Source organism: Prorops nasuta, unplaced genomic scaffold (assembly GCF_024137725.1).
Source record: "Prorops nasuta isolate Cenicafe-Biocafe unplaced genomic scaffold, Cenicafe_Pnas_1.2 PNAS00003, whole genome shotgun sequence".
In the NCBI taxonomy this organism is placed as follows: domain Eukaryota; kingdom Metazoa; phylum Arthropoda; class Insecta; order Hymenoptera; family Bethylidae; genus Prorops; species Prorops nasuta.
Window position 1 is genome coordinate 9,110,575 of NW_027116800.1, and position 142,681 is coordinate 9,253,255.

Consider the following 142,681-nt stretch of genomic DNA (forward strand, 5'->3'; position numbering starts at 1 on the left):
CTTCCTATACTCTCAAGTCAAAACTATTATTGATCTTTTACCCCTTCAGCTATCCTTTCAATAAATAAAAAGCCATCGACCAACAATTTTCCACGGTAAACCTCGACCCAGCTTGCGCAAAGAGCCTAAATTTACATACGCTCGAAAATGATCAATTTTTTCTCGAATCTCGCACCGAATACGTGCGCCTCTTGCTAAATAAAGATTTCACCCATATTCCTCTCTCTCTCTCTCTCTCTCTCATATAAATTTTTTACGTTTTTTATCGATCGCGATATTCCAGAATTTTGTGAGATACGACCTAAGGACTGAAAACTATTCTCTCTCTCTCTTGTCTCTATATATAGCAAAACTATCTTATTAATATATGACAAGTTTTTCAAGGGAACAGTGCTCAGTTCACTTGAATTCTTACTGCCGTTGAAAAATAATAATAATACAAAGCGAGCTCGGGAAGCCGTAAAATTATTTCGACACGTTCCATAAAGGCACCCAATTAACACGATGTGTAACATGCAACTATTAAATCTAAAAATAATATCAATGTAATCTCGGACTTTGCGTTATTTATCACCACGATAAATCTTCAGCGTATACCGAGCTTGATTTATTTCAATTATCCCAACCGATTTGCATCCTTGCCAATATATGTATATCTGTAAATAATCTATTTTTAATTCTGCTCATTGTAGTTTACAAATCGACCGCAGCTGTTCAATCTCTTCCCTCTCGATTCATCAATATTTATTCCGAAGAGAATATAATCAAGTTTCCAATAAATAATTAACATAATTATTTCGTCGCAACTGTAAAAACTTTAGGCACATGTTCATGCGTGTGGTAACAAAAGAGTAGGTATATTCTTGCCCAGCTTGCAAAACAGCTTTATTATACCGAGAATAATCACGAATCCTGCAGTAGATCGAAGACTGTGAAAATAAAAGGGACATTTCGAGATTGATTTATTGCAAAAACGAAACTTATTTCGTATAAAATCTTTCCTTAGTGGGTCATTTGGTATATACGCGTGCATTATAAACAAGCATCGAGACTGTATGTCGATAGTCTCGACGGTATATTGGCAGCACTTGAGAGCTGTTAATGCAAAAATCAACTCACCTTAATGGGCGCGGGCTAAGCGTTCAGTTAATCGAACTAACGAGCCATTTATCTCTCACTCGGTCCATTAAATCTCATCCCTAATTCATCCTTATTTATCATATTCTTGTAAAAGCTTCGTCGTTTAAGCTATCCATCGTTTAATCATCGCGAAATCGAAGCAAAATGAAAGTGAGAAACGCGCCGGTAAAGAGAGCAAGAAGAAGGTCCTCGCTAAAAAAGAAACAACGATTTGCATCGAGCATTCTTTCTTATTCTATCGCAGACAAATCGAGAGTCGCTCTTATGCAGGTTCCGGGTTCCGTAAAATATACCACACATCAGTTATCGCTCGCAGAGTTCCGCATTCTGGATTAGGGGATCCTCTTTTTAATACAATATATAGACGATGATTGATGAAATACTCATGTTACGTTAAAAAATCGCTCCAAAAATAAAGCAGCTGTCAGCATTTCCGTTTTCGGACCGGTTCTGTAAACGCGATGCTATTGTAAATTAATTAAATATACAGGCTACTAATGAACATTTTCCATATTTAGGCATTGTATGCGAACTATATAGAGACTTTTGTGCGTTTCTTCCTTTGCAGGAAGGGATTATATCAGATTGTTTTGATGGATGGTAAAATTCCATAATTTTTCAACGACGGATTGATTTAGAAAGGTGTATTTGGGCTGGATCCTTGTAGATGAGACAAAATATGAGATTGGGTTGAACTCTGTGTGTGTGTGTGTGTGTGTTTACGTTAGAGAGTATGGAACACCGATACACGTGTCATCCTCAACTTCACGAACGTTGGGCCTTACCACCACCACCGCCTATTCAGACAGCATTTCGGCAATGCTGCCGCTCTCGAAGCTCTGGGAGCAGGTCCGAAGAAGAGTCCATTAAAAATCTAGTTCTGCCAATGCCACTGGATTGCGAAATCATATGGGGGGAGCATGGCTCATGTATAAAAGGTCGAAATGTCGTCGGTCCGATGCTCAACTCTTCGGCAAACTCCTTACGGCAAACATGAAGCTCTTCCTCCTCAGTGCGGTAAGGATTCCTCTGCCAAACTCCTCGGCTTTCGTTTCATCTAAGCAACCACGCTTCGTTAGATATAATTCAAGTATCCCTCGCCAATTAACATTAAACCTAATTTAACGGATACATTTATAACAATCAACCGTTTTCAAAGTACCCTTCCTTAATATTTCGTGAATTTATCGCTGTGCCAATTTACCGGTCAAATACACGCGATCGGTTAACGTTAGAAGCGACATCGTTCGAGTCTGCACAATGAATCTCGTTAAGAATTTTATGTGTGATGTCAGTTTCGTAAGAGTCATCGATTCCTTGGGATTATTAAAATTACGTGAGGACATAAATAAAATTATAGTGTCCCTCGCCAAACTCTCCTGAAGCGTAGAGGAATTTCTCGGTTCTGCTCTTGGCGAGAAGAAAATAACTTTTATTATATACTTGCCTCGTTATTATTTTTTGTTCATTCAAAATGAGAGACGATGAGATTTTTTTCGTCGATTCAGGATAAACGTTGAATTGTGCAATTTTTCATCTGTTTTAGCTCTGCCTCGGTGCTGTCCTGGCAGCTCCAGCCAGCAAACAGAAGCGAGACATTTTGCCAGGCGATCCACGATTTGGTACCGAAAACCACCACCACCACCATCATCATCAGCACAATGAGAACGAGATTGTAGAAATAGCTAGGTCCCACGGAGGGTACGTTGGCTCATTCGATGTCCCGGACACCAGTTACCAACAGCCATCGTCAGGTTATGGACCACCAAGCTATCAACCCAGTAAACCAGTCAATTCTGAATACATCCCACCGTATCAACCGGCTAAGGACCCCGCTCAAGTACCAACTCCTACCTATGGTCCACCAGCCGTTTCTTATGGTCCACCAGCTCAAAATTATGGACCCCCTACCGTCCAGGTACATTCATAAATCAACGAGAAGATTTTCATATTTGCTAAATATTCAATAAGGCAAACTCAAATAAAAACCCAATCTCTTCTTCCATACCTTTCAGGTCCCCACTGTGGAGGACAAGAATGTCCAATTACCCACCTCTTCCTACGGAACTCCATCGTACAACGTGAAGGTACATCTTCCCATGCTGAAATAAATCAAAAGAATCTGTATGTTTTTTCACGCACGTACAAGGGGAATAACAAATCCTTTTGTTTCCTTAGAGCACGCAGCAGGACTCTACTGTCGTTGAATCAGCCAAATCTGTTAATACTCCAGTCACCTCTTACGGAACACCAGTTGTCCCGGAAGTTACGGTAGGTCGCTTCGAGCCTTAAAAAACAAAGAAAAAGATCGTAAATAATATCGCACTCGCTAATCGTAAATTACCGATCTTTTTTATTTATCATGAGCATTCTGGATATTATTTTCAGGCCGACCAATTCCCTGAGCAGCCCGTCAATTCTTACGGAGCTCCTGTGGTGAAGGTGAGCCGTTTTTTAGCATTGATAAATTCAACGGTTATAATTATGTAGATATTAAAAGAAGAGGAGAGAGAACACTGTCTCGTTAAAGAAATTCACGGTGAAGCGACCGAGGGTAGTTTGAGAATTGACCAAGCTTTTTTGTCCTTTTAGAGCACTATCCAGGCATCCCATGAGGATCATAGCAAGAGTAGCTTCCAAGTACAGCAAAGTGTGGAGAAGACCGTAGTTCCTGAAGTCAGCCAAGCAGTTTACCAGCCAGAGGTCAGGGTTGCGCAACAGCTTCCGGCCGTGCAAAGTAAGAGCATAATTACTCACGAAAAGCTATTACAATCAGTTAACAGTAGTAAATTTGCAGATGGGTGATGATAATCTCAGTAAGCAGACTTTTCAAACTTTTCTCTCTCGTATTTACAGGTTTGCCAAACTTCTATCAGAACGCCGATAACTCCGCATACAATACCGGATATTCCTCTGGTTACCAGTTGAGCTCCGTCAGCAGTGGAGTTTCCGCTCAAGCACAACCTGCCTACACCGTCCAGACCACTCTGACCAGACACGTGCCTTACGTGGTTGCTCCTCCCCAGGTTCACAACTCGTACGTTGTTCGCGTACCCCAGCAGGTTCAACATGTCCAGCACCAACAACACTACCAACTGAAGAGCGCCCCAGTCGTCCAACAGCAACAGAGACAATTCCAATTGCCATCCTTCCTTCAGGACACTCTCCAGAACTTCCAAATTCCATCTTTCAACTTCCCATCTTTCCCAGGATTCGGTGGAGATAATACTCCAGCTGTGGACACTCCCCAGATCCCACAAATCCCACAGGTCCCACAAATCCCTCAAATTCCCCAGATACCCCAAATCCCCAACGTACCGGAATTCCCCAGCCTTCCCATTCCTCAATCTGTGCCAACTGGCCAAACTAAAACCATCGTTTCCACCAAATCCGCCAACGACTACGTTCAGCCCACCGACTCCAACGGCGGATACGTCTATTAGATAAATTTTCTTCCATGAAAATTTTTAAGAACGATGATGACGGAATAAGTGAAAGTGTGCTCCTTTTGTGCCGCGAAATAGCGTTCACTTGAAATTATTTCTCGACAGATTGATTTTCAAGGACAATATATGAGTGAAGGTGAAAGTCTTGGGCGATCACACGTATACTCCGCCCAGAGTGTCCGGGGTACATGTGTAACACTAAAACGCTTCACGCTTCTGAAAATCCTACTAGAATGTAATTGTCTCATATCCATTTTAGAAATAGGCAGACACATCGAGATTAGTGAAGGTTCAGAAATACACGTGAAAAGCATTACCTGTTGGAGCTCTCTCTCTCTCTCTCTCTCTGTTAATAATCCCATGTAAATTAATGCCATGCATAATAATGTAGCTACCACTTCAAACGCGTCCTCGCTTATTTTCTTTTCACTCGTCGAAATGTTAGACCGAGAGGCAACTCTCAAACATAGACAAATAAGACAATTTTTTACGTAAATATAATTCTTTTACTTAGAAACGATTTCGTAGTATTCTTTACGATATCCTTTATCACACCTTAATATAAGATTAATATTTTTTTCGCAGAAGATATATCCAGCGGATTATTTCAATATAATGCGCTACCCTCGATATTTCAGTGTTTCCTGTATTTAAGATTTTGATGGTTTTTTCCATTCGTAATAAACGATTCGTGAAAATTGATAGAAAACCAACTTGAAAAATGTCTCTCTTCAAGATAATCTTAAAGTCTTTTTGCAAACTTTCATATTTTTTCTTACGACTGAAATATCAAGGATGGCACGTTTTTAAAACAATGCGCTGTATGTTTAGTAGTATTTACAAGAAGCATCGCAAATTATTGCAGCTTTCAGACGAATGTTTGTTGAGTTATTTTTAAGAGTTTCTCGACTACCACAACTGACACTTTTTCTGAGGATTCATGTTGGATCCCAACGGGCATTTCCATGTTTCACTGAATTCTTTGGAATTTCGCAGAACCGCCAATAACCGCACGTGTCCTGGGCAGTGCGTATCTTCCAGCATCCATTTCAAAGCGGAAACAGTGTACGATTCGCACCAGAGCTGAAATTTAAAAAGTACAATTTTAATCAATGGCCTATATATTATTTTTAATATTTTTCTTTCCTAGTGGACTTATGCGTATTATAGAGATAAAACTTTGTTGCGTTTAATTGGAAAAATGGTTCGTCGATAGGGGAAAATAAAGAAGAAATCTTACATGAGCGAATCCGAGATAAAGCAGTTGATCGTGCGACAAGTGTACAAATCCAGGAAGAAGAGGTTCTTGACCGTGTCTGGCCTTCCATCTTCTATAAGCGATTACGGCTTCTCTAAGACCTCCATTATCGGCTATGTTCTCACCCAAGGTCAACTCTCCGTCGATGTAATCGTCTACCTGCTCGGCAGATGTGCAATTAACCATCAATGTGACGACCATCGAGTGGTCATGGTCGTTCAACCGAACTCTATGAAAGTCCGGTTTTCGACCATAATTATCCCATAAATATCGACTGGATGAAAGTAAACATCGACAAATTTCATACAGTCTATTCGAAAGCTATAACTTTAATTAATTGATTAATTATTTCATCACCCGAGATAAATAGGTAAGAAAGTTTATCCGCGTTTACATTTTTTTTATCGATTTTGGATATCTTTTGAAATAAATAATGTTTCCTGCGGAATAATAGTTTTTTAATTGAAATAATTGTATAATTAAACGTGTTATGATGAAATGATTAATGAACAGTATTTTCTGGTGGAATAGCAAAGTACTTCCTACTCTAATTACAGTGGCACAATGAGTAAGGAGATTATGTAAGAAGTGAAATGCTGCAGGCATAAATGCACACATGGTACGGTGGGCAACTTTGTGTTGCACGGATTTAATCGGATAGTCAATTCTGAGCTTGCAGTTAAATTTGTGTGTATCAATTATAGTGCATCGTTGGAGAACCTTACCTCAGCTTCGTAATATCTGTCATAGTGATCTATAAAGCATTGGGTTCTGTCGGTATATTCGGAGATAGTTTCGTTCGTCCACCATTGCCTAAGGTTTCCGTCTATGTCGTATTGCCTTCCACTATTATCGAATCCATGAGTCAATTCATGACCTAGTATAGATCCAATGGCGCCATAATTCAGTGCCCTGCGAAAAGGATATTGCGTGAATTATCCACACTCGAGCAATTTTATATCCGAAAGTAGAAACCGACAGTAATAAAGACGTTAAATGTAAATCTCGGACAAAATCGCCTATAAACGCTTAATAATATTTTACAATGTTAAATCGGGCGATTACGAAATATTTGTTACTCTTACTCGAGTCCCAATTCGTAGAATGGAAATTGCAGTATTCCAGCCGGCACGGCTGCGTGCGAGTTAACAAAAATAAACATTGATTATATCAGACTTTGCTATCAAACGATCTTCTTTTCATAATGTATGCTTTATGCTACTTACTAATCTGATTAACTTGAAAAGTATGGAAAGCATTTACGTCAGTAGGATCGGTAGCCCAGCTGCAAACATTTTTTAATTTAATATCTTATTCAAAGGTCCCTACGTTTTTAATAACAAACATTTCGATACTTGCAACGATTGATTGCCATCATTGAGCTTGTGCAGCATTTTCGAGTCTTCTTCCGACGTTAAACGCACTATTTGCAATAGGTTGTCCAGATACTCGGTATTCTTAAGATTTATCTATGTTTAAACATTTGCAATAAATATAACAGAAATTTCCATCTTTCGATCTCAAATACAATAAACTCTTACGCCCTTGTAATAATCATCCAGTTTCCCCTTCTCGAACAACCATTTCGGATACCCAATCTCGGTCAACATTTTTTCATTTTTCTCTAAAGTTACTCGTTTCGTTTTTCTGTCCATCCAATCTGTTCTTTTAACCATAGAAGAGAAAGCCTCCTTTATATCGTTCACCATTTCTTCAACTTTAAGTCCTTGGTTTTTGTGAAACGAGGGGTCCACGTATAGGTAGGAGACCGCCATTCCTGATTTAAGAATTCAAACAAAACTATCTATCCGCCTGTTATATTTTACTCGTATATTTTAATGTTCATCTTATCCACTTACCCATCATCTTATTTACAGCTGAGGCACACCGAATAGATCTAGACTCTTGAACCTCAACGTTCATTAATTTACCTATATAGATCGCCCAGATATTCCTGAGATTTTCCGAAAGGTGAGGCACGGTGATATCGACCACAGTCCACCAAATGAACGATTCTTAAAAAAAAAAAAAACAATATATGCACAAGACAAAATATTATAGCTAATTAATCAGTGAATTAAATATTTAACGTAAATTCTTACCTAAATCCTCCTGATCGGTAGAAGCCAAAATTAAAGCAATATTCATTAAATAATCCAAATTACCAATAAGTACAGGATCATTCCCCGTCAGATCGATTTCAAGAATATCTTTAAATATTTGTTCTATGTACGGTCGCCACAATGGGGCTGAACTCAAAGAGGAGTTATATTGTAATATAAACTCGTCTGTTACTTTTTGCAGGTCGTCGACCATCGTATAATCCTCGTCTTTGACATCTTCCTCGCTTAAAGTCTTATTGTCATCGGGATGAGATAGCTGCAATTTCAACAATGCATGGATCAAAAACATTTACTTTTCTTGAAGTAAGTTTTCTCAGATTTATTTACTGCGTGCAACGAAAGAATACTAACATAGTACACCGTTGAGCTAACATCATAAATCCTTTGGACAACGTTGCTCATGATATTTTCGTCTGGTAGTGTAGATTCTCCTGTCATCGAGCAAATGCTGGCAGTTCCATTGCTCATCACCTCTTTGAGAACAGAGGTCATATAAACACGTTCAATGTCCGCTGACTCAATCTGTGACTCGTCTGGCTCATATTCTAATCTTCGTAAACGAGATCTGATGGTCTTTAATCGCTTCTCCAGTTCTTTATCGCTGCGAAGAAGAAATCATCAACCGTAAATATCACTGATATGATAATTATTGACGAAACAGCTTTCGTTTGTTCATTATAAAATTGTAGTGAGAGAGAGAGAGAGAGAGAGAGAGAATATTAACCTGGGTAATGGACTATCGGTATCGGGTGTATCGAGGTATAAAATATTTCTAGTTTTATTCCTGGGATCGGGAATGATACTCAAGCCGAAGAAAACATCTCTGCCTAGGAGTCTCTTCACTCTGGACATTTGCTGCATGTAATTGCTAGTCTTCCCGGTAAACGCCGAGGGGAATGCCGGTAGATCCAATTCGTATAGTAAATTGAACAGCGGTGATAAACCCTTTAAGTCCATGGACTCTGCAAAATGACTTCTGACTAAATATGACCTCATTTTGGAATAATATTGTTTTAATATAGCAAGCAAAACAAATCTATTGTATTTAAATAATGAAAAAATGGCGATACCAGGGAGAGGGATGAGGGGGATGAGACAGAAGAGGGAGAGAGAAAAAGAGAGCATACCAACATCCATGCAACTCGTGTAAAGAGTATTGGCCTGCATCACCGCCCAAGGCACTTCCTCTTTCGTCACATTTCTTCGTAACAAATCTCTGATTTTCTTGGACACGCGTTCAGTGCGCTCACTGAACCAGGTATTCATAAGACTCGTATCCGGTATTGGATGCTCGCGGGACCATTTACCACAGGAGTACCTGTAGAAAAACATTTACACTCGAATGAACTTGACGAAAAGGCAGCTGATCTTCAACTCCCAGTGTTTCGTGGCAAATCATCACACTCATTGTGCTCGAAATCATTTTATACTTTTTCTTTGTGCAAACTCGCCGGAAAATAATCTTCTATTCATACTTGCGATTGACAACCAGACAAAATTTGTGCGAGCAAAGTGCAGGGGAAGTATTTTCAGTATACAAGATTTTTTTTAAATTAACTCACTTATAAAAATCGTCGCAAGGATCTACAGAGGTGTCCATAGATTCTTTTAAACTAGCGGCTTGATAGAGAGAAAGCATGAAAAATTTGATTGAACGATATACATACGTCTCTATGTATATTATAAATTATATACTAATGCGAGTACTTATGGGAATCCATATTTGCAAAATTATTAATCTTACCGATTCGTACACAATCCTGGCTATCGCATAATTTGGTTTCCCGACTGAGCAAAGCATCTGCAATTAAACGTTGATGAATAGAGTCAAGGCGATTTAAAATTCGACGGTGTTTTAATATGGATGAGGAAGACGTTATGACACGACACGCGATCATTCAATTTATCGGATCAGTTCGATCTTGCAAGTACACATTGAAATGGAACAAATTTATTTATTAAAATACATGTTGGTGATTCTTAATGATATGCAGGTATCGATTGAAGTGATAAGAAGGAAATATTGATGACAATGTTTTTTATAGAATTAATACTCACAGAGTACCGAGAGTACGAGAACTGCCACCGATAGGGAAGTTACCAGGAGAAACAAGATAACTACGAATATACGAGAGACCTGTGCCCGTTGCCTAAAACTGAAGAGACATAAATCTATAATTATAATGGAAGAAAAAATTTAAATGCTGAACCGGTTAATGATTTTGATATAGCAGTGCTACCACTATATAACTCCATTCACTTTCCCCCTCTTCATCTATCGCTCATTCTCACTTACTAGGTTTTCTTGGTCCTCACAGGTACCAAGTTCTTCTGACTGCCGATCGAGTACACCGACTGTACGGAGTGCATGGAGGGAGCAGTCGGCACTGGTGGGACATCGTCCTCTGAAAATTAAATTCCAAATAAAAACTCGTAAAAGTTTCATACCCCTTTTGCGAAATTTATTTGCCACGAGGAGAAATACTATCGAAATATTATAATAATTATTGGTAAATCAGGCATGGTAGATTGGCGGTGTTTTAAATTAGCATACAGAATTAATGTCGCAATGAATATTTATACATAAATAGAACTTGCTGAAATCCTCGTGAAACCGATTTATTCAGCTGCAGCTGGACGACTTTATTTTGAATTTTTGCATTAATGAGCGAGCGCTCGAAGGTGGGGATTTTCGTTTAAAAGTCTCGCAGAAAAAAAGGAGTATCGGTATATAAGGTATACGTTGATGGATAGGATGGGACGAAAGATATATCGAGTTTGCAAGTGTAAAAAAAGAAGGTATAAGTATACTTACTGCGCTCGTTGTTCATGCTGAATGGCCCACTGACCGGATCGAACTGACGACACTGAACAACCTCGGGGGACAACTGGGTGTCCATACGTTCACATTTTCCTGACTTACCAGTAGTACTCGTACGTCGATCACCCCGATACTTTTTACACGCGCCTCGACTCTCTTATAATTTAATCTCCTCCCATACAAATTCACTAAATTAGGAAAAATAGCAGCTCAATCCAGCCCCACACTTTTCGAATTCTACTGAGAAAGCAATAGGGGTCAGTAGCATTATTTCACCAAAAAGCTTATTTGTATCGTCACTCAAACGGGGACCCCATCTGATAAAACCACGATTGATTCGCGTGAATAATTAACGACCGAATTCACTGTAATCAGATCGTGAATTAGATCGCAATTATCGAATTTTCTATTTCATGAGCTTACGAGAGGGTGTATATACCTGATGCAAAGTAATTTTTCTCTTATATTTTCATATACTTTTCATTATTGTTTCCTCTATTTTTAGCAGGGGAGGGGGTAAATGCATTTATGAAAAATAACAGTGTAAAGCACCATGTGTATATAATGAATGAAAGTAATGGCTAACAGCAATTTATGACTATATGCATTGCTCTTTTCGAAGAATTACCCTTATCGAATTGCTCGAAGGACGTTAATCGAATGCGCTGCTTATTTTAAAAGCCATCGAGTTTCTCCGTTGTGGTATTTTACGAGACAGCAGGGTTTAGATTATATGTCGAACCATGACCCAGTATAAGAATCTGCATCCGCATCCGGTCGTTCTTGAAATTTCTGTCGATCGGTTGTGGGGAACGATGAAAACCTTTGGAATTTCCGTGCAAAGTATAAAGGGAAATAAGCGAGCAGCTGCGTTGGCAAAAACTGACCCTGGCGTGTTGGTCGATCCAACGTAGAGGTATCCTGACCTATTTCACAGGGTAATTGTAAAGATAAATTAATATAGTGTAAACAATACAGTACCTCTGCAACCCTAAACACTCTTACACACATACATAATGAACGAATGTAATGAGCCACACCGCGTAGATTACAGACATAAAACATTTTACTTTATATATGGGTACACACGACATTGAGAATTTTTCATTGAACAAACTTATTATATCCAAAGACAGTAGACTGTTTGCTTTACACGAATAGACGTCTGTTTACTTAATTTCCATTTGGTTTTACCATGCATAAGGAAAAGCCTCTCGAGAAACTCCGTGGAAATAAATTTATTCGCGCAAGATCACCATGGAGCTCCTCTCACTTGCTCACTGCACATTGAATAGTACTTCCTAGATCACGATTACGATCGCTAATTAGATAGATCGGCCGACTTTTACGCTATTACGTGGCAGCTTACGAATTTTCGGAGCAGAAACAGATTTTTCTCTTTCTTCTCTTTCCTCCCTCTCTCCTTCTCCCATTGCGATATAGGTTTAATCCAATAGTCTTGTTAGATAACGAATTATTATCTGCCAGATTGAAAAGTGCGCGTTGCGCAGTAGTATACACAATCGTGCTCCCTCGTGCAAATTACATTCATTATACACCGACTCGCTATTGCTCATTGGCGAAATTCCACAATGTCTTCAATTTATGTCCAAATTTTTCTCATGGACACCCTCCCCCCCCCCCCCCCCCTACTATGACTATAATACTCTTAGAGCCTCTACATCAGAATTCAATCATCCGCAAAAGAATTCTAAAAATAGTGCTAAAAATGTGCACAAGTAAAAGAATTTGGCAATGGTCGATGGAAAATTATGTACAAATCGCTGACGGTTCTGCTTCGTCCATTACTTCCTCGTTTGGCTTTAGAAAGTTTTTCACCTCTTCCGACGCGATTCTCCAGTGACGGATCGGCGAACGAATAAGTTGTATCGGCCATCTGTTCCCGCGCCCGTTTCTCGATAGAAAAATCAAGCAGTACGAAACTTGCTACGATGCGCGAATACTTTCTCCGCGCTAATAAAATGACTACGGCATACCTAATGGATTGCGTACAATATTCGCGAGCGTTAAAGCGTCATAGCGGAAAATTGGCCGAGAGATATATGGAAAGCTGAAAGTATGGGGTGCAAAATTTCTGAGCGTCCAATGAGCATTCGACTCCTGGTATACTATAAGTAATAATAACTGCGGATACGTGCAGAAACCAGGAATCGAGTCGCGAGTAATTCATTCGTGCAACCATTATGCATGATTATTGTCCCAAATACTTGCGGATATCGCGTATAGAAAATCAGGAATCAAGTCCCAAGTAATACAGCTATGATATACGCATGATTATTGTTCTGAATAATTGAATACTATAGAAGTAATAAGAGATGCTTCGATTCGGAAGTCACCGGTGAAATGAGGAATCGAATCATTATTACAACAGAATTTAATTAATTCATTTTTTGCTGTAGTACAACATAAGTCGGAATGAGAAATATACATGTTTCGCTTCAACTTAATTGCACAATTCAATAATGCAACGAATAAAAACAGATCAAATATTTGTTCTGTAAAACGAATCTTATTTATCGATGGTACTCATGGTATACGCGCTCCAAGTAGTGTGTTTCTTGTGCGAGCAATTCAGTCATTATGCCTGATTATTGTCTCGAATAAGCACGAATATCGCGTATAGAAAACGAGGATTCGGGTCGCAAGTAGTCGAGACTTTACGCATGATTATTGTCCTGGCTAACATACGTAATAATTGACATACATATGGAGACGGAAGTTACCTGTAAAACGAGGAATCAAATTATTACGTATGAATTAATTAATTTATTCTTTTTTGCTGCATTATAGTATAGGATATATAAGTTGGAATAGGAAAAAATATACTTGTGTCCTGTTTCAACCTATACTATAATTGCACCAGTTGAGCAGTGTAACGAAAAAGAAGGTATCACAAATATTTGCTCTGTACACAACTCGTTGAATTATATTTCTCACTATTACTCACGGTATGGGCATTCGCATTAATGTTTCTCGCGAGCAATTCAATCATTCTGCATGATTATTATCTCTAATAACTGGACGCGTAATACCGTATAATAACGAGATGCGTAAAACCGGAAGTCAGCGGTGAAACTAGGAATCAAATCATTATAATAATATACGCACGAATTAATAAATTCCATACGTATAACTATAGCTCAAGTTTATTTCTCACTAGGACTCTTGGCATACACGCGCGAATTAATGTTTCTTGACGCTTTCACGTTGCATAATTCCAAAGACTGGAAACATGCTTATATGTATATCTACTATTTTCAGGAAGAGACGAAGGCCTCGTTATTCCTAGCTACAAAAATTATTTAAACACGTGTGTGGAAAGTTCGTGGAAGGAAGGAGAAAACTAATAACGGAACAAACGCCGAGGGATTCGGGTTTAACGAGTTTATTTTTCATGAAAAACTTATCTCATTACTGTTACGTTGGTTTGCTCATGATGGTTTGGGATATTCGAATAATAAGCGATCGATTTATATATTGGAGTGGCGTGGGAAATTAGAGAGAGTGTGAGAGAGAGAGAGTGAGATGCGTTTTCCTAAGAGTTGATAAGTCGGTGGTAAAACACGGTAGAACCCAAGCAGCTAGGGAAAGCACGCCTGCTATATACCAAACAATATATGACAGTGAAGCGTAATGTGTAATTGTATACGTATACACAAAAGTTACCTGAAAAATGACAACCTTTACCGATAGATAGTGCTGATAGTGTGTACATATATATATGCATTACTCTACATTCTCACCTCCATGTCGTTGTGTTAGTATGCAGCAGGCCTATGCGGTGTAAGAGATCTGTTTGGACGATTGGTCGTCCTGGAAACATTAAATCGATTTGTGTCATTCGAGTGTTATCCGATGTGTGCTCGCGCACACGTGCCATAAAGTGGCATAAAGACGCATAGTCCACTCGCGACAGTGACATTAAAAAGTAGTAAACGTACGGCAGGTCGCTGACTTCAAACGGCACGCACCCGTCCTCGTCCACTTTAACTATTTGTAGAAAAAGCTTCGAATGGTTGGCTATATTATATATATATATATATATATATATATATATATATATATGTATATATTATATATATTCTTATCTGTCTAAACCGAGAAAAATCGCTATCTCCAGGATCATTTGAATATTCACCTAATCGACAATAGTCTCTCGGAATTGCATAATTCGTTCCTGCGCATCGTGACTGGTTCGATGGGAAGGTTAGGTAGATAGAAAGAATTTATCAATACGACTTTTCCAGAGCTCCCCTCGGGCTGGCTTGGTGTTCCCCTTCGGCCACGATTAGCAGCGTCACGCTTCGAAATACTAAACGTCAGTCCTGTGGAAATTGAAAACGATCACCGATTTACCCAAGGTGTGACTGCACGACTTCGTAAAACTTGCCAGTTCTCGTTCTCCTGCTCCATTACATCCCACAGTATATAACAGATTGACCAATGTTCTCTGGCAGTTATAGTCGTGGATTTTTTTTATCAATGACGTAACTCGCTTCAGAATTAGGCTGATTTTTTCTTTCGCCAATGCTTCTGCTGAGTCAAACCCGATCGCGTGCCAATGCGCGAACAGAACGCGAAGAGAACCCGCGAGACACCCTGATAAGGTACCGTAAAAAAGAGAAGCTAGTAAAAACTATGTTTATCGACGAACTACTTTGTAACACGATGCTCTACTTAAATAAGTGGAGTTTTCGCCGTAAATGGCAATCGATACTACGCGTGATATATCATAGGAGAGTGGTTCAGGCCTGGAGATAACTCTAATCGACCCGTGCAAAACGATCCGATGCAATCACTAGTGATAGCGTACTGTTTCAGGGAGGTCCAATATCCCGATTATATACGCGGCTAGGGGGGATGTCGAAATAAAGAGACTTCAATGCTTAGTTTATCACAAGACATAAAAATAAACTTTTATTAGAAAATAAATAAAAGTGTTTCTGCAGAAATGTGGGAGAGAACGGGTAATATACAATGAGGGCTCCAATGGAAGTTGATGTCTTCTTCGATAATCATCTGCCGCACTGGAATTTCGAGGTGTTGAGTGGTGAGATTGGAGATATATAGAGGCTGCAGTAGTATGGGGTGTCTATGTGTGATGTGTAGAGTTGCGATAAAGAGAAATAGATCTTTTTAGTTTGGTTGCCTGGTCTGTTGGCCCCCCCTTGGTCCAAGGCTGGTGCCAGTCCTTGCCCGCTGATATCCTCCCGAACCCACGACGAGATAATTCCTCCAAACAAACCAACTCCACGCCGTTGTACTTTCTCACTTTAACGATCCTTTCCAAAGATGAAGATTTTTTTCTTTCAGCGATTTTTCGTGTTTCTGCGAGTTTTTCGTTCCGTTTTCAATGTTTTCGAGTGTTCAGGATGATTCGGCCAGTGTGGACCACCGTGGACCAGCGGGTTTAGTGGCTTCCTTGGAGAACTTCAATTTACCAGGAGTGGTGGGACTTGACAACCTTGATTTCGGGTTCGGGAACATGATGCTCAACACCAATAAGATGGGGGTGTGGGATCTTGGGGTGGTCATAGGGGATTCTTACGGAGTGGCTATGGACCTTTAAGTGCAATGGCTGGGGATGAAGAGGTGGGATTGGGTGTGGCTGAGGAACCTGGATGACATGATGCACTTCTGGATGATGCACCTGCAAAAAATATCAACGATCGTTATTAGTATCAGCGCGAAGAAATCGATGAAACAAAAACGAGATTAAAAAGTAATTATTCTTGTGCAGTTTTGTATGCTGCAATCGCTGCAGGATTACTCAAATTCGTGCTTAGAGAGAACGTTGCGAAATACGACTGGCTTACAGGTGAAACTGGATTTCGCCAGAGGATCGAAAGTCCAGAATTAATGAAAGATGTGTGTATATATATATAGTTGGATAACGATTCTACACCTAATATATGTAATGGGAGTTTGATCGGATTGGATTCGATGCTATATTGGCAAATCTTGCGCTCATTAAACTTTCAGAGGATCGATCAAAGATCGAAGCAGACTAAAAGTTTCGATGATATTGTTCCTTCTCTCCTTGGATCTTGTACCTACGGCTTCCAAGAAATTCCAAATTGGTTTTACCTTGTGTATGGGAACTGCAACCTTGACGTGAGATGACTGCCACCCAGAAGAGGGCCATATAGATGGCTGCCAACCCGATGATGGCCAACCTGATGATGGCCAAACTGACGGTTGCCAACCTGACGAATGCCAACCTGACGATGGCCAACCTGACGATGGCCAACCTGATTGCCAGGGATCTGAATGGCCTACTGCGATCTGAACCTTGCCAAAAATGTCTTTTCCTCAAATTTTCAATATCCAGAGAGAAAGAGAGAGAGAGAGACAGCGAATATCTACCAGGGTTACTTCCCTTTCCGGACGTTATATGCGTTTGTTACGATCCTGCATTTCCTTCATATAGTTATTCACACAACGAAAAATGATGTTTCTTTCCAAAAGATGAGCTTTTCCACAGGCGAGCAGTCTCAGAATGAACAAATGAGCATTCGCGTCCAAGGTTGAGATTTATTAATAGAGAGAATGCAAATGGAATGAATTCCAGAGAAGATTAGGCTTCATTATTTGGATTAATCTGATTGAGAGAAAATTAATCACATATAGAAGACGATTAATTGCGAACAATCCTTGATCGAAGAATAAAAGTACGAACAATGGTTATACAAAGACGATTAATAAATACATTCATGAAACATTGTTAATCGACCATTAATCGATGAACCAACAATTCAGGTAAAGAGACGAGAGAGCAGTTGGTTAATTTGAGAGAGAGAGAGAGAGAGAGAGAAATAGTTACTTTGTTTTTCGCAGAGGTGAGAATTATTAAAACGAGTGAGTAAGGATTGCTCCATTCGATAATTGCATTTCACATAAAATATATTTATGCATACGAAATGTAAGTGTTTTAGTTCACTTTTCGGTTAATTTGCATACGAATTTCACACTCACCGGTTCAGACCAGCCGGGGTAGGCGGAAGCAGCCGCGAAGACAGCGAACAAAACAATCTGAAAATAGGAAACAAAATTATGCAATATAATAATAAATTCAGAAAATTTGGAATAGTCATGAATGAAAAATTGGCAAAAATTTTAGTTGCATACGCGAATAATTTAGAGCATATTAACGTCGGGCACTTGGAAAAAGTCACGTGGGTATTTCTAGGTGCAGGTTCAAAAGACGTAAGAGTATAAAATAACTAAAAATTGTGTATGAAAAAGGTAATGTTAGCAACAGTAACGGGGAGCGCTGCTGGTTTTTGAGAAAGGAGAGCGCGAAAAGCGAGCGTCCGTTGACGTCGACTGGTAGAGACTTACGACCAACTTCATGGTGTTGAGTTTTTCTTGTGCGATATGCAGGAAAACACTACATGTTCTAGGATGGTTGCAGTTTGCTTTTATAGGGGGGCCCTGCCCAGGCCCAGGGACTCGGAGATCGGGGCGGGGGCAAAACGATTGCATCGAATACGAGAGACGGACCCCTTTCACCAATAGCGACACGACCCTTTCGAACCCCTTATTCGGCGTTCTACACGAAACACGACTTATTTCGCGGCTTCCGGGCCACAACGCCAACACACCCTGATAAGACCAAAATCGACCAAATCATCGATCGATCATCCTTCGATCATTTCCACAGCGAGGCCAATAACCCGATTAGCCCCCATTCGTTCCTCTCCCCCCTACTCCCCCACCCTCTCCCTTCCATTCAACGTCTCGTTGCTGTAATAGGAAACCGCGATAAATATCTTTTAACAATATCCATCAACAATTCTGATAATCTTACGTCGTTCTATATCTTTATCAATATTGCAACGATTCGACCTCCTTTCAAATTATTTATTTCCATTATATTCTTTTGCAGCTTTCACAGCTCAATCAACATTTTGGGAAAAGGAATGCATAAAGGAAATGAGCTCGAGAGTAACGAGTGGTCAGTGTGTTCCTTGTTGGTTGGGTAAAGAGCGAAACTCGGTGGTTACCGTTTAACAATTACCGCTGTACATGCAACGTGCATTAGAACGTAAACAAGAAATAACTTATTACGATATCAATAAAGATCAGATTGTTACGCATTTATAATTCTGATATTTCCATGCATTAAAGTTTCTGGGTAGCTCGGGATTACTCGTGGAGAAAATCCAGGAAAGTTGAATTTCGCGCGCGCGAGAGACAGAGAGAGAGAGAGAGAGAGAGAAAGAGTTATCACACGATTAGGAAGGCGCGTGGATTATACGTAAAAATTGCACGTTCAGCGAAAACAACGGTGGGACCGCTCATTTAGTCCCGGTTAAATTGACAATCGCACAATTAAAATGCGCTATCGCGTTATATACCGTGCGTGCGTGCGAGCCTTCTGTGCCAAAGAAACACCGTGGGACATCTTTCTGTATTAAGAATCCGACGAATTATGCGTCAGAAAAAGAAAGGAATTGATTTTCTATCCTGATAATATGCCTACGCACCAAGTCGACTGCGCGTTTTCGTCATATTTCGTTAGGGAAGCAGACACACACCATTATTTCGCAACTTGTTTCATGAAACAATCGCTGCTAATTAGGACTTTATATTAATTGAACGTTGCAGTGGGAGAATTTGAAGGCTAACAATCTTCGATATATTTGGAATTGTCTAAACGACGAAAATTCCCAGAGATTGCATTTTAATCGGCCTGCTGAAAATTCTCATTGTTCCTCGGGCATTTAACTAAGCAAAATTGAATTTCAATTCGCGCATTTTCATTTCGGTTCGGCCTAATTAGTTTTTCCCCGTCGAGGCACGACAGTTTACGATCCGAGCCAATTTCGTAAGAGAGTACTGAGCATATTGCAGACTTCGTGATCTAACGAGTAAACGTTTGTGGAAATTGAGTCGTAAACGCACATAATTTAGGCCCACGGCAATTGTATTGTTAAGTAGCTCTCGTTCCCGATATTGGACAGAGTTTCAGTTCATCGCAAAAATTCACATCTCAATCTTGCCAGGGCTTCGACGGTTTCGGCCTAAACTGCCAACGATTATCTTTCCTTAGGAAAATTAGCTAGTCATAAGATCAATTGGAAGTAACATTAATCTTCGTGGAATCTTCGCGGGTGAAGGTTGCGATTAACAGTCGCGAATCTACCTTGGCACGATTTTACTAAAAGCGGTTTTTCCTCGCACGGCAACTTCTAGCCTAACGAATCACCATTTGAAGAAACTTGACTGCTCTGATTAACATGGGAGTACACCGTGATTAACCAATCTTCGAGCAAACGTATTTTCGAGTGTCCTCGTGACAGGACACCACCAGCTCGATCATTAATAAAGCTGCTATACGTAGAATACTTTAATTTCATTTAATAATTATCGCGCTCCTTATCTTTTGTAAATAGACGTTGTTACGCAAGAAGGTCTGGAAATCGGCCAGAATCAGATTTATCATATTTTCATAATAAATTCGCAAAAAAAGAAAACCAGCTAATCAGATACAACAGAAATTTAATAGCAATTTCCATATTTCGTGTGAAAAGCTAATTTTTAAAGTATGAATTCTGTGAAAATTTGCATGGTTTCGTTGCGTTATTTGCATAACTACACGTTGAAATAATCATGAGGTGCATGCAGAAATAATAAGATAGATGGTATATATATATATGTATATGTGGATAAATTTCTTTATTGAAGACTGTTCAAGTGTGATGATACAATTGGTATCTGGTGTATAGACGAATGAGAAGAGTTTATTTGTGGTTGCATGGAAGGATCGAGCTGCAGAGCTGTGCAGGAGGAATGGTGGTGAAGGTCCTCCAGCCAGGAGGTTTCCTCGTTTCGCTCGGGAGCAGTTTTTCGACTGATTAGCAATTACCAAGTAACCGGCGGGTCTTACCAGTCACCACTCGGCCTTGCGCAATTTCTTAAGCGCACCGGCGGCACACCGTTACACTTCTCCAGCCGATATGTGTGCACGCCGCGGTGTATACCTATGAGACACCCCTGCTAGCAGGAATCGTTGCAAAACCTGGAAAGTTTAACGATTCCCATTATTTTGCAACGCCTCGGCTCTGCCTGGATTAGAGATGGACAACGGCGGGTGCGCGCCTATTGGCGAGCTCGTTAGAAAAAAAGCGAACCAAATAAAAAGAATAAAATTAATGCCAGCTGCACGATCGCCCACGCTCGCCGATTCGCAGCGATCCAAGAATTTCTTGAAAGGTCTGGCACCCTCGCTGTAATTAATTAACTATCTTTATCGCCCTATAAAAGCCTCGCTCGAGAGCATATTGTACTTTGTCATGTCAGCTATTATGTGCAGCCGGACTCTGTGTCCAGCTTTATATTCCTTTTCCTATCGAATCGCCGAGAAAATGATCCTATATCGAGCACAAAGGAGTCGTTCGGTGGTTTTTTGCGAGACCACAAGTCGGGTCAAGAATCAAATCGCGAATGATCCGGCTGGCCGGTGAAGGTGGTGGTTGGTGGTGGTGGCGTTTTATGGTAAGGAGAGGAGTTTTTGCTCCAGGAGAGCCCCGGGAAGCTCGGAGATTGCTCGTTTCGCACGGCGAGAAATCAGTTTGCGCTTGACCGAGCTGGCAGAAACTTCAAATCGGTCAAGATGATCGTCAAGTTCGACTGGGCGATCTTCGCTACGAGGAACCGTCTCGCACGTTCGAGCGTATCGAACGTTGATTGCCATTGGTTTCTGCTAGTCTGAAGAGAGGTGGAGAGGGGGTGGGGGAGGGGGAGGGAGTAATATATTTTATTGCACATGAAAAATACAATTTCAATAATGATATGGAACGGACAGATTTGCTCGGCTGGTAACATGCTGCATTTTCTACGCTCTTAGTCGGCGACGCGTATATATACTATACACTTTCCGTGACACTGTGAAGTATACATGTAATATTTTTGCAGTTTTCTCGCGAAAAGTATATAAAAAGTGCAGGCATCGAAAACAAACTTTATGATAAAGCACCGAAAGTTCGCTTGGGTGACCCCTACGGAGCGAGTTAAGTAACGCGTTCGGTCGGATATAAACTCTCGACTCTGTGACTCTATATCCGTTGAAAAGCGTACAACAGATTGATATATGGAAGAATTGGATGCTTTCCACGGAGGAAAATTTGTTGCTGAAACGAACCGAAGCGCGATCGGTCAGGTGTTAGGAAAGCTTTTTCGATGCGGACATAGAAGTCTGTTACACGAAGCAGCACTAATTCCCCTCTCTTCGTTATTAAAATTAATAAGATATAAGGTAACTGGAACGATTTAGAGATCAACGCGCGATAAGAGAGTGGTGCGAAGTCGTGATTCGAGCGTGGAGAAGGGGGAAGGATAAAAAAGAAAAAGGCTCTGATACACAATTGGGCGAGATTGGGTAAAGAAATTCCGTTTGCTGGTGGAATCTGGGCCTGTGGAAAAGCTTCGTACCGATTGGCAGCTATTAACGTAGTTCGACCGGTCGCTTGTAAAAACCGAAAGCAAATATTCTCTTTATTTTATTTCCATGTTTATTAGAACCCTCGGAGCGAAGTAGAAATACTGGTAGCGCAATAAGCACTTGCTAAAAATACATTAGCAGTCACGCAGTTACGGAAGTATTGCAGTCACGATATTAAAATACGCCGTGTACACCTGTTAACGAGTAGCAAACTTATACTCGACAATTGGCCAATAATTTCGGCCAAATTGTACGATAAATCGATCGACCAGTATAGGTAAGGAATTCCACGAGTTACAAAAGTTTGCATTTACAGTAGCAAAACTAGAATCAATTATAATTATGATAAATTGATAATAAATTTATAATTACCGCTTATTATGAAAACCTTCGATAAATCGAATGGAAGCTAGTATGAGCGAGCGATTTGAAAAAGTAGAAAATATGTGCAAAATTTATGAAATACGTGTGTAATTATAGTATAGATAGCGCTTGTGTTTTAATTTATGCCTCGCTCCGAGGGTTCGAAAGCACTTTAAAGTCGTTCAACTCGACGAACGTGCGTTTACGTTCGAGTAGATAAAAAAAGGCGTCTCTTGTCCGTAAGAGAGCACTCGAGCAACATTCGGTCAGTTTAACGCGCCTTGAATAATAGCGTGACATCTGCGTGGGCGTTGGTGGGCGGTTATTCGCAATTAAGCTCTACCAGCAATCATTGTTCAAGGTTCCCGATGAGTCTTACGACTCTCCCGTGCGCGCGCGACGCGTTACACCGAGCAGCCAAATCGTATACACTCAATTTTCGTTGGTAAACCAGCAAAATCCTACGGCTACCCCCCCCCCCCCCTCCCTCTCTCTCTCTCTCTCGCACCATTCCAACTCTGATCTACAAAGATACCGCTTTCAATATATATATATATATATAATATATGTATACACATGCGTGTAGGATATTCCCACATAAACACATTATTGCTAATTGAAGACCATTTATTTTCAATTGGCCTGTTTTTCGTGCATGTCACGACCTTAGGACCACTCGCTCATGCGAACTTGCACGCACGCGCACGCGCGCGCGCGCACTCTCCACAAGTACCAGTAGTTTTATTCCTTTATTTCCTTATAGCAATTCTTTCTCTCCCTCTCTCATCGCGTTGCTTTACTCGTGCTTCCCGATTATTATTATTAACGCCACCGCTCTCCAACGGCACTTGCTCGCATATACCGCAGTTTCGGTCGATTCGAGAAAGATCGCTAGAATTTCCACTTCCTGTTTTCCGAGCAAAGCCCGTTTAACAGATCTGGTTCTCCAATCTTCAATCTGCATATTTAAAAGTGATACCTGGATACTCGTTTGGTTACCAAATCTCGGTTACATCATAGCGATAATATATGCCATGATACATGTTACATTTGCAAGGCGTTTGAAGAAAAATGCGAGGATTTTTTACTCGCAAATCAATATTGACACTCACTAGACGTTAACTGTGGTAACGGAATTTAACGTAATCAACCGGTCGTTTCGAATTAGCCGCGTGTTCTTGCCCGCCAATAAAATAAATAGAAAAATAACGGTACATATATTTCATATAATATGTAGTATAAATGAAACGAAGGCCGTCGCCGTCATTTAGCAGTTGAGAGAATCAAGGAGGACCGAGCCATTGTGATGGGAGTAGTAGTAGTACAGCGGGCACAAAGACTGCAATTATTTCCTATTCCTAATGAAAATTAATTTAATTCGATCAGGTATCCGCTACGTATGCCGGAATGTCCTTTTTCTCTTCTTAACCGCATTTTGCAGAGGCATATAGCCGAAGGGTTCGCATACCGGCCTACAATGCCGCGTGCATATATACCCACTCGTCGATGGAAATTCGTAAAAGTGCGCCAAATGACAAGCAATACGTGCACGCAAGATTATGCTACAACATAGCTTTTATATGTAAGCGGGACGCTCTAAATAAACACAGAGAAGTTATGGATGCGAAAATTGATCGGTGCCCGAAGAAATAGATCCTCGAGCGTCAAGGTCAAAGGATTCCAGGTATCCGAGCATAATACAACAGAGCGAGTGAGATAGAGATAGCGTGGGGACAGTGGGGAGACGCGCCTCGTCTTTATAAAGGGGGGAATCAGAAACTGCGTGAATCAGCTTCATTCGTGGAATGCTGTGCGCGTCCAAGCTCTAGTTCGAGAGAGAGAGAGAGAGAGAGAGAGAGAGATAAAACTCTTGTAGGAGCAATGCGTCGATTATTGGCTGCCTATGCAGTATACACACAGACCGGGAACGAATTGCTCCAGATTCGTACCCAAGCCTCCAAGGATGGCGATTGCGCGAGTTTAAGCCGAGGCCCCCGAGGCTACCATGGATTCCCATATTCTGCCTTTGCTCGTGCCCCAACAACATCCGATCATAGAAAGTAAACGCCTGTCTAGCGGCGATCGCCAATTCGCTTAATCATTTAATTACATGACGAATCTACACGCTAAGATTCGTAATTGACAGTGATGACCGATTCCCGAAGGAACCGCAGAGGTCACCGCACGCGACCGACGCCTCAATCAGAGAATCCCTGCCGAGATATAGTCAACTTCTGTTATTATTGTGCAATCCGATATCTTTTGGTTTTCTGCGAATTACGCAAGGCAAAACAGACGCTGGTTTTCACCGGCGAAAATTCCGGGACACCGTAATACGTCTGGACAAATCCTTATAACGATACTATTATTTATAATCAGACCGAGGTCAATTCAATTTCATGAATCGTAAACTCTGCTCGTTTGGCGGTTCTACAAATTAAGCGTAACGAAGCAACGCCGAGAGCGAGAGAATAATGAGAGAGACACGCTGACGCTACTCCTCCAAGGAATCACTGCATTCTTCATCTTCTTCGTCTTCGTCTTCGTCTTCGTCTTTGATTTCGCTGCGCCAGAGCCTCGGGCAATGACTTTGAGAGTGACAAACTTGGCATTTCACGTAATTTTACATGTTTATCCAGTATTAGCTTTAATTACGCACCGACTTGACCGATTTTACTGAGAACCGCGTAAACTAAACCCCTTTTTCTACTGAGAAAAGAACGTACACTCATCGAAAATTGCTAATACAATGAATGTACATTATTGTATAATGTACATTTCCGTGGTAGTAGTGATAATTATATTTATTTTCTTCTTTCTGTAACATATGGGTAACGAAGATACATTATATTCCTGATATTAACGTTTGCCCTGAAAGAGAACGCGGAGCTAATTGCAAATCGCAATTGGAAACTACTATGTCACGAATCTGTCGAGCATAATCCGTAAGGAATTTTTATATCCTTATCTGACGCGATAAGAAATTTGGACAAATTTATTAACGTTTCCAATGTGGCATGGCCGTGTTACCCCTTTTTTATTCTCTACAATCGAGTCCTTCGATTTCTGAAAAAATTCGATTTCATTAGCTCCATTTGTAATGAAATGACACCAGACAAAAAGCAACTTTAGCAGGTGTAAAATATTTTGCAATGTTAACAGAATAAAAAACTTGCTCTGGACAATGAGTTTTTTAGTGCACCAATTATTTTTAGAAAGGAGCCATAATACGTTTAATAACATCGGTGCTGAAAACTTTTATGCCTATTGGAACCCAAGGAAAATGTTTCAACCTGTAGTATTCGGAAATTAGGAAAGATTTATTAGAATTTCTTATCAATTTTTTTCTATCAAATTAATATGCACGATGATTGAAACAAAGTTATACACAACAACAACAAGTAAATAGTAAACAAAATTCTAGACTTTATTAAAAAAATGTCATTTGAATTATTTGTTTTTTTTTTTCGTTGATTAGGCTGAGAATTCACTTATATTATTTATCCCTACACTTTAATGTTATCAGAAGCCACCAGATTGCGCTTAATGCTTTGTTACAAATGGCTGCGTCCAACACCAAGAAATAATATTGCGTGATTCAATATCTTCTCCTATTCTTTCGGATAAGGAGCTGAAATTTCAGTATGTTATCTGTAAGTAGAAATAAATTCTAGTAGGTGTAATAACTACACTTTAAAATATTTGGCATTTAAAAAGACAGTAAAAAACAATTGAGGTTACTCATTACTCGAGTTTTATTTATTTATTATTTATTCTCAAATATATAATATTCGTCTGATATTAAGTATTGTCCTTAAGAAAAAAACGTTTTTTTTTCACACAATACTAAAATTAACTATCAAATGTGTAATGTAAAAAAACCGTTTATTGACATTTCATTGTATGATATTTAAAAAGAGGTATTTATATCATAATCAATTGATATGTCAGTGCTTCTCGCATGATGTATTAAACTCAATTAAATATTATTATGCTTGCTGTTATCAATCTTTAATGTTGATTATTTTTTATTTAATTTTCTCTTGGTCCTAGGAAAGCAGTGAAAGTATATCCGATGAATACCCAAGATTACCTTCTTCTTCGTTAGAATACAAAGAGTGGACATATTCCATGAGAAGGAGCATGCAGGTATGTTTTTGGTTAATGCTTGAATCCATTCTAATGCATGCATCATAATGTTTTGTTTTGCTAGGAGATAATTCCTAGGCTCTACCTTGGACCATATAATGCAGCAAGTCGTAGTAACCTACAATCTTTGATAGATCATGGAATAACGCATATAATTTGTGTACGACAAAACATAGAAGCATCTTTCATAAGACCGAACTTTCCTGATAAGTTCAAGTAAAATATTAATGTCTTACGTCTCTGTATAATTGTACTCTAATAGTCTATCTAATGATACCTCCTTCACAGATACCTTGTATTAAATATAGCAGATAATCCAACAGAGAATATAATTCAGCACTTTCAAAGAGTTAAAATTTTTATAGATGAAGCTTTAAGCAGCTGTGGTCAAGTTCTGGTTCATGGAAATGCTGGTATATCAAGATCAGCTGCTCTAGTTTTAGCTTATATTATGGAAACTTATGGTTTATCACAAGCGTAAGTATACTTTATCCCGGAAGCCTCTAAAATTTGTTAATATTTTATATTTCTACAGGCGGGCATATACAATAGTACAGCAAATACGATTCTGTATAAATCCTAATGAAGGATTTATGGCGCAATTGAGAGAATATGAACCTATATATCAGGCACAAAAAACTTTACGAAACGGCCAACAAAGCTCAGCAATGCAGAGATGTAAAAGAACAATTCATCAAGTAGAAACAACAGAAACGGATGATACATGTGATCCAATGGATCCTTCATATTAATTATCAAATACCAAAGCTAGAGAAAGATTTATTTTAAATTAGATAATCAAAACTAGATCTGACTATAATAGTCAACTATACACATAACATCATATTTTAAATTGTTTGCTCTATTGGACAAATATCAATATTGTTTAATCAGCTATTTTAGTATTGAATTTACAAAAATTGGTTAAAATTATATGTCCTGAAGTCCATCTACATAGTACCATAAAAAAAGCTATTGTATTGAAAAATGTAGATTTACATTAGTTATAAAAAAATCAACTCATGTGCGATATTCTCTTGTATTATTAAGTTAACTTTAGGAAAATTCATCTAAAGAGTCCTTATATTTAAATAACTCTATTATTCAGATGAAATTTTTAAGGTACTTGTATTATTGTTAATTTTAAAGAAAATGACTGGTTTTTCCAATTATCTATTGTTTTTATTGTTTTTGCAATATTAATAGAAATTTTTTATAAAGAAAGCATTGTCTTGCAGCATTTTGTACAATTATTACATTATTTAATTTTGGAAGGAATCAAAACACAGACAATATCTTCTCCATCCTCGTTTTGAAGCTCCCACTTTACAGTAACCGGAAGCTGCAATAATTAAATGACATTGAGATTGTTAATGTAATTTGTAAAGGCTAAATAAAAAAATTACCGGAGGGTATGCCTTGTCGACATATAACGAATATTGATAATTGTATTGGCCGCCCTGCTGTAAAGGACAAGTAAGGCCGGCATCAACACAAGCATCGGGATGCTTTAACGGAAATGGCACATTTACATCCATCAATATACCGTGACAAATTGATGTAACTTTTTGTATAGATTTTTCTAAAAAAAAAGAAAAATGTTCAATACAAATAAACTGGACGCAAATTAATTGTGCCACTCACCTGTTGTAAATTGAATATAAATAGTCGCAGTTGTTTCTCGTACTAATTCGCACGCCGTTTTAGTCACATCACAACTAGAAACGGTCACATTATCAAATTTACCGACTTTCGAACCTGAAAAGTATTTATAGTTTATAGATTATAATGAAATGTCTATTAAGGCCGATTATTGTTATTCCATTGAATGAGAAAAAACAAAAAGTCGCAGAAAACCAATGTAAAGCGTTAATATCAGCGATTGCTGTGCAAAGAAGTTGTTTCTTTTGTTTTATCTTTTATAATGACATCAAAGTATTATGTGGCTAACAATTAACAAGATGAAACAAAAAGAAAGATTTTTGTTGAAAGGGTTATATCTCAGCTGTGTAATAATTTTGTTTAAATAAATATATATATCTACAGACGTATATACGCGAGCTTTAAAATTTTCATTAAAATGAGTGATTTTTGTTCAATATTATATAAATCAAGAAAAGAAAAACAAGTCAAGTCTGGTGGCTCGTTAAGACAAAAGGAAAGGAAATCTTACCACAATCGGTGAACTCTAGACTGCTAGAAAAACTTATGCAGAAACTGCACAAGATAATCGTAAAAATCGTCCGATACATGTTGCTCCCTTGACGTCTCTTCACAGATTAAACGGTCGGCACAAAATTGTACAATGACACAAACATTACCGGGCTAGCTCATATCATTGGTCCTTGTTTTATCGACAGTGATAGCCTGATAGCAATAAGTATATGAGTGTAGCACATAATACGACGTTAGCTCCCACTTCCTGAGAAGCACGCTCTTTGTACTGACACCCGCCAATCAAAAAAAAGAATTAGGGGTTACAAAGTTTCAAAAGTAAAGGAGCAATATTTACAGAGTGATTCAATTGTTTAATCAAGTAAATATTGTCTTTTACGCACGCAAGGAAATTCCTGTATAATACGTATACTTCATAGGTGCTTTATAATTGTAAGAAATATGAAAATCTTATGAATATTGCACTGAGCGATAAGTTCGACAAAAAGCAACATAACCTGAATATATTATTCATACTTTGGCAAAATATCACCTTATTTTAATATTAAATTACATACGTACGTGTCATCTTGCAATTATTTCTAACAAATCGTTTATGAATTATTCTATAATTCTTATAAAAATATTTAAGATAGATTTAAGTACTCTAAATTTTATTTACTAATATGTTATGAAAGGTTTCAAATAGCTTTAGATATAAATATAATCGGTATAATTAACGGTGGTATTTAAATCGACGCCATTGTTCGCTTGGATTCGCGCGGTTTCTTCTAATTCGACTAATTCCCTTGCCAACTGCTGCAACGTCAGTATTCAGGAAATGACGTAGTGTAGAGTTGTGTCCACGTAGCTCGCAAAACTTCTTGGAACTTCTGTCGGTTCACGTCAAAACAGTAAGAGATTCCGTAAAGAATACTTGGAGCTCCGTTTTAGGTAAGTCTTTAAATTTGAGTAAATCCCTTTTTTAATATAATAAAGCTCTTTTTGACAATCTAAGTTTATTTTTGAACAGAATATATTTTAATAAATATCCGAATGGAGTTTTATTTTGTTTGATCGCAGTTCAAACGAAAACTAACCTAAGTATTTTTTAGAAACGCCAATTAACTCTTAAAATATGCTAAAAGAACTTATAGTTTTTGATGGGGGATTAACTATAATAATATGATTTTAATTTAATACATTAGTGATTGATTACATTTATTTAACTTACAGTTCGTTAATCACGATGGATCAAGTTAAAAAGTTCACTGAACCAGGACGTCAATTCGCCAAAGATAGTATCCGCCTTGTTAAAAGATGTACAAAACCAGATAGGAAAGGTATATATTGAACAATTTAGTAATAAATATATAACAGTAGACATAAATTCCAAATCATTTTTTGTTCCGTTTTTTCTAGAATTTCAAAAAATTGCTATTGCAACAGCTATAGGATTTTGCATAATGGGTTTCATAGGATTTTTCGTTAAATTGATACACATCCCAATCAACAATATCATTGTGTAAGTAGTATCAAATTATATTTTGCTGCTGATGCTCATATAATATATCGCTATTTGATTTTTATTTTTTTACAGAGGCACATAATCCTATGTTGTTAAGTTACTGTTAAGGCTAACTTCTCCTATGTCAGCCTTCCTAAACGTCTATTTAATTTATAATATAATATTATATATTACATTTGTTTTGAAACAACTGTAATTATGATAAGTAAGAGAAAGTATCTTAAATAATTAAGACTTTTATAGTAAAATAAATTTCTATATAATAATTAATATTAAGTGACTCAGTCTATAATTATCCTTTAAAAAGTGAATGGAAAGTAAGTAAGGAGCAAAAACCATTTAGCAATGGCATTTAAGGCACTTTTATTGATGACATAGAAATTTGTCTTAAATAACAATAACTTTTTATCATTGATAATTTTATAGTTCAGTTATGACATAGTAGTTAAAGTAGTACCTTTAACGTATGAAAGTTGACTGCATGGAAACCCATTGCCAGGTACTGAGTAACACAATAATGTAACAGTTAAGCTTCAACGATACAATTGTAAATGACTTTTTAATATAATATATATAAAAAGACAAAATATTATTTCATAAAACTTATTGTTAAATTTTTAAATAATGCTTTTAAGCCACATCTAATTTCGTTATATACTGGCAGTATCCATAAACACAAATATACTTTTTGCAATAGTCAATATACGTTTCACAAAGTTCTCATATATATAATAAAGCTTATCAAGTATATATGGCAAACATTAAAGCTACAAAGCACATTTAACAGAATTGTATGAATTAGGCACTGAAAAAATTGGATTATTTAAAAAATGTCAGCCTTTTTAATCGCGTGCGAGCTATTTCTTTATATCCCCAGATTATGAAGTTAATTAAGTTGGTAGCGGTAAAAGCCTTTGAAATAAATAAGCATCATAATAGGTGTATTCTCTATAAGTGATTTCAATAGAAATAAAACCATCTTTTAGAGGTAATAAATCTATGATAGATGTTCGCAACAATGCTTTTAGAAAAAGTAATTTCTTGATAATTACAAAAATAATAATTTATTTCGTTTTTTTAAAACTTGATAATAATTCTTTAACAATTTGATATAGAAAAACTTTCAATATTAATATATAGTTATACCCGTATCAACTATATATATATAGTATATATAATTATATTATATTTAGTTGGTAGATGCTTAATATCGTAAATGGGTATACTCCACAGGTAAAGAGGAAGACTGAGGCCAAGTTTCAATTTTCCAGAAACGTAGAAAAACCTTCCAATTTGACACGATTCATGTTAATAGCATGATTAAAACATTCCGACAACAGAAAGCAATTTGTCCACAAATTACAAAACACAGGCAACTCTTAACAATAGCATTCGAACGGTAGTTAAATTAACTTTCGTTAATCACGAGAACGCTTTGATAAATCTAAAGCACGTTTACCCTTACGGAACAAATATTAATACTTGGTAACAAATTTTTAAATCTATATATGTATAGTGGATTTTGGAATATGACGCTCAAGTTCACATTTAGAATTTTCCAAATGTGTGAACTCGTATAATATTTCAAGCAGTCAAGAAGAAAGGTATCAAACGCACCATTGACAGATAAAAAGCTACCCACATAGCGAGGTATGTGATTAAGCTCGTGTTTCTCATTTGTAGCAAATTTAACATGTTTTCTTGTGTTATTGACCATTAAATATTCATCGACGTTTAATAAACATGTGCGTTTTGTAAGTTTTTCATATCATATACATACGTATATAGATCTATATAAAATATGCTTATGTGTATATATTAAATATCAATATTATCCGTATAACTACAAGTATCCTCTGAACGTATAGTGACGATAATTGATAATAGCGATCAATATCCACGAAAGACTTTAATACACTGGGTAAAAATCTATTCTCGCTCCAATAAGATTACTCAACCTTGATAAAGGTCTGGTAAAAGAATAAAATTAATTAATACAAAATATATGTATAGTATGTCTATCAGGAGTGCATTAAGGCGGTAAAACGGGCTCTTTTACAATTGGCCAATGCGATCTTCTAGCTAATTAAAATCAAAGTTCTCTTAATATCCACTCAATAGTGAGTTATGATGTAAAATCTTTTCGTATATCCATAATTTTGTCTTCGCTTAAAAACCATAAATATAAAAATAAATATTCGTCGTGTATCCATCAATTTCGTCACTCAACAATGAAATCGAAGTAGACCAGATTAATTTTTAGAAATATCCCGCTCTACCTCGTAATACCAATTATATTAATAAGGCTTTAAGAATGTCACAGTACGGTTAATACAAAGGAATGTCTTTAAGTGCTCTACGACGAGCATTTTGAGTATAACTTTCATATTAAAATAATTAAATGGAAAAGGGAGAGGGGAAGGCAAGGGAGTAAACCTACAATTAGTAAACTAACAATTATAGGGAAGGAAGATAGGAGGACGAAGAAGTTAGAAGGTTTAGAGTACTTAAAACTATGGACTTAAAAACTAAAGACTTGCAGTTACGGGAAGAACAAGCGAGAAGCTTGGATAGCTGTAGTAGCAAAAGCAAATATCGACAGCTCACAAAATATGTGCAACGTCTGCAAAATCAAACAAGTCTTGAAAAATGCCCATATGTACGATCGGTGAAACGTAATCCTGCACATACGTGTGTTCCTATAAGCGCAATAGGATGAAGTACACAACATTACATTTAAAGTTTTAATCGTGAAAAGTAATAATCTCTGAGCTTGCGCGGTCATTATCCAAGCACCAAGTGTTCTTCCGTGTAAATTATGCAGCGATCACTGCTTATGGTCGGGTAAAAAGCTACTACACCGGACAACCGGCATCTGACGTCGGCACGTAAGGACTACTTTGTCTGTAGAAATCGTTTTCATAGTCCTCCACTTTCACCGGGTAATCCGACACACAGTTCTGTGGTTGATTGAGGGCTGGAGGTGGCTGGACAAAGTTTTCTTGATAACTGGGCAAAGGTAACGGCTCGGTATACTGCTGGTACGAGGTATCGGGGACTCCACCATTCTTCAAACAATTGGGCCCGTGAAGACTTAACATATCTACCAGTCTGCGCCTCTGGGTCTCCAACTCCTGTATCTGCGATTTCAAGTCATGATTCTGCGTCTCCAGAATCTCGGACTCTTGCACCAGGATCACCGTTTTCTCACGCTTTTTCAGTCGGCACTTTGTCGCCGCTATTTTGTTTCGCTCTCGTCTTCTCCTTCGCCTCTCCTCGTCCTCGGGCGTCAGCTACAAAAAATCAACACAACTATCAGTTTCGAGAAGAGGAAAAAGGAGACAGAGAGGGATTGAAGAACGATTTCAGAGCTTTCGGGACTCGCTTAGCCATTATCCACAGAGTGTATACATATATATTATTTTCTCTCGCGATTTTCATATATATATATATATATATATCAATGGCGTTGAGACGCCTCAGTTATTTCCTCTAAGAATTTTCCCATTCGAGGTAAGCGAATGCTACACGATCAAGCAAGTTGAGTGCCCGGAAGATCGCCAAGATCAGGAAAGGGGGTGTGTTCGTGCCTGTAGGAGTGAGAGAGAGAGAGAGAAAGAGGCTGGGGAGGAGGATGTGTGTCTGCCCTGAAGCCAAGGGACACTCGGTAACGTGAGAACCCTTGAAATCGATGAACCGCCGACTTACAGCGTATTCGCTCGACATCACGACTGCTTTATCGTTTTAACGAGAAGAGTATGTGAAGGGGTTCTTACTCCACCGCGGTTGTTGTTATTGCTTGCCTCGTCCTCCTCTTCATCGTCCGCACTCCCGTCCTCCTTTTTGCATCTTTTCTTTGATTCGTCGCTGCTGCCATTGGCCCGCCTTTTCGTCTGTAGCGTCAATTTCAAACCTAGAAAAGAAAGCAGGCCATTCTATCAACGAGTAGCAACATTCCCGATCTCAAGCGGGGCATAAACTTGTCATTTGGAAACGGGAAAAAGGCGGATATCATTAAATAGAAACAAAGAGAGCCATTGAAAATTGTCAAGGGAGCAATAATACTCGAGGAAAAAAGAAATAACATACCTTCTTTAATGAGTTGACTGCACGTATGCTGAACACTCGGTGGGCTTGGCTCCCCACTGCTGGTAGAGTCGGTACGTTCCCTGCTTCTCTCATTGGTGTAGCCCTCGAAGGGATTGGTCATTGCGATCAGAGAGTTTACGATTTCCGGTGTCCTTGGAGTGACCTCGGCCGCGGCGACACCGAGGAGACCCGCGGCAGCCGTTTGGCTAGGATTCACGTTCACGTTCAGGTTGTACATGCTTGCTGCCTTTTACCATTTAACCTAGAACCGTGGGAGAGCACACAAACTCAATTAAACGATCCTTCGAAATTGGTGGCTGGCTTATTTTTCTAGCGCATACATTTCGGTAATTAAAAATACGCTAATATTACGAGCGTGTGTGCGTGTGCCTTTAAACTCGGAAATTCTTGCTATGCGTGCTCGTTGATGAACTCTCTTGATTGCGGTTTCATGCAAGATAATTCATTCTAAAGAGATTAAACGCTGCTGGCACTGGCGGTTCATTTCGAGCCAACTAACGCACTATTAGATGTTACGTATACTTATTAGCGCATCAAACTCGTTAAACTATTCCTCATTAATTTTCATTAGCCAAAACGCGTAAAGGTCCCTCCTTCTCAAAACACGACACTTTTTTCTCTATATGCGAGATTTAGTTTATATACAGGCCATATACATTAATGTTGCATAAGTGGGTCTTGAAGAAAGAAAAGAAATAGGTCACCAAAGATTGATTATCCCATTGGATATAAATTTGAATAGCACTGGTATGTGTTCGAGTAATACATTATCTTTCTGCATTCCTCTTTTCCACGAAGAGCAAGAAAAAAAAAATTGAAATGGCCTTGGGATTGTGTTATCAGGCGCGTATCGAGGTCCGGACAAAGTCGAATTGACGATCTATCGTATAGAATACGGTGGGCGATAAAGGAACCGGAAATCACAGATTTTTATCGATGCTGCCGGGTGTGTCGAAACCTCGTCTAGCAGCTATTAATTACGCGCTTTGAACCTGCTACAACGGACGTTTTAACTTTTGAGCGCACTGACTGCCATGCATCGATGGCCAACGCGGAATCGAATACGCGACGACGTCTGCCTCGAGAATATAGGATATTCCATTAAGCAATTTAAAGAACGGCCATATACTTGTTACGTATGTGGCAGAAAGGATCGGAAAGAAAATTAAAAGTTGTACTACGCATTTGGAACTTGAAACGTGGTTATACGAACTTGTATATACATGGTCTCGTGTGCGGTAATAATTTACTGGAATATCGATGAATTGCGTAAGACAATTTGGCAGCCAAAGATAAGCTTATAACGTAAAAATAACAAACGTTTGGTATAAAAGCACATACTATACTATCCGATCGCACGACGCGCTAAGTAAAAGCCGGTGAGAGAAACGGCGGTTGGTCGTACTGGTAGGCGAGAGAACTAAAACGTTGTCAGTCGTGGCTGTCAAAAAAGAGAATTTTGACAGACGAGAAAGAGAAAGGAAGAAGAGAAGGAGCGTTCTACGTTGGCGTTGTCGTTTAAAAAGTCGATAAATTTGCTTATATGCTAGTTGGTCCGCGTGTGTCGTTCGGCACCGATGGCACCTCTCAGCGATTCGGCTCTGTTTGCTTTTCACTGTTCTCTCTCACTCTCTCTGCTTCCACCAAGCCCCACTTCCCTCCCATCCCGGGACCCTCCTTTTTTATACATACACTACAGAGCGCCACTATTTCGCTTACTCTTTCATATATCTTCTCTCGCTTTCTCATCCACAACCCCCTCTCCATCTCTCTCTCTCTCTCTCTCTCGCGTTTCACTTTGTCCCGTATGTCCTCGCTCTCGCTCTTTCTCCTTCCTCTATCCTTCTCTTACTACGGGAACGCGCGCTTAGGCTTTCCTCCTCCATCAGTTCCATCGCCGAAATCTCCTCTGCCTACCCCTAGCTTGCCGAACGCGCTGTTGCCCAACCAACGGTCAGAGATACACACACAGTCTCTTAATGTACGGAACTCGGTGTGTGAGTGCGTTTCGTAAGAATTTTATCGTTCCGTATTCGGAGACTAATTCCGTTGCAACTCCACCTCCAACTCCTCCCCTCTCCTTCGACTCCTTTCCTTTTTTCAAGTGTCCTCGCGCCTCGAGTCTTCCAAAACTCCTCTTGCCTGTATATTTGGTGCGTAGGTTCGCTCGCTTCTACCCAGATAGCGCGACGCAACAATGAACATCTCCCCACGGTGGAATAACCTTACCCACTGACCTATATGCTACGCCACATCTCTTTTCTCACCCATCGCTTTGTGTGCCACAGTCGACTCCGTTCCCTATAAGAGTCCCCCAAACGACTCTTTCGATCATAGACTCTAGACACGCGTGAGACCGTGGCTCGAGCTCGCAAACAATTAACCCATTGATTTGCAATAATTTTGTCAGTCGTTCGTGGCTCGGCAAGTTTCGACGGACTCTCCGCTCCACACGCACTGACTAAAATAGTGTTCGTTTCCTCAATAATATATACATAAGCGAGGGACAGATATACGCGGGTAACACCTTGGCCGTGTAGCTATCCGAGGTCTCGCGAAAATTGCAACGTATTTTCCGCGCGCGCGCGCGCGCAAAAACTTGAGAATACTCCAACGGATTGTAATAATAATCCGGCGAGAAGTTTGTTTGAATGGGAACAGGTGTCCGATCGAAGCCGTCGCTGGCCGGCTACACACGCCGTTAAACTTATAAATAGGAACCGTTTGATTTTGATGTATGGTTTGGACGCTATAACGTTCTCGGGGAAGTCTCTCGTGAACGCGATCGGAAACAGGCTTCCCAATTGAAACGTTTCGATAAGAAAGAAATCTGAGCCGAGTTAATAAACATAAGGGTTACGTATAAGCAACGAGCATCAATGATTCGTACAGTCGTCAGCTTATCGAGTAGTGTTTACTGAAACTCTGCTGGGAAACTTGGCAAAAAATGCTTCCTCGGATAAATGTTTGGAGGGTATACGTGTATAAGAGACGTATAGCATAGAATATAGATTCGGCGCGGAATTCGAGGGGCTCGTTGATATAGATTTTGTCTGGGAGACTGATCGCGCGGAACGGGGGGGATTTAGGAGCGTGAGCGATTGATCCCGAGGAAGAGGCTATAGCGGCGACGCGCGTATAAGGAGGAACGAGTGCAGGCAGCAGCGTTCGCCGCGGGGAGTCTAGTTTGAGAAATTATAAATGCCGGTCGCGGTTTATTTTGCGCCAAGGTACTACACGCAGCGTCGCTATTCGTAGAATAGCCTAAGAATACACCAAACTTCCGATAGCTCGCTTCGCAAGCATACAAACTGTATACTGTTGTCGCTTATGCTTCTCTATTTCTCTCCAGTGGTTTTTCCTTCTACGTTGATTGGCACGCATCTCGCGTGTCGTTCTTATCAACCGCTCTTATCGCCAGCGAGTAAACTTTGTAGTCACGTCTCTGGCAAAGGGTATCGATACGGATTGCGGAGCCCTTACTCGAATCGCGAAAGCTGCCGCTAAGGGTAACCTCACACTGGTCTGCCGACCAACTTATATTTATAGTCTTATATAGGATCGTTTAAAAAAAATCTTCGACATCCAATACCTCGCGCGGATACCTTCTCATAATAATACGCAGATAAGTTGCCACGTCGCTTATCTCCCCCCTATTGCGCACACAGATGCATTCTATTCTCAAGGATAGGCGCGGACTCTGAAACTCTCTTGTATCTGTCACATTGATCTCATCAGCGCGCGTTAAGACAATTGCTTTAACGCGTGTAAGTGAAAGTAAAAGGAAGGGGGACTCCGACTTTTCGAGAGATAAATTTGTTCCAGGTGCGGTAATGATGCATAGTTATCTGCTTAGACGATTTCACGCACCTTATATACAAGGTGTCCGGTTAACTAATATCAAACCGATAACTTTGCGCACGGTGAATGATTTTAGTAATAACATTTTCATACAACAATCTTTCTAGCTATTATAACTGACTGGTTATATATATACGCGGTACAATTGATCACTCGCACACCTCTAAATGATGTCAATTAAAATAAAATGAACAATAAAATTTGTTCCTTTAACTCTAATAAAGAATATGCTTATAAAAACCTCGCTGTATAAATACAACCAATTTCATCTCAAATATAACAACGGTTTTATCTATCTTCAGTTATAAATACTAAACCAAAAATGTAATGTAGAATATATATAATTTTGAGAATAAAATTCACACATGATTTATTTAGTTCTTACATAATTAAAAAGAGTGCGCGCGTCACTCGAAACGGCTGAAGATAGACGCAAATATAAAAAAAAAACATTTATCTCCGCGTAACTATATATAGATGTACGTTATTAAAAAGGTGTGTCGATATTTTCTACAGAACGATTTAGAAATTCTTAACGTTACCGAAATGAAAGTTTTCTTTTGGAGTGCCGCGCTCCGGGACATTTCATCCGACGCACCCTGTATATAGTTAGGGGAGGACGTTGATTTCTAGAGCGAGAACAGGCGTGTTGGACGCGAGTAATTAATCTTGGCGCAATCTGAGCGGACAAGTATTCGCTGGTACGGAGCGTGTGTCACGATGGTCAGGCTAAACCCCGCGCGTCTAACGTGTAACGAGAGTCTTGCTAGGATCTATAGAGCTTGCGCAATAGCTGCGCGCGGCCATCTGGCCGGCGGCGCGGCGCGGCGCGGCGGCGGCGGCTAGCGGCATGGCACGGTACGCCGGCTTTTATCGGGCTTTTTCGGTACGGTCGTCGACATAGGCGTGGGCGGCCCAATTCTCGCAAGCACCACGCGCCTCCGGGACGCAACAAAAGGAAATCGACGCCGAGATTGCCCAATGCAGTTCGGATCCCATGAAAACCCCGTAAAATCCGCCCCCGGGCTCGCTACCACGCGCTTCTCTATACTTTACGACCCTGGTCCAACGCACTCGGCCACTCTGGAGGATATTTCTATTCTCGACGCAAACAGCTGGACACGATCGTGTCGAGTGCAACTGGCCGGCGAAGGAAGGCAGGAGAGAGAGGGGGAGGGAGGGAGGGAGAAAGTCGAAAGAGGCAATAAAAGAAATAGCAAGGTCGTCGTAAAAAAAATCGCGAGAAGAACGATAAAGCACGGACCTGTTTGGAAGAAGCAGCTAGTCCCGGGAGTTTGCGCGAAAAAGCGGCGAAGAAACGCTCGAAAATTATGCGTATACCAGCGATAGCTCGATCCGTCTCGCAGAAATGTTTCAAAGGCCCCTCGAAAATGTGCCTTTCTCACGATAGAGCAGTGCGCAAGCGCGAGATACTTTTTGTCCAGAATTTCCGAGGAACTCTCCCTCCCACATATGGCGAAACGCGCGGCTGGAAAAACTTGATTCTTGCCCAAATGCAAGGAAGCCGTTCCCCTTCTCGAGCAAGGATACCCGCCTGGAATTACGCAATTGCATGGCTCGTTCATCATCCTCCACGTCACACAATATCAGCAAACTTTTTCAACCACAAGCGCATTATAGTCTATGAAAGAAAGTGGGATTACGCGGTAAATCTTTCCATTCGCGAATCATGTCAATGTCGTTGAAACTAACGAACGTGACTGATAAATATTACAGAGATAAGAGAATGCGATCGAACGCACCTTCGAAATATCAATGGTATAATCTGTTATTCGTGGAGCACGAAATTATTTCCGTTTGTCCTTCGACGCTATTCCTTTCCAGGCAGTTTCGGAGGAATTTGCTTGTACGATGAGAGTGAGGGAGAGGGGGCATGAGAATTATTATGTCGGCCAGAATCGTCCGAAATATACAAGTTTAATTAGCCGGAATTACTTCGCCAGGACTCCGGGGTCACAAAGACTCTCCGCTCCACTCCACTGTAGCTGGACTTTGCTTTTTATAAACCCACAACGGTCCTCTCTCCACTCTATGTTTGGCGTTCGCAACAAAATTTATGCTTCCTGCTCGCACAATGAGTATGCCTGAGCATGCGTTCCTGTATTCGCACGTATATACACATATGTCCCGCTTTGTCTAGGATTCCTCGAGTTCTTTTATCAAGGAGATGAAAAAAATCGCTGATTGCCAAAGTCAACTCGGACGTGACTTTATCGAGAGACTTCCAAGAGTCCGGTTATCTGGGACCTACGCGAACAATTCCTAAAACGGATGGTTATTATAGCCGAGGCTGGTGCACGCAAAGAAATTTACCGCGCTCGGCTATGCGGAAAAAATAGAAGAGACTCGTGCAGATATGCTTTTGTGCAAATCTGAAATTTCAAATAGGAGGCTGTTTAATATTTAAGCGAGATAAAGTTTAGAAAGGGGGCAAACGGGAAATATTTATTGGCACGTACCATTCCGTTTATAGAATAGTCGGAAAAGGAGTCGTGACCCGGTGAAGGATGCCGCCCCCCGCTTGATGAAGATGAATGATTTTCGTGCCCGCATCTTGCCCGCTTTCTCTCCTTGGCTATACGGGTGCAATTTCACGATTGGAATTAAAGGAACCAACGGAGAGATAAAGAGACTATATTTTTTCTCGCAACAATAATGTATACACATATACAGAAACTGAAATTAAGAAAAATTGTTCTACAGCAAAAGAGTTAAGGACGATTATTCCTATAGTGGTTAAATAATTGCTGTTTATCCTGTATAGTAATAATAATGTCCGTTTGTTTTTACGACGCCGGGAGATAATAATCGTTGGCGAGATTTTCCTATGTGTCACTGAATAATCGATATTTTGTAATGGCTCCCGGTGCATTCCATTTTCCCGCGTTTTTTTCCCTCAACCGAGCGTTTCAGTGATTTCAGTACGAAAAGTGTGGAACGCGTGGCCAGATCGGCCTTATCTCGTCGATTTAAAGGAGAGACAACGATGAAGAATGTGCGTGGAGTACCGATCGACGGAGAGATAATGCAATTGCCAAGTTAGCGCTCGTTCGCCAACTGCGATCGAGCAGCGCAGGCTGCATGCACAGTCGTCATTTTCGAGTCGTGCAGAGTGCAGCCGCTCGCTTAGAAGTTGCGGCTCAGGCGGCAGCGGCAAGGACAATCTTGAATTATGCTGAATTAATGTCTCGATCAATTAAGAGATTTCCGTGAAGGATAAAAAGTAAGAAAAGTGCCGCTGGAAGATTTGCAGCGCGCGCGGCCAGCTACGTTAAATTTAACGCTCGATAATTGAGCTCCGGGAGACGTGGGCTGTTGTGTTTTCGAGAAATTATCGCGTCGCATTATCATAGGCACCGTGGCGAGGAACAATATTAATAAACTCCCACGAGGCACGGCCAGCAGCACAACTCGGAACTCAGAAGGCCATTTCGCGATCTTCCTCTCCCTCTCCCTCTCCCTCTCTCTCTCTCTCTCTCTGTCTCAACGCGCATGTATCAACGGTGGGTGACGAGTGGTGCGACGACGACAAAACAGGTGACTGCGCAGCGCGAATGAAGACGACGCGACGCGTCGAGACGAGTCCGGACATAGGACAGGAGGCAATGGGTCCGGCTCCTCCGGCGCTACCGAGCAGTGGTGCGCGGGAAAAAGGTCGATCGATGCCTGGAACGTTCGCCAACATTCGACCGAAGCTCTAATAAAACCAAACTGTCGGCCAATATACATTAGGCGAAACGAGCCGACTCCCCCCCCCCCCCTCCCCTCCCCTTATGCGATTATACCTAACCTATATAGCCCTACTCCTTCCTTCGTCCCATTCGTCCACATTGCTACATCCAAACACACACACATATATATAAGCAAATAATCATCCTCCTTCCATTCTTCGCCTCCATCACATTTCCATCGTCACCCGTTTTCTCTCCCTATAATCGCAACAACTACCATCGATCAATTCCCCCATCCGATCCCTCTGCCAATTTTTCTTTCACACCAGCGATTTGACGATTTCTCAGAAAACACCTCTCCAAATATTCCTCGGACGTATTTGACGCGTAGTAAAAATAATTTACGACGTACGAGGCAGCGAGGTGATTTTCGGTTTACGTTTTGGTGCTAGAGACGGGGATACGAGAATCTTTCGAGTCTGCAGCGAACGATACAGTTGCTGCTAAGTATACGATTGCATAATCCTTAAAGCGAATGCTTGGCGAATCGTCCGAAATCCGGTGGCCGTTCGGTTCATTCCGATTTACAGCGTCTCGAACGATTGGCGTTATACGAGAGTTCCTCGTTAAAATTTAGAGTCAAACTATCGTCTGCGCTGCAACCGTCTTGATTGACACGAAATTGCAACGCTATCGTTTCTGTCGCGCAATTAAATTACAATGTACCACGAACCTTGCTGCTTTGATCTCCGTCCAAACGCGTCTTTCATTCGGTTCTGATGTATGGCGCCATATATATATATATATATATATATATATATATATATATGTTCGACGTAGCTTTAGTTTCTCACATGCACGAACGCGATATCCTCCTGGCATTATACTCTATCATCGTTCCCCCCGAAACCACGCGCCTCGAATAAAATTGACAGATTTGAGTTACGTTGAGGGACCTCGTTTTAATAAATGGACTCTGTGTCGTGCATCGCAATTATTCGCACGGGACGACATTATTCCTGGAAAGTGTTCGGTTAGCTCAAATCTTACCACGAATTACATTGACACATTCAATTACGTTCAGGCATCTCGTTCTAATAAATAGACTCGTGTCGCGCATAATAATACGACTCTCTTGAGAAAGCTTTATTCCTGGAAATTATTCGGTTAGCCCAATTCTCACCTCGAATCGCATCGACGCCCTCGATCGTAAGTTCAGAAACCACGCGTTTCACGAATATACCACCTATATATATATATATAAACATAGCGTTATAAACGTTCCAGGGTTCAAAGTGAGACGTTGCAACGCTCCTCCCAATATTTGAATGGGTGCGTAATGCGATAGATCTTGAAAGAATTGTTAATTGCTGCATGAAAATTATTCGATCAGGCTAAATCTCATCGGGACGAGAGAGGAATTTTCAATGGTATACAACTTATATTATCTTTCTGCTTTATTACTCCAGAACTATCCTGATTGTTCCGCGAGATCGTAATAATAAGATCCGCGCGCGCGCGTGCGTGCGGTGTTCGTTGGAGAACACGAGGACGTCAGCGAGAAATCCTTAGGTATACGGTATGCGCGATTCGATGAGCTGCTTTATTATCCAGTTGGCCGCCCTTCAATTAAGATAATGCAAGACTCGAAAGATCCGCGAGTAATGAGGCTTCGAGTATATAACGAGCGACGTTTAGCCAACATCGATTATAATAAGCGTCGCGTCCGAAGCTGAGTCGCGCAAAACGCTGCATGGACGTTGAGTAAACGGTCGTGATAAATCTTCGCCTTTCTTTGCCATTTCTCTGCGATGCATTAGCATTTCAAATTCAATCAGGACATTGACGCCCTTGAACAATAATGCGTCCTCTCTCACCGTCGCTCGTCGCGTCGTCGTTCTTCGCCCGCCTCCTCTCGCTTCTCCCCTCTCGACATCTGCACTATGTAGCCGATCGGATCGAGTTATATCATCCTCGCAGAGTTTGCAAGCTGTCGAAAGAGACACCGATTTTGCCATCGGTGTACTACTCGTCAACCAGCTTCGCGATGCATCCTTCGTTTTTTGGCACCTGATAAAAGTGCTAACTCGGCAAATTTATGCATCTCCATACGCGCCTTGAGCGATCCACCGTGCAATAACGCGCTTCTCCTTCAACTTTCCAGATATATACGCGACTGGAGAAGAATCTGCTCTTTTTATTCACGTGCCTCGCGAGGAAAAGATATTTCGATTTTCTGCATGTGTATATATATCTGCGAAATGCTGCATGGGCAGGCCCGCAAAGCGGTTGTTGGTCAAAGAACGAAATGTCAGTAAGGTCATGGTCGCTAAGAGAGTCGAGAAGAGAGTCTCTTTTGGTAGAAAACTGCCCGGAGGAATATTTCTTCTCTCCCTCTCTCTCTCTCTCTCTGAAAAAGTGTAGGACAATAATAGTTTGTATTTTTCTCTTGGTCTTCCCGCGGCTACTATAGCGTATACGCGAACCTCGTAAACTTTGATTTTGCTAAATGCAGCTACAATTGATACGCTAAAGCCAGTATTACCTTGCTAAAACGAGCTCATTAACAATGTATGCCGAGTGCGAAGATAAAGTCGACATTGTGCAATGTTTATCGACATCTGCAGGAAGTTTACTTACACGAAAAGATAGGACGGAGCGTTAAAACAATTCTCTCTCTCGGATACATTTATATAATTTGATAGGTGAAATGCTGCAACCGACTGGGTAATCGCATAAGGATTACGAGACAACCATGTAATCTTTCGCGGTCCTTCTACATATACTTATCTTAAATAACTTGTTTATTTTAGTTTCATTCTGGTCAACTTGGACTTCTTTCCCACTCCGAGATACATCATGGAGATTTAGTACACACTCCTATTAGTTGCGAGGCTTCATCGTAAAGGCGATAATATAGATAGACAACTTCAAAGACAAGTAGACACGATTGCCCATTCATATTCATAAGTGCAGCTCTACGGTATATATCTTATATACTATATATACATAAAAGTTTGTCCCCATTTTTGCCAATAAAAAAGTTATTTTTAGTCAAGCGCATTTTCAAAATATACAAGTCGAGCGATGTTTGGCGGCTTTTCGAATGTAGAGAAGCGGACAAAAAGTGAGCCGAGGAATTTCAATGAATATTCCGCAAGAATTTCACGACACGGCAAGGAGGTATTATTCGAAAAGTTTTCTCACGTGCATTGCAACAATGCTTCAAAGCTCCATCGAGCACGTGTGCGCGCAAGTCCTTGAACATTCGCAAAGCGAAGAACTTTGTTCGGTGAAACGAGGCAATAACATGAAAAAACTCATCGTATCGATCTTGCGCCGCCTCGCTCTAAGAGCGCCTTCGATTTTATCGGACAAAAATTCTTCCAAGATGCATGCTATGCAAAACATTGTATTTTCGTCTCGAAGCGAGAAGAGAGGCACGGTTGACACGATTATAGCGAGACTGAGAGTTAAATTTTTATTGGAGCGACCGGTGAGGTAGAGGGGAGAAGCTAGAGAGGGGCGAGGGGAGAGGGGGAGATTTTCATTTGACAGATTGGTTACTGAGAGGGATAGATGAGGGGCAGCGGAGAGGCGACGAATATTCTAGCGTAACTTATCGTGCAGCGTAATCAAAGGAGGAAAGCCAAAATACAGGAAGGTTAGTCTTATCACGTGCGCTGGCAAGGAATGGGGTGGGGGTAATGAAAGGCGGGTAACGCGTGGTATATTAAACCGTGCAAGAGAGGCATCTTCGGGTGCTGTTAACGTTTCTTGGGGGATCCTACCTTTGCAGTGCGAAACGGCAAGAAGTTGCAGCGTTCCGATAAAAGCCCGAACGTCCCTCTTCGTCGGCTGCCGGCGCACGACTATGGTTAATTCGCGGCCGCGACCGGCCTAGATATATACGGGCTATTTTTAGCGACTCTGCCGTCACCATCGCCGACCACCATTGGTCAGCAGTGACGTGCCAGCGACTCGTGATTGGAGGATCTCGCGAGTTCTCCTCGAGCAGTCGCCTGGCGAGCCGTTCGAACCGCTCGAATCGACTCTCCGCTCCCAGCTTCAACTGTCGACTGCTAGGAGTGCAGAGTGCTAGGCTAGGTAGCTACAGTAGAAGAGCAGAGGTAGAGTTAGTACATAAACGCGTTGTTGCGTTCCACACCGTGTTGCTCGGTTTCTTGGGTTGGGTTGGGTTGGCTTGGGTGCGGAGATGGACTCGCCTCGCCTCGTCTCGCCTCGCCTCGCCTCGCCATACAGTCGCAACACTCGCAACATTTGTTGACACGAGCTGTCAGAATACCTCAATATTATTCGCGTAGACGCTCCCTCCTATAGTGATTCCCTGTCCGTCTCGCTAAATTAGATACATTATTTACACTATCCTAGATTTTCTCGCTTCGCGCTATTGTAAATGAATTGTCAGAAATATTTTAGGGGAAACGTCAAAGCTCGTATGAAAGCAATATTTGCGCTCCGTTTTAACTTTATCGTTTTATTGCGATCCGTAAGGCTTGCGTGTAGGGTGCTGCTATATCCTGCTTTTGCTTATATAGTATAATATTTCATTTCGTTTTATAAAGAGACAAAAAATAAAGTATTTAATAGAGCCATATATTATTTCTGTGCACGTGAGAGAGAGAGAGAGAGAGAGAGAAAGAATAGACGATTATGTGGGTGGTCAGAATTTATGGTTAATATACGACGGTAATGGAAAATTATTAATACGGCGGGTATGGCCTGTAGCGATATTAATTTACACAAAGCTTTCAAAAAACCTTGAGATCGAGTGGAATGCTTCTCCTTGTTATATGAAATCATGCAGTTTTCTGAGTGACTATTATGTGAAAATTACACTCTAAAATTAGTCACACTTGATCGCAAGATCTGCATTAGAGAACATTAAAAAATCTGAAAAACTCATTGCTTTCTCGATGTTATCTCGAAACTACTCATTTTCATGACGAAAATATATGCAAAATCGATGTAACATTAACAAATGAGTAACTTGCAATTCGCGTGTTTAAAGATTCGTTTCATCTATACGATAAGATATATTCAAGGAATCTAAGACATTGCATTTATATAATTTTATAAAATCATGTGTGTATATGAATAGAAAAATATTTGCGACGTGATAATATTCAAATATATACTTTTCAACTTCTCCGTTATCATCTGTCTATTATAATATTTAAAATATAACGAATTGCAATTAGATATCTTTTCTTGGTTTTTATATAATTTAATAAAAAGAATATTTATCATTTCTCATGCATTTTTAAATGGAAAGCCCGATTTACTTTTAAATTTTAAAATAGTATTCGGAGCAGGATAAACGCGATATATCGAAAGATCTCGATAAATATGGCGACTCCCAAGGTTCAGACTCACAAAAATGTTTAAGGATAGCTTTAAATATTATAAAAGTCGGAATCCGTTTCCTGATTTAAAAAATGTCATTGACATCGATTCAACAGATTATACAAAAGTACGTAAAATTAATAAAATAGAACAAAATATGCTTTTAGAGTTAAACATTTGTTTTAACATAGGTTAGGCCTATAGAAGATTTTCTTTTAAAATATGAGAATCGGTATGATCTAGGACTAAGGCCAACGAAAGATTGGAAAATATATGAATTAAAATGTAATTTAGGTAAAAATATAAAACCTACGGTTTACAATTCAAGTTTTAATCAATTTTTAATCAATTTTCTCTTCATAGGACTGATTTTCATTCAAAATCCATTTACTGCAGAAGGACAGCAGTATTGGATTACTAAATGCCTTAAAGATTATCCAAAGAAACCAAACAAATTAAATCTAGATGAGCATAAGCTATTAAATGATAACACATCGTGGTGGGAAGAATGTTTCAAGTATGGTTACTCACATAAGAAGCTTATAATTGTATGAAAATTTATATGTTCTAATTTACTTTTATTTTAGAAATTCTGATGGAAATGTCAGTTTATTAACAAAGTTAAGGTGGACAACACTTGGATATCATCATGACTGGAATACAAAACATTACTCTGAAAACTCTAAAAGTATACTTCCATCAGAACTATGCAATTTGACCACATTTTTAGCTAATGTATTAAATTATACTGGATTTAATGCTGAAGCCATAATAATTAATTATTATAGAATGAATTCTACTTTAGCTGGGCATACTGATCACTCTGAAGTTAATATTGAAGCACCACTTTTTTCCATAAGTTTTGGTCAAAATGCAATTTTTTTAATTGGAGGACTTACCCAGGAAGAACCAGCTACTCCTATATATTTACGTAGTGGGGATATAGTAGTAATGTCAAAAACATCAAGACATTGCTATCACGGAATACCAAAAATTTTACCAACACTTGTAAAGCCATGGATGTCTAATGATTCGATGCAGAATAAACTTCATTCTGAAGTAGATAGTGAAGATTGGAGCATAGCTAGTAATTATATTTCTGAAGCTAGGATAAATATCAATGTTAGACAAGTCTTAAAACCAGGACAAATAAGGCTATTGTGAAACTATGTAAATTGTTTTTTATATTCTGAAAAAATATATGTTTTTCACTGTTAATTGTATATTGTTCTCTTTTATTCATATACTGCTATGTTTACATAAAATTTTGTTTCTTACTGCTGCTATCCTATATTCAAAAACATTAGTAATGTTTAAAAAGTTCCATGCAAGAATTGCCATTTTTGTTAAAAATATTTGAAAATTGTGGAGATTGGTGAATACTTGTGGAATCGAATTGGCAAAAGATGTTAGTAGGACATTTGTAGCATTTTGAATAGATTTTTTACAAAGGATAGTTTTATAAATATTTAACCCAGACATTTTTATCTTGAATTCAATCAGCAGTAAAAGCCTAAAAAATTAATGACATTCGTTAATAAAATTTGGTTAAAACCATATTTGAAGAAACAAACCTTGACTAGGACTTATTTTAAATCTGTCCACAGAATCTTCTATTTACTTATATTAATTCTTTATACCAATTCCTACCCATGTGAAAATTATTGATTGATATATATATACATACATATATATCTTACGATTTTTATGTCTCCTTATTGCATTTGTTTATATTTGCTTACTCCAAGTCACTCCAAGTACTCTACTTAACTGTTTCAAGTTCAAATTGTTCCAGTTCCGCACTTCCCAATTCGCAGATGCAATCTACCAAATCCACATTCAATCAGTCCGCCATTTTAGTCATGTGCCTACCATCGTAGCAAGTCGCAGTTTCCGGTTTAGCTAGTGTCAGCTGATCAATCTCTTATTCCTGCCTTCTTTTTAGGAATTCGCAAACATGTCTGGAAAAGACAAGCTTCCAATTTTCCCCTCTCGGGGGTAAGTTTATTATATTTAAAAAGTATTTTTATGAATACTTATTCTTATATCTTATTTCAAAACAATAGTGTTTTATCCGTATTTTGGATGAAGGTTAAAAACTAAAAGCTTCTAAATGCCATAAACTGGGTGTAGCCGTATTTTAAAGATATGACAGCATTGAAATACTTAACTATGCAGTTCTTTTAATTCATATAAATTGTCAGTTGCAATTTTATAAATATTTGTCTCTAACATTGCCGCTTTATTCTCAAGGTTCTTGTTCTTGTTGACATGCCTGTTGGTTAATGATGTTAACTTAAGTTGTTTATTATTTATAAAATGTTTAAAACCCATAAATTTTGTAACTAATATTTTTATTTTATAATGTTTTTGCTAGTGCGCAAATGCTGATGAAGTTTCGGTTGGCAGGAGCACAAAAAGGTCATGGTTTGCTTAAAAAGAAAGCTGATGCATTACAAATGAGATTCAGGTTGATCTTAGGGAAGATTATTGAGGTAGATGACATTTTTTAAATAACTGTTAATCCAACAAATAATTTATAAATCTGAAGTTTTATTTGTTTCTTGTATTGTAGACCAAAACCCTGATGGGAGAAGTTATGAAAGAGGCAGCCTTTTCTTTAGCAGAAGCAAAGTTTACAACTGGTGACTTTAATCAAGTAGTCCTACAGAATGTGACTAAAGCCCAAATAAAGATTCGTTCTAAGAAAGACAATGTGGCTGGTGTAAATCTGCCAGTGTTTGAATCATATCAGGATGGAACTGACACATATGAGTTAGCTGGTTTAGCGAGAGGAGGACAGCAGCTGGCAAAGTTGAAAAAGAACTATCAAAGGGCAGTAAAATTATTGGTAGAGCTTGCATCTTTACAAACGAGTTTTGTCACATTAGATGAGGTTATAAAGATTACCAATCGGCGAGTTAATGCCATTGAACATGTTATCATTCCAAGAATCGAGAGGACATTAGCTTATATTATTTCTGAACTTGATGAATTAGAAAGAGAAGAATTTTACAGATTGAAAAAAATTCAAGATAAGAAAAAAATTGCTAAGGCAAAGGTATGAATCATAATTTGTTTGGGTTATTTATAAATTGCGTGTACGTTTTCACACAAGTAATCTAAATATTTTACTTATAGGTTGATGCGGCCAGAGCTAAAATGCGGGCTGCTGGCAATGCAGAAGAAGCAGCTAACATGTTGGATGAAGGGGACGAGGATCTACTTTTTTAAATACTGTAAATAAAGTGTATATTACTCTGCTAATGTTAAAAATTTTGCCATGAAAGTGATTATATTTAAACATTGAACAAGTTTAAATATAACTGCTGGAATTCAACCAGTTAATTAACCTTTAACTGTTTTATGAGAATTCTATGCTGGGACAATATTTAAATATTAATTCTTTCTTTTCCACTTTTAGTTTACTGTAATGTCAAAAACTCAGTCTAATTTACTCATTACCAGTGTTTGGTTGTTCAAAATTATATATGGATGTTACAAACACTACTAACATTTTGCAATGAAAAATGAAATGTACAGTATATATATATATAACAGATATGGGAAATATTAGTATAGTTTGCATCCATATGTAAATTTTTTTATGTGGAAATATGTGCAAGTGTAATTATTTCTTAAGAGTATTCCAAGTATTGTAGGTATAAAAATCATGTGGATAAAGATACATCGCTGTTATTTATCATTTTCACGGCTAATGATTAAGTAATTTAGTGACCATGTTGTTAATAAAAATATACTTTATTAGCTGTATATAAGGCCTTTAATTCACAACGATTCCAGCTACTAATTCCCAATTATTATGTAATTACATAAATTTTTAAAATAATTAATAATGCAGTTTTAAAGTTTTTAAATGATCTCTTTTGTTAATAATAAATAGAAAGAAACTGTAATTATTGTAAAGTATTTGAAGGGGGAACTGGTGTAGCTATAAAAATTAAATGTTTAATTATCGAAAATGGATAGGTATAAGCAATATCTAGTAATGAATTAAGTGAACTAGGTCAATCAATATAAACCTTTTCTTGCGCGGAGTGAACCCTCTGTAGTAAAGGGGGTTGCGCTCTCGGAAAATATTTTCAGTGCGCGGAAAATTCGTGCTGTGCCCATCCCAAAGATGTCGTCTGCAGATTTGTCAATCGTTGACATTCCAGAAAATCGTTTTGACGAGGCGATCGAGCATTTAAAATGGAATTTTTTTGCGGATGAACCACTAAACAAGGCTGTGAATCTTTGCGAAAAGGGAGATTCTCATTATGAGCTGGAAAGACACTGTCTTGTCACACTAAAACAGGGATATTCTCAGATGCTCGTTTCTCAAAACGGAATGGTAAATATTAATATATTAAGATGCACAATATTTATACAGTATGATATCGGTATGTTAAAAATAATATTTTTGTAATTTACCCTCTCGTAAGATGTGATTTATTAAATGGGATTTTTTAGAATTAATAATAAATTTTGTTAAAGCTATAATCGAAATATTTTTGAACATAGATAGCAGGAATGATATTAAATGGCATAATGAAAAGGGGTGAGAGGGAAGAAGCGGAACGACGACTTGCCGAGATCGACGATGAGAAATTTAGAATAATTTTTGGACTACTTTACAAGGTCAATGAGAAAATTGATCTATTTTCAAAATACAATGTCGACGAGCTTTTCGAGTGCCGTATTCTCAGTGTGGACGAAAAGTACCGTGGTCAAGGGTTGGCCAATATTTTGCTAGGCGCCAGTCTGGATTGCGCTAGAAAAGCTGGGTTTAAGGTACAGCGAAATGTATACTTTTGTGCACTGCATTACATTTTTGTTCTAAAATTATTCAATTTTATTTAAGTGAAAAGATCCGCGCCTGCGCCTCAAATAACCAGCATGAATGCAAGATTTATAATTTTTCCTTTATAATTATTCATTGTTAAAATCAGCATGTATATGTATACACATACATTTATTTCACAAAACGATGCCTCTGTTATCTTTATAAATCTGCATTTACTTTAGTTTACAGGTCCTGTATATCACACGACATAAAATCGATTCGAAGCAACATGTTATATTTTTTTTGTTTCAGCACGTCCGATTTGTAATGCATGAGTGAATTTTATTTATCGAGATGTTATTTATATAACAATGTCATATGTTTTGAAGAAGATAGTTTTGCACGCAGTACGTTTTGTACAAAATTAAGTAATATGAAATTGAAAGTATGATTTTTTTGGTGAAAATATGGATGTAAATAATTTGCAGATATTTAAAGCCGACGCTACAGGTCTTTTCTCCCAAAAAGTCTTTTTGAAGTATGGATTTCACGTAGAGTCGGAAATCCTCTACAGTGACTTAGATGAACATATTAGACCAGCCAAGCCTCACCAAGCTTTAAAATTAATGGTTAAAACATTGGAGTAAGAGAATAAAATATATATATATATATATATACCTTGATTAAAAATCAAAGAAAGGTTTTATGTACCTTGCATGCCGTGAAAGAACAGTAGAACAACTAATATTTACCGTTGGGTGACAATAACAGCTCTCTAATATACCCGTTCTATATCTTAAAAGTATATTTATAAAATATCTATTTACGAAAGAGCTGGATCGTGTGTTTCTCATAGTGTAGGTTGAAAGATTGGGTGCAACCTTCCATTTATGTGTTCCGCATGAGGCTCCATTGTAAAATAAAAACGCAAAACACAATTGAGAATGCATTATAATAGTATATATATACATTTGGCATTAATAGAAGTGGAGCTGAAGTACATTGAAATATTACTATTATCATACGTCCTGAAAAGTCTTTTCGAATATTTGTATCACCTCAGCATTATTTATCATGTTGACGTTTCATACGAGAAGGATAAACGAAATATTTATAGCTTTGTTAAAAATTTCTGAGAAATTAAAAATGCGCACATTAATAAAAGTATTCGACGGGTTTAACTATAAAATGGTAAAGCGAGAAAATGTTATCCGGTCGATTTTCAATGTGTAATAATTAATGGTGTTTTGCCATTAATAAACGAGCGATGGAGAAACAAAAATTGTCTCGAGAGTGTATAATATATTTAGTCCATTATAATATGCACTTTAATTTCATTTAAAACATCGAAAGATAAGAGAAAAGCACTCAGAAAGATCTGATATACTCTGTTAAAAAACAAAGAAAGTTCTATTATATCGTTATAAGGTTGTAATAGAAAATACACTATTGGATAACGGGTCCACTCATATATGTATACACAATGTTATCAGAATAATATTTTTGTCGATGTCAAGTGTTATAAAATAAATATTTAACGTTATTTTGTAAGAGTAACGCTGAAATAAAATGCAATTTATAACAATTTACACCGTTACATTGTCTCCCGTGTACTGCTATTTTATGAAGAAAAATATTACTATTATTGGCTGAATTTATGAATATGTACTATTATCACATATATACTACAGATATAATATGTATTAACTTTTTGTAATTAGTCTTATATAATGTGCAATAGTAAAAAAAGATTATATAAAAATATCTCTTTCTATAGTAATATATAAGGTGAAAGAATTAATATTATCAATCATTGAACAACAGTTTTTTAATAAAATTAAAATAGTTGATTACAAAAAATGATTTAGAAGTTGCACTGAGGTCTAAAGTGTTTTTGTAATTTATTTGCCTTAAATTGAAGCATAGTGCTGTATTTAGATTGTATTCTTTGCATATACTTAATATCTCTAACCTTTTTTACAACTTCTTCCTTCTTGGTATCTGTCCAGCCTAATGCCCTATACTGAGATAAAACTTTATGTAGTTTGTCTTTCTTTGATACATAAACTAGACTGTTAGGATTCAAATTTTGCTTGTAGTATTTCATCAGAGATCTGTGACCAATTATATTTCCAGATGGTAGTACCAGTTGAAAATCATTATCATCCAATTCTGGTATTATAACTTCTGCATCTGGATCTTCACTTGCTTCTGGATAACTTGTAGAGTAATCGTAAAATTCATTGTACTCAACCAATGCATCACCTTCATGCAACATCTTACAATGACCTTTATCTATCATGTGTGCTTTCGCTGCTTCTGCAGTATGGAAGGTCTTTCCTAAAAAAAAAAAAAATGTATTTTCAAATAGAATTTAAAAGGTTTTCAACTTGTTTGGTTAACAATTATTTAAAAATGCTGTACCTGTATCATTGCACCAAATACACATAAAGGCTAAATATATTTTTTCACCCAGGTATGTAATTAGTCCTTTCATATCTGTACAATATTCTGGATCAGGTATGAAAAATGAATGGGCCACAGTCATGTGTTTAATATTACGAAGGAAAGATTTACTATGATGATTGCAAAACAGACAGTCGTTGTTTTTCACTGGATTTTCAGTATCTTCTGCCCACTCATCTGAATCAACAGACTCAACATCTAAATCAATTTCCATATCATTCAACGACTGATTACTTTTTTTGTAAGAATTAGAGCTTCCCTCTTTTAATAAACTATTATGGGTCAGTATTTCATCTAATTGTTCATTTTTAGAATCCAAATTATCTTTGACCTTATCTTTATGCTTTTTAGAGAGTAAATGATTGTCATACTGATTTTTTGTACTGAAATGTTTCTTGCATGGTTTACAATTTATATGAGATGTACTATTTTCAAAGTCTTCTTTATTGCGTTGAGCTATTACTCTTTTTTGAAATTCTTCTACTGTGACAGGTGGAAAGTCTGCTACTTTTCTTTTAAGATTGTACCTATGCCAATCTGACTTATAGTGCTGTCTTTGTATTTCCAAGTCCCTAAAAGCCACCTGACAAGTGATACAGGTATAAGGAGAAGTCATCTTAAACCTTTTGTGAATTGCTTTTTCTAAAAAATGTAAAATTTTTATTATTATTTAAAAACTGTTTTAAAACGAAGAAATTTACGATATTTTTTTAAATAAGGTATTAATTTTAAACTATACATTAAAAAGAAATCAGGATTAATTTAATTCAAGATATACCTTAACGTTGGTGCAACTTTTAATTTATCTTTAATATCTTAGTGGTAAACCTGTGGCTGTGAATCATGTCGTGACAGGAAACACATGTGTCGTCGTCAATTCCTCCAGTGCTACAGAAATCTCAAGAAATCTTTCTTTACCAGAGTCGTTACAATTTAGAGGTTAGAATATGAAATTAAAAAATTCAAAAGCTCGTATCTTATCTTGGAGTCATATCAAAATTATAATCTGACACAAATTCTATAAAACTTTGAAAATTTTTAATGTATTTCTTCGACGTATTGAAATTAATTATTATTTTTTCATAATATTATAAGTCTCTAATTTGACTCATGGTAAGTGAAAAATAAATAAATCGATTAGGTCGATATACAGGTACGTAATAATTGTAAAAAAATAACGTAAAGTTTTCAATCAGGTAAAATATCCCTTCTACTAACTATGAAAAAATTTGATAAAAAGAAATTAATGCATTTAAATACCTAACAAATAAAATCGATGTTGAAAAAAATGAGTTGGTATAATGTTTAAGGAACTTTTGATATTTGACAAAGTGAGCGGAACGTGACTCTAAAAGTTCTAAATGATTTCTTCAATTACATGTTGAATAATTATGATAAAAAATAAAATATTTTTGATTGAAACTGAAAGAAAAGGGGAATGGTAAGGTAGGTATACAGCACTGTTCTCTTATAGAGGAGGGTGGAGTGGGGTTAGGCGCTAGAGGGGAGAGGCAGTTCTGCGGTTATATTCACACAGTAAGCAAGCAAGCAAAGTAACCATCAGTAACCATTCTGCAAGCCGGAACGTTTCAGAAGGACGTCGGAAAGTTACGCTCTCTCGATTAATAGAAATTGCGAGGAAGCTCAGCACTCGTTTGCAATCAAAGTTTGTCAGTGGACGAGGAAATAGTGTCAGAAAGAGGTAGTGACAAAACGCAAACGACAAACCAGTCGGACGTTCGATACTCGACTTTTGTAAGCGATAACAGTGCACGAAGCAAAGCGAGACACTGGTGTGCTCTTCAAGGAGCGACCCATCTGTCTCGACTCGATTTTTTCGTGAACAACAGTTCAATTTTCACGCTTGAAGGCGGCCGTCCACTAGGGCGATACCATTTTATATGACTTTTCTTCGACGTCAAGGTAAGTCCGATTTGCAGGTCATTCCTTCAACGAAACTTTCCTCGCTAGACATGAGTGCTAATTTTAGCGACCAGCCATTTTGGACACGAGACGTGCGCGATTCACGAGCTTCTTGTTTCTTCGGAAATGAGCGCTTTCCTCCCTCTCCTTCTCCTTATCCACCTCCTCCTCCTGCTCCTCTCCCCCTTTCCCATCGCTATCTACTATGTAACTATACGTATGTGCTCTCTTCCTCGTGTAATACTACCCTCCTCCCTCATCTCCCTTCTTACCAATCTTTTCCTCACTCCTATTATCTATCTCCCCTTTTAACTCTTCCTTCCTACATCTACACATCATTATTCTCCTACAAATTCTAACCAAGGTTCCGAATACGTTTTCACAGATTTTCAACGGATAGTCAAGTTAGTATTTATTAAAGTTACAGCCGCAAATGATATTATATATTAAATAGCTGTAAGTTAGATGACCTTAGGAATCTATGATGAAATGGTATACGACACGTAACTATTTTGTTAAAATGGCCGTTGAGGACACGTGTAACCTATTAGAGACCGGTAAAGCTTCCTTATCTTAATGCTAAACCATTTATGCAACTGTTTAACTTTTGTTGGTAGCATAATATTCTCATCGTGACACGGCCTTTTTCTTTACAAATATTTCAGTGAATCAGGTATCATTAGCATTATAACTATCATTATTTCTAAATTAGCTTCATGATGCACCGGTGAAACAATATAATTTTCAAATGGTTAGAAAATTGGATAGCATAATTCAGCTTTAGAACTTTTGAAAAATAATTGAAGCTTTTATAGGAAGACTACAAAGAATTTAATCTATTAACGAAACGTTTATAAACGTTAAGTGTTGAATTATTTTCCCATTTATCTGTAATGAAAGATGGCCTGCTTTGACCCTTAAGTATGCGTGCTGGTTCGATAGCGATGCAAAATAATACCTCTTAATCGGCAGTCAGTGGTTCTCAACAGTGTATTTTTATTAAGCAAGCGTATATCCATCGTGTTATACTGATTGGAATAGCCGTGGAACTTGTTTGAAATTGAAAAAGTATCGAGCTTGTACAGTTACATCGTCTCGTGCATTAATCTCATTTGATTAAAAGCGCACAGTAAAGGGGAGTAGTCTTCAATCTCGTATCTGCATTCGTAAACAATAGTAATTGGATATGAAATCAAAACGTACATAGTTATCCTTGCGAATACATTTGGACATCTGGGCCGTTCATTCATGATGCATAAAGTTTAGAGTACACAGTGAACGGTCAAAGTCCGTAGAATGGAATCAGTAACGGCGAGTCAAATACTCGCTTGCGAGTTGCCGGGATACGAGGATAGTGAAAGTATTTTTCAAACTGGCCTGCAACTAAATCCTGATATTAATCTAGTATTTGCTTGCAGTCACTTTCTCCGAATTTGCTACTACGAGTTGCTTTTAACAAGTGTGTCGGCCAGTTATAAAGCAAGCAGGCTGCGCGAGAATGAAAGTATTTATCCAGCATTGCGCCTTACGGTTAATTGGGTCATACTCACAGAAATGAGCCACGCCATGTTTTATTTTTGTCTTTGCCACTTTCGTCATATCATTTTTAATATATAAAGAGGTAGTAATCTAAACAATATTTTCAATATTGAAAATCCAAACTATTTATAAAATAGATCTTTCAATTTGATCTGTAAAATCGATTTGGCGCTTATAAATGAATATTGCAAACTCGCGCAATTGAGTATGCAAAAGTTAGTTCATCGCGAGGTCAGGTTATACAAGATTAACCATCATCGATGCCATGATGCTTTTTCTTGAAAGTCAATTTAAAATTCCAATGGAATGTTTAACGCGATACGAGGATTTTTCTTTCAATCCCTGTTCTACCCTATTGCTAATTCAAATCAATATAGTCCTTTTAGAAGCTGATATCAGTAATTCGATATCGCCGCCGATAACCAGCCAATGTCTTTCGATAGTTCGATCCTTTTCCAAACCGACGTAATGAATGTTTAGAATATTAGTCATCGAGTCTGACAGCTGTATTAATTTGCTTCTGGTTTCACAGTATCTCGTTATGCCGCATTCAAATTAACATGCAATACTTTTTTAACCCTGAAGTACATTTGAAAACAACTCTTTTTAATTATAAGAAACTTATTTTATCAAACACACGCGTGCAAAGTATAACAGGATTGGATGATACAAGCAAAGGTTTTTTTCGCTCTACAAGTTATTTCTCTAGCTAGGTTACACAAGACACGCTGCGGTGTGTGCTTCAAACTGTTAGAATTAATTTTTCTATTAGATTGCCCTTGCGATAGATTAATAGCATTGGAAATTGGGGAGGGGGGGGGGGCGAGGTGGTTACCGTATTGTACAATTTTATTAAATATCCTGTTTTCAGTTTCACACATATTATCAAAGACACTTCCAATATAGCCATCCTCTATATTTATCGTAAACATATATACATATATATATTTGATGTCTTATCGGCATCTATTTTATCGTCGAATTTTATGCTTGCACGCACGGAATGATTGTATATTGGGATCACGCATTGTAGATTTTCACGTAACCTCAACTTTACTCGCAGCTTATTTTCAATGATTCCTTTCATCATCATAATATATACCAGGCATAGCTCAATATGCTAACAATAAGTATCATTGACCAATAACGTTATGTTTCTCGCGAGCACGCTATTCAATTAGCGGTCAATATTATGTTTCAAGTGCAATTAGCTTGCGCGCACCTGTGCTTACCTTGAACCTTCGAGCACTCGTTCCGCATATACGAAGACGCGGTATTTCCAGCTACTGCAGCCAAATGAGATCGTCGAACTGCGCGTCACCAAACCAAGTCAAATTCTATCTGCGCATTTCAAATATTAAATTTCGCACACGTGTTTCAGTTGGTTAAAGCAAATTATTCGCCATCGATACACTTTTAGCCCAATATACGGATTCAAAGTATCGACTAAAGCACACATTTCTTCTATAATTGGAAAACCCCGAGTGTATTATAAGAGCCAAATGCTTTGTTTTATTATCTCGATAACTGGTTTAAAAACGAAACGTGATCGTTAAACAGTTATATCGTGTTTGCTACTGGAATTTAATCATTCTCATTAACTTAAGCACGTTATTTGTACTTGGAGTTTTGGAAATTTTATGCTCCTCTTATTGTTCCACAAGTGGAACAGCAAAAGTCGATGGCATCATTTGTTGACTTTCTCGCTTCCTATTAATAGCTCTGTAATTATACAGTTTACGTGGGATTTTAAGCTTGAATTACGATGGTGTGTGTACAAACACACGTACGCTGGTAAATTTGACGCAGTGACCGAGTTTGGGTACACCAACGTGTACATCTCGTTTCGTTTGTTCAATGATTTTCGCTAAAAAGTGAGCTCTTTGAAAAAAGGACCAAGGTTTAGCGAGGCAAAGATCAAAAGGCAGCTGTACCAATTGCGAGTAATGAGAACAACTTAGACTCTAGGTTTGCGAGGAAAAGTAAAGCGATATTTTCATATAGTCGTTCCTTCCTGTGGTTGGCCTGGCCTGGTCTAAGTTAACCGTCTACTCAGTATTTCTACAATAACATCGCATTAGAGAGCTACTAAGCAAAACATTCCATGTATACGTACACATAAACACGGTGGCAAATGCGCAGGAGAGTACTGAAAATAGTTTTCTCGGGGAAAATAATATTCCGCCCTAATTACATCTGCGCATAAATCACGGGTTTTTCTTTATCGACTTCCATACAAGAATAATTTATGTTTTGCAACCCGCGTTGCACGGTATCTACAGTTCAGGTTTCAACAATCGCGCCTCATGCGTAATGGAGAACCTATAGAGTCACTGTAATCATAATAAACGTAACAACGGACTCGCATCGCTCACAATTTGTTATATAAACATCGCACGCAATTATTACAGGATTTCCCCCGCGGTGTTTCCGTTCTGTTCTCGGCCTACCATTGCGTTGATTTCATTTAACTTTCAATCCTTCGTTCCAAGTCTCGTGCAGCTAGAATTCGAAAGGATGGCAGCTTTTTGCAAAGATTGAGCGTGCAAACAACAGTATTCTCAATAGGATGACATTTGACACGGCGAGATTGAAAAAAATTGTAAACAAGGTAGTTTGGCACGGAGATGCAATAATTCCAAGTATTGATTTTAACAAATCGACTGAAGGAGAACAAAAGAGAAAAGGGATGAAATTGGCAAGAGGTTGAAAAAAAAGGTAAAGAGAAAAAAGAGGTTAGAAGAAATATCAAGCCGAGTTGACTCGTGCAGGAGAAGGAGTAAAGTATGTTTCTCTATAGAGGAACGAGGGTGTAAACGATGATCAATTGGATGAAGTTCGATATTGCAAGGCCGAAGGGATGTGTAAAGTAGATGGTGGATCAACTCGGATATCTGATGATATTCGAGCTTAAAACGTATTAATTTCAAACATATCTGTAAACAGTTGGAGTGGGGGGGGGGGGGGGGGGTGGAGGATGACTGGAGAAGAAAGTTGAAAAGGAGGAAGAGATTGCTCGGAGAAAAGGTTGCAGGCCGAGTTGGCTCGTGGTTCTCCGTTCTCGGGGCTGATCGTAGGGAAGAGTCCGATCAATAAACGTGGCGTGTCTCGTAGGGGAAACGCCTGCGCGGCTTGTACGCGCACTCACCGGGCCTTTGGCAAGCGCATGCAAGCAAGCAAGTAGCAGCAGCAGCAGCAGCAGGCCGATCCGGGAGCCACAATCCGTGACCACGACGTACCACGACGACTCAGTACGGAGCAAATTCGTCCTCGACGCGACAGTCTCAAGCGCTTTTCTCGCTAACAGCCGGTGTAGACGGTGTAGACGGTGCAGTTCGCCAGTTTCGCGTGACTTCTATCGCCAACGCTTTCTCTCTTACTCCTCCGCACGCACCTTCTCTACACTCTCCGTGCGCTTAATTTAATCGCCAAACTTAATCTTTCTTACACCTTTTTCATTCCTTCTCTTTATCTAACTTTATCTCTCTCTCTCTCTCTCTCTCTCTCTCTGTCCCTTTCCTTCCTTTCTCTCTTCTCTCTCTCTATCTTTCTTCTCTCTCTTTCTCTCTCTCTCTCTGTCTCTGTCTCTCTGTTTCTTTCTATCCATTTCTCTCTTTCTATCCCCCCTCTCTCCCTCGACATTAATTCATCGAAGAAAAGGTTTACTGCCTGACTCTTGAAGAAATCGCCAGCCAAAATTGCAATCACGACTTATGCGTCTACATCGAGCAGGTAAACCTCCAATGTGGACTCGATTCTCAAAGCTTCTCATCCTGCATCTTGAATATTTCCTCTCTATTTCCGCTATCATCCCTAAAGAGCTTTTCCATCAGCAGGGAGCTTACCCGTTTATCCAATATTCCTTCTCTCGTTTCTCTCCCCTCTCGATCTGGATCAGTGAAAGCTTCTTTCAATATTGCCAGACTCTGCCCTAAGAATACATAGCATGTATAGAAAAGCAAAATGACGGTGACCTTTGGGCCGTGCGTACCCAGACGAGGATGTCTGCGTTTTTCACGCTTTTCACACGCTTTTCCCCTCGAATGGCGGAAAATTCTATTTTCGAGCACGGTACTTTCATGCTAAGCTCTTGCTTCCGCGCTGAACGATGAAAATGGCCAGCTCGCGAGAACGCAGAGAGCAGCTTTATTCGTTAGTCCATATACGTCTCAAGTAATATCGCGTTACGTTAAGAAACGTGCTGTGAGACTTTTATTCTGTCGGACGATATTTCTCAATCGACAAAAATGGGAGAGGCCTCGAGGAATTGAAATTATGTATAAGCAAGAAGTTTCGTTTCTGGTATGCTTTATTTATGCAATTCGCAACGTGCCTAATGAACGACCTTTGAGATATTTACCGCACGGAAGGGTGCTGCAACGATTCTCTCCCAAATTTCCAAAGAAAGTTCAAGTGCTTTTGGGCTTGTATACTCGTACCTAACCTCATCCCCCGCAATGACGTCATTGGCGCAGACATTTTCAGAAGAACGACTTAAATAACAAGCGATAACCGAATACGAGTTATTGTTTCACGTTGAAATTTCTGGTACTGCAGTGCACAATAATTTTATCGTACAACTGTAATCCGGGGCTACTCCCACGCGTGCGCTCGTAAATCTTTGATATTTGTTATTAGGGGAGAAGGAGTAGTGGTGATTGAATGGAAGTTTTGCGTTCTGCCGATGAGTTTACGCGAGAGACACTTTAATCCACGTTGAAATCTTAATCTTTCCTTCGTAGACAGCTCTCCGAGAGTAGGAAATTGGGGGAATTGTCGGTGGATTGCTTAGAAAATGGCAGTTAGCCGATTGTCGTCGTCGTGATTGCGGTCGTTGCGGTAACTCGCTGTGAGTTAGGAAGAGCACGCTTCGTACCGAGGAGCTTCTAAAAGGAGTCATGAAAAACAAAGGAAAAAAAACCCTGCAAGTTGGAATAGCATCAGCGGTAACTTTTTATATTGATTTATGTTAATTGTTGGCAGCGAGTAACGAGATGCGGAAAAATTATTCGATGGAATATTTTGGTAGCGATGAATGCTAGAAGTAGTCGATTCGTGGTACAACGACTCGAGCGTGATATTAGGTGACGAATTGTGAGCAACTCGATCGTGCTTCGAGAACATTTTTATCGCGTCGTTTCGATCGGAAGTTTGTGCTCTGGCGACTGATAAGCTGAAGGGGGGGGGGGGGGTGTGGGAATAAATAATTGCGGAGGGGGCTGTGCAGGTCGTGGAAACGGATAATAGCTGCGATCTTCTAGAACCTTCCTTCAGGGATAGAGTATTTATTCCTATCGCGTTCTTCCAACCAACAAGAAGTAGTACACCTCTACGTACACCCCTACACTCCACTGCAACGCGCTTTCCATTGAAACCAATTAAATTTTCATACATCGGCACTGAGCTCTTTTCTCTCCACTTTTAAACATTTTCTCCACACGGAGAATTTTCATTTTCCGTGCAAGGCCAAATTATTTGTTGATTAAAGGAGCTAATTTTACACGTACAATTTACAAGCATTATGTAGACTTAATTACACTTTTTCATTCAAATTTACATGAAGAAAGGTCACGAGTATAGGAGAAACTGATTCATTCGTAAAGTTCTTCGTCGTTCCATAATCTATTTTTCAATACGTGTGCAATAATAAGCGCTTGTGTATTGTGTTTATATGATAAATTATTCGATATCGCGGCCTAAGATACGATAAACTTAATATTATCGATCGTTAAATGACCAGCTTCAAGTTTATAACTCATGTCAAAGTTTTAAGGTTATGCATAGAAATGTGTTGAGGCAAAATCGTACAAGCAACGTTTGTCAACTGTCGAGTATTATTTGTCATCTTCCAATTTTTCAGTTTCCTCGAGTGTCTTTAATTGCTACTCCTTCTCTATTCCATCTTGATTTCACGCATTCGGTTTCATCAGAGTCTAAGAATGATGGCGATATGGCCAATTTCGCCTGAAAATTATTTGCATGATCGTTAAAAAGAAGAAGCAAAACAAACATTTTTAACGTATACTTGAAACTCTTGTCCTACAAAAATCTTCCAATGCGCACTAGTAAAAAGAGTAAAATAAGATTTAAAAGCAATGGCAAGTAAGACGCCAATCGAAATTATATCTGTTGATTATAATATCCAATGAATCACTGGACTGGATCGATTCTATAGCGGAGTGTCTATGAACAATACCAACTGGTTTCTCGATCATGAGGTTTTCGGATGGAAGAAGAAGCTCGAAAGAACACATGGTGTTTATTCACGTCGTATTTCGCGAAATATCATAGAAAATTCATCCCCTATGTAGCACTCTAAATTTGTCGGTGTTGTAACCCAGGTTTCAGAATCTCTATAATTATTATAGTTCATAGAGCTCCATACGAGTAATCGATGATGTGAGATTGAGGGGCGGAAAATAAGAGTATTTTAAGTAAGAACTTATTCTCTAGACTAATGGATTTTCATTGTGCTTGCAGAAACATCCAGGATATCATCCAGAGGGAAAGGAACGGTGTACAGCAAAGGCGGCGGTAGTAGGACATTGTCCAAGAGTATAAAAAACGGCAGCATTATATCGCTTAATCGAAGAAATCCTTTAGCACGAGGAAACTCGAGACTACCGTTCATACAGGCCTGGTCTCCAGGATTTCTTAAGAGCACAAGCAACGGTCAGGCAGCGTGTATGATCATTGAAAACTACCCCCCTCTGCCCACCAGATCGAGGCACAATCTACATCAAGATACCACCCAACGATTTTTGAACCATCTGGTCCTGCCAAAACACAGGACCACAAAATTTTCCAGGTTTCTGTATAATTTTTCTTTCTTCTGTAAATATGAAGACATTGATTAAACTCTTTCGGCAATGTGACTAATTTGGATGTTCCTTTTTGTAGTAATAGGCATCGGAAGCTACAGCCGTTCAGAGAAACGTGACTGTCGTTAGTGGGTAGTGCGGCATACCTCACCGCGGACAACGAAGACCACCCTGACTCGACACGTTGCGAGCTACCACCGGGTAGCCATTGCCTGGCACCGTCGTCACGCAGCATTCAAACTGCCGCGCAAAAGTGTGGAAAGAAGGTCGAGAAGAACGCGGACGAAGACGTTACCTACTTGAATTGAAGAAACGGATAAGAACCTGGATCGAGCTTTGAAAAACGCCAAAAATTGGACACGTCTACACTTTTGCGTTTTACCAACAATTCACAACGACGTCACAACGCCAGAAATTGTTATCACTCGGAAGGGTCTGTAAGCTTGCAAGAAGTAAGAGACGAAAAATCTTGTCATCATGGCGACCTTGAACGTTAACCGCAATGTTAGCGATGCTTTTTATCGCTACAAGATGCCTAGAATCCAGGCTAAAGTTGAGGGTAAAGGCAATGGTATAAAAACCGTCATTGTCAACATGGCCGATGTTGCTAAAGCCATTGGAAGACCGGCTACTTATCCAACCAAGTACTTTGGCTGCGAGCTTGGAGCACAAACACAATTCGACTTTAAGAATGAAAGATTTATCGTTAATGGCTCTCACGATGCCACTAAATTACAAGATCTTCTTGATGGATTCATTAGGAAATATGTTTTGTGTCCAGCTTGTGACAACCCTGAAACGGAACTAATGGTCAGCGCTAAGAAGGGAACCATCTCGCAAGGATGCAAAGCATGTGGTCATCATGGATTGCTTGAGAGCAATCACAAGTTAAATACGTATATCTTGAAAAATCCACCAAGCGCTAATCCCGCCGTTCAGGGCAGCTCGCTTACTGAAGGAAAACGTGCGAAGCGTTCGAAGAAGGCTAATGGTGACACCTCAACCAATGGTGATCGCTCTGGTTCTCCGGAAAATGACACTAGCACCACTGACATTGTGGTAGAAGCCCCTAAAAAGATCGCTGATGACGAGGATGATGACGATAAATGGGCGGTCGACGTGTCGGAAGAAGCAGTAAGAGCGAGACTTCAAGACTTGACTGATGGAGCTAAGGGTATGACCATGAGTGATGATCTCGATAAGACTGAAAAAGAGCGCATGGATATGTTCTATAAACTAGTAAAATGCCGCCGCGATGCTGGGCAGTTAGACAACCATAAAGAATTGGTAGCTGAAGCTGAACGTTTGGAAATTAAAACAAAAGCTCCATTGATCTTAGCAGAGCTTCTTTTCGATCAAGGAATAGCAGCTCAGACCAAGAAACATCGTGTATTATTGCTACGCTTTACTCATGATGATATCAAGGCACAGAAATATCTGTTAAGAGGAATTGAGCAGGTGATAGCTCTCCACAAAGATGCTCTGATGCCGAAAGTCCCTGGCATTTTAAAGGTCGGTATAAAAATATATTTTCCACCTATTTCTTCATATATTCCAACTTCAATCATGCAACTACATTTTAGCTGTTCTACGATAATGATATTCTTGAAGAGAAAGCCTTAATGGAATGGTCGAGTAAAGTGAGCAAGAAAAACATTTCAAAAGATCTATCTCAAGAAATTCACGACAAAGCTGCACCGTTTCTAACTTGGTTGAGAGAAGCAGAGGAAGAGGAGTCTGATTCTGATGATGAAGATGACGATTTAGAAGTAAGTTTGAGATTAATAAGACGTAATGTCGATAATTCAGATTATATACAGAGATTTCCAGAATGATGGCTAAGCTGGAAATCGAATTGGAGAATTGATTCTGAGAAACAAACACAAATTTTTAACGTTGTAAATATCTTTCGAGTTACATAATCGATATGTTTAGTCTAAGAGTCTATATAAATTGTTGTGTGCTTTAGTTAGTATTATAAGAGTTTTTTTGTTGATATGATAATAACGATACAAATGTGATAACTTTTTTCCATATTGCTAATATTTTTCAAGTAGCACAAGAATTCGTGTAGATGTAAATACGTTAGATCGTAGCTTAGAAAATGAATTAGCTTGTTAAATATAAACAAGAAGAAGAATACTGTAGAATAGTTTTTTGTGAATATCATAATAGGCAATAAAAAACTAATAATACAATTTTCTTGTATTATTGATATTTGCCGATTTACATAGCATGTTTTCAGACTACAAACAATGTAACGTAACTCGATAAATATAAAAAAAACGAAAAAAATTAGAGTTGTATCTTGCCTGTTATCGTATATACAGGAAACTCCTCCGCCCTATCATTGTTGATATTGTTTATTTTTAAAAATCACATAATTAATTTTATAGGATACCGAGTTAACGAAGTTGACTCAAAAAAAATTCCTATGCAACTTGAAAAATATTAGCAGTAAAAGAATTATTCAATCTTTCCAATTATTATCATCATATTTAAAGAAAACTTATAATTTTGTTCTAGTGTTATTAACATTTATCTAGCTTCAAAATAATTTATTAGACTCTTGGATTAAATATATTGTTATGTAACTCTGAAAAAATTGTATAAACATTTTCTTCTAAAGATCGGGTCTTATGTCTAAGATTTCCGGCATGTCCAACAATTTTGAGATATCCTATATTCGAGAAATAATTAACAGAACTTACATTATTTTATTTTTCAGATTGAGTACGATGATAGAGCCAAGCAGCCGCTTAAACAGCAAAAACAAGCACCACCAACACAAAAGCCTGTAGCTAATGATTCCGATGATGGAGATGATTTCGATATTGATGCCATTTAGACAAAAAAATATGCTCAGTGGACGGATATAAAACATGCGAAGAATATATCTAACTACTTTTTTCTCATACGATACATTGAGTCGCATACAAATGCCCACTGCAATTTACATGTAGAATTTTCCTTATTTTAGATCAAACAGATTATGCCATTTTATATTTAAAATTTTAACTTTTTCTAAGTTTAGTCATTTTTATCTGTACAGTGATTGTTTTTTAACAGTGCATTAATTATTGATCTTATCTTTTATTTTTCTCATTACCACTGAAAAACATTGTTACACTTTGGATTTTATCCTGATATGAATTTCTTTCAGTTAAAGAATATTGTAATAATGATATTCGACTGTTACGTGAAGTTGATCTGCTAAATGCGTTCTCGATTGTATCTATTAATTATTCTGATAACAGCTATACAAATAAATATGGTTTATCGCAATTATAAATGATTACAAGATTCTTTTTTTTTCCAAATCGTCCTCGGAAAATTATAATTTTACATTAAACATTTCTAGTCCTTAGGTTTGTTTTTAGTCAAACATGGAATTATGTTAGTTTGACTATGAAGTACGAAGTACCTGTAATTGTTCCATCCAGGTACTAAGTACGCAGTGCGTACATACACAGTGCGAAATTGAATCGTGTGTGGTTTCAACTATAGTGTAGTATATCATTTTCCATGTTAAATTACAGAGTGAAGCTAGCCGAACCACGCACGATTAAATTTCCCACTGAGTACTGGGCGCGTTCACGGACTCAACGGAGCTGTCAGCGCTACTACGGCTCGAATTTATAAACCAAACTAAGCTCAAATCTCAGCTTAGCAATTTCATAAGACGAAGATCGAGCTTAGCATTGTATGGAAGGTTAAAGTGAGACAATTGATCTTAGCTAAGACCGTGCTAAGCTTAAGTTTCCTTTATAAATTTAAGCCTACGCATATTTTTCAGTTAATTTTGTATCCGCAGTAGTCTATAGTGCCGAATAGCACTAACACCGTTTCCATGAACGCATCTAGTCATCTACTGCTAGACGCTAAAGTGCTAAGTGGCGATTCTAACCGTCAGTTTTAGCGGGACGGCTACACTTTTCCACCTATGATAGAGACTTTCTATCTACAGGGTTGACAGCACTGAGAGCACAAAGAAACTTATTCAAGATTAGGATCCATTCCACTGTATATTAAGAAATTGTTCGATTTAAAATTGAAAAAAGTTCAAATTCACAACATAAACACAAAAAACGCACTATGTACTGAAAGTATTTACAATTTTTCAAGTTATTCCACTGTATTTTATTGCATTATTTTATTATAAATTGAAGAAAGCTCAAATTCACATACATAAACACAACACACGTACTAGGTACTGACGGTATTTACAATTTTTAAAGTTATTCCACTGTATTTTATGAGATTATTTAATTATAAGTTGATGAAAGCACGTATTGACAGCACAAACACAGCAAACGCACTACAATCTGACAATATTCATGACTTTTTGAGTTTATTGTAATGTATTTAGACAAATTATTTGATCAAAAATTGAGAAAAGCACGAATTCACATCACAAACAAATCACACGCACTAGGCACTGATGTTTTTCACGAGTTATGAACTTATTTCACTGTTTCTTGAGATATTATTTGATTTAAAAATGAGAAGAGCACGTATTGACAGCGTAAGAACGGCTAGCGCACCAGGCATTGACGTTTTTCACGAATTTTTAACTCTTTTCACTGTATTTTGGGATAATTTTTTATTCTGAATGGAGAGAAGCAATTCGGATTTGAGCGAGCAGGTTCAGTTCAGTTTTCGGATTTGAGCGCGAGCAGGTTCGACCCTCTCCCCACCACCGCCCGACCGCTTTCCGCCATGTTTATTATTGTTTTCCGAATTGACCGCCTCGACGGGCCTTTCGAATTTTCCTTAAGGCGACCGGGACCGACCGGGCCTCTCACTTTTCTCACTTTTCACGCGCCCCGGTGCACTTTCCACGCTTTTCTTCAACAAATTCACCGAAATTCGTGTTTCTCTCCATTCAGAATCCAAAATTATCCCAAAATACAGTGAAAAGAGTGAATAATTCGTTATAAAACGTCAGTGCCTGGTGCGCGTGCTGTGCTTACGCTGTCAATACGTGCTCTTCTCATTTTTAAATCAAATAATATCTCAAGAAACAGTGAAATAAGTTCATAACTCGTGAAAAACATCAGTGCCTAGTGCGTGTGATTTGTTTGTGATGTGAATTCGTGCTTTTCTCAATTTTTGATCAAATAATTTGTCTAAATACATTATAATAAACTCAAAAGTCATGAATATTGTCAGATTGTAGTGCGTGTGCTGTGTTTGTGCTGTCAATACGTGCTTTCATCAATTTATAATTAAATAATCTCATAAAATACAGTGGAATAACTTTAAAAATTGTAAATATCGTCAGTACCTAGTGCGTGTGTTGTGTTTATGTTGTGAATTTGAACTTTCTTCTGTTTATAATTAAATAATGTAATAAAATACAGTGGAATAACTTTAAAAATTGTAAATACTGTCAGTACCTAGTGCGTGTGTTGTGTTTATGTTGTGAATTTGAGCTTTCTTCAATTTATAATTAAATAATGCAATAAAATACAGTGGAATAACTTTAAAAATTGTAAATACTGTCAGTACCTAGTGCGTGTGTTGTGTTTATGTTGTGAATTTGAGCTTACTTCAATTTATAATTAAATAATACAATAAAATACAGTGGAATCACTTTAAAAATTGTAAATACTGTCAATACCTAATGCGTGTGTTCTGTTTATTTTGTGAATTTGAACTTTCTTTAATTTATAATTGAATAATATCTTATAATACAGTGGATTAACATCGAAAGTCGTAAATACTGTCAATGCCTAGTGCGCGTGCTGTGCTTGTGTTATAAAATCGTGCCTTTCTCAATTTTTCACTAAATAATTTTTCAAAATACACTGTGAAAAACTTAAAAGTTGTAAATATTGTTAGTGCCTAACGCGTATGCTGTGTTTAAATTGTGAATTTAAACTTTTCTCAATTTATAATTGAACAATTTCTTAAAATACAGTAGAATGAATCCTATCTTGTAACACTCTTTATGCTCTCAGTGTTATCAATCGTGTAGACAAAAAGTCCCTATAATGGGTGGTGAAGTGTGTCGCCATCCCCCCCAACCATCGTCCAACCGTCCATCCCCTCTGCTCAGTGCTCACCAGTGCTCACTCAGCAACTCAACTCAGCTCACTACGCTCCGACGGCTGGCGACGGCTCCGGCTGACGCTCGCTGCCTCGCTGCAGAACCTAACCTGTCGGCTACTAGTGCTACTACTGCAGCAGCAGTAGTAGCCGACAGGTTAGGTTATGGTAAGGTTAGGTTTTTACTGCTAGACAACAATGCTACGCCACGCCGGCTTGTGATATTAAAATAAGTGCTTTTCAGCTAAAATACATTTAAGTAATTCCATATAGATGTTTGCTAAGTACGTATATATACCCCTCACACTCAGCTTTTTCGGTATAAGAGCGCTAATTCTGGCATAATTGACGCCAACTACCTACCTTGCGTATCTACGGAATTTCACTTGCTCTTGAGGGGCTTGGTTGGACTGTAATTAATACTTTATTAGTGTTTAAAGTATTCAGTGATTCATTATCCTTTTTATTTTGTTGAAAATTTTAGATAAAAACAGTTTATTTTATTTGAAGTAGCTTTTATTTAGTAATGCCATCAACAGCAAGAAATGGCAGTTTATGCTGTGTACTCGGTTGTCAGAATAACTCAAAGAATTTTCGAAGGACAAAATTTTATCGATTCCCTGCAGTAAAGTATAAATTGGAACAAACAGATAAGTGGACCTATGCTATAAAATGAATGAAAAGTAAGTACGTTTTCATTGTGAATTGTTCTGAAAAACAAACGAAATTTGTACATTTCATTTTAACTGTAATTATATGTCCTAACATAAAATATAAGTAACATAAACTTTTACCTTAATATAACGTAGTAAGCGTTATTTACTGCAGCCCTGATGGATCTTTGTGGCAACTGTTACCTTTGTCAAGGTTATGTAATAGACATTTTATTTGGAATCAAAAATCTGATTAGCCCTTGAGTCCAAGTTTATACTCACAATATTTCCACATGTTTGTGAAAGGAATATATTTTCATATAGTATTACAATAAGGTAAGATTATAAATTTCTTCTAACAAATTTTCTTATTCCTTGGCATTAGCAAACAGTATTTATTATTTTCCTTAAAAATGATGATATTTTATAGGACCAAATGAATAGTAGACCAAACAGCAGTCAAATACGAGTTAACAAAATGTATAGCAAAAAGCAGCGAAAATGTGATAAAAAATTTTTCAAAACATAATTGACATTAATTCCTGGGATATAGATTATAAAAATCTGAAACCAACAGTCAGACATAAATCATCTCAGTGTAATTTCATAGAAGAAAATAATGAGAGTTGCAAGGTATTCATCTGTAATCGAATACAAGATTGTGATATTTGTGAAGCTGAAACTTAAGTTTATATTCCTGTGTTCAATTCCATCATTTCTTTCAATAAGAAAAAACATTATAAACGGAGAGATAGTAATGATTTAACTCCTGCCAGTGCAAATGTTGATGTACATAGACTTTTAATATATGAAATTTCCATAAAATTAAATACTCTAAAATATTTTATTGTTTTAAATGAGAGGCATTATAATTGTCCAAAAACAAGTAAAGCAAAAATTTTTCAACTCTTTTTGTTAAGAAATTGTTCTATCTATAATTATCATTGATGAAAAGGTTTGAAAAAATCTTATAGACTACATTTTTCGAATGAGAAATAGCAGCTCTTTACGATTTACAAAGATCGAAAAAATCGAATGTTTCAAAATTATTTTATTTTATAAAATGGCTGCTTAAACTCTTTTTCTTTGAGTATTCTTAAATTTAGATGATTTCCACTCTTTAGTGTATCCTTCACACCAAAAAGTGAAGCTAAGCATTGATCCATATTAGAGCACTTATGCGCACGAACACCATTCATTCACTAATGTTCTATATTCTAATCTATAAATATTTTATGCATAAAAGATAAAAGAATACTAGTATGCGAATTGAATTCTTTCGTGCCCCATTGTTCCAGTCTAGATTCACTCTAAAAATTTATTATTTATTTTTATTTTGAATGTATAATATAACTGGAGATAATGAATTAATAGAAAAATGTTTTTTCACCAGTTTCGTAATCTTATTATACGCCCATCAGATAAATTGACTCAGACCATGTACATAAAATGTTTAACTTTGTAATTAGAAGAGATAGCAATTTTTAATACAAGACCTTTTTGAAGCGTCTTTTAATTTGCATTCAGAAAGGTGTTGTAGCAAAAATTGCTAACTGTTTTAGTTACGAAATTAAACAGTATTTTATATCCATAGCCTAAGTAATTTCACCTAACGGACCCGTACGGCGTATATAATAACTTACCTGATAAACTGATTAAACTATCCTAATTTGGCATTTCTCCAACAACTTTATCGATAGAGCAGAAATAATGCTTATTTTAGAAAACTTTAAAGAATGAATATAAAATGTTGTTTTAAGAGCACGAAACCATTTCTCCCTCCCGTACGCATCTTTCTCGTTACTTTGAATAATAAAGGAGCTCTTGTTTGTTTTTTAGATATTAAATAATATTAAAGTAAATAGAGCTACATGAAAGAAAGTTTGCATGCTGTAGTATTGGGTAGTAGCTACTACTACTCCGCTACTACTAGAGCTACATCGTTACCGACAAGTTTCCCCGGAAACTGGTGCCATCTACACATACAGTTGTGAATTCATGAAGAACTAACAGTTATCTATAATTTCTTTTAATGTCGCAAAAAATGTTGATTTGAATATTTTTTATTATCTAAAAATACTAATATAATTATAATTTATAGTAGAAGTAATAGTTATTAATATATACATATAATTAAATGGTGTATAATATATTATAAATTGCGTAATAATATTGTACAATTAACTAATTTCAAAAATTACTATTACTTTATAAAGTTGAAAAGAAAACTTAAATTATAACATATTTTGCATTTATTTTGATCGAAAAATAATAAGTCAAATATTCGAAGAAAGTTCCAGCAGGTATCGCAATCTGGTGGAATGATGGGAAACTGTGTATAGAGCGTCAGAGCAATGGCGTAGGCGGCGATTCATGTGATAAATTAATTTTTATTACTTCGTGGGTGGCGGCTCTTTCTATTGGTTGTTGATCGGACCGCCTCCCACTTTCCACAATCATATTCTATCCACGTTTAATCCACTCAACGACCTTTTTACAATTGATGAGCTGCGTACAGTTATAACAAGATTAAATATTAGAATAAATTTAAAAATACTGTGTAAATATTGAAATCTTCTTAAAACATTATTAAAAATCTTTGAAACATTTGTAATACTTAATAAATATTTTTTCTGAACAATGAAAATGCAACATTAATGCTTGAAAAATTAAATATTTAAAGTGATACAACTTTGTATATTTAGAAGTTTTGGTATTACAATAAGGGAGTATTATGCAGGCATTGAAGTCTCTCATATTTACTAAGATACTGGCATTGAGATCTCCTTTTTTGGGCTAATCATTGATCGAAGTCAAACGGGTGTTTTAAAAATGCTTATGTCACGGGGAAATATAAATTGTTATTTTGGTCTTAGCTGTTTTTATTAAGACAACCGAGATGGATGCAAAGTGTACGTGATAGATTATGCGATTGACCTGCTATAAGTAATGCGCAGTGTACAGGAGTGTGCAAATAAAATTGTAACAGAGAGGGCATTAAGAGAGGAGTCATTAATGGGAGAGAAGATGATGGTTGAAATACTTCGCAAAATAGGCGTCTCGATCTTGTCCTACATAATGGGCATTAATCCGAAAACCTACAATAACGCTAAAATAGTGATAAGGTGAAATCATTTTGTAAAATTTTATTCGCAAAAGATTATTTTATTTTATCTATTTTTTACAACATAATGCACTGGTCTTACATTATTTATTCAACAATACTGATTCCATAAACTTGTTGAAAAGCTTTCTATTACTTATAATTCATTGGTTCTACAAAATAACGTCATATATTTTCTGATGCTGACCTTATTTTCAATTTTGAGATAGTTTCACGCAAAGTTTGATATAATATGCTTGTCTAACTTACAAAGTGATACATCGCGGGAAATTGTTTCGCGTGTGGTTCTGCTAACTTCATTCTAGGTCTTCTCAGCAAAAACTATACCACAGTATGAGACGAAAAGAACGATTGAAGAATTTCTCAGATTGTCATCTACCAAAAGATGCGTTATTTATGCTAACCGAGGTAATTATTTCTTTACGTGCATGCTCTGGGTTTCAGTGACGTACCCTAACTTCTAAGAAGATTAGCCAGGAATGTGATTACACGAAAGCAAAATCGGAGAGTTTCCAAGTCGTTGGACAGCGGTTCTATTGCCGCACTATTGTAGGAAGGGGATGAGCATAAGTATACTGTTGGGAGCGAGTAAAGAGAAGGATTTGAAGGGTGGGAGTAGGCGGATTGAGGAAGGGAAGAAAGAGGAGGTGGCAGAGAGCGGTTTGAGGTGGAATGAGAGAATAAGGAGGGAGACGGAGGAAAGGTGAGTACGAAAAAAAGGTGGTTTGAAGTAAAAAGGAGAGGCGATTGGAGGAGGTTCACACGGGGGAGACGAAAAGTAAGAGGAAATCTTGATGTAGGAGAATATAGAGGAGAGAAGAGTGGAGAAGCGAAATATGAAACGAAGCGATGCCGAAGATCTGGCGGGAGAAAAGGAAGGGTGAGGGGGGGGGGTGGTCTCGAATAGAGGAGATGCGTGAGTAGATAAAGGAAGGTGCTTGGTGCGAAAAGGATGAGAGTAATGCTGGTGAGGGAAGGGAGGTGGAGGTGAAAGAGGTGGTGGATAGGTAAGAGGGGGGAGGGAGGTCTTCTCTCTCTTAGGCGAGATAAGGACGGGGCGGACAAACGGACTGATGAAGGCAGCTCAAGGTAGGGGATATTCAGTCTTACGGCCACGTGCTACACGAGCGCACGCCCCGAGCCGGCCGGTGGTCCAGCCACGACTCGTTTTTGTCCTCGTCCTCCTCTTCTTCTCCCTTTTCTTCTTCCTCCTCCTCCTCTTCCTGCACTTCTTTTTCTTCCCTGTCCCCGTTTTGTACCGCTCCTGATTCTCGTGCGTTTAATCTCGCTCTCTCTCTCTCTCTCTCTCTCTCTCTCTCTCTGTGGGTTCCTTATATCACCCGTTCCATCCCCTCCTTTCCCCCCGGCTCCTCTTCCCTCTCCAATCGCTCTATTTATCCTCTTCTTTTCAATCCCCATCTACCTATGCCAGTCTACCGTGTCCTAGGACAGCGTCAATAACCACGTGGTTACTCTCGATGTGACGTACGCAGAGGCCTCCGCTTCACAGGAGCCGCACGTGTCTTCTTTATTTTTTGCCTCATCGTCCTTTTTATCATCGGACGGTGACACGGTACCAGTGTTACTTCAGTAGACTTTGTGGTTTTTCAATCGCTGTCAATTCGTAGCTACATGGCCAACATTCAGTGATTTCAAGTTACGATGTGCGATTTTGAGGATAATTTCTAACATAATGGTGTAACTTTAGATTATTGCTAACCTACAATTACGATAATCAGAGTTTAAGACGTGGGTGATGCAATCGAGGTAAACGGATGATAGTTTTGTAATCAGTGAAGTCAGTGCTTTTTAGTTTGCTGCTCTTGCTTTAATTCTTCTTCCGTTTTGCTTCATTTGTGCAACGATAAGCTTATTGTGTCTGAATCAGTAGAAAAGGTTTTGCGTCGTATATAAGCAGACTACTGGAACTACTTAACAAGAGGAATCAAGAGAACTCTTTGGATATTGGAATGTTTGAACGGCACGAAAGTGGAAAAATTTAATTTCATCCATTACCACTTCATTAAAGGTGTGCACAGTATTACTCTTAAGATTTTTCTTTTCATTGAGACACGCATATATAGCATATTCTACTTTAAGAAAATTATATAGAAAGAATAATCATTGTTGTATAGAATAATGTATCCTACAACTTGATGTGTAAGTAGGTAGTGCAACTTATACAATTTTTTTATAATAGATAGACTACCGTATCTCGTGGTGATTCGGGGAATTTTTCAAAATTTGGTATGAAGAAATACTGAAAGACCAAATTTAGTTTTTAACAGTACAATAGAAACATTAGGGTGAAATGAGAATGGTAAAAGTTTAAAACGATATGATAAACGCTTTTTCGTTGCATAAATTTTGACGATTTATCAATATAAGCCAGGTATTGATATATTTGGTGATTTGCAATGAGACAGGGCTGTTAAAAAGACTGATTTTTGGGCTCTGAAACGATTAATTTGTTAGACAAACTGTCATTCGTGATATCATAATCGATAGGCTTTCGGGACGAACGGCTCATTTAAATTGCAACGCCGAAGGATCTGACCATTGATTGGACTCTTGGACCAACATATGGCAGGAACGCGTTGCTAACCCGAGAGACTCGCACAAAATAATTATTCTCCATACATTCGTGCGTGTATTAATAGTTCAATTTGAGAAAAAAATGACGGATAATGTCCATTTCATCAATCGATACATCAGGCATTTTGTGATTTATTGGAATTTTGGTCTGAAACGATGATGAATAGCATTCGTCAAGTTTTTGTTCTTTGCATATCGTGCATACTGACGTTAATTAATTACTATATCAGGAATAAAATATGAAAATTTATGAAAAAGAAATGCGAAGCAATAATGGGGTGGGGGCCATTATAGTGGCGCCATCGTTCATCTTGTTTTTACGAAACAATGATTATATTAAATCAACAGTATAGAGAATGTTTCTGTTACGTCTGATCACGATTTGCACACGCAATTATTTGTTAATTATAAATCCGAAATTTATTAATGAATTTTTTGTCGTATTTATTTTTGTTGATAGCTGTAGGTTTGTATAACTGTATTACAATAATGTGCAATTTAAGGAGATTAGTTTAGTATTCTGTGTAATAGTGTGCAGGGTGAAAGATGAACAGGTGGCCTCGGTCCAGCAGCAGTTTGTGCAAGATTAATGCTTGCGATTTGCGTAATGGTATCGGTAGCACCTTGTTTCAGCTCTACCAGCGATTCTTGACCAACGAGTGATAAATTCCTCCGGTCGTAAATTTGTCGCGTTACGCTTCCGTGCTGTGCAGCAACTTTTCTTTCTTCAAGACCAGCCGATAGATTTGCCAGCGATACTCACGATCGTAATTCACCGTCGCGAATTAAATTGGATAGTTATCACCTTAATTTGGTTGAATCGCTCGCCTTGGCCTTCCGTGGTAACGTCTGGCAAATGTCTATTCGATAACGTTATAAAGAAATCACTTATAGATTCAACGCGCTTCCAAATCGTTATTATACTGGTAATGTTCGAGTTAGGTATATACGCTTATTGATTGAAAAACGTGGAAAATTGGTAGAAAGGTTTGATCTAGGATGATGAAAATTCAGAGAGAGAGAGAGAGAGAGAGAGAGAGAGAGAGAGAGAGAGGGTGGGAGAGAGATTGTATACGCACAGGGAGATTTCAGGAAATATTCTGGCTGAAAAAAGTCGTTGGACTCGTGTAACGTAGGAGATAACATGATTTCACGCGAGTACGTGGGTAGTGTCGTATTTTCATCACGGCGTTCATTACTGTCGATTCTGAAACGAGCTTTTCGCGGTGTTAGCTAGAGTCACGTCGTGTTCGATTTTCATTGTGCGCCGTGCACGCTCGTCTCAAGGACGTATTTATCGCGACTCCACTAGCAAAACGATCCGCAATAATCCCTTCCTCCTCTCATCTTAGAAGAGAGGATACTGGAGGACGCATCAGTTACGCCTTTCTAAATTTATGCTTCGATCATTATTATAATAATACCACTATCTAACCTCTTAACGCTGCTCGCTATTTCTATAATAATCTCTTTATTATTATAATTACATAAAGCCTATATATTATTAAAGCTATTGTGCATTATATGATGTGATATATATTATTGATTAATATCTGATAAATATTATTAAAGCTATATATTTATATATAAATAATTGTGATGCGATAATGGGAGACGCATCGGTTACGCCTTTCTATATTCACGCTTCAATCCCTATCTTCTTAATATCACTATATCTATATGCCTCATAGCGCTGCTTGCTGATTCTGAAATAAGAGCTTTACTATAATTACATAAAGCATATTATTAAAGTTATACAATCGCTTTGCCACGATAGTTTCATTTCTCTTTTGCCCATTTCTCCTGATGGCTAGAGCGATCAAACTATAAGCCCCAACTGGTTATAGTTCTACTATACTTATATTTAATCATCAATCACATTCGATTTGAACATTCCATTCTAGAATTTATCCATAAAAATCTCGTAAAATTGAATTTATAGTTTACGAAATTCCTTACCTTAATCATAGGCGATACGTATAAATCATTACAAATATTTCCGAATTTCGCGCCTCCACAAATCATTCGATTATATGATATAGCTGTTAAATGTGGCTATTGAGAAATTCCAGTTGAGACGATAAAAATACGACAGGTGAGATTTTTGGCAATATAATCAGCAAGCTGCCAGGAATGTAAAATCGAGTGTACGGTGGCGTTGGGGTGAAGTAAGATATAGTAGTATAATTAGGTATCATCCACGTTAACTATCGACAAATTAATTAAGAGTTGCGAAAAACCGGTTAACTTGTATCTTATTCCAAATAATCTGTAATACTCTTATGCAATTGGTCGCTCTAATGAAAAGCGTTAAAAGTGCGAATCTCCGATCGAGGGCTGAAATAAATATCGGTAAAATTTAAGGGTTGAAGAGAACTAGGTTAAAAAAGTAGTAGAGTAGGCTTTCATTTTATGATACTAAAAGTCCGTGAGTGTGTTTGTATGTAAGAGGTATCAGCGTGCGGATGAAATTAATATGCGGTCGGCACTGCAATTAGCGCTCATATTTATGCGTCTCTGGCGAGGCGGTCTCCGTTAACATGGTAATGGCGTTACAACGCTGTAAACAGGACATGTTATCTCAAGCGAAGCAGCAGCTTGCGTTGCAAGCCGAGTCACTAATCGAGTCTACCAGCTTTCTTTCCTTACCCACCGTACAATCGACTGTATATATATATATATATATATATATATATAATCGACGAAAACATCAAAAAAGTATCTCTTTAATAGAGAATAATAATGTTGATATTAAAGGCACGTGTGATTATTCATTTTTCAGGGATGAGCTTTATGAATGGGACGAGGCTCGAGTGATAGACGACAGATTTTAAGAGTGGAAAATGATAGGCGATAATGTAAGAAGAGCAAATGGAGGGATAAATAACGTAGGAAGATTGTCAGCGAGGCATTAAACGCGTTCGGATGGACGTGGGCGACCTCGCAAGCTCGGCAAGATTGGCTGGGAGTGGTGTCATCCCTGGGACCACCGCTGTTAGCGTCATAGCAAGTACAAATCTCCCTACCGTGGGTTGGTGGACATCTACATCGACCGTCAGCTCCGCACCTGCCAATACAGACGTGGTGAGTGACATCCCCCCCCCCCCCCTCCCTCTCGTTACTTCCTTACCTGCACAATTTCTTATTGTTTCTTCTTTCTTCATAATTAATGAATAAATGTTTAGTACAAAGATTTTTAAAAAAGAAGCTGATGGAATATCTGCATCAGCCTGCAGCTTGGTATCTGCCCCGATACAAACATGTAGAGTGTCCCTCGAACCCTCTTCTTTCCAATAACTTCCAAATTTCTCATTTGTTTCATTCGTCAAGAATGTTCGAAAATTAGTAAGCTCGTAAAAATTATATATCAAAGGTAGGCTAGTTGACATCTAATAAATCAATCATCAGTCTGACATCCGCCGATAAAGATGTGGATGAGGTGAATGACGCGTAGGAGTGAGAAGGAGGCTTCTTTTCCTTCTTTTTTTTCTCCTCTGCCTGCAAACTCTCGTGTTTTCTTCCCAGTTTTTCATAACTGAATAAAACCGTATAGCCAGACTACAGTTCTCAGCAGGAGCTGATCGAGCGCGGAGAATGATAAATATATTTGATTAGACGTAGAAAGAATTGATTAACGGCGTCGACAGGGAAATGGAGAAAAACGACGGGAGTTTCGCAAGGTGCGAATGGCTTGTAGAAAAACTTGTAGCAAGATAATTTGTTGGGAGAGATATATTATTAAACATATAATACATATAGGACATTTGCCAAGTTGGTTTACTATAATGCGGAACGTGCGAACGTTCTAAATAAAGGAAAAAAGTTATTTTAATCATTTCCTCATAGTTGAACGCAAACTGGAGAAGAAATTCTTTGTATTTAGCATAAATTAGCACACGCGTATCGAGGTACTCATGGATTCCTGATTAATAAATCATTTTCGCATTGATGAGTATTTCTGCAATGCACGAATGCGGGTGTTCGATTATAAATGAAGCAGAGAATTGAAATTGAAAGAGAGGATATGGGAAGGTGGAGGAGGGCGGGGCGTAAAGAGGATAGTCTATGGACTGACTGCTGCAATGAGCTATGATTGTGTGTGCACGTGTGTGTGTGTGTGTGTGCGAGAGAGGGAAAGAGCAGCAAAAGATCTCTTCCCGACACGAGGAACGTTATTTAGCTTCGCTGGAGAGTGGCGTAAGGTGCAGGGATTAAAACCGAGTCGACCCAGCAGCGTCATCTGCTAGACGTTTAACCTTTTTTACTTTTCTTCCTCCATTATTTCCCATTACCTCTTCGCAAATCTTTCACCGCGCGAAACCTCTGACCAGCAATTTCTTCTCTACATCCTATAATACTTTTTCTTTACTTTAATCTACAAAGTAACAGCTTCTCTTTCATCCCTTTGTTCTGGCTGCGTGAAAAATTGGAAAAAACTTTCGTTTTTCAAATTCCGTCAGTGTCGATGTTCTATTACAAATATTTAATATTTTGCTGTCATTTATGTCAATGAAGATTAATTTGTTTAAGTAAATTCATTGCAAAAATTTAATATGCTGAATGAAATTAATTACTATTGCTTAAATTGTATACATATATATACCAGGCTTTCGTCTGTAAAACAAACGTGTTGGTTATAACTAACACATAGAGTTTTTAGTTTAATCGTACGTATATACTCTAACCTTTCACTAGCTTCATTATAAGCTGATGTATGTTTATTCTATACTAGTCGATTATTCCTGTCTGCGTAAGATTTAATGCGATTACAGTGAATTTATTTTAACAAAGAAGATGTTTAAATGTTTGTTACTTATTTTCTCTTTGTCCAACAGTAAAATTCGAGAGATATCTTGATTTCCAAATAATTGGCGTGTGATTAATTTTCCTATCCATTGGGAAATTCTCGATGGGTACTAGACAAGTCATTTTACTGTTTCGTCGTTATCGAATTAAATTTGCTACATTGTCTTACTTTTCGTACTTATTCTCGCTCTCTTCTCATGCACTGTTCTTCTTTATAGTTATATAGCTACTTAAAGACTATAATTAGATTTGAATATAGAGGAAAAACTTCTTAATTCGTTGCGACTTTCTTATCACCTTACAGTTACCTAAACCTACAATTTTATTAAATTACAAAAGTCAATTTATTCTCCATAATTTTTGGTTCATTTGCTGAATAGAAACTGAAATAGAAAAAATATCTGTTTCTATTTCATATGTATGTATACATACCGGCCATCATTCTATCTTTTATTCAGGAAGTTTTAAATGCATGCCTTGATCGAAAATTGAATAATGCAATTAAGGACAATCTTTACTAAAAATCGCATGCCTCTTTGCGTTTCAGATGAACCAACTGTGTAGAGTGTGCGGAGAACCAGCCGCCGGGTTTCACTTTGGAGCATTTACATGCGAGGGATGTAAGGTGAGCTTGATCAAGCATTAAAAATTATTTCGACTTAAATTCCCCATGAGAGACAAAAGGTAGTAATGATTGTCAAAGAAAAATCTAAACATTTTTTAGCGAAAGTATATATACAAGGATTTTTTATTTGCCACAGTCATTTTTCGGAAGGACGTACAACAATCTTGGCAGTATATCGGAATGCAAAAATGGCGGAGTTTGCGTGATCAATAAGAAGAATCGAACCGCTTGCAAGGCATGCAGGCTTCGAAAATGTCTGATGGTGGGAATGTCAAAGTCGGGCTCTCGATACGGACGTCGGTCCAATTGGTTCAAGATACATTGTCTTCTTCAAGAGCAAACGCATCAAGCTCAAACGCGTCTCATCAAGGACCCGAAGAGTGCTTATGAGAAAGCGTTCGGTTCGTTGGACGTGGCTAATAATAACAACAATAACAACAACAACGACAGTAATAGCACAACCAGTGCGAGTAGTATAGCAGGAATGATAACATCAACAACCACGGCGAACAGTTACCATCATCATCATCATTACCAACAGCAAGATAGGCTTGTTAAAAGGGAGGATAGTGTATTGAGGCCACAGGAATTAACGGGACAGCCAAGGACGCCCGATATTCCGCCGAGACCCAGCCATGAGCCAGTCCTGAGATCGGCGGACCTAGTCAGATCTCCTCACGAGCTTCTCAGGCCGGAAGTTTCGAGGTTCCCGATGTGGAGAGGGCCCCCTTTCTTTCATCCGGCCCTAACTCAAATGCAACTCTTGAACAGTCCATTCTTCCCTTTCCAGCAACGATTTATCGTTCCATACGACGTTAATCATTCAGGGACCCCTCAGATGGCAAGTTTGTCCGACTCCACGAGCGACAGTGCGAGCCCAAGGTCAACGCCTTCACCCAAGAGGGACGAGGAAGATAGCAAAGAGATACGAAGGGAGAGGGAGGGCAAAATCAATGCCGAAAAAGCAGACGACACTTATGACAAGAGTTTGGCACTCTTGAGGTCCTTGGGACCAGAACAGGAAGAACCGATAGACCTTAGTATGAAGAATAGTCCTGAGGACCATCGACAAATGGATCCTGCTAGTACCGAGGAGGAGGAGGAAGAGGAAGAACGGTCGACCGATAGCGAGAGCAATGAGATACTTCAGGACACTGGACCTCCTTTGGACCTCACCAGGAAGACATGACCATGTGACAAGGACAGTCCTAGATACGGATCTATTTAGGACTCGTCTTGTCGGTTCTCCGTAAGCAACGAAAAAACTGACTTACGATTAGTCAGAGCAATTTGCTCAAACAGGAATCTCTGCGTTTCCAATACGGTTTAACTGGAGAGATAAGAGTCTATACGATTGTGTGGAAGTAAACCAATATCCTAAATGGACTATTCTACGTCGCACAACCAAGGTGGGAAGCGAAAGCTGGATAAATAAGATTGTACAGAACGGCTTAAAACTGGTGCAGATGAAGGCGGAAGGCTTGATTATCCACGAGTTGCATATGTACATGTATATAAATCGAATGAAAAAGGATCGAAGGACGGAGAGAGATACAAAATTCTGATAATTTATGGGAAAGCAAAGGATACCTCGAAGGAACAAAACGAGGAATAATCGTGGTACTATAAATCTCGCGTCTAAAGAAAAGGGGGAGGAAGTTAGGAAAGAAGAGCATGAAGGTGTAGGAATTGATTGTTTGGAAATTGTTGGAGAATGGAGAATAAGTGTGTGTGTGTGTGTGTGTGTGAATGAGAGAGAGAGAGAGAAGAAAAGTGCCTAAAGAAGTGTGCGGTGTCGGGAGTCTTTGGTAAGCTGGCATAAACGACTTTACGATTAGCGATGCGATCGATGAAAATTGCTCAAGCTCCTGGTGCATCGAGTCCCTTCTGGCCACGCAGCTCTGCCAGGTGTTCAGTGACGGAGCGGCGGCTGAAGATCAACTCGATACAGGCCATACTTAGACCGCATTGGCACACGGACATTGTGCCTTTTAAGCGGTGCCTTTAAACTTTTCCTCCATGTCATGCGCCCCTATGCGCTTGCGCGACACGTTAATAGAGTGCCAGTAAAAAATACATGTCTGATAGTTTAACCTTTGATATGAATATTTTTTATAAAATAGTGAATATACTTGGTATCCCCAAAGTGTGGAAACTAATATCTTACGAAAATGCTAAGATTTTATCCAAAATAAATAAGACACTTTATAGAAAAGTCACTTTGTGTTCAAAACTATGCGACCTTAAAGAATGCCGAGGAACATAGGAAGGTCATAATTTGTTTTAAATGGAAAGCCCTATTTTTTTATTGCATATGCATGTAGTTTTTCTCAAAAGCTTTTTGAAATTCTTTACGAGTATGTCTTTTAATCTAGACGTATTATGTGATACTTTAATTAAAAATTATAGGCAGTTGGGACAATTTTTGAGTAATAATGCTTCAAGGTCGTTCATATTACTGGAGCCAAGTCTGCATCTACAGGTGAAATCTAATTAAAATAAATTAGAAGAATATGCGATGCAAAATAGATAGGTATTTCCCTTTTAAAAAAACGTTCTAACTTTCTTGGATTGGGACCTTAAGGGATCCTTTCGAGCCATATCTTTATAATCACAGGAAAGAGGTAGCATTTTAAAGTATTTGAAGAAATTTTGGCTTGTTTTTTACCAAATTTTACACAGTATTTTCAAGAAATTTAAGTTTTCCATACTTTTGGGACACTCTGTAGATATTTTATACATATGTATATGTGTAAGGGAGCGACGGGTAATTGTGATAAGGGAAAACTCGACTTACTAAAAAAGCCTGAATTTAATCAGTTGGAACAGAAAGAAACCGATATTTAAACAATTTCCTATCATCTTAACTAAAAATGTTTTCGTTACATTTTTCAGAAAGATGATAATGAAAACTTCGTCATTACATCTAACCGGATTTTAGTTTAGTTATTGAGCTAGAGAGGATAGCAGAACTAATGACGGTGTTCGGGATTCCCCGTTCGTGAATACCCACCGTTTCTCTACATACACAAGTACGCGTACATTTATAGTACATGGAAACAAATAGATGCGTATGTAAGCATGCGCTATCGTTCCTTCGCGAGTGCAATTCTCGCGTCGAAACATTCGAAGGAGGCCAGTGTCTTATGTAATATTTACGAGGACATATCGTTGTTTATTTATACTGAAAGAATCGCGCGTCGAGCGTCAAACATTTGGCCAGCTACTACTTCAAATGTGTCCACCCACCTCAAAATATGGATCCACGCGTTTGAATAATCATTATCTTATTTGATTAAATCTTTTTTTTTACACACGACGAAGGAAATTTATAGCAAGAGTATATACCAAGTTGAAATATTTTCTAATTTATTCGAGTGTATCTCACATGATTTTATAAAATTGTAAGTGACATCCACTGGGTATTATTGGAGCACTGTGTACTTTTATAGTCTGACCAATCTTTGGTTGGACGCAAATGTTGCCTGTATCAGTATCAAGTGTTAGACGAAATATGAAGTAATAAAGAATATTGTGTATCCGAGCGTGACGCTTTGATCGTCCTTCATTACACGTCATGATCCTCTCCCCTGGCCATCTCGTATCCTACCCAGTCAGTCCCACCTGGACCCGGTGAGAGCATATAATCTAGGAACGCGCTACGAACTGCCAGCCTCGGCATTCGATTGCTTTCTATTCGCGCATCCATCATACGTTCTCGGGGCTCTTGCCCAACAAACACACATCGATATGCACTGATATATCACGACGTATATATAGGTGCATTCTTCACAAATGTCTAATACATTTTCATTACATTATATCGTTACAATCAATACTTGGCCTTTGAATTACAACAAAATGTTTTATTATTTCCCCTCATCTCATGCTCCCTCTATAATGCGTTTCAATAAATTGTAATTCTCGTTATTATATAAGCAAACGCTTAATTAATACTATTCCCTTTCAATTTTAAATATTGCAATCATCATACATATTTTTGCTTCAATAATTACGAGTGAATCGTACGGGCGATTTTTCTGCATGTGAAGGATGTATCTCTGATATATCATGAACATACGTGCATTCTTTACAGATGTCTAATACATTTTTATTGCATTGTAACATTACAATCAATGCTCTGTCTTTAATATTCAGCAAAATGTTTACGTTTCTATATAAATTACAGCCTTTCATCTTTATATATATATATATATATATATATATATATATATAAATTATAGCTCTTGATTAATATTTTTCTCCTGCAAATTCAAGTATTCCAATTATTCCATGTTTTTTGTATTTGAACCATGGGATAATTTCTAGCGAATCGCGTGGGTGATTTCTGCATAGGAAGGATCGCGGAGTTTGCTGGACATCCGGGGATTGTCAGTTTCGAGGCCAGCGAGAGAAAGAGAAATGGAATGACGAGGTTGGTCCGTAGAGCAATAGGCCGCTTTGTTAAATGCGCGGGTTCGTAAAGTCGTGCAATGTTTGCCCCGTTGAGTCCCGGAGCGAGCACTCTGTGTCAATATCCTCGGAAACCAAACGGCCATCTGGAACGCAGAATCCTTAAACACGAGTTCGTACATATTACGAGCACATCTGTACACACGTGCGAAGAGCAACGCTGCGTTTCTACAAATGAGCGTGAATTTCTTATATTTTTCTCCACTTTTTTTCAGCCTTTACATCCCGATAAAGAGCCTGCCAAGTGGCTACTTTGGCGCGCGACCCAAGTGAATCGTTTAAAAGATGGCAAATCACAATTAACTTATTAATACGATTGGCCTCGAGCCAGATGCGTCGCAGGGCATTGGTTACCAATAGAAGGAGGGGGGGGGGGGAGGGGTGATCTTTAAAAGTAGCTTGAATGATTTTCATGGAGGTCTGAAGGGGGCGATTTTTGCTGAACTTGTCTCATCTTTCTTGACGCGAGTCCGGCATGTAAAACGAAAGAAAAGGTGTATGTGTGTGCGTGTGTCCGTGACTCACGAAAAGGGTACCTTTTATATAAGTGTTTTAATAATGGTTTAGTTAATGTATTCGATGAGCTTTCGAGAGACAATTTTTGTTGAACTTTCTCATCTTCCTTCGGTAGATCCGGCGCAAGATAAGAGTGGCGCGGCTGATGTATCCATGGGCACCTGCGTGTATTCACTCGCGCAATCGCGCGCCTTTCGAAGGAGGAGAATGACGATGGTGTGTCGTGGGGGAGGAGAAGGAGAAAAGGAAGAAGAAAGCCGAAGTAAAATGCTTGAAGTTTACTGTTGACTTAGGTGGGAAGCCGAGGAGGACGAACCACTCAATGTCCGTCCAGCGCGTTCCATACTCGTTTCCTGCCGTCGATTCAGGTCTCTTGGGTCACCATACACTCTCTGAAAAAAATCTTGAACCATGTACACACATACATACGTACTCGCATTGCCTTTTTAATCTTGAATATATAAAATCTATTTTAGCGCAGTTTTAAACGGTAGTTCTGATTATTTTTTCTATAGAATGAAATTGCTTTAACATTTTTTAGATTTTTAATAGTCCTCCTAAAACTGTAGAAATTTGCTTTGAAACGAGCATTCAAATGTAAGCTATTTTGTTATTGATGATTCAAGTTTATTTGCCCTGGGATCTTTGTCTTTGACAAATTGCTTTTCTTGATACGTCAAAAGACTTGTACAAAACAGTGTCTTAAAATGGATTATGAATAATGTGCTACTTTGAATCTTAAATGTTCGCTGTTATACGGCCAAGCTTCTAATCTTGACAAATTCTTCTCTGGACAAACTTAAAACCTTCTGCCCGAACATACTAGACTGAACTGTGAGTTATGCGCCATTTTTACTGCGTAGAGGTGTATATCAAGATTACCTATTGGCTTACGAAGCAGGTGTGCCAAGGTTAACTAATCGCCAGAAGGAATTTGCATAAAGATACTCCACTATTGTATCTTTAACAGAAAATCAAATTAACATTTTTGTGAAATATGGTTTCGTTTGTTTGATGCAATTGATGAACAGGGAACTGATATCCGTTGACTGAAATTCGTCAACGATGAGGTGCATATACAATATCCTTGAAAAATTTCGCAATTAAAGTACCGGATAGTTCATTGATCAATTTTCTTCAGATTCATTAGTCACAAGACTCTTAACTGATCCACCAACTTTCCATCTTTTAAAAATATCGCAATCTTTCACTAAATATATTTCCTGTGATGAAACTCTGATCAGCATGATATTTCAATTGAAAAATAATATTAGCTGTTGGAAAAACTCAATTAATTCATTATTATTTATAAAAGATCAAAGGGCATGCACGGTAACGTCTTGTTGATAGGTCATTTTAAGCGAGACATTATTTTAAATTATTGATAATAGCTAGGATATCTATAAAATCTAGGATAGAGGGAGCCGGCTGAAATTTTATGAAGGAGCACAGTCCGGAGTTTATCTTTCTCTTTCTTTTCTTTTCTTTCTTTGCACAAGGATATTTTTCATCCTATTTTCGAATCATATATTGTCTTGTGTTTTTAGAGCTATGCGTCTGCTCTTACTGACATAAGACGATGTAACTGTCTTGTCATAAAATGATAAAATTCATCCTAAAAGAAGGATATGCATATGAGATGTACCAGTAAAAAGACAAAATATAACGAAATACAACGGTTTTGCAAATGCTTATGAATATTTATTTACAGCTACAGAACAATTTTTTTAGCTCAAATAAGTCATTAAATATTTAAAGTTGTAAAAATTTTAGTAGCGGAGGGTAGGTGGTAAAACTTTTTTGAATGTGATTTCGTGAGAACTGAGTTAATCGCTTATAATTCAATATTTTTGAGTAACCGATGGTGGATGAAAAATATAGATATGGTATATTGGCTCGTCAATGTCCTTGTCTTCTGTGCCGATTTTTGTTAAGGTTATAATGTCACGTTCGAAACTACCAATGTCATTTCGGTTAATTTGTAACGATACGTTCGTCTGGATCTAAATTAGCACGTGATCGATAGTATAATAAAAAGAAGGAGACAAGAATAACTTTTTACGATTCTCATCAACGTGATTATACGTATAGCTATTACGTTACAGTGATATTTCGGAGTATCCGTTAATTTTTCTAAGCTGGCAGACGCGTCACACCATGACCTTGCCAATTTCGGCAAGTCGATAGTCGTAATTCGCTGACTGACAGTATTACATCGACCATTGGACACTTCGATTTGTTTAATCGCAGGAAGCCCTCAGACTTTGACCTCGCATTTAGATTCCTCCTTCGTCAAATTCATTCAAGAACATCTTATGGCCACTCTTTTAATTCTGGGAAAAGAATAATGTGAATCAGGCGTCATATAGAAATTTCACATTAGAACTCGCCCTGTCCCAAAATAACATCTGAGTTTCTTAAACGATAAATCATATTTGATACTTGATTGTTTAGAAAAAAAAAACTAGAATTTGTTTAACATCTCCTGTCCGCATGCAGATAAGACAAGATTGGCAAATTTGTGAGAAGCGAGTTAATGCACGGCTAGCTTGATAGTCTGCACACTAAGCGGGGGAGTTTCTCCTTTCGATTAAGCAAAGAGAAATTTCCATTCAATACCCATTCAATTGACCGTAGCGACTATAAATTTCAAAGTGGTTGATCGCAATTTTATTACCCCAATCTAATTTTCTCTACCTACACTGTACTCCCATTCATCCAACTTATAATTTTTTTAAATTGATGCATACGTTACATAAATAATCAAAAGCACGCACGATCACTTTATTTATCGCGCTTCACATACAGATTTCTCTTCGTAAACTTTTGTTTCAAGAAAATTCTGGCTATGCTAAAAAAAAGTGTAGCTGACATTTTCTTCCTTGTTTCATCAGAGCTTCGGTTTCGATTATTTTTATACTCAAAGACGAGAGTCGAAAATAATTAAAAAGCAGGTAAATCTTATTTTTTTTAATGCCGAAATATAACGTACATGATTTTTGATCTTTTAAGAGACAGTGAAAACCAATGGATCACCTAATTTACAACCTAAAAATTCCACGTATATATAAAGCGAGATAAAATCAACAAATTCAGTTACCTAGCTGATTTATTGGACTTTTGCTTATATTTGTTAATGTTTAAAGTTTTCGTTTAAACTCCGGTTGGCTTAGTACACATATTTGTATAAATGGGCATATGCTTTATATAGTACATATATAATACTCGGTATATTATTCTATTATAATATGGAGGTTGTTGTCGATACAAATGTACATGGCAGTAAGGTATATGAGGAATAGTTTGGCGAGTGTCCCAAGTATGGCGTATCCAATTAGTGAATTTTTTTTTCTGCGACCAATTGACTAAGTTCTGGCGATCGTCTTCGACGGAGGATGAAAACGCTCGAAGCGTGACCGCTAGGTCAAACGATCGTAAACGTCCAGGGAGCAAGCGCTCTCGCGCCTGTGAAAAACGCATTATGAATTTCCCCTACCAACCAGTCTCTGCTTGCCTTCCCCATGACCTCCTACACTGTTATCCCCACTCACCCTAACATCTTTCTTCCCTATATTTTCTGGTTCTTCTTATATGTGGCACTTGTACTATTTAATACTAGAAAGATCAGTTTATATACTCTGTCCAGTCTGCTCAGTGAGAGAACGTCCTCAAATTTTGACCAATTTTATATAGTTTTGCGATGTGCAGATCGCACCTAGCTATGATTGGTTACATAATAGCCATTAACTATACATGGGTTGAAATACTAGAATAAGTTAATAAAGAGAACTTAGCTATACCTGCGTGAATCGGTAATGCGCTCTTGGTGGACAGAGTACACATCAGTTCATTCTCTGGAAGTCCTTACAAAAAGCAGAAAATAAAACCTTGGCTGTTACTGCAGCCTAGATAAAAGGAAAATTCACAGAATATTTTACGAAAATTAATTATAGTATAGATGAAGTATTTTATTTATATTTATATATAACAAATTTTGAATATTAGTGCTATTATAGGTAAAGTGTTTATATAACTTTTGGTTATTTTTTCTATTGGAAAATAAAATATCTCATTGATATATTCACGATTCTTTCTGTTTATTTGCAATAAGTTCTTAGAATAAGAATTGTGTACAGTATAAGTGCAGTATATGACACTATAACACTTTATAAGTAGAATAAAAAGTCAATTTATTATAAGAAGACGAGCGATTAATCTGGCCAACCAAGTGAACTTGGATTATACAGACTGTTATATATGGTTTTATATCCAGCAAAGAGATTGCGTGGGAGTAAAAAAGTAGAAGCTATCGAACTTGCATATTCGAATAAAATAATCATCGGTCTTTGTCGATCGGATTTTTAGAGAGACGGTGAAAAAAGGAGCTCCGAATATGTTATAACTGCCGTCGAAGACACGCGTGGTAAACGAGTAGCTTGCTTTGACTTTCGTAAACACATTACTCATCAGCGTCAATTACTTCGAAAATCTTGCCATTTTCCTCTATTTTTTTATGTTTCTCCGATTTGTTTACTATAGCCTATATAACGCTGTAATGATGTTCTTATTATTTCTAAGTATTTTTATCTGAATTTTTTTATAAAGTACAGATATGTAAAGCATAATGTGGTATAGTTTTACAGTTTATCGTTCACATACTCAAGAAATTGATCGTTGATCGAAAATAGTTGCACAAGAGAATGATTGTTCCCAAGAATCGAACTGATGAAGCTCGGTCATTAAGAGAAGCTCATTTTGAGTCACGTACATAAAGTTCGAGGCACAGTGCAAAGTAAAAGAGGGAATGGCATCCTTTCTCGCGCGGACTAAGGTAACTTATATTCTGTCTCTGTGGCACCCTTTTTGCGCGTCCACTCGGCCGGCGAGATGGGGTTAAGTGGGTGCGACCTTAGGACGCTAAATAATATGGAGCCGCGCCATCTACCGAGCACGTAGCCCCCCATCTAGAAATATTACGCCCGTTTTATTCATATGCACACGCTAGTTCTCGACATTTTTCTACCTTTCCATTTAATTCTACTTTTTCTAATGAATTATAAGTTTCGATCGCAGTTTTATTCATTTGGTTCGACAGCAATCTGCAAAAGAGCGTTTTATATTCTCCTGTATTTTTTTTTTGCAAAACAATGCAGAAATGAGGATACTATATATGCAGAGTCAGAAGGATCCACGACTATAGTTCTACTGTAAAATTCCATATTGGAAAGATTTCAATTAGGTCGCCGCGTTATACTAAGCTTATCTTCGTTTTAGACTGTATCTTCGAAACTTTCTGCACTTTCTTTCATTTTTACGATGTCAATTAATACGTTGAAAAAAAAAATTACCCACTAAAGTATAGATACATTTACAGCCTAAAGCGGATAAAGTACTTAAATATTTGTACTACTTTATTGAACAAAGTCATACGGATTGGTGAAAACCATCGTCTTTAGGACGCCATCAACACACACACACACATTGGTCCTCGCGCGAAATATTATCTTCTCTTCCATTTCCACCTTTTCTAACGGATCATAAGTATATATAATGTTGATCAAAGCTTCGTTAATGTTTGCAAGACAGAACTCTAGACTCGTAAAAAATCTTGTAAAAATGTTCAGATTTTTCGTGCGAAATATATAATGCAGAAGCAAAGATCGTATTGAGAGAAGAGAGAATCGAGTTCTTGTGGAGTCGCCTATGGAAGAGAATTCAAAGGTAAATATGGGCGCGATCCAGGCAGCGATGGATTTTCGACATCTCGCGCGAGAACACTCGGGGAGCGAGACAGCGAGAGCACTCTGGACCCCGCCTTTCTTGTTAATACACGCGCGAGCACTCTCTCAGCGTTGACATTTGAATTTCAATGAGTGGCTGACACGAAGCGTCAAGGGGAATAGGGAGAAATCTCTCGATACGTCGTACACGCGTCGATGCACGCCGGCAAATCCTCGATTCTAGGAGTTGAAAATTGGTGGTAATTTTTTTTCTACTTTTTAGCTCTGTTGTCAACGCGAAGCAGTGTTAATCGCGCTAAGTGGCAGAAGCTGGCGATGATTTCATTATCTCTCCTCTTTCTCCCATCTCTATTAAAGACAATTGTTCGTTGATTCACATATATTTGTTAGGAAGAACCGGCTAATCCGAATATTCCAGAGATTATTTGTACTCTAATTCTATACGCTGGACTTTTTCCGATTCCGTCGACGCGTCGACGGTTTACCGGATAAATTAAAACTGCTTTAATGAAGCTCGTACGACTTACGTAAGTAACAGTCGCCATCGCGTTCCTCCGTACGGAGAATAACAGAGAATTTACGTAAGAATTGACAAATCCAGGGAAAAAAGTTTATGTTTACTTTACGACGCGGCATAAAATTTGGTAATTTCATTGCTTCTCCGGAGGTTCCCACAATTTGATTGAAAACCTCAAAAGGAAAGATGGGATTAATAAAAAGATGGAGCGCGTAGTATACGCTCTCCTAAATGGTAGGTAATTAGAAAGACGGTAATGAAAGTGCCAGTCGCATAGCTTGTTTCGCCACTGGCTCCATAAAGCGCGATCTTTACGCTCTGCGGACTCGGTCTCCAGCCTCCTCACCTAAATTTGCCGCAGTACCTGGCCTAACTGGAAACTTATTATTAATTCAAGATAATTGCGGTAATTTACGATATCGCCTATCGTCCAGCTTCAAATGCCGAGCGCGCTCTTTCCCATCGCTCCAAACAATCGATAATAAAATAATGTTGACGGGGACAAAAGAGAATGGCGATTCCCCTTCTCATTAAGCAACAAAAAATATTCCACTTAAGACTATAAATAAGGCTAAAGTTTGTCGTGCTTTGGAAGGAAAGTGTATATAGGTACTATATGGTATATACAGCGTGTACGATCATTCTGTGTAATTCTATACGGGAAGAACAATGCGAATCACACGTTATAGAAATTTCACTTTCCGATATATAGTTGTTTCTGCTAAAATATAACATTCGTATCTTTTTAACGAAAAATTTTATTCGACATTTGAAAATTTCGTGAAAAACATTCTTGTCTCGAAATTATTTTGTCCATATAAGGAGTAACAAATATTTAATTGTTTTCCATCACTCGGGATAATATAATCGCTGCGAGGACTTTATTATTGGCAGATGCAAATAAGCTGCAGTGCCATATGAGTTTCTTTCTCATAAAGCAAAAATTTATATTAGATAGAGCTAATACCATGCATAAATAAGTGAAAAGTTTGTTGTGCTTTGGAAAGAAAGTATATCTCCATTGGTGCTTATTGCCGAGGTAAGGGGAAAAGGGTAAAAAGAGTTTATAAGACGATAACAGGATCGTGGTGGATCGTTGGCCAGGGTAGCCGAGCATTGAGCAGGCGGGAGCTTTTAGAAGTCGATGTTATCGCGCACGAAACTTACGACTCAGACGCGTTTTCAAATAGCGAACAAATCACGGACTCGACTCGGCTCCGATCGTCTATTCTGCGAGCGCGCGCATCCTCGTGGGAAGATGAGCTGTTCTGGGGGGAGATAGCGATGTAGTTTCTTCCTACCAACACAATTCGAATTTCATGCGCAAGGTGAATTAATCAGCGAAACTATTTATTGGCTTGATAGCGCGCCCGGCCAACTGTCGCGCTCGCAACTCGTGGAAATGCAGAAACAGATGAAAGGACTCGATTTGAAGCAATGGATTCATCTTCCCGGACAGAGGGAGCCTCCGCAACAGCAATGTATTATCCGATCCGTTGCCGTGATATCACTCTCATCTTTGGCGAGGGCAGCGCGATTCCTGCTAAACTTATGTGCAGTGCTAGCCTCCACTCCTGCCTAAGTGCAATAATCCCTTTGTCATGTGTACCATGTGAAATATGTATACCTCTACTGTACAGCCTCTCCGACCGGAGATACGTGACTTTCACACGGGAGCTCGAGGAAAAAAATTTTTTGCTAATTATTCCACGATTTTAACAATATTGATCAATCTAGATTTATCACCTGGTCGAAACTCTCCTATTCTCAGAGACCAGAAAACAGCTAATTCCACCTGTAAGTCTTCCTGGCCTCTCTCATTCTTTTCTTCTTGGTCTCGTATCCTTTAGAGGGGGTATCAGTTCCTGATCGATTCAACCCGTGGGTGGTCCGAACCGAGGCTATGTGCTGTAACTTTACTCTCGTCCGAAACTACCTGTTGCTTTTGCTCTATCGAATCAATTTCTTTTTATCTTACGAATATTTTATAATAATCTTCAATGCAATCGTTAATACTATAGCTCTCATTGAATTTTCTTCATACGATTGTTATTATAGTTTTTACTGAATTTGCGAGGTTGCGGTTCTCTGCAGTGATCAAAGTATCACCCGGTAGATCGCTGCGGGGATGAGAGTTGGCTTATATACGAACGTCAAAGAGCTTCGGACAAATGACGTACAGGAGTGGCAACCAATGACCTTCTGGTGATATCGGATCTAACCTGCCTTCCAGGAATATCGCTCCACAATCGCTACACTCACCTTTGATAATGATTCAACCTATAATAATTTTCATCTGTCTGTTATTTAAATTTCGTTGTTTAATTTATCATTGATTAATTAAGCTAGAATATTGTACATTTTTTGGGTTTTATTATGCAAAGAGAGTGATAACGCAATCTTCTTTGTGACGCAAGTGAATAAATGAGATGTTGGGACGAAGGCGAGTTTAGATTAATCGCCTTCTAAGGAGCTGAGGATAAATAAGTCACTAGACCCACGCATGTAAGTTAAGAGTGAGACCTCAAATTTAACAAAGGGTTTGCGAACCGCGGCTGTAAATGCGAATTAATGAGACGCATACGTCACTGCACACCAAAACACAATTTACGTCAACGATATTGCTTGTCGCTTTGAAATTTTTATATTTTTTTTATAATCTCTGTTGTGCAATCTTCCACTCTAATTTCATATACACATACACTCATATATTGTGAATTTCTATGCGCGCGTATACGCAGGTATACCAGCACAGTGACATTAAGGTGGGAAAATATATTATTGCTATATATCTTTTGTATTAAATTTTGTCACTTTTGGAGAACTGCGACTTTGCTTTGCTTTTGTTAATGTACACAGTCACTATATATAGCGAATACTTTGTTTATTAAACGTGTGAAACTTTGGAGAACGAGGATATATGTGCAACGTTGAATCGGCAAGAACCATTCATTGATATAGTACACATTTGCCTTAGGATTTATGTCCTTTCGAGTAAATCTCGTGCAATTTTTACGACGCCCTTGCACATTTCGCACTCAGCTGTCAGTGGGCGATGCATGCCTCAGCCTTCGAGTCGTTGATTATCGAATTTCGACGAAAGCTTTTTCTCTGTTCACCTTCACGAGGAATTCTAAAGTTTCTTCGAGTTAACTACCGGGACCAATTGTAGCTTAACTAGGAAATGACGGAAGAACTCCTAAAGTTACAAACTCATTGAATACAGCAAACCTTATAATGTATTAATTACCATTGTACAATAATTTTCTTTTGTTCATTAGTAATTCTTTCACCACCATAATGTTATAATCTTGAAACAAAGGATTTATTCGAAAGTTCGACCAGAGATTATTTCCGAAGAAATTATGCTAAAAATTCTATAAAAATGATGTGATGTTATCTTGTTGAGAATATAAAAAGAGGGTAACTGAACGATTGTTATCGCTTTGGTAGATTTCTCCTTTGGCGTAGAAATTTGTCAACTTTCGGTAGAGACGTTTAGTTCCAAGTAGGAAATGGGCTGGGCACGCCATAACGCAACACAGGCCAATGCAGGTGTGTACATGATCATACTAACGTACGCGACGCGACGCGCGACGCAACACAACGTGCGACGGCACGTACCACGGTGTACACAATACTCGCGACCTGTCTGCTTTAACGGTGAAACTCGCAGGGTTTCACGACCAGCACGCAGAAATCTTAATTCTCGGAAGGCAACGAACGCGATGAGAAACGAGCGGAGAGAAATTGAACGTGGACAAAGCATCAACTTCGAAGAAAGAGATGCTCGAGCAAATATAAAACAGTCAGGTAAGAGATATTGCATAAATATAGGGTAGAATATAGGCGATAAGAATTCTGTAAAACAATATCTATAAAACTACAATTAATTAAAAGCACAAGTATCTTTTTTACTGTTATGCTTGCCCTAATAAGCGACCTTCATTTTCGTTTCCAGTGGATTTCTGCTATTGATGCGTTCGAATGTATCTATATATATATATTTTTTGTTCAATTGCTGTACTTAATTTAATAATATAATAAATTTGTTTTAGCAAGAACAATAACGTCGAGCAATTATATAAATGACATAATAAAAATTAAAAAAAACATCATTATATACTGTAGAAAATAATAAATTATTGTATTGAAGTAAAAAATATCCTAAAGGTTTACTGCAATGATTCTGTAACGGAGCATATCTGCAATTGTAACTCCATAATCGATTCGGTGACCTATGTGGGTGATTCGAAACAACCTTCGAAAAAATTAATAAAAAAGTAATAATAATACACAATGCAGAGCATAAAAAACAAAAATCTGGTTAAACCTCAGTTGCTAAATCTGCATAAACCAGTGGCAAAAATTCCAGTCTAGTAAAGTATTGCAGTGATAAAGATAAGGTCAAGTAAAAAGTGAAAATGATTAAGAGACGAAGCAAGGGTCAAAGGGGCAAGAAGTAAAGCAGGGAAATAAAAAGGAGCAAAAGGTTCGTAAAAGTGGACGCCCGTTTGCCTGGCAAATGGTTGGATAATGCAGACGGATCGTAATCCCAAGAGCGCGAAACGAGTATCGATTAATTCCAAGATGATCCTTGTCAAAATATAGGCAGTCAGGACCAGTAGTACCGTGTACCACGGCTAATCTTGACTAATAACTATCGCAGCATATATGAGACGAGGAAAAGGATCGGACGATAGGGAAGAAAAAGAGATATAGGAAGGGTCGTATTGGATTCATGAAAGCCGCACGTTGATCGTACAACAAACAAGCTTGATACTCCTTGCCACGAATATATAGATACGTCCATAGAGCACGCAGATTATTTCAATAAACCAATCGATTTACCTATCTAACAATTTATAAAAGCTGCCACGTGCTTTTTATATCCACCCTCAACTGACCGGTTCTCCGATTTTATATCCACCTTTTCGTAAAGTTGTCACCATTCTCCTATTATACCCCTAATTTCCAGCGAGAGTGTGTGTGATATACATTTTAAAAAATGACTATCGAATAGTTTCTCTATTCAAAGCGAAAATTCTCAAATTATCGTGTCTTTCCTCTTCCTCAGTACTCTCGTAACTAAGATTTATTTCCGAAAACTTTAGTTTCTCGTGGAAACGTCCTATATAACGTTATACAATTGAGCAGGGTAATAATTACAAGTGTGTGACGTCATCATGAATATTGAGATAATTCATCCCACTCCTTTAGCTAGTTTGCACTCTTTTTTGTCCCGTTGACGTCAACTCGGAAAGATAAACAAGCGTTTTACGATAATTCCGAGAGTTTGAGTCGAATAAAAATAAAACGATCTGAATTTATATCTCCGCTATGAAAGAGAAATTGAACGAATATACCGATCCTGCGAGTAGGCGATTTACCAAACGTAAAATCGTAGCGTTCTAAATCCGAGATTGACCGCTCACCTTACCGAGAAACGTTGCTTTAGCGAAGAGATTACCTGTGCTACGTGACTGATGCACTCGGTACGACATTAGAGTTCTAACATATTTTTCCCTCTCAAACAGATCTTTCTTTACCTCATCAAAACTCATTTCTTTTTCAAAAAGTGTTATTTCTTCTTTTATAATGTATAATATAGTTAGTGAAGTTCGACAGAATTTTCCTTCGTTCCACCGAAATATCCCGTCTAAAAATAAAATCTGTATTTGATCAATTGGCACTCATAAAGCAGGTTTTTGAAACTAATTTTGTTCTGATGACCAAAAACTAATCTAACATTCACGACAATCTTTCTTCAAAAAAATTGAAGGAATCTAGTAGCATTAAAATTTTACATAAAAATAAGATTATTCGTGTCGCATATATAACTAAATGAAAACCAGGCTTTGTTTTCGACTTGGTTAGGTTGGTACTTTTTAATGGAGCAAAATTTGTAAATCAAGCATTTCTCACGCATCATCATCCTTTGACTCCGTATATGAGAAGCAGCAGCAAATTTATAATTTACACTCTTAAGATATCATTATTTCACGATTTATTTGTTTATCTTACGAGTTTGCAAAACCACGCATGTACCATACAACAAGTTTGCAACAAATATCTGTAGTAAGCAGGTTAATTAAGATCGGTACCTCGATACTATGTAATTAAAGTGACATATTTATGCAGTACAGTTGGTATAGCAACTGCTCAGTTGCTAATGAATGGACTATTAGGTAACACTGGTAATTAGCCTCGGAAAAGGATTGGAAGATATATCAATTTAGAAAAATGTCCGATTCGAAAGAAGTGGGAGTTGGGTAGAGCTTAATCGTACAGTGTCGAAGGCATGAGAGTGAATATCTGCTAGAATCATGATTCAGCGTTAAGGGATCTTAAGTGAAAAAAGAACAACTAGAAATGTGCAAAATTGTACAGGCCTTCTTTGCACAGACCAACACATTGATATAGTGAAATGAAATGTATGTGTTATACGAAAAATGTACCAAGAAATGACAAAATTGATCGATAAGATAGTCTTGATATAGTGAGTGCATCACTATACATTCTTACTTCAATGCTGTTGTATTGGTATGCAGCAGTTCTATATTATACAACGCGAAGAAAAATGGTGATAACTGAGGAATCAAGACGCCATATTTTTACACAACTTCCGGTATAATGATATAGATGAGTATATAAGCGTTTTAATGGGGCTGAATCTGAAATTGTGTTAGCGTTAAGTTTTTCGCGTCTGGCACGAATCGCTTATAAGGAGAATCGTTGGATCTTAACCGTGAGAATATACGAAAACTAGAATGTTATTATTTAACTCTATTGCTGTGCAATCTCAGGTATGCTGTCAAGTAATATGTAAAGGCAACATTGATCTTCAACCAACATTGAAGGTTTTTTACGGGTAATATTGTAATTTTGCAATTTTAAATATGTACAGTGCAAGCCAATGGGGTGGTTTACTGCATATGGCTCCTTCCACCAAGGGATATTATGCTTGCTATTATGGCAATGTGATAGGAAATGTTGTACTTGGAAGAACAGAGAGAAATCTTGTATTCATACAAAAGGGGGTGTAATTTGAAGCAAACCTTGGTAATTATAGCTTCAAATATAAGAAACTAATTTAAAATTAAAGAAAATGTATTATATTGAAATTAATATATATGGGGTTGATTAAATTTTTGCACTTCAGTAGAAAATGTCGAGAATAAGTCGATCTAAGATAAGTACAAACAAGTGATAGTTATTGCAGTTTATATTTTAAATAGAAGTGTCTATATTAATACGCAATTCAGCTAATAAAAGGTCCATGAGCTTAATAATATAAGTAATTTATTAACAATAAGAACATTCGTTTCTTTGCTATCTTCGGAAATCGATTTTACTGTAAAACTCGTAATAATAAGTATCGTTCGATCTGAAATCGTCACCTTTCGATATGCCGTTATAATTCGTACGAGTGTATTGAAGTGATGAATGCAGCTGAGGCGTAAATCGTATTGCGCGTCCAGTTTTCATCTGGCACGTACCATTCGTAACGAGAATCGTTCGATCTAAAATGCGGAAAGGTTCGGAAACTAGATCGAGATCGAGATAGAAAATAAGCACCTTGCAGAGGCAAATTGATATCGACGGTTCTCGTCCAATCTAATCTAAATCCCACAGCACGGGCATCTGCCTTTCATTGGACTGTGTGAATCAGCCGTGCTTGGAAAAAAGATAACGAAAATTTACTATGATAGGAATGCCATAATCATCCGGAAGATTGTATAGGAGCTGTAAACTTTGGCGTTTTCAATGAGAACGATCAAATTGACTCTTTGGTGGCACGCTCTTGGCTATTCTCACGTGGGAAGTAAAGCTGTTATCGCTATCTCAATGATGTAGTACGCCGTTATATATATAATATATACTATATAGATATATGAATTGTAATTTTCTGGAGAGAGAAGATGAGTTTTATAGGAAAGAAACATAAAACTTGTTCTGATGGATGTTTTGCTACGTCGAGGTGAATCGAAGGTTGCGAAGAGTGGACCGGTAAAAGTGGCATGAAAAGATACGAGGAGCCGTGGATTAGTATCGCGACCACTTCTCATCATATAATATCCGGTTATATGCGTAAGATATTGAGGCGTACGGCCAGTTTGCATGGAAACTAAGGCATTACAGCGCAGGACCACCGGAGTCGAAACACTCGTCGAACGGTCCTGCTTTGCCGACACCTTCTTCCCTTCCTTTCTCGCATCCTTTTTCTCCCTCTCCACCAATAAGCTCTATACCGCGATGCTCCAACTTATTCCCTCCCATCATTCCCTCAGCGACATTTTCAGATTTCAGCCTGAATACTCGAATGCTGATATTGCAATAATTTAAAAAGGTGAGATGAACACACACACATATAATCATCATAAATATCTTTTTATAGCAAGAAGAAACTTATACCAGTCACTGTATAAGGAACAAACTCGAAACTCATCAGTGGAATTATTGCTTTTATTGAATATCTACAGGATTTTTTTCTAACAGCAATAGCACTTGCAATTTCACATTTAATAAAATATCTTAAAGCGCTGCTATTTCATCTCTTTTTTACTGTAATAATGTTCATGTATACTATTCATCATAAATATTATTTTAATCTTAAATTATCATGCTTATTATACCTAATACTAGATTAAAACAATTATAGTAAAAATATACCGAATGCTGTAGTCAGATAACACGAAATCTACATATATGTTTTTTTTTTTAGAGAAAACTTCTGTAGGTATATATGTCTTATTTTTAGTAGCAACATTGTAAAGGCCTTATATTGCAATTGTCTTGTTTACTTTCAGTTTTCGTAAGAAAAAGTAAGATGAATAAATAATTATCATAAATATATTTAATCGCAAAAAGAAATGTATACCAGTTAATATAGAAGAAATAATCTCGAAACTCGTCAGGGGAGTCGCTCTTTTTATTGAATCACCCTATATAGCGCTTCTATCTGTCCTATTGTTGGTAACAGTGTTATGTGCATTATTGAAATTTTCTTATTCGCTTTCTGTCTAGTCATGACGATTTCTCTCACGCATTGTGATGTTCAGAGAAACTCTTCGCTATCCTTATTAGTAACCGGACAGAAACATTGAAAGATCTTGTCGATTGGTGCGTTCTTTCGCTTGCTGGAATAAAATGAAGCCTCTGTTGTGTCAAGCGCAGATTAGTCGCGGCTCGTTACTGGACTGGTTGACTGGTAAAATAATTAAAGTCACGTATTACCCCGTTATAATCTATACTTTCGATCTAGCAGTATCATTACATAAAAACTTATTCCACAAATATATACGAATTTCATATAAAAATTATTAATAAAACTGGACACGATTCTAAATTTATCCGAGTCGAAAAATAAATTCTGCCTATATGACATAAATTCAGATTAAGAACTAGTCAAAACCACAGTTTTTTTCTCTGATTACGCAAAAATCCAAAATTATAGTTTATATTTATTTTATCGAAAAAATGCATACAGTTCTGAAAATAGAAATCTCAAAACTCAATCACATCTGTGGTTTTTACGTTTGACATATATTCTTCCAAGCCCAGATTAGTCAGCGTTCGTTACTGAATTAGGAAATAAGTAAAATAATGAAAATCACGCGTTTCTCATAATCTCTTTTACTTTTGATTTGGTGGCATTACTTGCGTTAAAACTTCCATAAGCATGCAAAAATCATACACAAGTCTATATATTAATAAAACTGGACTCAGTTCTAAGCGTTTAGGGAGACTAAAAATCTGACTGCATCGGTCGTTTATGCTTGATATTTATTCCGGTAATTTACTCCCACGGTGCGTTGAGTATTGGTAATTTACTTTCTGACAATCATATCTGGAAGTGGACGGAAAGTGGTGGCGTTCAGTGTTTGCTGTGGAGCCTGGATAGAAGGCTCTTCGCCGCGCAAGAGTTCACGTCCCATATAAGAGATTGGAAATGTCGCGTCGGATCGTCGGGGGAAAACGAAGAAAAGAGTGTCACGTGTGCGGTATGGGAGTAAAGCAAGAAGATATTTGCAAATAGAGTGAGACGGAGTAACGTGTGAGTAACAAGGATGGAATCTCTCTTCGTTTCATTTGCCTCGAGAAGATATTAGAGTGAAACGAAGCGAAATATAGACGACATAATAATAAGGATCGCATCTGCAGAATTCATATCTCTCCAAGAGCGAGAAGATACATACACGATACAAATTTTGGGTGAACCACATGATTCATTGAATTAATATTCATCATTAATTTGCATTCAGATATTATTTACTTAGTGCCCATGCAGTGATTCTTAAATTTGATTAATTCATCGACTCCTTTGCGTTATGATTAACATATATTTCTCTCCAGGCATATATATACACATACAGAGTGAGACGGAGTAAGTATGAGATTTTCATTGCAGGTTTCACTTGGCGCGAGAAGGTATTCCGAAAGAGAATGAGACGAAGCGCAATATGGAGAACAAGGATCGGATCTTCCTTCGTTTCATTTGGCAATTGTGATGGGTTTATGGATCGGCATACGTAAAGAAGTCGCGGCGAGAGTGGATCCCTAGTGCTGTTTACGGGTTCTTTACGATGCTTAAACGTCCCGCAGGAAAAAATGTAATGTTTCGCTCTGGACTCTGAACGTTGTTCCCCGCCGCGTTCACATCGTATTCGGTAACGCACGCTTCGCGATTTAAATGCGAATGACGAGACGAGCTCTTTTATTTCCGATTCAGGCGATCTCGAATATCGTTAAATTCGAGTCCTGCGGGCGCTACTTTCGTAAACGAATGGCTTATTAAAAGCCAAATTGGATAAGAGAACTAACAATCATTGGTTTTTCAAACTGAAACTAAAATAACTGGTTTTATATACATAAGAGAAATGTAAAAATACGCTTGAAATATATATTGCAATAAATGTGGTTAAAGTGAGAAATTTGGTGTTTTTCAGAGTGTTTAGAAGGTTTGCTTTTGTCGTTGTAGTTTGAAAATGATTGGGGAGTGGTAAAAAAGACTGTTAATACTTTAAGTACATTTGAAATGGTATTGGGTTGGTAGACAGGGAGCTACCGAATGGAGGCGTATGGCCGTTAGCGGGCGCGAAATGAATTATCGTTTATATATAGAAAGAAAGAAGGAAGGAAGGGAAGAATGAAGGAAACGAACCGCGTGCAAATTTGCATTGACGGCGGCGAGTCAGAATGGCCAACCCCACTTTGCACCTCGGCATGGTGTAAACGGCGCCCACTGTCAAGGGGTCCCCCTTTATTTATTCCGATCCGAGCGGTGGCTTTATGGCGGAAAATTAGCGAGGGTTACGCGTGAATGCTGGTGTCGCCACTTAGAGTGGCCAACGTATTCAGGACTTTTTTAATGGGCGTCGACACGCCCTCCTTAGCGCCCCTTAACACCTCTCGACCTCCTTTAAGGAGCGCCTCTCTACAAAAGCCCTCCTTAACGCCAAATATCTTTACTCCACTCGTATCTCACTTCATATCTATAGCTAACTCATTCCCTTACCCACGCGCTCTCCCTCGTCTCTCGTACCATAGCCGAATCGCTTCTGCTTCTCCTTCTGCTACTGCTACTGCCTTATTGCTTCTTTTCATTAACCTCCTCCTAACTTCCTCTTTAGCATACTCTTTAGCCTTTCCTTGCATCTCCTACGAAAGCTCTCTGTAATTCTTATACTTTCGACAAAATATATATCATTAGATTTTCTGCTTTCTTGCGTATATAAAATTTTAATTAAAAAAGGGTAAAGATGTTAGACATTATATCTATATTGATGAATGAGTTTTAAGGAAAAAACATAAATTCATACATTTGTTCAATATTTGAAAGGATTTATTTATTTATTATATCGATTCATTTGATTTTTTCGAGTTTCTCCTAGCGTTTTAGAATTTAACGAGAATGTTATACTTATGTAATTATTGTAACATATATGATTGTCAGTTGAGAATCGAGAGTCTTTATATTTGAACCTAAAATATAATATCTCTTAGTAGTTATTAAATTAGAAATTGTGAAATTTACATCGAATAGTTGGTATAAATATATATATTCAAGTCACGTGCATGAAATCAATAGATGAAAGTCTTATTATATTTACACATGTGTAATCAATGTGGAAGCTCCGAGAATACCAATTATCGTTTAAATTAAGTTTAAAATGATGTCGATCGCTCTTTTTAATTCTATCGTAGCTGGGTATTTGCTTTTATCAGATTTCTCTTTGCTGACCGAGCGATGCGTAGTTTACCGTGAGTTGGCTCGTAAAAATCTGCGCGTCTCAACTGATTATAAATCATTCTTGGGCAAAGAAACTCTTATTGAAATCATCTATTCTAAGCAGCAAAAGCTCATCTCTTGATATACTCGTATACATATAAAAGAGGCTTATCAAAAAGTTATAGCATTCGTACATTGCATGGTATATCGTACAATTTCAGCTTTTAATTTAAGCCATGCATTTGCTAATTATTTTAGTTGCCCTGCTATTGTTGCAATGTATCCATAAAATTTCAAATTTCAATCTTCATCAACTTTTTAATTAAAAGCTAGGCCTAAAATGTTGTAAGGATTTTTGTTCTAAAATTCCTTATACCTAATCTATATTTTTCTTTACACGAGACGGCTTGTATAAAATCGGCAACTAAAAGTTCGAGATAAACCTAAATTTACTTACGAATTCTCGCTGGAGTTACCTTTGTCATGATTATAGTTTTCCCACGTGGAGACTCAATGGGGGATGGTAAGAAACGAAGGAAAAGTGTGTATAATGAGGCAATAATAATTTTTCTTCGTACTACTTCGTAATACCGACGTTAACGGCCCACGAGATTCCCGCGTAACTCATTTGCGATGACAAAAAAATCAAAGCCCTCCTCCGGCTGCGTATAATATACTTTGAAATCCGCTATTCTCCAATTACTGCCCTTCTCGCTTGCAAGAGTGTGTTGGTGCGTGTGCGAATGCTTACTTAGAGAGTACGCTGGGTTACACCGTGGGGTCAGAGGTCGGGTACCTTGCGCGAGAAACAAAAAGGCCAGAGGTGGATAGGCGTGGCTCGTATTTGAAGTAGAATCGAACCTCCTCTTCCACCTCATCTTTCTTCCTTCTTTTACTCTCTCTCTCTCTCTCTCTCTTCCTTATAATAGTTGAATGCTCGCGCTAAAACGAAACGGAGCTCGCGTACCGCCATTCTCGTGTCAAACGACTTATTACCCTAACACTTCACGTATATTTAATCCATACTGAACGATAAACCTCATCCTGCCAATTATCGCAACTTAAGAAAGTACCATCAGATGCGTGAAAAACTGTATACATATATAGAATATAAGAATAGTAAAGCGTTTAGAAAAATAATAAATTTGCAGTTCACACAATTTATAAGTTTTGCAAATCGACATTCTCTTATAATTTCTTAATATAGCGTGATGAACAGAACCATTAATCATTCAATCGGATTATAATTTTGTTACTACTGGAATGACCAATCATTAAGTAGCAATTAAAATATCCAATCTCTTTTTTCGCCGTCTTTTTTGCGAGGAAAGTTTCGTAAGATTAAATGGAGATTAAGCGTGTTGTGTGTTTAATGGTGGCTGGTATACGCCTACGATGGCGTAATTAGAAAGGAATAAATAAGAGGCGATGCTCGACGATTGTCCGCACTAAACAAGGATGCTCGTTTTCAGTAGAAGTGTGCGCGCGAGCCAACCATTATTTAAACGTCCCAACGTGTTTTGACGATATATAAACGAACGCCGCTACTTGCTTAATTATAATTAATCGTCATCTCCACATTGTGAACTATCGATGCACGAGAGTGAGAGCCCTGGAACGCGCCAACCATAACTTACGCATAATAGGATAGAATTTCATCGTATATGTTTGACAAGGGGAACGCCTGCAGGCGGAAGACGAATGCGAATTGTTGAATGTGGTCGTAAACTCTCTTCTTTGCTTCATGTTTGATGTCTCAGGAATTTAGAATAATAAAGTCCATCACGCTATATCTCCTCTTGCTACTTTTGTATCTTACCAAAGAAAATCTCAGATAAATCTTCAATATTTTCCATTGCCCTTCGACAAATTATTCCTTTTGACAACTCTTTAACGACGATGAAAGACTTTACTTGCTTTATCTCTCTCGGACAAATGACAATATTTCCGAAAAATTATTAGAAACACCCCCATGACTCGCATTATCCTTCATGCACATTTTCTTTGCTGACAAATTCCAAATTCTGAGTCTTAGTTCTGGATAGATTGAATTTTTGTTCACTCTCGAGCAATGTGCATGTGAATCACTGGCCCTTCGCACTGTCGTCAATGTGTTAATTAAGCAATATTATACGCTTTTATTATTTGGCGTTTAATTAACAAAACGAAATTGCGTCTTATAGTTGATAGTTTTAGAAAAATTAACAAAAGATGAACGTAAAATTACGTGAAGAAAAATAACGAAGTATATCACCTTTCTCATATACATATCATATCTACACATACATATATATATGTCGTTCTTATAGTTATGACCTAGTAGTTTTTAACTATATCTATTCGTTTCTAGTGAACCCATCCACCAACGTTATACTTACAATAAGCAGTTTTGATAAATGAAAAGAAAAAAATAGGAATATGTAGCTTAGAGAAATATTTAAATAATAGGCGGTTCAAACTATAAACGCTTGGTCATGGAAAACAATTAGTGCTCTCTCTATCTCACTCGGCTTATGCGTTTTGGGCCAGAGTGACGAATAGCCGATGGCCATCGCTAATTTAATAAAAGCGTGCTGTGCCGCCAAAGAAAGGATGAATAAAAAACGACACCTTGGAAAGAAGAAGGATATCATTTCTGTGTTTCATGTTCGATATTTCACTTTGACCACCAATTTAGATATGATCTTGCCATTCGACCTTTAAAGCTATAAATGTTGTATAATATCTGCTCTAATTAGCCCAAAGTGCCTAAATCATTCTTACAATTTTACTTAGTCCCTTGACTATACACTCCATTAATTTATGAAAACAATTAGAAACATTTATAACTATAACAAAAATAATCCGAATAATTATCATATGATATAATGTATAAATTTTACAATGTAAATGATTATTAGCTTTAAATTAATCTTGATTGCAAACTAAATCTTGGGCCCGCATTTATTATTATTTCGATACCGACAGCAATCTTTTTTTTTCAAGATTCGCAATGGATTTTCTCAAATGTGACGATTGCCAACGCGCGAACTTTCTATATACATTAATCGTCGAAGAAGAAGAAGAAGAGGCAAAGAGGAAGCATCGAAATATCTGTAGGGGGTAAACTGACTGTGCATCCACTGAAAGCATCGAAGACGCAAAAGAAACGTTATAAAGGAGAAAACACGTATTTTCTGTCACCAAAGGATCACCGCGGGGGGGAAGTTAATAGTCCGCAACCCTCTCGTGAGTCGAGGTCTCGAGGATAAGGACCTTCCGATAAAACCTCAGCCATTTATGCCAACCAGTCTTCCGGACACTCGCTTATCAAACCTTATATGTTTCTACTTGATAAGAAAACTTTCTGATATTTTTCTATTGATCTTTACACCTCTGGACTTTGACCTTTAAAAATCATTTGATCTGAAAAAATGTTGCAATAATGAAAAATGTTGAATGATTATAAAATTCTAAGAGGGATAGGTGTACGAGTTCGGTTTCATAGAAATGTGGTAAGACGTCAGAACAATACAAACGTCGTCGAAGAAGGACAGACGATTAGCGTTGCTCTCATTGTAGATGGGGCAATAGACGCTGAGCTGACATTTATCCAAGATGTGAGCGTTTCGCTGTTGTAATCATTATATGAGATACACGCGCCTCATCTACCACTTTCTGACTGGCACCTGCAGAAAGCTCCATGCACTCGACCTATTATAGATACATACGAAGCACGACGCATGATAGCGAAATAATTAATACAATGTTCTACAAACATTTTAGAAAACATATCCAAACCTAATATATATTTAATTTGATTTATTACGTGATTGAAAATAAAAAAACCTTTATATTGATTTTTATTTTCAGAAAGATATAAGGATAAGGTGAAGATATAACTTGGAGGTGATATTTCTTTCCTCACCGACGCAGATCATTATCGATTTCGTCTATTATTTATCCAAGTGCTAATGAGATTCAATTGGTGGACGCGCTGGTTGGAGCTTCATTAAAATTGAGCGTTTTTGTTTTACGAGCTCGTGCAATTGAGCGATAATCGCTATGTCCTTATTCTTTGATTGTAGGCTGTGTTTCTGGAGGAGTTAGAGGGGGAGGAGACATGCTCGTGTCGCGTCTCGAGGATGCGATGAGTGCCAAGTATATCTTAATCAGCAGTGGAATAAATTTTCTTCGCGGCCGCTGTCGTCTCCTGAAAAAGATGTAATCTAGTCATTGTTATAAATAAACGGCTGACTAATAAGAAACGTTGATGCGTCTTGGTGAGCATTAGAATGGTAACGCTTAACCGAGTATCCATAAGTAAATAATAATTGGTCGTAAAATCATGAAAGACAAATATTGGCAAAATATAGTTTCAAAAATGAAAGTTTGTTAAATAAGCGAGAGAAAGGTGTGTGTTAATTACTAGACTGCGCTTGTTTTTTGCGTTTGTTTCGAGGAAAGGTAAGAGAATATATCTATATATATATATATCGATAGAATATATATTTTTATAAATACTCGACTTACTAATAAGAAACGAATACGCCTCACGATCAGAAAGTATCGAAATCGTAACGCGTAACGCGAGTATCTATAAATAAATAATAATTGGTCGTAAAATTATGGAAAACAAATATTAGGAAAATATGGTTTCAGAGGGAAAAAATGAAAGTTTGCTGAATGGCGGAGAAAGGCGTGTGTTTCTAGAGTGCACCTGTCTTGGGATTTTGTTGAAGCAAGCTAAGGCAATGTATGGTTATGGGTAGACTATCTATAGATAAAGTATAACCTCACGTACACTCTTGAACAGGAGTGGATAGAAGCGAGCATATCACGCTTTCCTCGTGTTGTTGTGGATCGTGATGGGATCCAGCGGGATCCAGCGGGATCTATACGCGTAGGCCTTGGTGCGATGCGAGCTGGCCATCCAAGCTGACCTCTGACCCCGAGGCAGGTGAGGCGCGATTTTTAAAAGAGCGCGACGATCCTCGAGCCGGGGACAGAGGAGTCGAGGCCGGTTCTATCGTATGCCGATTGGTCGATGCCGTCCTCTCAGCAGCCAGTGACGAGAATGGAGGCCACCTGGACTCACTCCCACCGCGCCTAGTTTATCTCTCTTTCCTCGTCTCTTCTTTAGCCTCTCTTATTCCTTCCACTATTTTTCTTGTCCCATTCCTCGGATCCTCTATCGATTTCTTTCTTCATCCGCCTTTGCCTTTTTCTTCCTCAGTGCTATATATATATATATATTTCCTTCTCTTTTTTCATTTCCTATACCTCGTGCTCTCTAAATATCCTCTTCTTTATCCCCCTCTATTCCCTCCCTCATTTTTCCTTTCCCATTACTCAGGCTCTCTATATCTACTTCTTCTTTCATTCACCTTGGCAATTTTCCTACTCAGCTCTATGCACACTTCCTTCTCTATTTTTATTTCCTATACTTCTTTACCTGATCATTAATAGCTTTAATGCTAAATGTACTCTTTGCTCTCTCGTTTCTTCTTGCAGACTCTATACTTTTATTCCTTCCACTATTGTTTCTGTCTGATTCCTCCGAGATTCTTCATTCGTTTCTTTCTCCAATGCATCACCTTTGAGTCTGTTTCCCTTGGGAATATACATCATGTATGCGTGTGTGTGTACTTATTTCTTTTCCTCTGTATTATACCGTTAACAATATTATTGATCACGATATAAACTTGCCCAATATACTCTCTTCTCGTTAGGAGGATTTGCCAGAATCTCTCTCAAGTTTACGGGGGTGCGACTGGTGAAAACGACCACCTATAGGATTCACCTCTCGTTCGCTAGATTTATTCCAAGCGCTTCGAGCTATAAATTCTATCGAGCAGGTGTCGTGTACGCGCGTCTACTATTATAAGAAGACGGAGTCGACGATAATAAATTAAAATTGATTTCACGTTCGTCTTACTTTACAATAACGACGCAATTGCCTTCGATTCTAACCAGCTAACGTGCCTCTCGCATAAATATCCTGGAATCTCCATCCGAAGAAAAGTGCGTCTATTTTTACGCGAGTTATTGCAGGTGGATTGGTGATTGAAAGCAAGCACGAGTTATCGTGAATAATTGCTGCTCGAAGAGTGAATAGAGTGCATTTCGACTGGACACACGATGTCGAAGAACTTTGAAAGTGAAATGCGATATAGAGAGTTTCGCAGTGCTATAAGATTAGCGTTGAAAATTTCTGTGCACCACATGTGTGGTCCGGTAGAAATAGATTAGCGTGATCAATCTGGTGTTAGGATGGAAGCTCGGTCATCGTTGGTCCAGTCGCGTCTTCCTCGTCGTTGATCGTCTTCATCGTGTTCCTCTCTGGCGAGGCTTAATGCTTCTTCTCGCGAGCCCTAGCGTTACGATGTCGTAATGCTCGGCCGAGGGGAGTAATATCTCTATTAATAATGCAATTGCCGGGCGCCCGCAGGATCGTGCATCCTCTCGCGCGACCATTAAGCCCCTCGACATCCTCAAAAGGAGTTTCACCTGCAGCGGGAATCAAGCTTTCCACCTCTATCGATCTCACGTGTCCACAACGCTCTTCTCTTATCCTTCCAACATTTCATACCCCCCCCCCCAACCTCCCCATATTATTCTCCGTGAATTCATTCTCACTCGTACTCGATTAAAAAAATATTCTGCGCGTTAATTTCATGAAATATCGACGAATAGATTGGAAAGTAACTTGGCGAACATCTTTTAAAACGTTGGCAAATTGAAATTGCGTTTTTATTTACAGCGGTGGTAGGGCGGAATAAATATTTAGTGGCGTCTTCTTGCGGCAACTGCTAGCCACGCTGAGTTCGAACGATAATAATTGCATTTGCAACGGTAATGGACTAGACCGTGAGTGCATGCTTTTCGTTTGCTTGGAAAAAATTGTGGGAGCGGTCAAAAATTAAGCCTGAGTGGAATTATCGTTGGATTCCGCTTGACTTTTTGTATAGATTCCTATAAGGTTTGTATTATTCAACTGAGTTTTGATTGAAAATTAATAAACATTCAATTAAATTGACGGTAATTTTAGTAATGTGTACAGCAATGTTACCAAATTTTTCTAAAATTACATAATTTCAGTCGCTGTCATTATTTATTGTGTAAAATTATTATTATTATATTTGCAATATTACAGATGTTTTTCTAGAATATCTGTATAGACCAGATTGTAGGCTCACAATATATGAAATAATTGCGTCTATGATGCACAATCTTGTTTCTTCTTGCAACGTTCCTGGAATGCCAGTTCTTGGTACAAATGTCAAGCTTCGACCGTATTAATTAGCGCTCGGTAAATCGTAAATAGAAAAGCAATTGTGGCTGGACAAAAGGTAGGTGTACGTGAGAAAAATGGCGGAAGAGTGACGCGAAGAGGACTCGGACTGAAATCGATCGGCGATGGCGGCGGATGCGAATCGCGCGTGACCTTCAACCCCGCACCGGCTCAACTTGGCAGTGTCACGCGGAGTCACGTGGCCGGCATAAAACGTGACGCGCCGTGAAATACCCTCCTAATGGCCGTGCGCGATCTGTGTGTGTGTTTGCGTTCGCGTATATACTCACTCGGCCACCGTCGTTGATGTCGTTGTTCTCTTCGTCATCCATACATTGCGTGCTCCTTTTATTTTTTACTTGCCACCTCCTGCATCTATACCTTCGAGACCCACGCGATAACTGATAAGATTGCTTCGGTATCTCTCCGATTACACCGATAACGTCATAGGCCGAGAAATGTCCAATTATACTCCTTTTCAGGAGAAACCTAAACTCGCAAAGATCAAACGTAGTAAAAGTAGAAAAAATGCACAATGGCGCACCTTAAACTTTTATTATTCCTATACATGAAAAGGTCGCACGTCGTATAGAATATATAATTATTTGTTTTCTAAAAGAAATTAAATAATGATAGATCGAGCATTCCTAAATAAGCATAATTCATTAATTGAAAATTGCAACAGTTTCAGAATAGGAGTTTATCGTTTGGGAAAATCTGCATGATTTGTAAACTAGGAAAAGGTATTATAATAGGGAATGAAATTTAAATAAAAGAAAGCTTCTTTTGTGTTTATCATTTGGCATTTGGTTGATTTACAAGTAAGAGTTAGTTTGGATAGTGGAGGTTAAGGAGAAAACTCGAGATTGGGATTAAGCATGTATATATATGTATGTAGGTATATATTATAGTATAGTCTAATCTGGCAAAACTGGCATAAGTGGCGTAAAAGGAGTTAAGATGGGCTACAGGAACCCAGCGGGAGTGCACGCTGCTCTTTTAACGACTCATTTGCGTCTCGGAGGATGTTTACGAGTTGCCTGATCGATTATTTTATTTTACTTTATTTTCGACTCCCTCGCACGTCGCCGCGCTGGTCCTACCAGCCAGCCTGAACGCGCAAGCGTTTCGTTTTATCGGCGTATCGCGTTTCCAACCCTCACAAGTTTAGAATCCGTGATTTCTCCCTGCATGGGAACTTCTCGGATTACGGTAAACCTGGTCAGGCTGAATTCAGGAGCGATCTCTTAACGAGGTTGTGGACGAGACGACGTCCCCCGACGTGTTTATTAATTAATTATTATGGCGAACCAATGAGATTCGTAATTGGAATAATGAAGTCCAGATTTAGCACAAATATTCTACCCAAGCGAATAATAAACTTGAGAAACGATCAAGGAAAACTGACTTTGGGAACATTGTTGATAAAGAATTATCAATAGTATAATAACCAATCCAACGATCAATGATTAATTTCTGGAGGAGTAATTAGTGAAGGTATATATATATATATATATATATATAAATCGTAACAATGACTAATTAAATTTATAATTGCATGGCGTGCAATGGGTGATGAATATTTTTATTTAAAAATGGAAAATGATCAGGAATATGACAGAATATATCCTGTTTCGAGAGTTTCAGAATATACAACTGATAGAAGCGGCAGAAGCTGGTAAAGGTGACAGCGTTTTAAGGGAAAAGTCCTTTTCCGTTTGTACATGGACAATAATGACGCTTTGAATGGATAGTTTTTGCTTAATCTCGTTGAGCAGTGGGAATTGTCGATATACCTGCAGTGTCGCCTTATCTTTACGACTTCACTCGACGAGTTTCTAGCCTCTTTCATACGCTGCGAACGTCTGACAATTTTACAATTTCATGCGCGGGAGTGTAGCTACAGGTTTATAGTACCTATACCTATATACTCGCCTTCGTAATACGCTCCGAGCTTTATGACCGTTCGCAACTGCGAGCAGCTTCTTCCGCACCTGACGCCATTCTCTCTTTTCCCGGACCTCTTTGCTTCGCTCTCTGCTTCCTAGTAGTAACAGTGCTGCCAGTGCAATCATAATTAACTACCTTTAAAATTTTCCTCAAATTCATCAATTATAATCTTCTTGCCTTCCAAAATCCAAATTTGAAATGCTCACTTTGATTCTTCATCACGGTCCAATGTAAATATTATAATTTTGTTTATTATGAAATTTTAATAATACCAATAATACATACGCTATATCTATATGTTTAACGTAGGTGTCCGAGAAGATTAAAAATTACAATCATCGTAATGAACGAATCATCCTATAACGAGGTCCCGATCGACGAATCATCGATCATTCGAGATTAGATTTCGCACTCTCGTGTGAAATTTTTGTTTTGATTGCCGCGAATCACCTTGAGTCTAGCCGTCGTACATAATAAACGAATAGCAAACGCGAATCACCAATGAGATTTCTAGCTATATAGACGCCTTGTTCGTACACTTGTCGAGAAATTTATAAGTATACGCGCTAATCATAGGCGTAGAAATCTTTTTATTTCGTCCCATCGGAATTATTTATATGGTCCAATCATCTGCATAAATATAAATAGTGAAAATTCAAGGGATTCCAAATAAATGTCTATATATATATATATATATATATATATATATACATAAGCGCTATACATTGTTAGAAGAGTAATGCGCAAGTTAACTGAAATGTGAGACACGTTTTATGGGATATCATGAAACGTCGTCTGTTAGATATTGCGGTTACCTGGAAAGTAAGGACATCAGGCAGGATGCATTGTATCGACATGGGCCATTGGTGCTTTTTCTTGGAGGTCGTTTTGCGGGTAGGAAAGCGACGTTTACGCCACTGGCGTTCGCGGCCAGTTGTATGCAAATAAGATTGGATAAAAGTTGATCAACGTCAGCGTTCGGATGAATCTGCGGAGCCAATCAGCGTGTCTCATTAACCCCCGCTCCACTCGACAGTGGCTCTCATTTCACAGACTTTCGATGTCCGTTGGTCCTTGATCATTGGCAATCGCGAGATGGAAAGATGTCGATGTGAGAATCGCTGCATCCCAATTGATCCTAGGGTCAATGAAGCTGTTGAATGATGATCACTGACAGGTGCATTCAGAGGGTTGCGTATAATACCGCCTCTTGCCTACGAGTTTTCATCTTCGCTCCTCTTCTTCTCTCTTTCTTGGGCTAGTTGCTCATCCTCTCTTTCTCCTTTTTCTCCTTTACTCAACGCATGCCCCCCCCCCTTATTCTCCCTTTACTGATTCTCGCACGAGGAAACTCTCCTATAACGAAATTTCAATTCGATACAGTGGATAAAGGTCGATGCATGATACAATTGGCAATAAAAATCATCATCGAAAGTATATACCGATTGATGTTTCGAAATTTAATCGTTTTAACGTCTGTTTCACTTGACGCATTATTCTAATAAATATATATATATATATATATACACGTTTCACCGTGGAGAAACTATTTAAGCGAGCTGGATATCGGATGAATGGTTAATTATTTTGAGGCACGAGCGTTTAATAATGGGTACCGACGGAAGTAGGCTCGCGAGTGATTTGTACGACTTGGTTTCACTCGGGAGATCGTTATTAGTAAGAATCGGAAGTTGACTGTTGCAGGTATACGTGCAAATGTGCGAGGCTCAACGCTTAAGTGGTACGAAGCTGTCTACGATTGACGCAACGTTCACACCCGCCAGGCGTTCGCGTACCGGTAAATGCAGTCGATTCATCATGAAATCATTCGTGCCGGGAGGATTCATTTATATTAATGAATGACTTATTAATCACGACCGACGAGTGGTCACGTTGCCGGCTGGCCGTTACACACTGCAGTAACCGAGTATCAATTATAATTCGTCTTTACCATTCGCAACTGTGCTTCTCCCTCCATACCTTATTCACACTCTCAAAACCTTATGTATAACGAATGTTTTTTTGACCTCGAGGCTGGTCTCGAAATTCAACGTAACCAAAGTCATTTAATTGACAGAGCTGTTTTCTCTAAAGTCGGCTTATAGAAAACGTGCATATACTGAAACAACGACAATGATGTAGTGGTAATATGTAGTATAATAGTATAATAATGTGCTTGTCCATATTTTCAATTTTATCTATCGTTAATTTTTGTAACGCGGGTCTAGTATTATTTTTTGTAATACAGTTAAACATCCTCACTGGATTGTCATTGCGTTAGTGTGTGCGTTCTCGATTTAATGTTATTTGCGTATATAGAACTCAGTATTATTATATTTAGTTTAATTTATATTATTATTAAACGTTAGTGAGCGAGTTTATAGTACAAAAAAAATGATATTTGTTATAATGAATAATAAAGCGAAATGGAAAACCAGCGATATGAAATTTAATTAAATTTGATAAGAAATTATAAATGGTATCAAATGATACTACAATACCACTGTCAGCATACGCCATGCAGAGTATATTTTTAGAGAAACGTCATACTTTCTTAATGCAAAGTAGCACAATTATTGGGAATAAAAATTTCAGATCATCGAGAAATGAGAGAATAGAAAGTGTAAGAATACAGAGAGAATACGCGATAAATTGTTTTTGAATGGTCTATAATGGCTGCTCTTATGGGCCATTTGAATTGTGCATATAGTGTTTCGCGTAGCTTCTTCAGGGCGACGGAGCATAGTAGGCGTATGAGTATGAAGGTATAATTTATCGAAGACACGTAAAAAGTAGAGAGAACGATAAAATCGCTCGTCGAATAAATTTCGGTATGCTCGTAAACGTCGCAGTGCAACCACTTACGGAATCGCTTGATCGATAGGACTTTGAAGTTGTCCAGTAGTGATTCCTTTTTGAATTAGTTCGCAAATTCTCACTACATTTTTTAATCTGTAATTTTTATAATGGTAACTATTCGTGACGAAACAAAAAATGATTTGGTAAAGAAATATGTAAATTCAGTGTAAGAACGTTTGTAATTTAGGGTGAGATGAAACTCAAGGAGGCGGAACGGGATCGATCTTTACCTTTCCTGGACTAAGCTCGCAATCATGATAGTTTGTAGTGTGAATGTATCTGTAAAGCTATATTAGAACGTGTATTTTTTGACAATTCGTTTCTTTTAATTTTAATCAGAACAAAACCAGTATTAATTTTAAAAATACGTCTAATCTCTTCCGGAATATCCTACTTCAATTAATTAATAAATTTTCTCAAATATAATAGGTTTAATTATAGTGTAATAATAGCATTTTATTATATTATTAACTCTTAAATCACAAACGACTTTCAAATGCAGAAATGGAATGTGGTTTGCTCTTTAATCTTTTTGTGCATTTCCGGAAGCTGATTAAAGTTGTTTCTTCTCTACATCATATTCCGTGATATTAATAATCTCGTAACTACTGCATCGTGGGAGTCGATGCTCACTAGCCAAGAATAATTAAGATCTTAATTAGGCATTCACTCGTCAAGTTTGTGCGCGTACTTTACTCAACCTTTTCCAGTTGGTTTGGTTTTCTTGCTTATTGACATGTTGATGCTTTAATGCGTGAAATCAATTCTCATATCTCCGATAGAATAACGTGTATGAAAATCCTGTAAGTAAAATCGACACTCCAATATTTTCTATTAACAGACATTTATTTATTAAAAATACAAGGTTTAATTAAATTGATATGAAGTATTCAATCAATCTTGGAGAAATGTAATTAGTTTTTCATGTATGAATGAAAATTTAGCCCCGTATCAGTTCTTGTTGTGGGAGAATAATTTTTTTTACACTATACTTACCATGCTAGAAAACCTGATTTTATTGGAATAATGGAATAGTCCAGAATATATATGGAAGATATATCAACAGGCTATAATGAGATGGGATTTGAGGAATTTTATTGTTCAAAGGGTAATATACGGAATGCCTTGGTTGAATTTGCTGCATTGGCGCCAGGACAAAAACTAATTAAAATGCTTAGACGGGTGCTGCAGCGGTTTTTCACACGGGGTTCATAGGACTGGAGCGATAAAGAACAAACTGGAATGTTGGTCGATAGTATCTGCAGAACTTTTATACCATCTTATGTGGACCACACTGGGGGGCAGAGGACACTGGGATCCAATCGTGCCTCATAAGTAAGCTAATCCGGTGCCCGACAGACAAGTTTATGTGACTGGCTAAAGACACTTTGGGAGTAATGTGATACTTGACTAGAGGAGATCACATGGATGTTTATTCGATTACTGGAAATATTTTGTGCAGTTTTTATAAATAAATACGAAATAAAGAAAATGAAAATTTTTAAATTATTACTAAAATTTATTAAATACGAGAAAGGCGTTTCTTGGCATATTAAACATTTATGGACCGCAGTATTACTAATATTTTATATACGTAAACGTCGGTAATAATTTAAATTTGGAGTTTCTTTACCACGTTTTCCCTATGAATACAGCATTTTCATTATATATATATATATATATGACACAGTATATTATGTAAACTGGAAGAATATAAGAAAACTTGGGCAAATGATAAAAAATTTCCAAATCACCACGAAATAACTAAAGTCCTTGGCTGAGGTAGAGAATAAATAACATCGAATCAGTGTTGTATATGCTGTCGAAGTATTAATCGATGATCAATAACTTAATCACTGGACAAGAATTTTGAACCCCAGTGGGAAGAAACATTGATCGGATCATTCTGGTTCCCGCAGTTGTCATGTCGAGGTGTTCTCGCATAAAGCACCGCGAAATTTCAATCTCTTCGCGGACGTTCAATTGACATTTGAGTTAGTAATATGTCATTAAATACGTCTAGTCTGTTTGGCTCGTCTTGCGTTTAAATTGACAGGACAGCGCATTAAAACCCACGCGCTCGTCGATCCCACTGAGTGATCAGGTTCATCCAAACAAAACTCAATTTCCGCTTGTAAACTCTGGCCATTCCCAATGTAGCGAGAACGAACACTGAAACACACTGTCCAATCAAATTACGAAACAAAGACCTATTGGTTTTTCGACATGATAATCTCAGCGATTATCATTAGACTCGAAATGGACGTCCTCGTTAAATTCGAGTACAGCCATTATCATTAAGAAATAAGTGAACTCATTCTCTTATTCGCGTCGCTACAAAGATCATAGTCATTGAAAGTTTAATAGAACGTAGAGTGAGTTTGGTGGCAGCTATGTGCAGGTATCGCGTAAATTGAACGAAACAATCGAAAGACTAGATATATAGAAGCGCGATGTAACGAGATGTAATGAGGATAGAAACTACACAAGTGCCAATTCAGAGGTGGTGATCAGATTGAATAGAATGAAAAGAGGCCTTAATTATTTCGTTACTCAGCTTTAATTAATATATGCGTTGACCTATATATCTTTCTGCTTAGATGTACTACGTAAGTGGAAACTCATTTTTCCTTTCCGTCTTGAAATAATAATTGGTCACATTTCGAGGTGTTTGGAGGTTATGAGCGGTCGAGGCGCCCTCTATGAGCGGTAGAACACCCCCTAGTCTAAATAAAGTCAACCTAACCTATAAACCGTGTACGAAGAAGCGAGAAGCGTGGCACAGCACGAGTCATCAGCCAATGGGCAAGAACCGTAATGACATATAACTGTTTCGCCGTCGTGAAATCTCTTATTGTTCATTAAGAATTGCTTTTTGCGGATAGTACGTGCTCGCGCAATAGCTGGCTAGTTAATGATCCAATGTTCTGTATATAGCGCTGTAGTTGAGACGGTATAGGCTGGCTCGTACCTTCGAATATTCTTAGCCTCTCTATACCGATTCGAGCCGAAGCCCGGAAAAAGAGTCGTGTGACATGCGTGTGAAGAATTTCTTCTCTTCCAGCTGCACTATAGCGAATAACTGTTTATCTATCGTTCGATTACCGGCTATATTAAATTCTTTCGGAGCTGTTAAATTTTTTATGAAATTGAATCAATTATTGGTCCTATCGTACACGCGTATTTCTTGCTAATTCCTGATCGTTTATTAATCATCGATGCTATCTTGCGCCAGGTAAATTATGGCATGGAATATTCTTCGTGCAGATATTGTACGATGGGGTGCGATCCGTTGAACGCGATCGTAGGTGTTTAGGATTTCTCGGGCATTAAAGATTATCGTGCATTATCTTAGGCTATCGGGTACGATCCCAAGATCGTTACACCAGATAGGATAGAGAGTCGTGGGAGGAGTGGGATCGAAAGGATGTTACGATCATCCTATTTCGGATCATCATTTGTCGTTTGCGCTATCATTAACACGACCTACTTTATATATATATATATATATATAATTCCCTTCGGATCGTTTCTGAAATATTCTATAAAACTTGAATCTTTCTCTTTCTCGCACTTGGATAGAACATTTTATCAAAAGATGGGTTAATAAATTTCCATAAGAACGATTCGTATCGAATTATAGTGTTATAACAACGAAGTCTATTTGAGAAAAAAGTGTTGTATGAAAATGATTTAGCGCTGACAAGCTGACAAATATTGACGAGTACAGAGCTTGAAGGGGTTTCCTGGCGACACGCGAAGTTAGGCACGATGCTCTAACCTAACCTATGTTCTGCGCGTTGTCGGGGCTGGCGATATCGGTTCGCCGATCTCCCGACGATTTGTCAGCGCTCGACCGGCCGTGTACCATCTTATCAAATATATATCGAACACCGCTCCCAGCCTGTATTTACTGCAGGCCCAGTGAGCTTGCGTGTAGGCATGCGCGTGCGTGTGGGTTTCATTCTACGTCCCGCCGTTGGTCTCGGCGTAAGTGTGTATGTGCCCGATCCGATCACCGAACCGACGGCCGCGATCGGTAAATCCTGCCAGGACGATCCGAATCTTCATCCCCTTCGAAGCCAGTTTGCAGAGCTGTACCATCTCTCTTCTCTCTCTCTCGTCGCCAATGTCCACAAGATCCTTTCAATTGCCAACACAAATAACCGTTCTTACTCGGTTGCTTTCCTCTCTGACATTTTCAGCTCGACGTCAAATGTCTGTATATCGATTTAATGCGATTCAGTTTTAACATAATTCTTCAAAGAGCTTTGGATATAACTTAAATTACGCGATTTGCCTTTTGAAGGCAAACTGGAAGCCAGTATTAAAACAAGACTGTCTTGCTAGTACAATCCTAAATTTTATCCGCTTTGGGAATAACTTTCAGTATTGTAACATCTCCCCACTTTGTCGATAAATCTACGAAATCTTTTTACATGTATGAATACAAACAACTCTACTTTCCATTCTTATTGATATTTTCAATACAACTTCATATGTCTATATATTGATTTACTTTTACTCGATTTAATAATGACTTTTTTAAAAAATCTCACGTCAAATTTAAATTATACGGTTCCACCTTTTGAAGGCAAACTGGAAACTGCTTGTATAAAAGTAGACTATCCTGACAGGATGATTCGCGTCTTCGCCCCTTTTGAGACTATTCTCTCTCAAGAAAGTCCACGAAATCTTTGTAATTGGTATGGTAAGTGGCCACTGTACATCCCTATTTTTCCTGTTGCTTTTCCCCTGGTACCGACATTTTCAGCAAGATGTTAATACTGAATCGTCGATGTATCGATTCAATTCCAATAACAGTTTTCTTGAACGTTATTTCTATATACACTATAAGTTTAAGAATGGTTTTCGATACTAATTTTCGATAAATCTCAGGTAAAATTTAAATTACGATCAGTTTAGCCTTCTCGAAATTCATCAGGAACCCATTGGAGGCTCCGGTATGATTCAATGTGAGGTGGAAACCGGTTGTAGAAGTAGGCTGTTACCGAGTCTAACCACTGAAACACGAGAAAAGCTTGTTTTTCGTTCGGCCAGAGGGGATGGGATTCTAGCATCAAAATAGGTCATTCGTTTTGGGTTGGTCAACGCAGTTTCAGTTTGGATTTGCGTAGGCCGATTTCGACCGGTTCTTCGTTATCTCGATTGACACTCAAGAGAGCTCTTCGATTTCTGGCCGTTTCGATGAAAAATAGGGTTTTATCTCAACGATATTATACGAACGACTCTAAAGAAGATAGGTAAAACCAACCTGACAGCGTTATCGAAGTAAAATCATTTCTATCTTTTTTTTTTCGAATAATTTATAGACTTCGAGAGCAATCTCGTTATTAGAAATGCTCTCGTCATCAGTGGAAAATCCGCTTAAGATTGTCTGGCGTAAAATAGTCGGCTAATCCTATTTCGAGCGCTTCAAAATCACGCACGGACGCACTGTCTCTGATTCGAGGCAGCTTCCACATGTATCGTTGTGCCTAAATCTCTAATAAGAGATATAACAGTAGAATATATGCACTGGATGGCGCCTCTAGTTATATATGTATCGCTAAGCCAGATCTAAACACGAGACACCATAATATTGCAAAATAAGGGTGCATGACACGATCGAAGTAAGAGGCGCGCGCGTTTCAATACTACTGCGTAATCGCGTAAAATATTGTGGCTTCATGGGAAATTTATGGATTTGCGGTTGATAGATCGCTTAATCGGATATTTGGCGTGTTTTAGCGTAGCAAGTATGAACGGAATGGTTTCCGTCATTCCTGGTATTTTCTGTAAGGTTTTCCTCTCACGAATATAATCAGGTTCGATTGGATAACGAGGAGCACCGAGGCTAGTCCGCGTTTGTGGGTTTCGCACTTGGCGATCTCGATAAGGCGCCAAGCCACGCCACGCTATGCCACGCCACGCCACGCTATGCCACGACAGGCAGCGCCACGCCGCCACGCCGACACGCCGCCTTCTAAATACTGGTAATGGCGCTTAATATATCGCCGACAGATAACAATCGTTGGAGAAACGCGGCGATACGCGCCTGAGGACTTTTACCGTGCGCTTTATCTCGCGGCCAACGTACAAAGGATCGCGCGCGAGAAACCATCAGCGAGAGCCTATCCTGCGGACCTTGCACGTATATACACTCGGTCCGCGAATTCCCCTTGAATCCATCCCCTTTCACCCCCTCGGTCCCTTCCCCCTCTCTCTCTCGACAGATCCGTCTCGCGTGCAGCTTACTCCAATCCCAAGATTTCACTCGGATAATAAATCCAATGATCCGAAGTACCAGCGCATGATCCGATGATCTTTTCACTTTTAACGCCTTTGCCACTTTGCCTCGTTCACCCATTCGAGAGCTATAACTGCTATCACACACAGCAGTCGGTCAACTAATTTTTCAATATTACATATATATATCCCGAAGGAATGTGCATGAAAAACCGCTTTTCCAGTCGAATCGAGATTTTCTCGTTGGCTTTATGTTAATTGTGAAAGTCGAAGGAAGAATCTGTCGTTTAATGGTTTATCGGCATGGATCAGATTCGTTTAATATCAGGCTTTAATTTATCGGAGAAAAAGTTGGAAGCGAGCGATGGAAAGGTTGCAAATGCTGCAAAGGTTGCGAAGGTTTTCGCGTATATACGCGTTTGCTGCGAGTAAAGGTGATTATCCGTCGCAAAAGTGTCCGCTCGCAATATCGCTATCCGCAATTTACGACCAAGCTCTACAAGCTTGTCGCTGCTGATTTTTTTTTCGGTTCAATGAGTATATAGAATCGCTTGACGATTCTAAGGTTGCTATGTGGTACACCGTGCTTGAGAGCGTTGCATAAAATCAACTCGCTATTAATAGTCGGTGATGAGCGCTCAAAGTTTTCTCGTTGATACTTAAGAAAGGAGGGTGGGAGGGAGAGGGAGGGGGGGGGGGGGGGGGTGCGAGAGAGAGAGAGGCACGGAGAAAGAGGGTGAGCAGAATGCCAAGAGTTGACCAAGACACCAGCGCGCGGTTTCTGTTCAGCAGACTGCAACACTGTTTAACTGTTTAGCATAGACAAATTATCAAGTTTTTCCGCACAGGTAAAGCTATCGGGGTTCCGATGGAACCGACCGAGCCGCCATTTTCGAAGCAGTAAAGCGCGCTCGTATATGGAGATTCCATTACCAAGCCGCGGCAATTTTCAGAACCGAAGAGTATTAAGCAAATTTATATGGCACCCGGCTGTCATAAAAGACACGCGGCACGCTAAAGCGCGCGTCATTGGCCCTCGGTCCCCGCTGTATATCGGGAGTACAGGAGGATTTGGCGAGGATCGTTTTCATAATTTTGCTTTTAAAATAAAACGTAAAGAGAGGGTGAAAAAGCAAACGGCAGGAAAGAGGAAAGGAGGAGGAAAGAAAAAAAGGAAACACACATGAAGAGAGAGACCGACGCGCGCGGTAAGTTTGATAGTGGAGGAGGTCGATACGAGGTGGATCTTCGGGGGATCTTCGGGGGATCTTCGGGGGATCCGAGACGAAGGAGAATGATACCATACGGAAAGGTGGAGGAGAGTGGAATGGGGGAGAAGCCACACAGGCGACGAGAGGTCGTGAGAGGTCAAAAGGCTGCCGGTACAGGGTTGACGGATAAACATAATGATTTAATGATCATTTCGCTCTCGAACGACACAAAATTCTATGATCGCGCGGCTTCTAATGACACGGCACTTGCCACGAGGCTGCAATTATTTTGCCGCACGTTGGACTCCAGTGACGTCACTGCCGGTACCTTCTCACGCCCTATGACCGCCCAATACAGAACACTCGTTCGACCAATTCCAGCTCCGCTCTCCTTTCTTTCGGAATGAAGAATATCCAGCTGTAAATCACCCTCGGTACTTTATGTTTCAACTTTATTCATAGGGAAAACGCACATACGCGTGAAACTCTTGTGTAAATAATTCTTCTGCCTCCACCCCCTCTCCCCCTTCCCTCATTCCTCTCGCTGAATGATTTCACTGTCTTTTCTTGGAAATCACTGCACGATTTCGAGGCTTATCTTGACAAAGTCAGGTACGATCTGCAATTCCTTCCGCGAAAACCGCGAAATGCTTGCGATTCCGCGAAGCAGAGAACGAAGAATCACCGGGATTTCCAGGACTTTAAGGTATAATAAACTGTAAAACCGTTTCCCTGAAATTGGAGAAAACGTTTCAGCCAGCGGAATCATAATTCAGCCAGTGGCCGTGAAATAAAAATATTTTTTCAGCTCCACGCTGCCTGTATATGGAAACGTATAAGAGTGGTAAGATGCCTATATAGATATGTTATATACTGTACGTAGTAAATATTACAAGGTGCTTATTAATACACGTGAAATCAGAGATATAGGCGATCTATCAATATAGGTACGAGTAGCATACTGTAGATTTGGATTCGATGGTCGAAGATTGCTTTGGCATTGACCGTTTCGTGACTTTGCAATTTGCGGTAACGGAACGTCGATAAACGTCTATTTAAATAAAATATCAATTAACGCCCGTATTAGAGTACGCCGTAGTCTTTAGGGCTCCGTGTACGAAGCTGGTGTCGTGTCCAATATAAATCAGATTGTATCACTCAAGTGCTTCACTTATCGCCTCAGCCATCTTCTTACTCTTCCCGCGAGTAATTATCGCCGACCTACAGACTTAGGAAATTGTCATTGAGCAAAGAAGCACAACTTTAAATCTCTCTTCCTTCTCCCCTTATCTCTTTTTCATATTTTATGGTCACACTTTTGATCACTTATCCATTAACTCAGTTTTTACTGGATGACCTTAACCCCATCCTTATTACTAATCTCTTCAATCTAGATGGCGTTGTAAAATCGCTAGAAATAAATTGACTTGTTTTTCAGTCTCGCTATACGTATATATAAGGAAATTTTATTCATATATTTAAATACTTTTAATTATTATACTATATACAGTCTTGGAAATAGTGTATAGGGATGAATTGAAAAGAATTGTGGAGCAATCAAAAATGGATTTTATGATCGGGAGAAATCGAACGTGACCCAACGAAATATTAAATGGACCTATAACAGACGATATTAATCGAATTCTATCTGAAAAATCGTGTTTAGTCGTAAATAAACTTAATCGTTGCATCATCGGTTGGTTTAATTCACGCCCTCGAGCTAATCGAATTCTCAGAATTAGATTTGGAAATCAGCTGATAAAGGACCAGCAAACAGAATCACTCAATATGTCTATATGTGTAAATATATCTCGTTAAACTCGAAATTTTGTCATCGGGCTCGCAAGCCCAGACGATATAAATCATTTCTATACAAATTCTCCTACATGTAACATTACGAAACATTAATGCTTAACGTACGTTGGTCGTTTGGAAATTTAGACGAAGCGCATATATATACTTAATCCTCGTAAAATGGCATAAACTGAGAATGGAAAATACTGCAGTTCTCAATTCTGCAATGCTATAAAGTGGAAGCGATACGCAAATTTCTCGAGTGGCGACTTCCGGGCACGCGATGAGGTGTCTATAAGAATGATTATTCGTTAGAAATCAAATAGTAATTTCGTTTTAATGAGGCTTCTGCTATGGCGTTGTTTTTCCTGCGTTTGGGATTTATGAGACTCGAGAAAACAACGACGTAACTCAGTGGCGTCTCCGCTAACGAAGGAAGAAGCTTCTCGCGTTCTAGGGATTAATCTTGATCGGAATGGATCGAAACGCTTAAGCGAAGGTGTAATTATCTGCTGAGGTAAAACGATCGAGTGCCAGCAGAACGACAACTTTGCAACGACTCCGAGACGTTACGGCTCTCCACTCTCAATGACATTTTCCAAAGTCGATATGTTGCCGATAATTACTGGCCGGAAGAATCCGCAGATCTCTGTCAGTGATAATCCAATCGATGCAATCTGATTTATATTCATAATATTATTTTATCAACGTTCATTTTCAATTTGCACGAATCTCTGGCAAAACTTCATCAACTCCATCATACAATTTCTATATATATATATATTATAAGTACACCTGCTCGAATAATTATTCAAATTTTATTGGATTTCATTGAATAATTTGAAGCCATATAAGATTGTGGTTTTAATTGGATCTTTTTAAATGATTGGATAAATGTGGAGAAGAGATCTTCGGTGAACCCCTAACGATTTTCTAACTCGCCAATTAACCTATATTTATAATTTGTGCTCGACGATTTCCAAATACCCGAAGGTCACGGCACATCCTCCGGGTGAACTTGATCTTTTGCCACGATGCTATCTGCTAATAGCGGACGATTCCAGATAGGAAAGATGACCTAGAATGTGGAGACGCTCCGTTTAATCGGCACGAGGGTCATCGCCGTGGGCGTTCTAAAGTCACAAATTATACCGGCTGGATCTTCTTCTTCGTCATATATTTTTCTAGATCTTTTTCTCGCCTTTGCTTTCCCTGTTGTAACTGTTTAAAGATTATTCCTGATACGACCAGTACACATAGCAATCGTACGCCAAAGATTGTTTAAATAAAACTTGAGACGATCGATGAAAAAGAAGAAAAAAGAATAATTATATAATATAATTGGTAATTTTTTGTGGCAAAATAGTAACAGAGAGTTTTTTTTAAGCATTTAGGAAATTTGTGCGTAGGTTGATTTTTAATAAGAAGCGTACGTATTAGTCAAAAGGAAGATTTTCATGGACAAAAATAGACGTAGGCTGCTGTGTGGGTATAATCTACGAATACTCCAATTCTAGTTTCACCGAATTATCATAACGACCTTAGCGCGGCCCGAGATGGAGGTCGATTTCTAATTCCCGCACGAAGCCACGCAGACGTCTCCATAAATTCTGTGCTTTACGCGCGTTTGCGTAGTTTTTACGACCCGCCCAGTTTCGTCGAACTCTCAGCTCGACGGAATCGCCAGCTATGCCTCTCTCGATCGCTTAGCCTATCTCGATCGTCCCCGTTCCCGGACGTTTCACAACCAAAAACTCGAGATTCCAGCCCCATCTTTATCCTATTCCATCCTACCCTCCCCACTGCCTTGATTTCAGAGTCCCCAAATTAGTCCCATTACTCTTATGGACGCATACACAATGGAGGATCCACTATACGTTTTCCAACACGTACATATTTTTATTCCCTTATAAATTACATCCGAATTTCCTACAAATTACAATTTGTAGGAATTCTCTATTCCATTAACATCGATATTTGAACAGCGGAAATTACCCGAGTAATCTATGGGCCTTTTGTCAAATATAATGATGCATACTAAAAACTGACAATTTTGATCAGTAATAGAAAGTAGAATTTTTTTTTCTTCCTTCATTAAAAAGAAATAAAACTTTTCTTTTTCAGTTTGCCTTTCAGTGAATTTCGACGGCGTTTCATTTTTATCGATATATTTCTTTCTAAATTTAGGTGTAGGTACTAGTATTTTTCTTGCTCATATATAGTATGTGTATGAATAACATATATGCGCAGACTTTACATATATATATATATATATTTATGCACAATAGGAAATCTCCAGTTAGTTTAAATTTTCCAACACATGGATATTTTGTTTTTTTACGAAAATAATTAATTATTGATATAAAATCTATAATATAATGCCTTCCTTATCGCGAGGTTTCCGGTTAAATTTGCTGTGGATAGATTGGAAATTGGTTATCCAGCACGGGAAACATTCGACTTGGCGGGGACTTTAATTGTAAGATAATTGAAGTTACGTGCGAATGATTTGGATGAATGTAGGATAGCCATTGTGGGGTAAAAGGTGCGGTCTACCGGAAATACCGAAGGAGGCAAGCTCGTAGCTGGCACAGTGTTGGTCTATCCCCCCCCCCCCCTCCCCCGAGAACAAGCGTAATTGCGAGCTTAGCCATGTTATACGCTTCGGGATATCTTAATTGCGGTATAATATCGCGTTATTGCGCCAGGCGCGGGCGCAATCACAGAAATAAGGAATTCGTAAAATCCACGCGCACATATATTCATTTGAAATTTTACGATATTCCCTGAATTATATCCCCGTACGAATGCCCTCTTGCTATTAAAAAATAGTTTATAGATCCAGCCGATACGCGTTTACCGCGGCCGCAGTCTCGGTACCGCATTCTTAATTATTCTAATCAAATATTCCACCATTTGCTATATTCTCTCTCGCACTGCTGCTCGTTTGTAGAAACCACATTAGAAATGAATTGTTTCGCAGTTGCATACGTGCCAGGAGTTCGTGACCGAGCAACAGTCGTAAAGTGCATCCCATAACCGGAATCGGATGTAAAAGCGAGGTTAGCTTAATTCTGGAATGGTGCGTGAAAAGTTTCACTACCACCGGCGCTCGTTTTTCTCCCTCTTTTTATTCCAACCTGGATAAAATGCCATAAAGCTTGACTTGTGACTGTCAACTTATCGCGGAGCATATCGCGCGCGCGCGCGCAACCGAAACATGTTTGGTAAAAAAAGTTTTGAAGCGCACGAGTGTATCCCCGTGGTCGATGCTCAGATTAAAGTCCGTTTACGGCCGGCATGAAAAGGATTTGATCTTTGAGGACGAAGGGAGAGGCGAACGAAAGCGATTAAAATCATCGTACGTGTAGATACTGAGGAACAGTAGGAAGACCTGCTTAGCATGTTTTTCAATTTTCAAGCTGCGCGGTATAAGGCGAGATGTACTTAGGCAATAGTGAAAAGTTTCGAGTCTTCATCTTGATATGAAAAAGGACCGCGGAAATCGGCCCTTAACGAGTAGTTCAAGGCGTTATTACAACGTCTGGCCCTGGAGATGATTATGCGGTTAAAGCATGCCGCGCGCGAGACCCATAGAACTCGCACTCTACAAAGCACCAACTGATTTCTAAAGGATGTAGCGTCGCGTACGTCCGTTAATAGCTGACATCGTGAATGGCAAGAATTTCATGTCTTTTCCGACGGGATAGCCTCCTATCCTTCTATTTTGCCTTTCTTTCGCTCCCCTTCCCTGTCATAATGAACCAGACATCTGCATCCTCCATTCAACCACGATCCAGCCCACTACGATCGAGATCTGCTACGAGTGATTTGCAAAAATCCACGATAAAAACCTGTAATGCTATATGCATATGTAACCAGCAAATTGCGGAATTCTTATTCCTAATTGAGATCCTTTTCATCCGTGTCATACGAAAAACAAAGAACTCTAATAAGAGATAGCCATATCCTTCCTTCTATATTTTATTTCGCGTTACTTGTGAAGATTATCAGACTGGGCTTTTACCCACTGACTACGGTTGTAGAATCCGTGTTATTTGACTAAGGGGTTTTATTGCATTTGTCAAATCTTATATACATTTATAGAAGTCCTTGGTTTTCATTTGTCTGCATAAAACACCTTCTATGATCGACAAAAGATAAAACTTTCACTGTTCACTAACAATTGTAATTTTCCCTGAGCTAATGATCTCGTTCACTACGATCGATACTAAATTAAAACGAATATGAGAACACACTAAGTGCTATAGTCAAATAACACGAAATCTCCTCGTTAGGGAAGAGACCTTTTTATGGTGTCAATAAGGTTAGATTACAGTAAGTTTCATGCAGTGTGTATATACGTGAAAAGTTTAATACGCGTATGGATTGTTCTGGTGTAAACATAGCCAAGGGGTTTTCCGTTTAGTCGGTGATTTACGGGGAGAACGTGTCTCGCGAGGTGTCGATCGCATAATGGCGAGTCCTGTCGCCGTCGATCGCCGGCTGATACGGTAATCATCGGCTGGCATCTACCTGGGCCGCGATCATAACGATAATGCTCCGTTCCACGGGGAAGACTTCATTCTACACGTCTGGCAAGACGTGCCATTTCAGCCCCCGCTCGCTCTCGAAACCGGCTACACGCGTGCCGTGACCAAAATCCTTGCAACATCCTGGAAAACACCGTTATCGAAAGATTCCATCGAGATTGATAGTTTATTCTGCTGTTTTCGCTACAACCATTAGACAACGTAGTTCTAAATTCATTACGCTTTGCGAATTCCTATCACAGTTATTTCGCAGGGTGAGTATAACGACCATTTCCCCTTCAACCTTTGACACAACCTGAAAAGCCCCGGTTTCGACAAATTTTGCCAAAATTGGTGTTGATCATGCCACAAATATAATTTATACTGAAATGCACCAAATTCGTGACTTATGGTTTAAGATACTTAGGAATCTTACACGGGATGAATTTCACGAAACTGCAACAATACGCTCCGCTCCAACATTCATCGACAAATATCTATTTTACAAATGTAATATATTAGAAAAATCTCTAAATTCATTACTGTAGCTTATATAAACCTCTTTTAACAGCTTCCAATATACTCTTAGGAATCTTTCGCAGTTAGCGAAGTTAACGAAATCTGCGTTGTTGCTTAAATTATAGTGATTTATCGGTATTCGCAGTCGCAGTTTAGTTGCGATCGAGTGAATCTCGTTGTAAGTGGGCATCGATTCAGCATTACGCGTGTAGGTGTTTGATAAAAAAAGGGGCAAAATTGACAGCAATTTTGAGGTGATCGTAATCCGTCATTTGGTTCATTGAGAGTCCAAACGGGTCCTGGTATCACAGTGATGGTTGGATGAGGCCGAGAATGGATCCCTGAGCGCTAGTGACTGACTACGTGATCGGTGTGCTGTTACAGCAATTTCTACAATATTGCGCACGTCGTTGAACGTGAGTAACGTTGTCGTGAGCTCGCAACTGACAATAAGGGATCTCTAAGTGGTCCGTATAACCCGACGAGACGGACGTTGCGCGTTAGCCTTAAGTGACGTGCCATGTACACCCGTTTGCACTGAGATGACTTTGCCCGTGGACGAAGATATCTTCGCACCTGCGTCAAGCGACAAAGACCTTCCATCAATATTTCTTTTTCCTTCCACCCGCTCGTACCCCTTACCTATACCTTACCAGATATTATATACACCATTCCTCAAAACTACAACATTCCCCGCTAAAATTGCCAACCGTTAGACTCATCATCCGATCTTCCTTCCCATCCTACAATAACACTCGCGTGCACGTACAGTTTCAACCATGCCACGTCCTATCTCGCTATTCTCCTTGTAATCCATTGTACAGTTTTTCTCACACCTTATTGCCCTTTAAGATTGATCCTTAACCAACGAAATACGTGATGCAAGTCTTTCCAGCTTGCAATTGGCAATATTTTTCGCTCGATGTTCTTGTAGAATTTTTATGAGGCGCTGTCAGGAAGGGGACTAGCGTTAATTCTTGCTAATTAATCTGTCTCGTAGTCTGCAACGTTGGTCGAAATATTGAATGAGTCAGAAGCGAATGTGAAATATTTGTGTATTAAGAATGCTGCTTTATGGCTGTCCCGTTTCAAAATTCTTGCTACTCGACGCTGCAGCTCGATTACATTTCACGGAATCCATGCCTACGCATCTAGAAACCGCAGCTATTATAACGCCAATACAGCAAAGACATCGCTGTATTTAAGCAAAGCAACTATAAGTCTCATTGAGTAATCGACAGACGGTCACTGGACAGCGTGACCCTATCGAGACTGATGGTCTGGCATCATCACGTGGGAAACCATAGTGAAAGTTTCAAAATCTTGCCGAGTATATTTCATTCGATTCGTAGTTATTTATCAGCTGGTTTGAACGCTTCTGTCCATTTTGGGGTCATCGTCAGAAACGATTGACCAAAACTGCGACTAAAACTCCTTGCTCGCGTCTCTTATGCTATATTTATCGTAAACTGTCATTCAGGATAGAGATAAGCAAGTGTTAGAATTTATAGTTAGGAGGGGAGAGGATTTAAACGAATTTTATATATGCCATCAGGTATATATACTATAGTACCATTATTAAACCATCTAATTCGATACATGTGTGTGTGTGACTAATGTCATAATACAAATATCCTCTCCCTAATCGTATATTCAAAAATTCCGTATTCTTACTTACTACGTACTCTTTGTCCTCAGTGACTCTAATCACGATTTTCATCAAAATTTTAATTTAAGGTATAGTCAGAAACAGTATAATGTTTTTCATGTTTTACGAGTTTCTTGGTCGTCAGTCATCGAATCTCTAAAGAACCATGGTCAAAATTCCAGGAGGAGTTTAACAGCATGTTAGAAATATTAGGTGGAGCACTGGAAAGAAATGAGTTTGGACCACCCGTCCTCCCTTGTCCCCAAGATAGAGGGTCGGAATTATTTACGTAAGCTGTAGAGGTTAGGTGGTGGCGCTTGTGCCGTAACTCAGTTCGGGAACAACACCAGCACCAACATCGCAGTCTGACACAGGCATGTTCCAGGTAGCGGTAAATTAGTAAGAACGACCCCGAATTTCGTCCATCATATAAAAAAACAAACTTGTCGTACTAGCAGACCCGCATCTCGCCTGGGAAACGTTATTATATTATCGATATGAAATTTGGAAGTTTTTACGATTTTTACATGGACTGAGCTAATTTCTAGATTGCTTCGACAATAAACTTTCTGTCGAGAAATATAAATTGATTTCTTTTTTGTCTTATGTTCCGTCTGCAGATCCGAAAGGACTATATAGTTATAAAGTAGCACCTGCTGTCGTTACTTTAGCCAGTTGATCTGTGAAAGAAAGCATTCTCATCTGAATAACGTTATGTTTTGATCATTTCTATCATGTTTACTTGGACCAAACTAATTCCTAGATTCGTTTGATAATAAAGTTTCTGTTTAGAAACAGACTATTTTCTTTTTTTAATGATCGCTTATCTGTACGTTTGGTCTGAAGTTCCAAGATGGTTATAGTTATAGGGTGGCGCCTGTTGTCATAACTTTAACCAGTTGGTCAGGAAAGGGCGCCGTAGCGACAAGAGCAGCAGCATCCTTTTGGCACACGAATGTTTCAGGTAGTGGTAAACTAATAGGGAAGCCAGAGAATTTGGTCGATTAGAGAAAAAGGGTCAGACGTTGTGGTACGGGTGCGCGCTAGTAGACTGTATAGAAGTGGAAGGTGCGGAGAATCCTGGCCAGTTGGCCCAGCTGTTTCCTTGCACGCATCGAGAGACGTCCTGTGGCGCCGTCCAGCACTCCTGATTAAAATTACTCTGGCGAGATCCGGCAAGATTTCCGCGGTGAAATTTATGAAATTGTCCCGGTTTATTGTTTTAAATGAGCCTACGTTCCCGAAGAGATCAGCAGCGGATAAGCGGTTCCCTGTAAATTCACTCGCGACTCCAGAGACTCGGCTGTTGCAGGAGGTGGCGGGGGCGGATGGCCCCCTAGAGAGGCAGCATCGCGCCATGAAAATCACTGGTACCCCCGGTCACCGAGGCTAAATCAGAATTAAAATTAACCATGCCATTCCAACGGTGCACCGCTGCATCTCTCGTTCACCGTCCTCTCATCAGCAGGGGTCGTCCCTATAAGACGACGCACGCTCCTTTCTTTCCTTACCCTTCCCGCGCATTATCCACTCGAGTTACGAGCTTCGACTCCGTCACACAAGCCTTTATTATACTTCCACGAGCCAAGAAAATACTTTATTAATCGCCAAAACATTTTTTCCCCGATAAATAAGGGCAAAATCTGTAATTGTGGAAATTTTTACACTTTCCCATGTGCTATAATTAATTTCCCTACTGATGTTAATGCAAATATAAAGACTGTCGCAGTCGCGGGGAAAGATTTATAAAGAAGACGAGTCGTTATAGGTTATTAAAGGGAGGGCCTGCCCGTCTACGTCAGTCGAAGAAACCGACGATATAACTGTAGCTATTCCTGCATAATATATCCGAGGTATTAAGTATCGAGAGTCTTCAGAAATGCGAGATAAATCCTATCGTTAATTTCCAGCCAGAATTCTTTTCCCTAAAAACGATTCGAATCTATCGATCGGGAACACGCGGGTATATGTATATCTGTTATTTTTGTGTGTGTTACATTGAGAGTCGATTTAGCTAGCAATTAATCATAAGATAGTTGACCTTTATGGGTTCTTGAGACGTGATCGAGTTGCACGCGTTTATGCGAGCGATATAAAACGCAAGTCGGGTTATATCGTGGGAAAATGATGTAAAATGTATTGGCATATTGTGGTGCAAATGGCGCACAGCAGACAGACAGACATTTGAATGCCAATCATTTCGTTGATAGACCAGTTCAGCGTATATCAAAAATGATCGTTAGCCCTCGATATCACACCCGGCTATATCGAACTAGCTTATATTCTTATATTTACTAGTCTGGAGCGCTTAACGGTCCAGCGCCGTGGGAACCGTGCCAGAATCTCGCGCGGCAGACGCTCGAGACTACGTGTACCATACGTAAATACATATATAGGGACGCGATATTGCGCATGGATCGTTTGTACATTGGCGATCCGTAACGCTTCAACAAACCAAACCAGTGGTTCTCAAACTGCTGCCAGGCACAGCTTTGATGCATCGAATCGAAAACTTATTTTCCCGGTGGTGACAATTCATCGACGCTCAAGTTCAAAGTCAGGTTTAAGATTGTCTTGCAACAGAGTGAGTAAGAAAGGTGGGACTGTATCGTGAAATTGCGTCCATACGGCGAGGACACGACGGAGAGGCTTCGCTAAATCATGGACCAAGTTACGAGGAGCCGTTGGCCAAGGAATTTTTTTCTTCTCGAGGTAAGAACGACGATAGTAGCGGTGCATTGGGAGTGAGTGTGGGTATATAAGGGTGGAGGGAGAAAGAAAGGGAGTAGAGACGATTAATAAATTCACAACGTCTACTTCCGGTAACTGTAGCGCGTGTCTCATTAGTTTCTTAAGACCGGCTTAAGGAGAAATTAAATACAGCGTCTTTGGAATGGGTGTCGACTCCGTAAGGACCCCATGCCGAGTCCTTGCTTATAATGAACGCTCGCAACATCGTCCTTAAGGCGTAACTGTGCATACGACGCTCATGTTAAAGCGTCGCTACTACCTGCAGCCGATTGGCTCTTTCGTGTCTGCATACACCTGCACCGCTGTCTTCGTGTGCTTGGCTCGTACACGCGAGCGTTTACCACCAACTTTGTCAAGGAGTCTCGGGTCTCAATGTTCTCCAATAAGGACTACACTTATGGCTAAAGTAGCTTTGCCAACAAGCTAAGTTTTCTACCTCGGATTTGCCATTTCACACCTTCCACGTGAAATCCCACGTCAGATGAGATTCACTCGTCTATATCGACCCAATTGTGCCACCTATATATACACGCAGCGTTTTCTATAGTTGTTAAAACAGGCTTCTCCCCTATATCTATATATAGAGATAAATAAAAGGCTTGTGGAAGAGGACTGGTTTGTTTGCATTATAGACGCGCTATGTATAAACAAATTGACAAATGTACCTGCTACCGTTAAGCCTTGATATATTGCCTTGTCGCCGCGTAATATTTTTTCCCGTGGGTCAGGTCCGGGAATAATTCCTTCCCAGCGATGTAAATCATTGCTAAATCACTGGAACGTGTACTAAAATTCGAAAGAAAAATTCCCATCGCCAACGATCGTTTTCCCCTGCTAATTGAAACGATCATTTTTCTTCCTCGTTAAAGAAAGAAAGTTTTGTGTTTTATTGGCTCTTCTTCTTTTTTATTTTCATCCAGTTTTTTGTGGCATCGTAAAACGAGTGAGTTTGGATATCAGTGGCTTAGATCGGAGCCTCTCGTACTTTATTACCAAAGTTCTTTTTGGGTCCTTTGTGTCCTGGCTTACGTTGACTATATTTAATATGGCTCGAAAATGGTTCGCTGTGATTTGTGTTTGGTAGATAAGATCTGAATTCGAAGGGACGTAATTGGCTCGGGGTAAGCGCGCAGGCGCGCGAATGGGTTCGAGAAATTCCGTTTTCATCGGGTGCCTTGCCAGTTTGCCGGAGGGATCAGAGTTTTCGTCGTTCAACTTGGAAACAGTGCGGGTCGCTGCTGCTTCGACGTAAATCATCGAGGGGTACGCGGAGGTTTTCCTTGCTAGCCAGCGGGACACTGGAGGCCCTCGATCCCCTCCGGGGACTCCGTGCCGGCGTAAATGTATAAATACAAGCCACAAATCTGCCAGTTGGCTAATTTATAAATTTCACGCCGATCTCGTAAATGCTTTTCTGATTTAACGCGTTTAAATTATCGCTAAACCACTTCTAACTGGCCGGTTTAATCTGCTTGACTTGATGGAGGCTTATTTGCGCAAAAGCGTGTAACGCAGCTCTCAACCTGTCGATATTAATTAAATGCAGACTGCATAATCGCCAATAATAATTCCGACTTTTGAGCTATAGTGCGAGCACGTGCTGTTTGAGAATATGATTTAAAGAGGAGGGTACAAATAAAGGAAGAGGGAGGATCTCTGAGTATTCGCGTAGATTTCGAGATAGTTCCAGTGTCGTGACTTTCGATGTTTACATACGGTAATCGCGTATACAACGTCATTTTATTTCTCCGTTCAGTCACCTGTGTGTACATATCGTAATTTATAATTCTTCGCGAGCACACCGTAGCTCTAAACGAAATTATATTTTTTTAATCGGGCTTTCTAGCGAATCGTGACAATTGTTTTTATATCCACAAAATAATTTCACCATTTAGCACGTGCATCGGTTACATTGTTATCTTATATGCTACTTTACGCGTCTCTGTATAAGGAAGCAATTGTGTTCATCTTGCGGAATATAACTTTTTCAGTGGTAAAAGTGACGAATTAAAATATAATAAAGCAGCGATAAGAGTCTAAATCGCGGATCGATCGATTTGTATATACGTCGAAGCATTTGGATGATATTCGCGGCTGCTCTGGGAATGTTTCCTCAATTTATAGGTGATAATTGAAAATTATTTGGTAATGTTGGTGATCGATAGCGAGCCTTTAACTCGTTCATACATCACTCGCGCTTGGGGTCCCCACCTTCTCGCCCCCTTCGAGAGAAGAGCCAACCGTTCAGGTCTTGGCGAATCAGCGTCTTCGTGGGGTCGGGTCGACCAATAAATCCAATATGCCACGGTTCGTCTTGCGCGAGAGCAGCAGTTTTACAATTCATGAATTTATTATGGACGCAGGCGCGCGGATACCGCGGGGCCCCTGCTATATTGATTTATCGTTACTTTCGCTCGACTCTTCTTCTTCTCTCCACCCCCCCCCCCCTCCCCCTCCTCCCCCTCCTCCCCACCTCCGCCCCTTTCTCTATCTTACTCTCTTCTTCAATTTCTTGGCACGACGAAAGGAAACAGTGGACCATGGGCTTTTACACTCCTGCAGGCCAACGAGAGAATTCAGAAGGAGAGATCCGAGCTGGAGAACAGCGTGAAAATTAGATCCGAAACTATTAGCTTTGATTTACTCTCTGCAAATCTTCGCAAATATATTTCCTTCGTACCTTATACCGATTTCTCTCGAGAGTTTTCAATCCATCCTGACAAAGGTGTACTATATATAGCATAAATGATCGAGTTTCACGATAAACATTGCACTGGTGCAGGAATGGATGCGATTATAGTCATGCAATGAGGCTTATTGGATCGATCATTTACGTTACGTACGAGCTGGGATCGATATCGCATTTTCGTGAGCAGCGATCTGTCCCCAGGTGGCAAAGCGGAAGCGGATTGGCGAACGCAAGTTCGACGGTAGGAAAATATCGTAAAATAGGGGGAAGTGTCTGGGGGGGTTTATTCCCGCTGGGGTGGAATCGAGCTCTCTCGATACAGGCGCGACTTGGCTTGGCTCTGCTTTTAGCTCGGTTTACCGTACAAATCCCGTAGTTCATTAATCAAACAACGCCCGTAGTTGGAATGCTTTCGTATTTCGAGAGTTGCAGTCCATTTATCACGCTGGAAACGTATTTGTAGGCAGTGGCTGTGGCCGCTTCGCTAACAAGTGAATGCGCTGTCCCCGTGGATGATGTAGCACCGTCCAGTCCCTGGACCCCTACAGCGTCCGACACCTCCAACCTTACAACCTCCGACCGAATCCTCTCAACCCCTAGCGTCCTGCACGCGTTTAACCGATTACTCATAAAAAAATCACCTCTTATCGTTACACCTTCTATCGGTTTAGCCAACCCACGTGTCTATAGTACCTTCCGAATTCGATTCAAATTAAATCCCTTAAGGCAATGCACACTTTTCCTTAAAAATGCGAAAAGGAGACCTTCTCCGGACGGTAGCTACGTTTTTTTTCTCATTACGAGATCTCGTACAATGCGTCTTCCCCTTTTTTCAGAGTTTAGCGTCGGAGAGACCGGATGATTTATTATGCTGCCGCAGAGAAAAAGAATCTTGCCATAGTTACATAAGGCACGACTCGTCGGATGATATTTACGCGGCGCAAATTGTAAATTAAATATCAAAATACCATAGGCTTTATATGAAGCTATTAAGATAACGATCGCCAGTGCTTATATAGGTAAATATAAGAGACTCCCTCGCCGTGTACAATACCCTATAGATTTATATCAATGCTCCAGTAGTAATTAACGGATCGTATATACGCTACGCGGAATTAATAATTAATAAATCAACGCTCTCTTTGCTCCTTTGATTAATCGGGAACGATATTTTCTGGACTTTTGTTATCCGTCAAAGATCGAGAAGCATCGTGTGCAGGTGTTTCGCAATCGTTGAGAAATCATGTAATGCAACACCTTTCGACGTGATTATAAGCTTAAAGAACGAATATAGTAAAATACACACACATATATATATATATATATATATATATATATATATATATATATGTATATATATCGATGGTTTAAATGAGACAGAAGGATAAAGTGGGAAACATTGCAACTGATAGGTATAGCTATTTCGTATATATATAAATTGATATATGCTCGACGTAATCTGGTGTGCGATTATTGGACTCGTGGGGCTAAGACTAGTTTTGTCCATATTGGCGCATCGAGGCAGAAGTATATACGTCGTTATCGATCTCCGAGAGAAGTGGTGAACGGTGTGGTCAGCACCAGCAGCCCGAGCAGGTCGTGCTCGGATCGAAAATTCAATCACTACATGTGCTCCTCCTGTGTGCGATTCTATCTAAGTGGATCGATTCTAGGAAGGTTGGTTGATTTAGGAGGGGGATCGAGGATTGGGGTGTAGCATGTTTTCTCACCTCTCACGACTATCGCGACTCTTTCCCTGTCGCAGTTTCACCTCTCCGATAAAGTAGATCGATCGAGCGCTGTGCAAACGGAGAAAAGACAAAAGCGCGTTGAAAATTCCAATTGGATCGTGCTCGCGCGACGAATTATTGCGGGACGCAGTGGCCTTTTGCATGCTTTTGCCTATAGCCGGAGATCTCTCGAGGAACGCTTAACCTTTCGCCGGAAAGGATCCAGTTCAAACCTAACACTCTCCTCGCACCAATGCCGTGAGCTTTCCTCCGCTCTTGCTTTTGTTGCGAATCGTGTCTCACGAGTGTGACTCTGCCGCGATTCGAAACTCTGGAGAAAAGTGCACGTGAGCCCAGGGAATGCTAATACCGGTCTCCGATGGAAATCTTTTATTACGCCCGTGCCCATTTTCTCGCCAACTATTTATTGTCTCGTTATACTTTATCCGATCGTCGAGTTGCCTACATCGTTCAAGAATTCTGCCATCTTAAATAACAATGCGCTCCTTTGCGAAACAGTAGTTAACATGCATGTACACTCTTATAATATATATAGTATGCCAAACCCATAAATGAAAATATCATCCTAGTCCTTATTAGACGTATTGTGAGAACTTTCTTACAAACAAAATCGACAGCTGCAATTGAGAGTCTCGATCGAATATCTCAATTCAGCACGGGTTAATTGGATTAATTAACGTTTTCCTAATGACTCCCCCTATAGGAAATCTCACGAATCTCAGGTTAAAATTGAAGAAAGGGACTTTTAATGAATCGTTTTCTCATCGATTTTATCTGCTCGGCTGGTATATTTATCGCTTGATTACAGCCGCGAGGGAGTGGAGGATTTTGCTGGAGACTGTAACATCCGGTCAAGGATGTGCTTTCAGAGGGGGAGTATATATTATACTATATAATATATATATATATATATACACATAAGAGGTGAGAGGGAAGCATATGAGATCGGAGAGTACAGGCCGGTGTGTGTCTAATGCGCGGAGAGGATGCAATAATGGTAAGGTGTCTGGCACATGACGCGTCCTACAGGGTACACCGCGTGCACCCTTTTGCGGAGGAAGTCGAGGGGGTTCCGTCTCTCTCGCTCTTTTATGGAAAAATAAATAAA

The 142,681-nt window shown here is 38.7% G+C and overlaps 12 protein-coding genes and 2 long non-coding RNA genes across 22 annotated transcripts; 9 read left to right on the plus strand and 5 right to left on the minus strand.

Moving 5' to 3' along the window:
- Positions 1–5,147: 5,147 nt before the first annotated feature.
- Positions 5,148–10,876, minus strand: Nep5 (Neprilysin 5). 3 transcript variants are annotated; one of them, XM_066746902.1, is made up of 17 exons: positions 10,783–10,876; positions 10,264–10,372; positions 10,026–10,123; positions 9,712–9,768; positions 9,530–9,587; positions 9,095–9,285; positions 8,692–8,929; positions 8,319–8,568; positions 7,947–8,223; positions 7,704–7,859; positions 7,386–7,621; positions 7,204–7,313; positions 7,071–7,129; positions 6,930–6,978; positions 6,570–6,756; positions 5,827–6,003; positions 5,148–5,669 (listed from the first exon to the last, which is right to left on the minus strand). In XM_066746902.1, the coding sequence occupies exons 1-17, from the start codon at positions 10,865–10,867 to the stop codon at positions 5,496–5,498; spliced, it is 2,511 nt and encodes an 836-aa protein (XP_066602999.1). In that variant the 5' UTR covers positions 10,868–10,876; the 3' UTR covers positions 5,148–5,495. The 3 variants fall into 3 exon arrangements, with proteins under 3 accessions (XP_066602999.1, XP_066603000.1, XP_066603001.1); XM_066746903.1 differs by lacking the exons at positions 10,264–10,372; positions 10,783–10,876 and adding an exon at positions 10,208–10,233; XM_066746904.1 differs by lacking the exons at positions 9,530–9,587; positions 10,264–10,372; positions 10,783–10,876 and adding an exon at positions 10,208–10,233.
- A 4,904-nt stretch (positions 10,877–15,780) lies between these two features.
- LOC136785934 (uncharacterized) lies at positions 15,781–18,259 on the minus strand. The gene is made up of 3 exons (XM_066747314.1): positions 18,151–18,259; positions 17,785–17,841; positions 15,781–16,459 (listed from the first exon to the last, which is right to left on the minus strand). The coding sequence occupies exons 1-3, from the start codon at positions 18,160–18,162 to the stop codon at positions 16,247–16,249; spliced, it is 282 nt and encodes a 93-aa protein (XP_066603411.1). The 5' UTR covers positions 18,163–18,259; the 3' UTR covers positions 15,781–16,246.
- Positions 18,260–26,144: 7,885 nt separating this feature from the next.
- LOC136772156 (serine/threonine/tyrosine-interacting protein-like) lies at positions 26,145–27,527 on the plus strand. 2 transcript variants are annotated; one of them, XM_066724921.1, is made up of 5 exons: positions 26,145–26,271; positions 26,672–26,767; positions 26,832–26,983; positions 27,056–27,244; positions 27,303–27,527. In XM_066724921.1, exons 1-5 carry the CDS (start codon positions 26,263–26,265, stop codon positions 27,517–27,519), a joined length of 663 nt encoding a protein of 220 aa, XP_066581018.1. In that variant the 5' UTR covers positions 26,145–26,262; the 3' UTR covers positions 27,520–27,527. The 2 variants fall into 2 exon arrangements, with proteins under 2 accessions (XP_066581018.1, XP_066581020.1); XM_066724923.1 differs by having other exon boundaries at positions 26,183–26,271; positions 26,677–26,767.
- Positions 27,528–27,894: 367 nt separating this feature from the next.
- On the minus strand, positions 27,895–29,169 carry LOC136772157 (NPC intracellular cholesterol transporter 2 homolog a-like). The gene is made up of 4 exons (XM_066724924.1): positions 28,941–29,169; positions 28,412–28,525; positions 28,174–28,349; positions 27,895–28,109 (listed from the first exon to the last, which is right to left on the minus strand). The coding sequence occupies exons 1-4, from the start codon at positions 29,017–29,019 to the stop codon at positions 28,026–28,028; spliced, it is 453 nt and encodes a 150-aa protein (XP_066581021.1). The 5' UTR covers positions 29,020–29,169; the 3' UTR covers positions 27,895–28,025.
- A 1,056-nt stretch (positions 29,170–30,225) lies between these two features.
- LOC136772158 (uncharacterized) lies at positions 30,226–30,719 on the plus strand. The gene is made up of 3 exons (XR_010822417.1): positions 30,226–30,264; positions 30,344–30,446; positions 30,522–30,719. It is a non-coding gene; the product is annotated as an uncharacterized lncRNA (long non-coding RNA).
- A 64-nt stretch (positions 30,720–30,783) lies between these two features.
- Positions 30,784–46,164, minus strand: Atf3 (Activating transcription factor 3). 2 transcript variants are annotated; one of them, XM_066724919.1, is made up of 4 exons: positions 45,904–46,164; positions 34,539–34,800; positions 34,253–34,362; positions 30,784–33,742 (listed from the first exon to the last, which is right to left on the minus strand). In XM_066724919.1, the coding sequence occupies exons 2-4, from the start codon at positions 34,774–34,776 to the stop codon at positions 33,305–33,307; spliced, it is 786 nt and encodes a 261-aa protein (XP_066581016.1). In that variant the 5' UTR covers positions 34,777–34,800; positions 45,904–46,164; the 3' UTR covers positions 30,784–33,304. The 2 variants fall into 2 exon arrangements, with proteins under 2 accessions (XP_066581016.1, XP_066581015.1); XM_066724918.1 differs by having other exon boundaries at positions 34,226–34,362.
- A 260-nt stretch (positions 46,165–46,424) lies between these two features.
- AlkB (alpha-ketoglutarate-dependent dioxygenase AlkB) lies at positions 46,425–48,690 on the plus strand. 2 transcript variants are annotated; one of them, XM_066724917.1, is made up of 5 exons: positions 46,425–47,606; positions 47,671–47,773; positions 47,843–47,996; positions 48,067–48,167; positions 48,285–48,690. In XM_066724917.1, exons 1-5 carry the CDS (start codon positions 47,514–47,516, stop codon positions 48,641–48,643), a joined length of 810 nt encoding a protein of 269 aa, XP_066581014.1. In that variant the 5' UTR covers positions 46,425–47,513; the 3' UTR covers positions 48,644–48,690. The 2 variants fall into 2 exon arrangements, with proteins under 2 accessions (XP_066581014.1, XP_066581013.1); XM_066724916.1 differs by having other exon boundaries at positions 48,067–48,690.
- Positions 48,691–49,321: 631 nt separating this feature from the next.
- LOC136772155 (V-type proton ATPase subunit D) lies at positions 49,322–51,249 on the plus strand. Its single transcript, XM_066724920.1, has 4 exons — positions 49,322–49,477; positions 49,857–49,974; positions 50,055–50,540; positions 50,621–51,249. Exons 1-4 carry the CDS (start codon positions 49,437–49,439, stop codon positions 50,711–50,713), a joined length of 738 nt encoding a protein of 245 aa, XP_066581017.1. The 5' UTR covers positions 49,322–49,436; the 3' UTR covers positions 50,714–51,249.
- A 248-nt stretch (positions 51,250–51,497) lies between these two features.
- LOC136785666 (arylalkylamine N-acetyltransferase 1-like) lies at positions 51,498–54,029 on the plus strand. The gene is made up of 3 exons (XM_066746843.1): positions 51,498–51,833; positions 52,004–52,273; positions 52,754–54,029. Exons 1-3 carry the CDS (start codon positions 51,621–51,623, stop codon positions 52,910–52,912), a joined length of 642 nt encoding a protein of 213 aa, XP_066602940.1. The 5' UTR covers positions 51,498–51,620; the 3' UTR covers positions 52,913–54,029.
- A 46-nt stretch (positions 54,030–54,075) lies between these two features.
- Positions 54,076–55,903, minus strand: LOC136785665 (cytoplasmic 60S subunit biogenesis factor ZNF622). Its single transcript, XM_066746842.1, has 3 exons — positions 55,510–55,903; positions 54,690–55,373; positions 54,076–54,605 (listed from the first exon to the last, which is right to left on the minus strand). The coding sequence occupies exons 2-3, from the start codon at positions 55,345–55,347 to the stop codon at positions 54,130–54,132; spliced, it is 1,134 nt and encodes a 377-aa protein (XP_066602939.1). The 5' UTR covers positions 55,348–55,373; positions 55,510–55,903; the 3' UTR covers positions 54,076–54,129.
- Positions 55,904–56,242: 339 nt separating this feature from the next.
- On the plus strand, positions 56,243–65,231 carry LOC136785667 (uncharacterized). 2 transcript variants are annotated; one of them, XM_066746844.1, is made up of 3 exons: positions 56,243–56,654; positions 64,674–65,001; positions 65,094–65,231. In XM_066746844.1, the coding sequence occupies exons 1-3, from the start codon at positions 56,633–56,635 to the stop codon at positions 65,131–65,133; spliced, it is 390 nt and encodes a 129-aa protein (XP_066602941.1). In that variant the 5' UTR covers positions 56,243–56,632; the 3' UTR covers positions 65,134–65,231. The 2 variants fall into 2 exon arrangements, with proteins under 2 accessions (XP_066602941.1, XP_066602942.1); XM_066746845.1 differs by lacking the exon at positions 56,243–56,654 and adding an exon at positions 61,390–61,925.
- Positions 65,232–65,491: 260 nt separating this feature from the next.
- Positions 65,492–68,317, plus strand: eIF5 (eukaryotic translation initiation factor 5). The gene is made up of 3 exons (XM_066746841.1): positions 65,492–66,526; positions 66,598–66,783; positions 67,743–68,317. The coding sequence occupies exons 1-3, from the start codon at positions 65,492–65,494 to the stop codon at positions 67,860–67,862; spliced, it is 1,341 nt and encodes a 446-aa protein (XP_066602938.1). The 3' UTR covers positions 67,863–68,317.
- A 2,232-nt stretch (positions 68,318–70,549) lies between these two features.
- Positions 70,550–72,624, plus strand: LOC136785650 (uncharacterized). Of its 3 annotated transcripts, XR_010824697.1 has the most exons (4): positions 70,550–71,477; positions 71,550–71,748; positions 71,875–72,054; positions 72,149–72,624. It is a non-coding gene; the product is annotated as an uncharacterized lncRNA (long non-coding RNA). The 3 variants fall into 3 exon arrangements; XR_010824696.1 differs by having other exon boundaries at positions 70,553–71,748; positions 71,894–72,054; XR_010824695.1 differs by having other exon boundaries at positions 70,560–71,748.
- Positions 72,625–75,922: 3,298 nt separating this feature from the next.
- Positions 75,923–86,407, plus strand: LOC136785584 (uncharacterized). The gene is made up of 4 exons (XM_066746701.1): positions 75,923–76,871; positions 80,220–80,521; positions 82,791–82,868; positions 83,005–86,407. The coding sequence occupies exons 2-4, from the start codon at positions 80,363–80,365 to the stop codon at positions 84,055–84,057; spliced, it is 1,290 nt and encodes a 429-aa protein (XP_066602798.1). The 5' UTR covers positions 75,923–76,871; positions 80,220–80,362; the 3' UTR covers positions 84,058–86,407.
- Positions 86,408–142,681: the final 56,274 nt, after the last annotated feature.

Coding starts and splice junctions, on each gene's coding strand:
- LOC136772156 (XM_066724921.1), top strand. Junction 26,768..26,831: donor CCATGAGAAGGAGCATGCAG/GTATGTTTTTGG, acceptor TTGTTTTGCTAG/GAGATAATTCCTAGGCTCTA. Junction 26,984..27,055: donor AACTTTCCTGATAAGTTCAA/GTAAAATATTAA, acceptor CCTCCTTCACAG/ATACCTTGTATTAAATATAG.
- LOC136772155 (XM_066724920.1), top strand. CDS start 49,437: ATGTCTGGAAAAGACAAGCTTCCAATTTTCCCCTCTCGGGG. Junction 49,478..49,856: donor CCAATTTTCCCCTCTCGGGG/GTAAGTTTATTA, acceptor TGTTTTTGCTAG/TGCGCAAATGCTGATGAAGT. Junction 49,975..50,054: donor TCTTAGGGAAGATTATTGAG/GTAGATGACATT, acceptor CTTGTATTGTAG/ACCAAAACCCTGATGGGAGA.
- LOC136785665 (XM_066746842.1), bottom strand. CDS start 55,347: ATGACTTCTCCTTATACCTGTATCACTTGTCAGGTGGCTTTTAGGGAC. Junction 54,606..54,689: donor TATTTGGTGCAATGATACAG/GTACAGCATTTT, acceptor TTTTTTTTTTAG/GAAAGACCTTCCATACTGCA.
- Atf3 (XM_066724918.1), bottom strand. CDS start 34,776: ATGTACAACCTGAACGTGAACGTGAATCCTAGCCAAACGGCTGCCGCG. Junction 34,363..34,538: donor CAGTCAACTCATTAAAGAAG/GTATGTTATTTC, acceptor TTTCTTTTCTAG/GTTTGAAATTGACGCTACAG. Junction 33,743..34,225: donor ATAACAACAACCGCGGTGGA/GTAAGAACCCCT, acceptor GATTTTTTGTAG/CTGACGCCCGAGGACGAGGA.
- LOC136785934 (XM_066747314.1), bottom strand. Junction 16,460..17,784: donor ACCCCGGCTGGTCTGAACCG/GTGAGTGTGAAA, acceptor TATTTTTTGCAG/GTGCATCATCCAGAAGTGCA.
- eIF5 (XM_066746841.1), top strand. CDS start 65,492: ATGGCGACCTTGAACGTTAACCGCAATGTTAGCGATGCTTTTTATCGC. Junction 66,527..66,597: donor AAGTCCCTGGCATTTTAAAG/GTCGGTATAAAA, acceptor ACTACATTTTAG/CTGTTCTACGATAATGATAT. Junction 66,784..67,742: donor ATGAAGATGACGATTTAGAA/GTAAGTTTGAGA, acceptor TTTATTTTTCAG/ATTGAGTACGATGATAGAGC.
- LOC136772157 (XM_066724924.1), bottom strand. CDS start 29,019: ATGTATCGGACGATTTTTACGATTATCTTGTGCAGTTTCTGCATAAGT. Junction 28,526..28,940: donor TCTAGAGTTCACCGATTGTG/GTAAGATTTCCT, acceptor AATACTTTTCAG/GTTCGAAAGTCGGTAAATTT. Junction 28,350..28,411: donor TTATATTCAATTTACAACAG/GTGAGTGGCACA, acceptor CTTTTTTTTTAG/AAAAATCTATACAAAAAGTT.
- LOC136785666 (XM_066746843.1), top strand. CDS start 51,621: ATGTCGTCTGCAGATTTGTCAATCGTTGACATTCCAGAAAATCGTTTT. Junction 51,834..52,003: donor TCGTTTCTCAAAACGGAATG/GTAAATATTAAT, acceptor TTTTGAACATAG/ATAGCAGGAATGATATTAAA. Junction 52,274..52,753: donor CTAGAAAAGCTGGGTTTAAG/GTACAGCGAAAT, acceptor AATAATTTGCAG/ATATTTAAAGCCGACGCTAC.
- AlkB (XM_066724916.1), top strand. CDS start 47,514: ATGTTTAAGGATAGCTTTAAATATTATAAAAGTCGGAATCCGTTTCCT. Junction 47,607..47,670: donor ATTCAACAGATTATACAAAA/GTACGTAAAATT, acceptor GTTTTAACATAG/GTTAGGCCTATAGAAGATTT. Junction 47,774..47,842: donor TGAATTAAAATGTAATTTAG/GTAAAAATATAA, acceptor TTCTCTTCATAG/GACTGATTTTCATTCAAAAT.
- Nep5 (XM_066746902.1), bottom strand. CDS start 10,867: ATGGACACCCAGTTGTCCCCCGAGGTTGTTCAGTGTCGTCAGTTCGAT. Junction 10,124..10,263: donor GTGAGGACCAAGAAAACCTA/GTAAGTGAGAAT, acceptor ATGTCTCTTCAG/TTTTAGGCAACGGGCACAGG. Junction 7,314..7,385: donor TGGATGATTATTACAAGGGC/GTAAGAGTTTAT, acceptor GTTTAAACATAG/ATAAATCTTAAGAATACCGA.
- LOC136785584 (XM_066746701.1), top strand. CDS start 80,363: ATGGACGTGGGCGACCTCGCAAGCTCGGCAAGATTGGCTGGGAGTGGT. Junction 80,522..82,790: donor CACCTGCCAATACAGACGTG/GTGAGTGACATC, acceptor TTTGCGTTTCAG/ATGAACCAACTGTGTAGAGT. Junction 82,869..83,004: donor TTACATGCGAGGGATGTAAG/GTGAGCTTGATC, acceptor TATTTGCCACAG/TCATTTTTCGGAAGGACGTA.
- LOC136785667 (XM_066746844.1), top strand. CDS start 56,633: ATGACTTTTCTTCGACGTCAAG. Junction 56,655..64,673: donor GACTTTTCTTCGACGTCAAG/GTAAGTCCGATT, acceptor TTGTGCTTGCAG/AAACATCCAGGATATCATCC. Junction 65,002..65,093: donor AGGACCACAAAATTTTCCAG/GTTTCTGTATAA, acceptor TCCTTTTTGTAG/TAATAGGCATCGGAAGCTAC.